The 105,256-nt window shown below is 44.1% G+C and overlaps 1 protein-coding gene across 1 annotated transcript; it reads right to left on the minus strand.

Moving 5' to 3' along the window:
* Positions 1–2,686: 2,686 nt before the first annotated feature.
* Positions 2,687–92,744, minus strand: HAPLN3 (hyaluronan and proteoglycan link protein 3). The gene is made up of 5 exons (XM_077472351.1): positions 92,593–92,744; positions 48,723–48,880; positions 30,201–30,572; positions 13,839–14,141; positions 2,687–3,925 (listed from the first exon to the last, which is right to left on the minus strand). Exons 2-5 carry the CDS (start codon positions 48,841–48,843, stop codon positions 3,642–3,644), a joined length of 1,080 nt encoding a protein of 359 aa, XP_077328477.1. The 5' UTR covers positions 48,844–48,880; positions 92,593–92,744; the 3' UTR covers positions 2,687–3,641.
* Between the last annotated feature and the right edge of the window lie 12,512 nt (positions 92,745–105,256).

Consider the following 105,256-nt stretch of genomic DNA (forward strand, 5'->3'; position numbering starts at 1 on the left):
CAGTCTTGTTCCATTGAACATTTGGAAGGGTGGAGACAAGCTCCCATTTAACGTCACGGATGCTGTGGGGTGAGTATATAGGGTTGTAATTCACTGGGCCATTTTTGGGCCTATTGCCACGTTCTCTATGGTATCCATCATAAATCCTCTGTCTACCCTGTCAAAAGCCTTTTCAGCATCTATTGACAGGAATAGAACTGGGGACTTTTCACCCCTTGTTTTGTGCAATAATAATAGCATTCTTATACCATTGCCTTTGCCTTCCCTTCCTGGGATAAAAATCTGATCTGCATGGATCCAATTGGGCATCTGTTCTTTTAATCTTGTGGCTAAGACTAGGGGTATTCATTTTTATTTGAAGTATAGGCAAAAACTAATATGTACATTTGCACACTATAAACAAATTACCTGTAATGAAATCACTGGCTGCTGCAACATTTTTTTAATCTTTTACTTTTATTCTGCTTGCAGTCACCTTTTGGAGGTGAATGGCTGGCACTGAAGCTTGCAGCTCCCGCTGTAACACAAATATCACAGTAGGTTGCTTGTTCAATACCTCCTGCATTCAGACAAAACACTGCATTCTTTAGCACAATACAGTACACATTTGTAGATGCACAGTATGCTAGGTTATCTCTTAGATCCCTTTCACACTGAGGCAGTTTTCGGGCGTGTTAGTGCTAGAAATAGCGCCTGTAAAGTGCCTGAAAACTGCCACCTATGCTGCCCGAATGTGAAAGCCTGAGTGCTTTCACACTGGGGTGGTGCGCTTGCGGGACATTAGAAAAAGTCCAGCACGCAGCATATTTGCGTGGTTTGAAATGAATGGGCATTGCTTCCAAAGAGCCTGAAAAGCGATTCAGAAGCACCATGACATGGACACTTTTAACCCCTAGCGGCATAAAAAGTGCCTTTTAAACACTACTAAAGCACTGCTAAAACTAGCGGCCCCAGTGTCAGCCTAAAAGGTGCATGAATGTATTTTTTTTATTTTTTTGAGGCTTGTTAGGAGCCCATTTAAAGTGAATAGGCTGCCTTAACGTAACATGCATTAACACATGAACAAACTCACATTAACATGTGCTTTGATGTGAGTCGAGTCCAAAGCTGGTTATAAATGCATGGTTTTCTTTTGTTCAGCCTACAGGACTGAACATAAGAAATCAAACACTTCCCTACCTCCACACCAAACAGCGGATGAATCTTTCTTGCCAGCACTGTTCATATTAATTTTCTACCTGGCAGGCAGAGCCACCTAATTTCCTGATGCACTGACTGAAATTTGCTTAGTGTATGGCCAACTGAAAGCAGTTTAATACTCAAAAACAAAAATGTAATATATTGTGGCTTACCAATCCTTAAAGTGTAAGTTCACCTTTACACAAAATCTGTAAGTTGAACTTACACTGGACCCCACCCCATCCCCCCCTCCCTGGTCCCGCTAACCTGGAGTCCAGCGATCCCCCACACTGACAGATCATATTGCCGCTGTACCGGCCCAGGGATTTGAAATCCCCCCAGCTTTCTCTCCTTTTCAGTAGCAGGACAGGCTACGCAGGTTCTGTGACAGTGCCGACCAATTAGAATGCTCCTATATGTACCTCCTGACAAGGTACATTTTTGAGATTAAGATTAAGGAGATTTCTAAGCCCTGGACCAGTGAGGCGGTGACCCGATGTGTCAGTGCGGATGATCGCGGGACTGGGAGGGGTGAGGAGGGCGTCCTGTATAAGTTCACATTATAGATTTTTCTGTAAAGGTGAACGTACCCTTTATATTTCAATATTTTTATTGAAAAAATGCAGGCAGTACCAAACAGGCCATTCAAACAATAACCCGTGCACGGGTTGTCAATAGGGAAAGGTATAAGACCAAACAGCAATAGTAAACAGAAATAATGTAAATAAAGGCAAGATTACTCAACAGGAAAAAGGGAGAAAGGGAAACTCAGAATGAAAGAAAGAGAGAGAAAAAAAAAAGAAAGAAAGAAAAGGGTCAACCCGGGACTCGTTAAGGAACTGAGATATGTTGGATCAAGGGATCCGATATTTTATCAAACTGCTTGATGTTATTATGGAGTGTATAGGTGAGTTTATCATTAATCATAATCCAATTAAGCTTGTTCTTTATAAAGTCAAGCGGAATTACTGACTAAGAAAGGCAAAAGGTCACCAGACACATCCTAACCATTCTTCTATCAGTTGCAGTTTTTTGGTATATTGCTTTGACAGGTGAATGAGCGTTATGATTTGGCATTGAAAAAAAGTGAGAGCTCCTGTATAAAGCAAATCTACAATAGATCTACAGTATATGTAAAACAGGGTCAAAATACAGTACATAAATAATGCATTTTGACTGTGTTTTGCATTCTTTATTGTCATCTGATAATTAATGTATTTTGTGTTAGCTCTAATTAAGGGGAATTGTCGGCCCCCAAAATGCACTGGACACCTTTTTATCCCCTTGCTGTCTCCCTGCTTCAATAAACAATTATGGACTCCTAAGATAACCATCTGACACGCTTTCTGCTGAATTCAGAATTCCCAATTTGGGAGGTCATCAGGGACACAAACAGCAATATGGATCTGATAGAAGTTCTTGTCCTACATCTTAAAAACTAGAAAAGAAATGTGACTGTTTATCCATGGTGTTATTTTGCAAACAGAAAAACTGTAGAAGACAGTAGTGGATTTTTCCAAGATTTATTCAGTATCATACATCATAAAAAAAGAATCATTGCAAAGGTATTTCTCAATAAATAGAAAATAATCATAAAGACAAACCTTTCCTCTTGTTGGCCTGCCTAACATTTGCACATCGGTTGTGCTTTTCTCTGAGGTCACAATGAATGGTGCTGGTGATCTGTAGAACTGAAAGATACTTTAAAGTTCAGCATTGTACAGCAGCCGTTGTCAACCAGCGTCCTGTCGAACCCTAGAGGTTGCTTTTGCTGTGGCTGATTGACCTCCCATTTGATGATGCCTGCAAAACCAGCATCATGACCCAACTATTCTTTTTAGCTATCTGTAAGGGTGGCATTCTGACCACCACTGTACTCACCACCAACGTAAAGGGCATTTTCCCCATTGGCTCCTGATAAATTGGTTTTAGTAAGGGTTTCCCAAGACCTAATTATTTTAGGGGTTTCTTAGGGTTTCCTCTAGGGTGAAAAGGTAGGGAGAAAGGCTGTTGTACTCTGTAGCAGTCAATATCATTCTTCCATGCTGTAATATATTCACCCTAAGCAAAAAATAAAAAAATAAAACACAAGGTCCCTCATGCACACAACCTCTTCTGTGTTGTGGTGTTAATAGTCTATATATTGGACTTTATAGGAACGGTAAGTCTTATTGTTACACCATAGTTAGTATTATCCTTACATTCCTTAGAAAACAAAAACAAAAATATAACAACTTGAGAAATAGTCCTTACACAAATGCAATATAAATGACTATATGACATCGCCAATATGCTTTCAAGGAGCTCTCTGACTTATTTTTTACAATAGTCTTTTTGATGTCACCGTAGGTGACCTATTTGCTTGCCAGAGATTGTCTCTCCTTTATCCATATGTCCGCCTTGTTACCTGGGCCAAAAAAAAAGTTCTTCTCTAGGTACATGTTCAAACTGTAATTGAGTGTTTAACTCATTTTATAGCAAAATACTCCAAATTTCTTGTGTTTTTCTGGGAATCCAAAGCTTCGAACACCAGGTTCTGGTGGTCCACAGTTAAGCCGGGGGAAGGCAATGGGATATCGGACACTGCCATCATCCAGCCATCCAGCATCACAGCGATCGAAATCCAGAAATTTCCATGCAGCAAAGAGCTGCCCAAGTTTGGCGATCTTAGCGTCATCTTGCTCACACGCTTCTTTGGCTTCAGCAAACGTGAGCTTGTCAGGATGCTCTAGGAAGTAAACCCTACCTGTGGAACAAGCAATGAAACAGGTTCAACAACGGGTAGAAGAAGAAACTTCTAGCATTGATAGATGCAAGATTTATCATTTTCAGTGGAAGAAAGTTTTTGGCTTAAAGTATTTTTAAAACCAAACTTTTTTTTTAGCTTTGATGAGATCCTTTTATAAGTTAAAACCCTTACCAAGTTTTTTTTTTTTTTTTCCATTAAAGTTTTTTTTTTATTGAACGTAAGTGATATTACAGGTCATTGAGGTACAACCATACAAACAAAATGACATAGTGTCAAAAGTGCAAACATGTCATACAAATTTCCAAAAGAAAGAAAAAAAAAAAAAAAATCTTACCAATAACAACTGTAAGGCCGCGTACACACGCGGGGACTGTTCGCCCAACTTTGTCCGTCAAACAGTTTCGGCAAACAGTCCGCTCGAAATTAGCATGGACGGACATGGCCACACACGACGGACGAACAGTTTGCTGAAACCGTGCGCGATGACGTGAACGGCACGTACGACGGGACGAAAAATATGACGTCCTATACACTGCATTATAACTTTCGGCGTGAAAATCCTTTCTGAGCATGCGCGCAACTTTGTTTGACGAACAAGCCTACACACGAGCGGACTGTTCGCTGAAACAAGGTTTCAGCGGACAGTTTTTCGGAAATTCCGAAAAACCTTGTCCGTCAAACTGTCCGCTGAAACTGTCCGCTGAAAGCCCACACACGAGCGGACTGTCCGCCCAAACACTGTTCAGCGGACAAAGTTGGGCGAACAGTCCGCCCGTGTGTACGCGGCCTAAGATGCATATGACATATGATGAAATTTACATGAGAGACTTGTCCTAAATGACCAAAGGTATTGGTTGCATAAACAGTGCAATAGGAACTTTCGAATTCCGTAATCATGAGTTAGTATTTGTAGGTTATCGGGATCTCGATACAGATTCTTATTCAGAAAAGTACGTCACGAAAGTCTGTAGGGTGTGTTTCGTGAGGTAGGGTGGGTAGACTTCTGTCTGGGGATCGGTCCAGAGTCGTGTGAGTCTCATGTGTCTCATGTTTTGTGGAGGCAATTAGGTAACCAGGCCAGCTGATCTCTTTAATTGTACCTACTGGATGACTAAGTGGGGATGGGAGTTGGGTGGGGGGGAAGGTGGTGTAAGGGGGAAGTCTATCGCATTAAAGAATTAAGTTTTGAAAAGGGGTTTCCAAAAGGTTAGGATGTGGAAGCAGATGGGAGAGGGGAGGGGGAGGGAGAGGCCGGACGGGTCCGGAGGGGGCAAAAGCCGCCAATCTAGCCCCGGACTTCGACCGGCCTCCCCCACCCCCCCATGTTTCTTATAGGCGTAAAATCTAGGGGGGTGAGGGGAAGCGCCTGCTCAGTTGGTGTTAAATTGCATAGTGCGTTGGTATTCTGGGGTCGACTTAAAGTGGGACCAGCAGGCCCAACGCGCATTATGTTTAGCAATGTTCTCCTGGGAGATGGCTATGAGTTCTTCCATTTCAGCAGTTCTATTGATCCTCATGAACCATTCCTTGATTCCTTACCAAGTTTTTATTGCCAACTGTGTCCCTGCTGAGGATATTTACCTCTCTATTTGTCCCAGTCATTGGATTTCAATATTATGGAAAACCAAGCATTTAGAGTTGCCACCAAAATAGGAATAAAGAGGAAACCTTCCAGTAAGTATGCTTCTTCTAGTGACAACTGATGGCATTCCATAATTGTGGAGAGATTTCCTCTTATTTTCTGTTATGTTGATAGCAAAGGCAGTGAAGGAAAATTTGCCCATTGGGACACAATTTTCAAAAAATATCCTCAGAGAGGTTTTAAGTGTTTTTTTTTTTTTTTTACTTTTTGTTTTACATATGCCTTTTGTTTAATTTATTTTCACTGCATTCTAAGTGAAAGCTGCCTTTCATTACGAATTATTAAAGCCTTGCATTACCGATTTCAGTCAGAGTGACATAAAACAAACCTTGTAAGAGATGCTACAGGTACGAATGAGGCTCTTGTAATAAACTATTTGTGGATTTCCTGTAATGCTCCACTGAGCTAAAAATAAAAGCTGACTTATATAGAAAGAAAATATAGAAATATATCAATCAGCCTATGTTTCTCCAGTAGGCAAATAACCAAAACTGAATACGATTAAAGGAAATGTATAGTGATTTGTGTATGATTTTGTTCTTTGTTTATTGGGCTCAGGCTTAAAAAATAGCAAGTTCCTCTTTTTTTGGCCGAGTTAGGTAAATATGAAGTATCGAGGGTAATATAAAGTGATTCTAAAGAAAAAAATGTTTCTTAAAATAAAAAGATGTTATACTTACCTGCACTCTCGATATTGCATAGAGTGGTAGTTTACCTTTCTTTGACGGTCCCCTGCTGGCGCTGTCCACTCCTCCTTCCTATGAGTGCCCCTTTAGCAAGCCGGGTGCTAAGGGATAAAATTATAGTGTCGGTAAGCCACGCCCCTGATTCCTCTTTGCAGGGGTGTGACTGATAAGAGAGGAGCCCATGGCTCCCACTGCCCTCATTGTTTCCTGAAAGCAGGAAGAAAAGAAAGCGGGGCTGCAGCCAGGACAGTGCTGGATCGGTGACTAGATTGGGTAGTGCATAGAATGTTTTACCTTAATGCAAATAGCGCATTAAAGACCAACTCCGGGCAAAAAAAAAGAAAAAAAGGTTTCCCATCCACAATGCACAGGTGAACTGTTTGTTTTTGTCCAGGGGGGAGAAGAAAGCTGTATACTCACCTGATCCTATGCTCCACTGGCTAACGGCACTCCCCCATGATATAGTGGTGGACTGTTCCTGATGTTCTTATGTCCAAAACAGCTCTTTGATGGTGATGATATCAGGAACAGTCCACCACACAAGACTGCTAGACCCTTGGGGGGCAGAAGCCACAGGGACCGGTTTTCTTGTGCAGGGAGGATCGAAGGATTAGGTATGTACATCTACATGTTATACAATCCCCTAGACAAAAACGAGCAGTTAACCCATACAGTACAAGCGCAGCCCCACTGCATGGGAAAACTTTCTTTTGCCCGGAATATGGATTTAGGGTAGAAACAAACTTGAATTTAGAAATACTTTAAAGTGGGAGTAAAGTGGGAGTAAAGTATGCACCGCATACTAGCTCATTATGAATTACTTACCTTAGAACAAGGCCCCAACATCTCACCCGATACACGCCGAGGGAGCTGACATGTTCCCTCGGCGCGTGTTCCGGATATTGTGGCTGCGGCTCTGTGAGTGGCCGGAGCGGCAATATCGTCACTCCCGCGCAGGAGATTTCTTTCCGGCAGGGTCCGGCGTCTGCCGGGCTTCCAGCCGAGAAACCTCTGTGCACATGCGTCACTGCAATCAGCGGCTCTTTGCCAGGGGAATATCTCCTAAACAATACAGGTTTAGGAGATTTTTTTTTTACCTACAGGTAAGCCTTATTATAGGCTTACCTGTAAGTAAAAGTGAAAAAAAAAGAGTATACAACCTCTTTAAAGTGGACCTTCACTTTACCAACCCACTTTTCTGTCATCTCAGCCCTACCCTATTCCTCTCTCAGAATCAGACTTTCTTGGAGCCCTCCTCACACTTCCTGGATTCCCAACACTAATGTATGAAGTAGCCTACAGCCTACTGTGATACCCACGTCACGGATGCTAGGAAAGTCTTTTCCTGGTGCTTGCAGATGACCTAAAAAAAGGGGGAGGGGTATGCCCGTATATCAAGAATAATGTACAAGTGAATGTGAGAGATGACAACACTAAGTGAGCTACAGAGGAGATGGAATCTTTATCGGTAGAGCTCCAAAGGGATGAAGCTAAGGGTAAAATAATACTGGGAGTATGCTATAGGCCCCCTAACCTGAGGGAAGAGGGGGAGGCGGACTTCCTATCACAATTTGGATTAGCCTCGAGGATGGGAAGTGTTATAATAGGGGAATTTAATTATCCAGACATAGACAGTTTCTAAATGTCGAGCACTTAACTTATTCTCTCTGGAGAAGAGACGCTTGAGAGGGGATATGATTTCAATTTACAAATACCGTACTGGTGACCCCACAATAGGGAAAAAACTTTTTTGCGGAAGGGAGTTTAACAAAACTCGTGGCCACTCATTAAAATTAGAAGAAAAGAGGTTTAACCTTAACCACTTGCCTACCAGGCACTTATACCTCCTTCCTGCCAAAGCCATTTTTAAGCTTTCAGCGCTGTGAATGACAATTGCGCGGTCGTGCTACACTGTACCCAAACACATTTTTTATAATTTTCTTCACACAAACAGAGCTTTCTTTTGCTGGTATATAATCACTGCTGGATTATTTATTTTTTTACAAAAAAAAAGACCAAACATTTTGAAATGTTTACTTTTTATTGTCAGTAAATTCTGTAACTAAGTAATTTTTCACCTTCACTGATGTGCGCTGATGAGGCGGCACTGATAGGCACTGATAGGCTGTACTGGTGGGCATTGATGAGGTGGCACTTATGGGCACTGATGAGGTGGCACTGATGAGGAGGTACTAATGCTTCACTTATAGGCACTGATAGGTGGCACTGATATGTGATATGTGGCACTGATGAGGACTGATAGGCGGCACTGATGGGCACTGTTAGGTGGCACTGTTGGGCACTGATAGGCGGCACTGGTGGGCACTGATAGGCGGCACTGGTGGGCACTGATAGGTGGCACTGATGGGCGACACTGATGGGCATTGATCGGCAGCAGTGTTGGGCAGCTTTACAGAGATTAGGGTCACGCCATGTCCTAGCAACACAGTGCGGCCACGATCGCTGCGCTGCGGGCGTGTGAGAGCGGTCGTTCTGGGACGCAGTCATATGATGTCATCCCAGAACGAGAGCCACACCGCCCGCCAGATGGCAACCAGTTAAACTATGGGTTCTTTACTTTAAGAATGGCAAGGATGTGGAATTCCCTTCCACAGGCGGTGGTCTCAGCAAGGAGCATCGATAGTTTCTAAAAACGATTAGATAAGCACCTGAACGACCGCAACATACAGGGATATACAATGTAATACTGACATATAATCACACACATAGGTTGGACTTGATGGACTTGTGTCTTTTTTCAACCTCACCTACTATGTAACCCCCTAAAGACACCCAGCAGCACAGCAGCATAGGGGGTTAGTTACAAGAACCCAAAAGTTGAAATTTGTTTCAATAACATCAAAGAAAATGATGGTGGCATGAGACCAGTCGTCAAACAGCATATTGGCAGATCCCTACAGAACACTGCTGGGTTACTCGGCATGTTAGTATTTTTTACGTTTAACCCAGTGAAATAGGTAAGGATGGGAATAGGGAAGGGAGTGATGTTTCTCGTTAAGGTGTTAAAGCAGAGCTCCACCCAAAAGGAGAGGTTCCACTTGTTAGCACCCTGCCCCCCTCCACTGCCACATTTGGCATGTTTTGGGAGGAAGGGGGGAGCGGGTACCTAGTTTTGACAGGTACCCATTCCCACTTCCAGATAAGATCATTGTTTGGTGATCTACGACATTTCAGGCCCCTCCTTATTCCCCCTGCTGCCTTCTGGGACACACAGAGGTCCCAGAAGACATCAGGACCATTCAGAAAGCACAGTGCGACTCATGCATGTGCACTAGGAAACAGGCTGTGAAGCTGCAAGGTTTTACTTTCTGTTCCCCTTACTACAGTTGCTATTGCTTGCACCCGAAGCTGACTGACGAATCAGCTAGGGGTGCCAACATCGTGAAATCCCTGGACAGGTAAGTGTCCTTATATTTCTATATTAACGACTGTCCCCAAGAGAGGAACTCCCATTAAATCTCACCAATACAGGTGGCAACTGTAAAAGATTTCTAATTGGGAACTGTCAAATTTTAGATTTCCCTTGACCTCCAATCTCAATACCAATAACCACAAGACTGAAGGTAAGAGTAAGCCCTTGTACACACGGTCGGACATTCTGCCAACCAAATCCGTTGGATTTTGTCCGACGGATTTTGTCCGACGGATTGTGTCCGAAACTGTTGCATACACACGGTCGGACCAAGTTGTCGGAAAATCCGATCGTTCAGAACGTGATGACGTTATTTCGTTACGACGGGACTACGTTCACGCTAGTAGCCAATAGCTTTGATGTAGGAATTTGATCTGAGCATGCGTGGCACTTTGTCTGATCAAAATTCTCTACACATGATCGGAGTATGTCCGATCGGACCAGTTTGTCGGAAAATATTTCCAACAAGTTGGAAAATTGGGTCAGACGGATATTCTGACGGAAACAGTCCAATGCATACCGCACACAGTCGGATTATCCGACAAAACGGTCCGATAGGACACATTCTGTCGGAATCTCTGATCGTGTGTACAAGGGCTAAGGGTTCGTTCACCACAATACATGCATGAAAACTGATGGGAAAACCACGCAGCTTTCACTAGCCGAGACATCAGTTTCACATCAGTTTTCATGTGTGTCAGTTATGTGCCCTATTCACACCAATGTTGAAGTCATGCCAGTTTTTTTCCCCTGAAGAAAACTGCAAACACCGAAAAAATCCACACGGTGTGGTGTGAACAGGGCACATAGAGAACCATTGTTTTTTTTTATGCCCTTACAGAAAGCGTGCAGAAAAACTAATGTCTCTGCACAGGGCCGCTGATAGGAGGGGTCCACCGGGGACTGGGCATACAGTGGCCCCTGAGAGCAGGAGGATCGGTGGAGCAGAGAACGTATGACAGGGTCTCTCAACCAGCAACTGAAAGCCTTTTTCTTCTCCTGCCCCTGCCGACAGCTTTCAGCTGCTGGGTGAGAGAACCGGAGGGATGGATTTAGGGGGTGCGGGGGTGGGTTGTGCTGTGCCCATCCAGATTACAGTTCTGCCCCCCTGAGCTCCTTCCACCGCCCCTGCTCTCGCCTGCCCTCACAGCATAGACGAGGAGACAGCAGCCTGGAGGCTGGAGTGGTGAGAGAAGAAGAGCCAGCAGGAGGTGCTCTGTGTTGTGCTCTCCCCTCCTGTCAGAAGAGCACTGGTCTATACAGAACATGAGACCAGATCGCTCTTACTGTAGATCTCATCACACTGTTTACACACGCCACCCCCTATCCACAGTTGCTGCTGCTAGGAGGTGAGCAGCCCTTGGAGGAGATAGGGGGCGGTGTGTGCATACAGTAAGAGCGATCTGGTCTCATGTTCTGTATAGACCAGCTTTCTTCTGACAGGAGGGGAGAGCAAAACACAGCGCACCTCCTCCTGATTATCTGTGTTGGCAAATGTAATGGGGATGTGGGGAGGGGGGATATGTGCAAGGAGGAAGAATGGGGGGGATATGTGCTAGGAGGAAGAATGGGGGGGATATGTGCAAGGAGGAAGAATGGGGGGGATATGTGCAAGGAGGAAGAATGGGGGGGATACGTGCTATGAGGAAGAATGGGGGGGATACGTGCTAGGAGGAAGAATGGGGGGATATGTGCTAGGAGGAAGAATGGGGGGATATGTGCTAGGAGGAAGAATGGGGGGGGATACATGCTAGGAGGAAGAATGGGGGGGATATGTGCTAGGAGGAAGAATGGGGGGGGGATATGTGCTAGGAGGAAGAATGGGGGGGATATGTGCTAGGAGGAAGAATGGGGGGGATACGTGCGAGGAGGAAGAATGGGGGGGATATGTGTGAGGAGGAATAATGGGGGGGATATGTGCGAGGAGGAAGAATGGGGGGGGATATGTGCTAGGAGGAAGAATGGGGGGATACGTGCGAGGAGGAAGAATGGGGGGATATGTGTGAGGAGGAAGAATGGGGGGGATATGTGTGAGGAGGAAGAATGGGGGGGATATGTGCGAGGAGGAAGAATTGGGGGGGTGGGGGGGTTCAACCAGGAGAGGGGATGCTTGTGCTAGGAGAGGGGGGGATTAGTAGTGGTGGGGGGCAAGGGGATTTGGGTAGGGAGGAAGAATTTGTGCTGTGAAAGGGTAATGTAGAGGGGGTTTGTGGGAATTTTTTCCTAGAAGGGGGATTGAAGAAAGAAGATTTGTGCTGGGAGGGGAGATGGGGGGGATTTTGTGGCTTGGGGAAGTGGGAGAATTTGGGATAATAAAAGGGTTTGGCGGGGATGTGTGCTGGCAGGGGGGATTTTCGTTTTCAAATGTTTGCACGGTGGGGGGGGTGTTAGGCTGTACGCTGGCCCCATGATTTCTAACAGCGGCCCTGTCTCTGAACCATGGTGGAAATGAGGCCTCAGTCTCCCCAACATTAACACAGGCAGCAATAAAAAAAATCTAATGAATGCTCAGACACTTCTCTAATCTACTTAAAATTAGAAATAATGTGAACTTTATTTGATGAAATCCATAAAACACTGTGCCATTTGGAAAGAACACACTCACATACCAGGAGCACACTGCTAATTTTCAGAACTAATTCCAGAGAAAAGATACATTGATCAGGTTACTATCTGGACATTATTGCCATTTCTACATATTCCCTATAACATAACAATTCTTCATCAGCCACAAGCCTAGGCACACTCACATACCAGGATCACACTGCTATTTTCAGGGGAGATTGAAAACACAAAGTAACATTTTCAGGGGAACTCCTTATCTACAATTAAAACTTCTAAATGTTCACTGTAACATGGCGAATATTTACTTTTTGAATTCAGATCTACTTTAAGCACCTCCCACCCGCCGTATAGTAAAATGACGGCGGGTGGGATCCCCTCTCGTTAAAGGACGACGTCAATGACGTTGGCCCATTGTCACCGCTCTCGCGTGCACAGGGATCACAGGTGTGCCGCATCCCAGGGACCCGTTCTCGGTAAAGAGCCGATGACACAGCTCTTTACCCATGTGATCAGCTGCGTCCAATCACAACTGATCACATGTAAACACGGAAGTGGCGTTTATTGGCTCTCCTTCCTTCACACTAATAGAGTGTGAGGAGAGGAGAGCCAATCAGCGGCATTTCCTCACAGGGGAAACATGTATAGGTAATCAGAGCAGTGACCATCAGTGCAGCCCCAACAGTGCCCAATGGTGATGCCAATCTGTGCCCACCAGTGATGCCAGTCAGTATTGCCTTTCAGTGCCCCTCAGTGCCGCCTATCCATGCCCATAAGTGCTGCCTATCGGTGCCCATCAGTGCCACCCATCAGTGCCCATCAGGGCTGCCTATCAGTGCTCATCAGAGCCGCATATCAGTGCCACCTATCATTGCCCATCAGTGCAGCATATTGGTGCCTCTCATCAGTGCTACCTCATCAGTGCCCTTCAGTGTTGTCTCATCAGTGCCCATAAGTGCCACCTCATCAGTGCCCATCAGCAAAGGAGAAAAATTACTTATTTACAAAATGTTCTGAGAGAAACTAAGAAAAACTTTTTTTTTTTCAAAAACAACAATGATTAAATACCACCAAAAAAAGCTATTTGTGTGAACAAAATTATAAATATTTCATTTGGGTACAGTGTAGTATGAGCGCACAATTGTCATTCAAAATGTGACAGCTCTGAAACCTGAAAATTGGACTGGGCAGGAAGGGGGTAAAAGTGGCTGGTATTGAAGAAGTTAAGTAGGAGGCAGGAACCCAAACTATTCAGTCAGGAGCAACATGACTTCTTTATTTGACCAGTCTAAGAATAAAATATGCAAAACTCGACCCTGAACCTCCAACTAGAAGCCTGAGTATATCACATGAACAGATGAAAACTTCCTCCAACATAAGCATTCATGTGTGCCTAAACAAATGTAGGAAAATTCCAGGCACATTATGTTCATTTATGGTATATTTAGTAACAAAAACATATATTATTTTTGAATAAAAAAAATAAAAAAATAAAAAGTAATTATATATATATATATATATATATATATATATATATATATATATATATATATATATATATTATTTTTTTTTTTTTTTCAATCTTACCTTTCAAAGCAGAAGAAAAGCAGAAAACATCAAATCTGTGCAAGTGTTTGTGACGTTCTCCATAGTTCCTCACCCCCGGAGCAGTGTCCTTTCCACCACAGGGTTCCCGGGGTAAAGTGATGGGGTACTGAACAGTACCGTCCATTACCCATCCAGCATTGCACCAGTCCAGACCCTCCTCCCAGGCTCTAAAAAGTTGTTCAAATGAAGCCATCATAGCGTCTTGTCCTTCACAGGCTTTTTTAGCTTCGTGGAAATTGAGCTGGTAGCGCCCATGGTGAGGCTGATAGGGAAATACAACACCTGAACACAGAAACATTTGATCAGCAAAGCAATCATTACAAACTTCACAACTGCATGAACCATGTCTTTGTTTATCCTGTAAATATGACCAGACCATTCTGTACATATTCTTACCAACAATGCCAGGCTTTAGGGTGGACAATCTTTTCTTAGTTGAATCTATTGCAGGTGAGATAACTGCAAATAGTTTAGTAAGCTCTAGCGCAGGGGTAGGGAGCCTCGGCTCTCCAGCTGTTTTGAAACTACAAATCCCATCATGCCTCTGCCTCTAGGAGTCATGCCTGTGACTGTTAGGGTCTTGCAATATCTCATGGGACTTGTAGTTTCAAAACAGTCTAGAGCAATCTTTCTCAATCTTTTTACCTTGGGGGAGAAGGAAAAAGGTTTGAGATCTTGGGGGAACCCCTGAAATAATGTTCACATTTACAGCTCACAGAATATTGGTGTGATCAGCGAGCTGTTCATATAACAACTATTTTTAGAAATAGCATTAAATAATAGAATCATTATTAAAAAGTGCCTATTTAATGTGAAACTTGTGCTTGATTTTTTGTGCACAAATGCTCAATTCTGGGTCCAACTTGAGATAAGCAGTGTACAGGGGGCAGGAAGGCACTGTGCATGGAGAGCAGCAAGGCAGTTCCTTCCAGCTCCCAAAGTGCCTCCAATCTCCTATAGTGTCCCATAATTCCCCCAAGCCCCCTGAGAGCCCTCAGCCTTAACAGTGCTACCCAGATGCCCACAGAAGAATGTACCAAGCCCTGGTCTCAAAAAGTTTGAGAACCATAAATCTAGATCAGTGGTCTCCAAACTGCGGTCTGCAGCCCTAGGGGCACTATTCCTCCCATTGATATGAGGCATTATTCCTTCCACTGACACCAAAAATGAGGCACTATTCTTCCCACTGACACCAACAATGGGGCATTATTCCTTCCACTGACCCCACTGAAGGGGCAATATTCCTCCCAATGTTACCAACCATGGGGCATTATTCCTTTCACTGACCTCAGTGATGGGGTACTGTTCCTCTCACTGACACGCATGATGGGGCACGATTCCTTTCACTGATACCAAGGATGGGGTACTATCCTTCCCTCAAGTACCAAGGATGGGGCACTATTCTTCCCACTGATAGCAAGGATGGGGTACTATCAGAGGTGTTGGTAGGGGGTGCCTTATGGGGCTATAGTCCGAGTCTTTCTGAGACAGTCATGGCCTCTCTGCAGCCGGCCTGCGAGTGCGGCGGGCAGCACCAGAGACAGGCAGGCGAGAGACCAGAGAGGTGACATCATCTCTCACCACCCACACTGCATCACCGCTGTTCCGCTCTCACTGTGCAGCCATGGGCAGCAGAGAGATGACATCATCTCTTACTGCCTACCCTCTCTCTGGTGAGCCTGATGTAAGGAGCGGCTCTCTGAGGTAAGGAGGGGCTGTCTGGGGACCCTGATGTAAGGGGGAGGCTCTCTGGGGACCCTGATGTAAAGGGGGAGGCTCTCTGGGGACCCTGATGTAAGGGGGAGGCTCTCTGGGAACCCTAATGTAATGATAATATATGTAATATACAATATTATATATATATATATATATATATATATATATATATAGATAGATATACACACACACACGTATATTATATACATATGTATGCCCGCCCAAGCTTATGAATTTCTTTACTTCGCTGCTGTGGGCTCTAGCCCCAGATCTTTTGTAGACCTAACAACGCCCCTGGGCACTATTCTTCCCACTAGTACCAAGGATGGGGCACTCATTTTTCCACTAAAACCAATGAGGCACTAGTATTTCTCCTACTTACCACAGGTGTTATGTAATTTTTTTACTCCCAATGACCACCCAGCCTGAGACATTTTCTACTCCCATTGGCCACATTCCGTCCATCCTAAAGTCTGAAGGACAGTAATCTGGCCCTTTGTTTAGAAAGTTTGGAGACCCTTAATTTATTAGCTTTACTCTTTTGGGGATGCACCGCTATGGTACCCGTACCTCAATATTAGACATTAGTGAAGTTCATGAGCTGAAGGGGGGTAAAGATACAGTATATGTCTTAACATCTCTAACACACACTAAATCACTGAACAATGATGGAGTAACGGGATCACACGTCTAACAACGAACCTTAAAAACCTTGCCCTTGTTCCCCCATAATAGGCTATCTCCACATACGCTCCACTACAGAGTATTAAAATAACATCCTTGTATATTATTTCATTTTTTCTTATTTTTCATATAACATCATTTCTTTAATAAATAGTGTTGGGTCAGAAAGAAACAATTCATTATGGTCACCCAATGTTCAGTATTTGTCATACACCCCCTTCCCTAATGAAACACTCATTGTTATTTTGTAAAAACAAAATATTTTAATGAGGAATATACATTTAAATAGGTAATGTTGGCTGATGATTATGTTTAATGACTTCTATTTCTTTTAATGTTCTGGACCTAGGGAAGGAGGATCGCTTCTTACGATTAGGTCTATTGAAATATATTTGTAGACAGTGACATCCAGTGGCTACTTCTAGAAAAGCTTCATGGAATTTGTGGCTTTTTGCACATCCAATTGAGGACATTTATTATTATAATTTGGCTTAAGTCACATTGTTGTTTTAAAGTGTGTCATGCATTAGGGTACGGCATCCTGTTCATTTGATGGGATACATATTGCAACAAAAAGGGTGCTTGAAGTATTTTTTGTAATGTAGTGTCCCACAACTCACTGCACTATTGTATTATACCATATGCTGTGGTGCAATGCATTGCAGGTGCATTGATAAGGTATGTAGAAGTGTCATTAACAAATAATGGCATGGTAGTGTACCAAAATGCATAACATGCGTTTTGCATGTACAGCCGGCCCTAGATGGAGCTATTTTCTTTCCTGCAACCACGGGTTACAGGAAATAAAATCGCATGATTCCCACATCATCACAGTCAGTGTGGATGTGGAAATCCCTCTCGCTGAGCTATTGTGTTCTCCAGGCGGAGGGGGCGCGGGGCCAGGAGAACACACAGTTGGCAATAATTGCATGAAAAATCCCAAAAATCCGAAAAATCCCAAAAATCCGAAAAATCGATCGGTCAACTTGGGTACAATCAGCCTGCCCATACATTGTTGGAATCTCTGTTAGTCCCTGCTGAACCAGCCGAGAGTCAAACCGTCTATGGCTGGCTTTACCCCAGCATGACAGCTTACCCCTTCTAGTTTTCTAATAAAACCAACCAATGGGCTTAGGTATTTCATTGTTTTTGGTGGTTTTCTTAAAGGAAACCTATAGAGAAATATGAAGGCTACCGTTCATGACTTCATAATTATAATGCACTCCGGGCTATCTTTGATTTCAGTATCTTCTGAGACACCGGAACAAGCATGCAGCTTTGGAAGTCTGAGCAAAATCAGAATTCCTGATCTTTTTAAAGCGGAACTAAACCCTCTTATCCTTTACAGCCAAAGAATCTGCCATCTTAGCCTCTGTTTGATCTGCAAGTGTGATGGTGCTGCACTTGTCATCAATTATGAATTTAATGGCTTGACGGTTTGGTTGAGAACACAAACAAATGTGACAGTATTCACTCTATGTCTTGAATGTAACTGTTTGGCGGAAACTGTTAAATTGGAACTAAACCCAATGATTTAAAGAGGAAGTAAACCATAGATGAGTTTACTTCCTCATTGTTTCTCTGCAAAGGCAAAGCATAATGGGCTACTATGCATCACATAGTAGCCCATTATGTGTCACTTACCTGACACAGGAGCCAGCGATGTCCCCGATTTCCTCGCCGGCTGGAAGCGTCCATCTTCCTTCCGGGGTCACGGACTCTGGCTCTGTGACTGGCTGGAGTCGCGTGACATCACTCCCGTGCATGCGTGCGGGAGCCACCAGTCACGACATGTCGTTTAATGAAAACAGCACGCCGTGACTCTTCTAAAGTGCGCAGAAGGAATCCTCGTACAGGGAATTGTAAATATCTCCTAAACCTTGTAGGTTTAGGAGATATTTGCAGCACCTACAGGTAAGCCTTAATCTAGGCTGTGTTGTAAGTGTGTTCCACTTTAAGGCTGGGTTCACACTGCTGCGATGTCCATGTCGGATGTGATTCGCACTGCAATGCAGTGCAAATCACATGCGATCTCTGTGCGATGCGATTTTAGCCATACAGATAGTATGGCTGAATTCGCATCGCATCCGGCTCAAATTCGTACAGGACCCTTTTTTTGGTCCGCAGCAGAATCGGATCGCATTGGTGTTCACACCATGCGATCCGATTCCTGTCCGAGTTTGCAGATCGCACTGCGATATGCGAACTGATTTGGAGGTGTCATTAACTTTTCACTGACACTCCCAGCAGTTTGCATAGGGCAGTGTGAACTGCCGCCGGGAGACATGCGATGCGGGAACCCGCAGTGGATTCGCAGCATTCCCACATCGCAGCAGTGTGAACCCAGCCTGAAGTGGAACTAAACCCTCCTATCTTTTTTAGCCAAGGAGGCTGCCACCTTGGCCTCTGCTTGATCTTCAACTGCCATGGTACTGCACATGTGATTAGTTAAGACACCAGCCTTTTGATGGTTTGACAGTTTGGTTGAGAGCACAAGGAAACGTGACAGTTGCATTACCAACATGTTCCAGGAATGCAACTGTTTTTTGAAACTATTAAACAGATGGGTGTAGATTCAGTTTAAAAAAACAGTTACATTCCCAGCATGCAAAAACTGTCACATTTGCTTGTGCTCTCAACTGCCAAATCATTAAATTGTTGGTGTCATAACTGATCACACGTGCAGCATCATGGCAAATGCAGATCAAACAGAGGCTAAGATGGCAGTGTCCTTGGCTGTAAAGGAGAGGAGGATTTTGTTCCAATTTAAATTGATGAGTTTAGTTTAAGGGCTCAATTAGATCTGCTGTCGGGGGGTTTGAAAATCAGCCAGCTAAGTTACATGTTTTCTGTCACACCGTATTTGCACAGCGGTCTTACAAGCGCACTTTTTTTGGGGGAAAAAATACACATTTTTGAATTAAAGAATAAGACAACAGTAAACTTAGCCCAATTTTTTTTTTATTTCTCGAAAGATAATGTTACACCGAGTAAATTGATACCCAACACGTCACGCTTCAAAATTGCGCCCGCTTGTGGAATGGCGACACACTTTTACCCTTAAAAATCCCATAGGCGACGTTTAAAATGTTCTATCGGTTGCATGCTTTAAGTTACAGAGAAGGTCTAGGGCTAGAATTATTGCTCTCGCTCTACCGATCGTGGCAATATCTCACATGTGTGGTTTGAACACCGTTTTCATATGCAGGCGCTGCTCACGTATGCGTTCGCTTATGCACGCGAGCTCGACGGGATGGGGCGCGTTTAAATTTTTTTTATAAACATCCCTTGTAATAGAAAAAAGCATGACAGGACCTCCTAAATATGAGATCTGCGGTCAAAAAGACCTTAGATCTCATATTTAGACTAAAATAAAATAATAAAAAATAAATAAATGTAACTTAAAAAAAAACTTTTTTAAAAAATGGCCCTTTAAGGGCGGAAGTGAAGATTTGACGTCGCTTCCTCCCAGGAATTGTATGAAGACGGGTGGGGGCCATCTTCCCCTCATTCATCTCCATACCCAGCAAGTGACCGGACCCAATCGCCTCCGCTGCTGCCGACGGCTCCGGTAAGCGGTGGAGGACACCGGATCGTGGCAGGAGGGAGGCCTCTCCCGCCGCCAATAAAAGTGATCTTGCGGCAAATCCGCCACAGAGACCACTTTTATCTTGTAGCGGACCGCCCGCTGAAGAAGGGGATACCGGGGTATGGCAGCTAGCTGCTACCATAACAACGATATCCTCCTTCAAACAGCCGACGTATAACGACGGTGGGCGGCCTGTAAGTGGTTAAAGTGTATTTTTTTGCCCAAAAAATTGCTTTTGCAAAACCACTGTGCAAATATCGTGTGACATAAAAAAGTGCAACGCTCGCCATTTTATTTCCTAGTGCAGTGATGGCGAACCTTGGCACCCCAGACGTTTTGGAACTACCGTATATACTCGAGTATAGGCCGACCCGAATATAAGCCGAGGCCCCCAATTTACCCCCAAAAAAACTGGCAAACTTATTGACTCGTGTATAAGCCGAGGGTGAGACATGCCTGTCCATCCCTGTGTGTGTGTCCGTCCATCCCTGTGTGTCCGTCCATCCATCCCTGTGTGTGTGTGTGTCCATCCATCCATCCATCCCTGTGTGTGTGTGTCTCCATCCATCCATCCATCCATCCCTGTGTGTGTGTGTCTCCATCCATCCATCCCTGTGTGTGTGTGTCTCCATCCATCCATCCATCCCTGTGTGTGTGTGTCTCCATCCATCCATCCATCCCTGTGTGTGTGTGTGTCTCCATCCATCCATCCGTGTGTGTGTGTGTCTCCATCCATCCGTGTGTGTGTGTGTGTGTGTGTGTGTGTGTGTGTGTGTGTGTGTGTGTCCAGCCTACCTGTGTCCCGAGCCTTTGTCCCGAGCCTCCGTCCCGTGCCTTGCCTCCTTGCCTCCGTCCCGTGTCGTGCCTTGCCTTGCCTCCGTCCCGTCCCGTGCCGTGCCGTGCCTTGCCTTGCCTCCGTCCCGTGCCCTCTTCGTCGGCGCCTCGGCGGCCATTGTAAAATTCAAAAGCCGCGCCTCCTCCTTCGCCTGTGATAGGCGGAACACTGAATTTCCCAGCAACCTGTGTTCCGCCTATCACGGACATCGTATCATCCTCGTCCGTAGTACGAGGATGAGACGATGCCCGTGATAGGCGGAACACAGGCTGCTGGGAAATTCAGTGTTCCGCCTATCACAGGCGAAGGCGGAGCCGGAGGCGCGGCTTTTGAATTATAGAATGGCCGCTGTCTGTCTGCTCGACACGCTGATCGAGCGGGCAGACAGCGATGACTCGAGTATAAGCCGAGGGGGGCACTTTCAGCCTCAAAAAAGAGGCTGAAAATCTCGGCTTATACTCGAGTATATACGGTACATTTCTCATGATGCTCATGCACTACGCAGTAGTTGGGCATCATGGGAAATGTAGTTCCAAAACATCTGGGGTGCCAAGGTTCCCCATCACTAGTCTAGAGTCTCTGCTAAAATAAAATTATAATGTTTAGGGGTTAGAAGTAAAGTTCCAGCAAAAAATACTGATTTAAACTTGTAAAACAAAAAGTGCCAGAAAAAGGCATGGCTGGCAAGTGATTACATATGGATGTAACATGAAACATGGACAGAGAGGTGGAGTTACGCCATTAAGTGCATATCTGAACACAAAAGTGGCCATCGGGCCTATTTATAAAAACAAAAAAAACAAAAAAAAAACAATTCTGGATGAATGTCACAAACATCCTTTTGAATTCTGACCATATTTAGCCTATTACAGAGATTTCCTATGATCGTTAGCTCCATCTAGCGGCCAGAGTGTGGTATTTTCCTGATTGATGTATATCAGGAAAAATACCCCATTATGGCCAATAATCATAAGAAATCACTGCATTAGGCAAAACATGGTCAGAATTTGTGATAGCTGGGTGAATGCTTTTTATATATATCATTTTATTTTCTATAAATAGTAGACATGTGCAGAGTAAAATATTTCGTTTCGGAATTTCGTTTTCGTCTGAAAACTTAATTTATTTAGTTACTCCCGAAATTCGTTTTTATTTATTTCGTTTTTCGTTCAAAAATTGCATTCGTCCGAAAATCCACATGAATTACGGTCGAATCTGTCTTGGAAGGCTTATGGTGTCTGTCGAATGTATAAAGAAGATTCGACGGAGCTAACTATATAGCATACTTTAGAACCCTATTAAAGTCTATGGGACTCCAACGTTCAAAATCTAAAGTGCTAATTTTAAAGGCTAATTTGCAAGTTACTGTCCTAAAAAGTGTTTGGGGACCCGGGTCCTGCCCCAGGGGACATGTATCAATGCAAAAAAAAGTTTTAAAAACGGCCGTTTTTTCGGGAGCAGTGATTTTAATAATGATTAAAGTGAATCAATAAAAGTGTAATATTCCTTTAAATTTCGTAGGGGGGGGTTGTCTATAGTATGCCTGTGAAGGGGCGCATGTTTCCCGTGCTTAGAATTGTCCCTGCACAAAGTGTCATTTATGCAGGAAAAAAAGTCCTTTAAAATCACTCGCAGCTATAATGAATTGTCGGCTCCGTAATACAGAGAACACTCATTGAAAGTCATTGATAAAAAAATAAATAAATAAATAAATAAAAAAAAAAAGCGTGGGGGTCCCCCAAATTCAATTACCAGGCCCTTCAGGTCTGGTATGGATATTAAGGAGAACCCTGCCTCAAATTTAAGAAAAAATTTGACGTGGGGTTCCCCCTAAATATCCATAACCAGACCCTTCAGGTCTGGTCTGGATATTAAGGGGAACCCCGCGTCAAATTAAAAAAAAAATTGACGTGGGGTTCCCCCTAAAAATCCATACCAGACCCTTTATCCGAGCACGCAACCTGGCAGGCTGCAGGAAAAGAGGGGGGGACGAGAGAGCGGCCCCCCCTCCCTCCTGAACCGTACCAGGCCACATGCCCTCAACATTGGGAGGATGCTTTGGGGGTCCGTGACCCCTCAAAGCACCTTGTCCCCATGTTGATGAGGACAAGGGCCTCATCCCCACAACCCTGGCCGGTGGTTGTGGAGGTCTGCGGGCGGGGGGCTTATCAGAATCTGGAAGCCCCCTTTAACAAGGGGACCCCCAGATCCCGGCCCCCCCCCTGTTTGAAATGGTAAGGGGGTACAAAAGTACCCCTACCATTTCACAAAGAAAGTGTAAAAAATGTTTAAATAAAACAAACACACTTTTTAAAAATTCCTTTATTAAAAATAAAAAAAAGATTCCAGCGGCGGTGATCCACTCTTGCTATCCAGCGACGGACGGTCAGCTCTCCATCGATGTCTAATGTCATCCAGCGCAGCGCAGCATCCTTCTTCTGTCTCCTCCACGGAGACACTGGAGGCATTCCGGCGCTGACGTTTCTTATATACGGAGGGCGGGGCCACCCGTCACCTGACCCCGCCCCCCTCTGACGCAAGGGGAAACCCGGGGTTCCCCGTGACGTATGGGTGACCCCGCCCCCCTCTGATGTAACGGAAACCTGCCTGTGTTACATCAGAGGGGTGCGGGTCACCCCTACGTCACAGGGAACCCCGGGTTTCCCCTTGCGTCAGAGGGGGGCGGGGTCAGGTGACGGGTGGCCCCGCCCACCCTATATAAGAAACGTCAAGCCGCCGGAATGTCTGTAGTGTCTCCTCCACGGAGACAGAAGAAGGATGCTGCGCTGCGCTGGATGACATTAGACATCGATGGAGAGCTGATCGTCCGTCGCTGGATAGCAAGAGTGGATTACCGCCGCTGGAATCTTTTTTTTATTTTTAATAAAGGAATTTTTCAAAAGTGTGTTTGTTTTATTTAACCATTTTTTACACTTTCTTTGTGAAATGGTAGGGGTACTTTTGTACCCCCTTACCATTTCAAACAGGGGGGGGGCCGGGATCTGGGGGTCCCCTTGTTAAATGGGGCTTCCAGATTCTGATAAGCCCCCCGCCCGCAGACCTCCACAACCACCAGCCAGGGTTGTGGGGATGAGGCCCTTGTCCTCATCAACATGGGGACAAGGTGCTTTGAGGGGTCACGGACCCCCAAAGCATCCTCCCAATGTTGAGGGCATGTGGCCTGGTACGGTTCAGGAGGGAGGGGGGGCCGCTCTCTCGTCCCCCCCTCTTTTCCTGCGGCCTGCCAGGTTGCGTGCTCGGATAAAGGGTCTGGTATGGATTTTTAGGGGGAACCCCATGTCAAATTTTTTTTAAATTTGATGCGGGGTTCCCCTTAATATCCAGACCAGACCTGAAGGGTCTGGTTATGGATATTTAGGGGGAACCCCACGTCAAATTTTTTCTTAAATTTGAGGCAGGGTTCCCCTTAATATCCATACCAGACCTGAAGGGCCTGGAAATTGAATTTGGGGGACCCCCACGCTTTTTTATTTATTTATTTATTTATTTTTTTATCAATGACTTTCAATGAGTGTTCTCTGTATTACGGGAGCCGACAATTCATAATAGCTGCGAGTGATTTTAAAGGACTTTTTTTCCTGCATAAATGACACTTTGTGCAGGGACAATTCTAAGCACGGGAAACATGCGCCCCTTCACAGGCATACTATAGACAACCCCCCCCCTACGAAATTTAAAGGAATATTACACTTTTATTGTTTCACTTTAATCATTATTAAAATCACTGCTCCCGAAAAAACGGCCGTTTTTAAAACTTTTTTTTGCATTGATACATGTCCCCTGGGGCAGGACCCGGGTCCCCAAACACTTTTTAGGACAGTAACTTGCAGAATCTTTTCTCTCTGTCAAATCTTTTTATTCTGTCGAATATTTTCTCTATATAATCTTGGACTAATAGAGGTAAGGTTAAGCACATTCGACCACAGGTTCTATAGACAGATTGTTATCGTCAGAGTCATGTCGAATCTCCTATTCTATATCGAACTGTTGTAACAATGAAAACGAAAATAAAGCATTTATTTATTCTGGTCTGGTCTGGTCTGGATATTAAGGGGAACCCCGCGTCAAATTAAAAAAAAAATTGACGTGGGGTTCCCCCTAAAAATCCATACCAGACCCTTTATCCGAGCACGCAACCTGGCAGGCTGCAGGAAAAGAGGGGGGGACGAGAGAGCGGCCCCCCCTCCCTCCTGAACCGTACCAGGCCACATGCCCTCAACATTGGGAGGATGCTTTGGGGGTCCGTGACCCCTCAAAGCACCTTGTCCCCATGTTGATGAGGACAAGGGCCTCATCCCCACAACCCTGGCCGGTGGTTGTGGAGGTCTGCGGGCGGGGGGCTTATCAGAATCTGGAAGCCCCCTTTAACAAGGGGACCCCCAGATCCCGGCCCCCCCCCTGTTTGAAATGGTAAGGGGGTACAAAAGTACCCCTACCATTTCACAAAGAAAGTGTAAAAAATGTTTAAATAAAACAAACACACTTTTTAAAAATTCCTTTATTAAAAATAAAAAAAAGATTCCAGCGGCGGTGATCCACTCTTGCTATCCAGCGACGGACGGTCAGCTCTCCATCGATGTCTAATGTCATCCAGCGCAGCGCAGCATCCTTCTTCTGTCTCCTCCACGGAGACACTGGAGGCATTCCGGCGCTGACGTTTCTTATATACGGAGGGCGGGGCCACCCGTCACCTGACCCCGCCCCCCTCTGACGCAAGGGGAAACCCGGGGTTCCCCGTGACGTATGGGTGACCCCGCCCCCCTCTGATGTAACGGAAACCTGCCTGTGTTACATCAGAGGGGTGCGGGTCACCCCTACGTCACAGGGAACCCCGGGTTTCCCCTTGCGTCAGAGGGGGGCGGGGTCAGGTGACGGGTGGCCCCGCCCACCCTATATAAGAAACGTCAAGCCGCCGGAATGTCTGTAGTGTCTCCTCCACGGAGACAGAAGAAGGATGCTGCGCTGCGCTGGATGACATTAGACATCGATGGAGAGCTGATCGTCCGTCGCTGGATAGCAAGAGTGGATTACCGCCGCTGGAATCTTTTTTTTATTTTTAATAAAGGAATTTTTCAAAAGTGTGTTTGTTTTATTTAACCATTTTTTACACTTTCTTTGTGAAATGGTAGGGGTACTTTTGTACCCCCTTACCATTTCAAACAGGGGGGGGGCCGGGATCTGGGGGTCCCCTTGTTAAATGGGGCTTCCAGATTCTGATAAGCCCCCCGCCCGCAGACCTCCACAACCACCAGCCAGGGTTGTGGGGATGAGGCCCTTGTCCTCATCAACATGGGGACAAGGTGCTTTGAGGGGTCACGGACCCCCAAAGCATCCTCCCAATGTTGAGGGCATGTGGCCTGGTACGGTTCAGGAGGGAGGGGGGGCCGCTCTCTCGTCCCCCCCTCTTTTCCTGCGGCCTGCCAGGTTGCGTGCTCGGATAAAGGGTCTGGTATGGATTTTTAGGGGGAACCCCATGTCAAATTTTTTTTAAATTTGATGCGGGGTTCCCCTTAATATCCAGACCAGACCTGAAGGGTCTGGTTATGGATATTTAGGGGGAACCCCACGTCAAATTTTTTCTTAAATTTGAGGCAGGGTTCCCCTTAATATCCATACCAGACCTGAAGGGCCTGGAAATTGAATTTGGGGGACCCCCACGCTTTTTTATTTATTTATTTATTTATTTTTTTATCAATGACTTTCAATGAGTGTTCTCTGTATTACGGGAGCCGACAATTCATAATAGCTGCGAGTGATTTTAAAGGACTTTTTTTCCTGCATAAATGACACTTTGTGCAGGGACAATTCTAAGCACGGGAAACATGCGCCCCTTCACAGGCATACTATAGACAACCCCCCCCCTACGAAATTTAAAGGAATATTACACTTTTATTGTTTCACTTTAATCATTATTAAAATCACTGCTCCCGAAAAAACGGCCGTTTTTAAAACTTTTTTTTGCATTGATACATGTCCCCTGGGGCAGGACCCGGGTCCCCAAACACTTTTTAGGACAGTAACTTGCAGAATCTTTTCTCTCTGTCAAATCTTTTTATTCTGTCGAATATTTTCTCTATATAATCTTGGACTAATAGAGGTAAGGTTAAGCACATTCGACCACAGGTTCTATAGACAGATTGTTATCGTCAGAGTCATGTCGAATCTCCTATTCTATATCGAACTGTTGTAACAATGAAAACGAAAATAAAGCATTTATTTATGTCGGATCTTTCGTTTTTCGGATTTTGTGCTTTCGTTATCGTTTGTCAAAACGAAAACGAAAATAGCTGAAATTCGGACGAAAATGCATTCGGACGAAAACGAATGCACATGTCTAATAAATAGACCACCAAGTGTGCAGCACTTTATCCTTGTAGAACTGGTGCTCAGGCTTCAATTTGCTGTCTGTAAAATCTCTGGATAACCGGCAACTTAGTACCTGGCACCAGTCTAAAAACTCATTAACAAAACACAGGTCATTGTAACCAGAACAAAGGGGAGGGGAAAGGTCTGGCAATCTATTTCTGCATCCTGACAACCTTGCCGGTGGAGAAAACTATACAAAAGGTTGACATCGGCTCCATGGCAACAGACAGCGATTATTATTTAGTAATCAGAAGAGGTTTTGATGGACCTTCATGGGAAAGCAGAATATTCAGTCTAGCCATGATAATTGTGCAAGTTTACTTATTAAAGGGTAAGTTCTCCTGTAAACACATTACTTAAAAATGCATAGTGCATAGGCACAGTGTCCCCAATATATGAAAATGCCGTGCTCCATTCCCTAAACAAACACCATTGTCCTCCCCAATTCATCCTGCAGGTGGGCGGACGCACCCAGCGCCAGATGCCTGGTCCCGGAAAACCCACAACAGAGCCCCCGACCTCCTTCCTCAACCGCTCATGTGCAGTCCACACAATTTCGCAGCTCAGCGTTACTGCGAGTTCGGCTAGGGTCACATCTACACATGTGTGGCTGATGCCTTTTTGAGGCCCTTTATTCTGGCATGTTTTTTCTTCATCTTTTTTTCATTTTTGATGAGTTTTCGATGCATTTTGTGTTTTTTGGTTGTGTTAAAGAGACACTAAAGGTTTGTGTTTTTTCACCTCAAAGGGGTTGTAAAGGTAAATCTCACACTACCGGCGCCCCCAGTCCCCCCGTTTTACTTAACCGGACCCCTCGAATATCCCGCGCTCACCCCTGCCGTCCTCTTTGCTGCTCAGCCTGGCCGCTGATTGGCTAGAGTGGATGGATTGAAAGCAGCGCAGCCATTGGCTCGCACTACTGTCAATCACATCCAATGACGCGGAGCGCCGGGGGGTGGGGCCGCGTCATACAGCGAGCAGCTATAGCCACAGGCTGTATCACGGGAGCGCGCCCGCAGGTGCTTCTCACCTTCCGAGGGAGCTCACATGAACGTGAGAAGTACTTGTGGGAAGAAGCAGAGACAGCCACCAAGGGACCCCAGAAGAGCAGGTTCGGGGCCACTCTGTGCAAAACGAGCTGCACAGTGGAGGTAAGTATAACATGTTTGTTATTTTTTATTTTTTTTAATGTTTTACTTTACAATCCCTTTAATGCATCCTATGCATTAAGGTGAAAAAACACTTGTCCGTGGCCGCCCCAGCCCCTCCCGTTTTACTTAGCTGAACCCTTAAGCTTGCCCCTCAGAGAGGTGCTCTCTCTCTCTGCCCGGGGTTCTCGATTCTTGATTGGATAGATTGATAGCAGCGCAGCCATTGGCTCCTGCTGCTGTCAATCGAATCAAATGACGTGGCCGCCAGGGGGGGCGGGTCATTCGGTATCTATGAAAGCCAAATCCTGGACTCGGGAGCGCAACTGCAAGGGGGATATCTGATGCGGGGAGGAGCCAAGAGAGCAACCAAGGGACCCCAGAAGATGAGGATCATTCCCACTTTGTGCAAAATGAGCTGCACAGTGGAGATAAGTATGACATGTTTGCTATTTAAAAAAAAAACAACCCGAACCTTTAGTGTCACTTTAACGGCGCTAGGAAGTCTGTTGTCATGCAGGAAAATGCACCAAAAATGCATGCGCATGCATTTTTTATGCGTTTATGGTGCAATTTTATTGAGTTCTGGTTCACAGTGTGGGATTCGCAGTGACTCCTGTGCATTTTCTACACCGCAAGGTTTGGTTCTTTTTTGTTTAAAATAACAAACATTAGCTGTGTTTTGGTGTTTTTTAGGCACTTTTTTACATTATAGGGAGCGTTTTTACTGAAAAAAAAGCCAAATAACGCAAAAGCTAAAAAAACGCCCATAAACGCTATTCAAAAATGCGTTTTTAACGCTGCTTTTTCTTGGCAGCAGCACTGGTGTTTTTTAAACGTCCTGTGTTCATAAGGCCTTAACTGCAGATAAAGTTAAAGAATAGGGCCACCTTAAAAAAAAAATTATTAAGTCTTAAAAATTTTTAAAAATTTTTATAAATGGACATTTACCTGTCCAGGGTGCCTGCGATGTCAGCAGCAGATGACGAGCGATCGCTCGTCTCTCGACTGCCCCCGCCACCATCCTCGGTCAGGGAATCAGGAAGTGAAGCTTTGCGGCTTCACTGACCGGTTCCCTACTCGCGTCTTCACTGGTCCCCGTTGTGTTCTGAGAACTGTGTGTTTCCCAGAACACAACGGGAGGGTATGGACAAACATCTGTAGATAGCTACTTCTGGAAGTGGGTGCAGGTACCTGGATTATACAGGTATCTGCACCCCCCTCCCCAGTGAAAGGTGCCAATTGTGGCACTAGAGGGGGGAGGAATCCGATGAGCGGAAGTTCCACTTCGCTTTAAGGTAAGCAATGATAGGGAGGTCTTGGGGAGAAGGAGAGGGTGGGACACGAAAATGGGGAAGGTGATTAAAAAAAAAGGAGGGGTGTAAGGAGGAGAGGGATTAAAAATAGAGCAGGAGAGAGAAAAATGAAAGGGGATTAGCAGAGAAAAAGAAAAGGAGAATCAATGGGGAGGCGGAGGGGTGGGTAAGAAGAAAGGACCAGGTGTGGTAGAAATTCAAGAGTTCAGATTGATAAGAGCAGGGGCGGACTGACAACTCATGGGGCCCCTGGGCAATAGGAGATTATGGGGCCCCCGGGCAATAGGAGAAGATTATGGGGCCCCCGGGCAATAGGAGATTATGGGGCCCCCAGGCAATAGAAAAAAAACACAGATTTTTACATACTGTCCCTGGTTTTATTGAGGCTGGCAACCCTGATGTGGCCCCTTAGTGGCATGGAGCCCTCGGGCAGTGCCCGAGTGCCCGAATGGTCAGTCCGCCCCTGGATAAGAGGGTTTGATCAAATGAGGAGGGCAATGTGTGAACTGGAGGTCATATCCAACATTTCAAACCCATCTGGTTTCATTTAAAGTGCAATTGAATTACAAAAGGAAATCAAACAGTAGAGGGCACCGATGGTGGAAAGTGACCTCAGCCAAGGTGGGGAGTAGGGAAGGAATTCAAACTTTAGCCCTGGTTCCTCACCTCTTAATTCCAGTTCTACGATGCTGCTTTCATCTTCCAGCCCATCAATGATCTCACACTTGTACTTCCCATGATCCTCCAGGCGCAGATCAGTAATGACGAGAGAAACCTCACGTGGGGCGCTCTGGAGCATGTGGACCCGACCTTTGTACTCTCCGAAGCTCCGATGTCTCAGTCCAATGGCCACCAGCACGTCCTTCTCCTTTGTGTTGTCTTTGTGGAGCTTGGACCACTTCACACGAAATGTTCTTGGAGGCGATAATTTGGGTTCATAGTGGAACGAGCAAGGAAGAGTAATGTTACCTCCGCGATAACCAAAGAGCGCATCTTCTGGTGTAGTAACCACAAGCTTCACACCATTGAAGCGAGCCACTGAAACGGAAATAAATATGTTCATAACTCACAGCAATAATAACATATTTTTATTCATGAAAGCATCTCAGTAGAGTGTTATACGTACAAATAGGGGCAGCACAGGAACTTCCCATGACCTTTTGAGTTAAGGAGTGGGTGATTATTTGCTAGGGCCACCCCGCTGACTAGTAACCAATCACCTGCCTTTCACTTGAAAAGTCCCGCCCTTTGTCTGGACCTGTCATGCTTCGCATCTTGTGTGATTACGATAGCAGAGGGGAGGGGGAGTGCTGCAGTGTAATACCACTGGAGGGCTCTGTGATGGGGGCTTTGTGATGGGGGGATCTGTTATGGGGGGGGTCTGTGATGGGGGATCTATGATAGGGGACATCGGTTATGGTGGGCTTTGTGATGGGAGGATCTGTTATGGGGGAGATCTGTGATGGGGGCTGTGTGATAGGGGGGATCTGTTATAGTGGGTTTTGTGATGGGGGATCTGTTATGGGGGGGATCTGTGATGGGGGATCTGGTATGGGGGCTTTGTGATGGGGGAGATCTGTTATGGGGGGATCTGTGATGGGGGGTCTATGATAGGGGACATCAGTTATGGTGGGCTTTGTGATGGGAGGATCTGTTATGGGGGGGATCTGTGATGGGGGATCTATGATAGGGGACATTGGTTATGGTGGGCTTTGTGATGGGAGGATCTGTTATGGGGGAGATCTGTGATGGGTCTTTGTGATGGGGGGATCTGTTATGGGGGGATCTGTGATGGGGGATCTATGATAGGGGACATCGGTTATGGTGTGCTTTGTGATGGGAGGATCTGTTATGGGGGAGATCTGTGATGGGGGCTTTGTGATAGGGGGGATCTGTTATAGTGGGCTTTGTGATGGGGTATCTGTTATGGGGGATCTGTTATCGGGGCTTTGTGATGGGGAGATCTGTTATGGGGCAATTTGTGATGGAGGGCTCTGTAATGGAGAGGGGTTTATGATGGGGGGGGCTCTATGATGTAGAGAAGTCTGTGATGGAGAGGAGATCTGTGATAGAGGGGTCTGTGATGAGGAGGGGGTTCTATGATGAGGGGATTCTGTGAAATACTAATAAGATTATGAAAGAGATTTGCCTCAGCAAATTACTTTACTGACTGTGGACCACATCCCTTATGCATAGAATAAAAGCAGGTTCCTCAAATTGGGACTTTAACCACTTCAGCCCCGGACCATTTTGCTGGTCAAAGACCAGACCACTTTTTGCGATTCGACACTGCGTCGCTTTAACTGACAATTGCGTGGTCGTGCGACGTGGCTCCCAAACAAAATTGACGTCCTTTTTTTCCCACAAATAGAGCTTTATTTTGGTGGTATTTGATCACCCCTGAAATTTTTATTTTTTGCGCTATAAACAAAAATAGAGCGACAATTTTGAAAAAAATTAAATATTTTTTACTTTTTGCAATAATAAATATCTCCAAAAATATATAAAAAAAACATTTTTTCCCTCAGTTTAGGCCTATACGTATTCTTCTACATATTTTTGGTAAAAAAAAATCGCAATTAAAGATTATTGATCGGTTTGCGCAAAAATTATAGTGTTTACAAAATAGGGGATAGTTTTCTAGCATTTTTATTAATATCAATGCGACATTATGGCGGACACATTGGACATTTTTAAAACATTTTTGGGACCATTGGCATTAATACAACAATCACTGCTATATAAATGCAGTGATTCCTGTGTAAATAACACTGGCAGTGAAGGGGTTAACCAGTGGATGGCAGTGAAGGGGTTAACCAGTGGGTGGCAGTGTAGGGGTTAAGTGTTCCTAGGGGTGTGTTACTAACTGTTGGGGGCTGGGCTTTAATTTAGTGAACACTGATCTCTGCTCCAATTACATGGAGCAGAGATCAGCATCACTAGTTGCTAGGCAGAACGGGGAGATGCTGTTCACAACGGCATTTCCTCGTTCAGCCGCGCCATGAGACGATCGCGGGTATGCCCGCGGCGATCGAGTCCGTGGGACCCGCGACCGGACTCACAGGGGTCCCGACCAGCACGCAATCGCGCCGTCGGCGGCGCGCTCACGATGGCAGGGCGGCAAATTTAAAGGGACGTACAGGTACGCCCATTTGCCTGCCCGTGCCATTCTGCCGACGTACATCGGCGTGTGCTGGTCGGGAACCGGTTAAACGGACCACAAACAGTATTTTGGAAAAGTATACATATTAATTAAACATTGATATTAATCAATGACATCAAAATGGAGATAAAAACAACAAACACATATACTGGGAGCAGAAATGGAAACAACTGAACGTAAAGCCCCAACACTGTCAGACAGAGCGTCCGACGCGTTTCGAAATGCAGATCTTCTTCAGGGGTGGATGGCTTATGAATTCCAAATCTGTAGCTTCCATCCCAGGTGATAGTGCTTCACCCATACAGAGAGAGATCATAACTCGGAAAGGAGAGATATGTCTGTCAGAGTCGTGCACAGGCATCAGACCAGGAAGATGGCGACAGCCACTGATCCACATAGGACAAGATAGTCCCACTGCAGGGAGGCAATGGCCAAAAGTTTTGACTGTGGTATATAGTCACAGTGATTCTGAAGGAGATATGCAATATTTGTCCTCCAAAGCATGGATCAGGTCAATATCAGATGTAATCTGTGTCTCAGATATAGGCATCCGAACCTTCACAGGCCATGGGTGTGATGGGCTATTACAGGGATCTGCCTGATGGCTGCGATAGCCCTATTGATCTTATATCTAGAGTGGAATAATGTGTCTGTTTGCATCTACCAGGTGGAACAGAGAACTACTAATAAGTTTATGTTGATTAAAATTGTTCTTCATTTTAAATATTGTATTGTTTTTCCTGTTTTTTTGCACTGCAAATAAGATGTGTGCATAGGAATTTGTTCATGTTTTTTTCAAACTATAATCTGGCCCCCCAACAGTCTGAGTAACTGTGAACTGGCCTCCTGTGTAAAAAAGTTTAAGGACCCCTGTGTTATAGCATCAGCATAACAAGACATTTTGGATGATTTCATGCTCCCAAGTTTGGGGATGGCCCCTTCCTGTTCCAACATGACTACACACCAGTGCAGAAAGCAAGGTCCATGAAGACATTGATGAGTGAGTTTGGGGTGGAGGAACGTGACTGGCCTGCAGAGAGTCCTGACCTCAGCCCAATTGAACACCTTTGGGTTGAATTAGAGTGGAGACTGTGAGCCAGGCCTTCTCGTCCATATGCTTGACCTCACAAATGCGCCACTGGAAGAATGGCCAAACATTCCAATAGACACCCTCCCAAACCTTGTGGACAGCCTTCCCAGAAGAGCTGAAGCTATTATAGCTGCAAAGGGTGGGCCAACTCAATATTGAACCCTATGGACTAAGGCTGGGTGTCATTAAAGTTCATGTGCGTGTAAAGGCAGGTGTCCCAATACTTTTGGTAATATAGTGTACGTTCCTATCTATTTACTGAAGCTAGCAACATAAGGACTGAAAATTGTTGATTCAGAGAGTGAAGTTCAGCTTTAAAGCATTTAAATCCTATCTCTAGGGAAAGCAGATAATCCCTTGTAGTGAGGTTGCTCCTGCACTTCTTAGGTTAAAGTGACACTAAAATCTGGTTTAAAAAAAATGTATTCAAGTTTATATTCCTAAAGAAAGGTCCCTTCTATTAATCTCAGCCTGAAATACTGACAGAGGACCTGATCGGATTGCCTGTGTGAAGGGGGCCTAAGGATAATAGAACAAATGTACATGAAGAGTGGAAGCTGTTAGACTTCATGTATACGGGATGTTTTTACAACCTCTCCTGAACGATTTAACTTGACAGATAGTAACCCATGTTTAAAACATCAGTTTTGGCCGCGTTTAGCCACGTTTGCGTTTAGAAGCATTTTTTTTTTTTTAAATGGCCAAAAATGAAAAACGCCTATAAACAAAATGCGGTTAAACATGAGTTACCGCGTTTAGAAGCGTTTGGCGCTTGAAATGCCTCTAAACTCAACGTCTGAACTAATTTTTTGCTTTCCAAAAAAGGCTTCTAAACTCAACTGCCTAAAAATGACATTAAATGAACCTGTGTACATGTACATATAAGATAACATTGGATGAGTTCAGGGGGCAGCTGAAAAAAGGATCCAACTGCCTCTGAATGTCCGTTTACCAGCAGCAGTGTGCATAAGGCCTTACAGCTGCAAAGGGTGAGGGTGGGCCAACTTAATATTGAACCCCCTGTACCAGGGGCGGACTGACCATTGGGCCACTCGGGGCACTGCCCGAAGGCCTGGGCCACTAGGGGGCCCCATCAGGGTTGGCAGCCTCAGTAAAAACAGGGACAGTATGTAAAAATCTGTGTTTTTTTTTATATCTGTCTCTGAAATGTCCCTTCCGACATCCCTTTAGTCTAAAAATCCCGAGATTATAGCTGCCTCACCTCTCCAGTACCTTCTCAGCCAAAAGAAACACGTCTGTGTATACTGTGTGATTGTATACTATGTGTGTGTGTTTGTGTATACTGTGTGATTGTATACTATGTGTGTGTGTTTGTGTATACTGTGTGATTGTATACTGTGTGTGTGTGTGTGTGCAGGGCCGGTGCTACCACTAGGCAAACTAGGCAGCCGCCTAGGGCGCACTTCTGCCTGGGGGCGCCGGGCCATTGGTGTTCCTACTCTCTTCTCTCTGCAGCCACCTTCGCACATAGTGTCAGAGGTGCAGCCTGACTCCCGAATGAATGGAAGCAAGTAAACATTCATTGAAGGGCGTTGGTGAAGCTGCATTGATGGGCGCTTCATTAAAAAAGGTGGGGTATGCATGAGCAGGGGAAAGGGGGTGGAGTCAGGGGTGGAGCCGGGGGGGGCGGCAAAATGAGGTTTCGCCTAGGGTGTCAAAAATCCTTGCACCAGCCCTGTGTGTGTGTGTATACTGTGTGGCCCCATGATCTCTGATTGCCTGCGGGCCCCATAATCTCCTATTGCCCAGGGGCCCCATGAGTTGTCAGTCCGCCCCTGCCTTGTACTGAGATTAGGATGCCATTAAAGTTCATGTGCACGTAAATGCAGGTGTCCCAATACTTTTGGTAATATAGTGTGTGTGTGTGTATATATATATATATATATATATATATATATATATATATATATATATATATATATTGTAAGGGATCTTCCCGGGGTAGGGTGTGTTTGGACACAGTTCACAGCAGACTTGGAATTTATAAAGCAGATCTTGGCGTTTATTCGTGGTACAAACAGTCCAGCAAACAAAATATACAGCAACACCGTGCTTTCTAAGTACAACAAAAATAAAAGTCCTAGCCCAGCTGGGCGCTTACTAACAGGTTCTGCTCACCTATCTGACACTTACAAACACAGCGTCTTTCACCTGGATATCGCAGGGTGAGTTTTAGCTCCAGCAGTGGCTGTGCTTGCAGCTTCCTCAAACACACAGACTGTTCGTTTCCCTGGCTGAGAGCAATCACCTGCAGACCCTGCAGAGCCTTTAGCTTCCCAGGCTAATTAGGATCAAAGCTCACCTGATCCCAAACCCAGAACTGGATCGGGGGATGTGGAATGACAGGTCCCTCTACCAAACCTACCTGCCATTCCATATAAACCCAGGCCCGGCAAAATTAAATAACAACTCAGCAGCATATCGCTGCTGAGAAACTGATCCATCCTGGATTTACCATCTCACACTGTGTAGCAACCTAGGTGAGATGTACACCCCCTCGATCACTTCTCCAGTGACATGTCTACATATCCCCCCCCTCTTTTTCAGACCGGAGGGCTGAGCCTTTTGTCCCCACAGACAACTTACCCTTGACAATGCGTCAGCATTTGCCTGTAATTTCCCTGGCCTGTGTTCCACAGTGAAATTAAAGTTTTGTAGGGAGAGAAACCATCTAGTCACTCTTGCATTTCTCTCCTTGTTTAACTTCATCCATGTTAGGGGGGCATGGTCTGTCACCAACTTGAATTTCCTGCCTAGCAAGTAATACTTTAACGATTCTAGGGCCCACTTCACTGCCAAACATTCTCGCTCCACAATGGCATAATTTTTCTCGGCCGGGGTTAGTTTTCTACTCAAGTACGTCACTGGATGCTCCTCACCATTCACTACTTGTGAGAGTACTGCACCTAAGCCTGTGTTAGAGGCATCTGTCTGGACCAGAAATTCTCGCCTGAAATCGGGGGTAACTAAGACAGGTGGTTGGCACAAGGCAGACTTAAGGCTTTGGAAAGCCTTCTCGGCCTCTGGGGTCCACGTGACCATTGCTGTCTTTCCGCCCTTTGTCAAGTCAGTTAGTGGAGCAGCAACTGAGGCAAAGTTCGGCACAAATCTACGGTAATACCCCGTAATACCCAGGAAAGCTCTAACCTGTTTCTTTGTCAGGGGTCTAGGCCAATTCTGTATTGCCTCAATTTTATTTAGCTGTGGCTTAATCAACCCTCTCCCAATAATGTAGCCTAGATATTTGGCCTCTTCTAGGGCTAGAGCACACTTCTCGGCATTTATGGTCAACCCCGCATCACTTATGGCATCCAACACGGCCTGTACCTTACAGAGGTGACTTTCCCAATCAGGGCTAAAAATGACCACATCATCGAGGTAGGCGGCTGAGTAATCACGATGTGGTCGCAGAATCAAGTCCATCAACCTCTGGAAAGTTGCAGGCGCTCCATGTAACCCGAATGGCATCACTACATACTGGAATAGCCCATCAGGGGTGGAGAATGCAGTTTTCTCTTTAGCCTCACCAGAAAGTGGAATCTGCCAGTAGCCCTTTGTGAGATCGAGGGTGGTTATGTACCTGGCGTTACCCAACTTCTCAATCAACTCATCTACCCTGGGCATAGGATACGCATCGAACTTGGAGATCTCATTCAACTTTCTGAAATCGTTACAGAACCTCCAAGTTCCATTGGGCTTTGGGATTAGCACAATTGGGCTGGACCATTCACTCTGTGACACCTCAATTACCCCCAGAGCAAGCATACGTTTTACCTCGGCAGATACGGCTTCCCTACGTGCCTCGGGTATCCTATAGGGCTTAAGGTTTACTCTGCTTCTAGGCTCAGTTTCAATGTGATGATGGATGAGGTGTGTACGCCCTGGGAGGTCAGAGAACTTGTTTTTGTTTTTCTGTAAAAATTCCTGAGCCTCCTGTTTCTGTGACACTGATAGAGTATCACCTACCTTGACTGGAGGGATTGGTGGTGACAAATTATTAACAGTATTTGTCGCCACCAAGGATTCCCTGTCTTTCCAGGGCTTGATCAAGTTTATGTGATAAACTTGGAAAGGCTTCCTTCTACCTGGTTGGTGCACCTTGTAGTTCACCTCACTGACCTTTTCAACAATTTCATAGGGACCTTGCCACTTCGCCAAGAATTTACTCTCAACAGTGGGGACTAGTATAAGGACCCTATCGCCTGGGTTGAATGTCCTGATTCTTGCGGACCGGTTGTAAATTCTACTTTGGGCCTCTTGAGCCCTCTGGAGGTGTTCCCTTACCAGGGGCATTACAGTGGCTATACGGTCCTGCATTTGTGCTACATGCTCAATAACACTCTTGTATGGGGTGGACTCATTCTCCCATGTCTCTTTTGCAATGTCTAGTAGACCCCTAGGGTGATGACCATAGACCAACTCGAATGGTGAGAACCCTGTGGACGCTTGGGGCACCTCCCTAATAGCAAACATGAGGTAGGGTAATAAATGATCCCAGTCACGACCATCTTTTGCCACCACTTTCTTCAACATATGTTTCAAAGTTTTATTAAATCTCTCCACCAATCCGTCCGTCTGGGGGTGGTATACAGAGGTACGGATGTGTGAGATTTTAAATAGTCTGCATAATTCCTTCATTACTTTCGACATAAATGGCGTACCTTGGTCAGTTAGGATTTCTTTGGGGATCCCAGTCCTAGAGAACATATAAAACAACTCACGTGCAATTGTTTTAGATGCAGTGTTTCTTAAGGGTACAGCCTCAGGATAGCGGGTCGCATAATCCAGGACTACCAAAATATACTGGTGTCCTCTAGCTGACTTTACAATGGGACCCACTAAATCCATGGCAATACGCTCAAAAGGCACCTCTATAATAGGGAGCGAAACCAAAGGACTGCGAAAATGTGACACTGGGGCACTAACCTGACATGTGGGGCACGACTCACAGTATTTTTTAATGTCATCATATATGGCCGGCCAAAAAAACCTCTGGAGAACCCTCTCTCGCGTTTTGTCAGTCCCCAAGTGTCCCCCAAGAACATGGTTATGTGCCATGTCAAGCACCTGACGCCGGTACGGCTTAGGTACCAGAAGCTGTTCCACAATCTCATCCTTAACCTTATTGACTCTATAGAAAAGATCATTAGTCACCGAAAAATGTGGAAATCTTTTTTCAGCATCTGGTTCCTGAGGTACCCCATTCATAACAGCAACCTGCTCTCTCGCATTTTTGAGAGTGGGGTCCTGTAATTGTGCAGCCCCAAAATTATCGCTAGACACCTCTAAGTCTAGTATATTTTGCTCAGTGGGAGGAGCCTCCTCCTCCCCAGCCAGGACCTGCAAAGGAAAACAATCATTTTCATCCTGTACACTTTTATCATTCACAGTGGACAAGGCAACCACCTTAGAGGTATCCTCACTCCTTTTGGGGATTTTTCTTTTTTCCCAGAGAGCCCAGAATAAAGGAAAATCGCGCCCCAATATTACATTATGCATGAGGTTTTTAACCACACCCACTTCATATTGTACTGTGCCTTGTTCAGTCCCGACTTTAGCCAGCACTATAGGGTACATTTTTGTATCACCATGTATGCACACAACACTCATATGCTTTTTAGACTCTAAGTCCCCAGTCACCAGGCTAGCATGCACCAAGGTTACAAGGCTTCCTGAGTCCATTAACGCTTTAACAGGAAAGTCATTGATTGTGATGTTGCAGATTTGCGGTTCAGTCTCTAGTCCAGGAACTGCAGCACAAGATGGTTCCGCAAATAGCGACTGACGCCGGCTAGCGTCACATTCCATGGGTTCAGAGGTAAGAGGGCAATGGGCCGACACGTGTCCCGCCTCATGGCATCTCCAACACTGGATAGGGCCTGGTCTCTTTGGCAAGGAGTCCTTTTCAGAGCCCCTTAGCCACCCGGGACCATCACCAGTCTTTTGTCCCTGAGACACCACTTGAGCCCTTTTCCCTCCATCAGCACCCCTCCACACTCCCCCAATAGATGGAAGTCTCTTACCAGCTGACGGCACAGATCTGGCGCTCCGGGGAGGTGAAGATGCTGCAGGAACATCACGGAGGTAGTCCTCAGTCGCCTGGAACCTCTCCACAAGGTTGACAAGTTCGTTTGCATTCTTAGGATCACCTTGTCCCACCCAGCGTTGCAGGTCAGTAGGAAGCGCTCGGAGGTAGCGATCCATCACGACCTTCTCTAGGATTTGTGCAGGAGTAGAAGTGTCTGGCTCCAACCACTTTCTTGCCAAATGGATTAGGTCATACATCTGGGACCTCGCTGATTTGTCCAGACTGTAGCTCCAGTTGCGTACCCTCCGGGCACGGACTGCAGTAGTAACTCCTAGTCGGGCAAGTATCTCCTCTTTTAGCCGAGTATAGTCCTTAACCTCTTGCTCACTGAGGTCATAGTAGGCCTTTTGGGGTTCACCTGTTAAATAGGGCGCAATTACCTCTGCCCACTCAGCGGCTGGTAACTTCTCTCGCTCAGCCACGCGCTCAAATACTGTTAGAAAGGCCTCAACATCGTCCTCAGCAGTCATCTTTTGCAGCGCTTTCTGCACAGTCCTTCTCCCAAAAAAAATCTCTGGAGCGGCTCCCATCACTGTGGGTGGATTAGCAACCACAGGCGCCTCTCGAATTGCTATCAGGTGCTCGATAAGTTGTTGTTGTGCAGCCATGGACTGTTCATGTCGTCTATTGGCCTCTGTCTGAGCCTGCTGTTGTTGCAAACTCACTTGCATAAACTGCTTCAGCATCTCCTCCATGTTGCTGGACTGTTCTTGGAGTGTAGTTGCAGCTTTCACCCAGGACATCAGCAGCTGTAGCCAAGTCTGTCCACACCGTTGCCCCTAGCAACCGTGTTGCCCGCATTCTCCACCAATTGTAAGGGATCTTCCCGGGGTAGGGTGTGTTTGGACACAGTTCACAGCAGACTTGGAATTTATAAAGCAGATCTTGGCGTTTATTCGTGGTACAAACAGTCCAGCAAACAAAATATACAGCAACACCGTGCTTTCTAAGTACAACAAAAATAAAAGTCCTAGCCCAGCTGGGCGCTTACTAACAGGTTCTGCTCACCTATCTGACACTTACAAACACAGCGTCTTTCACCTGGATATCGCAGGGTGAGTTTTAGCTCCAGCAGTGGCTGTGCTTGCAGCTTCCTCAAACACACAGACTGTTCGTTTCCCTGGCTGAGAGCAATCACCTGCAGACCCTGCAGAGCCTTTAGCTTCCCAGGCTAATTAGGATCAAAGCTCACCTGATCCCAAACCCAGAACTGGATCGGGGGATGTGGAATGACAGGTCCCTCTACCAAACCTACCTGCCATTCCATATAAACCCAGGCCCGGCAAAATTAAATAACAACTCAGCAGCATATCGCTGCTGAGAAACTGATCCATCCTGGATTTACCATCTCACACTGTGTAGCAACCTAGGTGAGATGTACACCCCCTCGATCACTTCTCCAGTGACATGTCTACAATATATATAGTGCAGGAGCAACCTCACTGCAAGGGAATATTTACATAAATGAGAGGGGTGTACTCACTTTTGTGAGTTTATTATATTTATATATATACACACACACATATACATATACATATATATAATATATATATATATATATATATATATATATACACACACACACACACACACACACACACACACACACCTATAAAATAACTAAGATTTTGTAAGAGCAGAATATATTCTTTCTCCCGAACTTTGTAATCTTATGCTACTGCCTGTCTTCTCCAACTTGAACACTAGGTGGTGCTAATATATAACTGTTATTGTTTCATGAGGCCATAAATACAGTATATGGAGTGTGTAAATATGGCATACTAATGACAGCTACATTCCCTAGATCGCTGGATTCATAGCCGAGTAGAAACTTACAAAAAACTAAATAAATATACGTGTCAGTTTTGAAGTATAAATTCTTGATAAGGTTTTACAGAAACTAACTAGAAGTTCTGTAAATGTATCTATATTCAATTTTGTTTTTCTAATTTTGTATAGAAGAATTAGAACCCCTGTCAGGTTTTACTGTTTTACTGTCCAGGACTCCATTAGAGAGATTTCCCCTTATTCACTGCCCGAGGGATAACTTTCCCCTAGACAAGAAGTGAAGGAAACTCTCCAATAGCAACGAAACAGAAGTAAAAAGGTATATTTTAAGTTAAAGCTGAACTCCAGGAACGATCCTAATTGCATAATTATATTGGTCCAGCTTGGCATAATGTAAGTAAGTATATCTGATACTTGATGGACCACTAACTGACAATCACTGTAGTAGTCAGTGCTGCTACACTGGTAGCTGCGATCTTCCTGGTCCTTCACAGTACAGCTATTTTAAGGCAGTCTCTGATTGGACAAGTTAGAGATTGTGACATCACTACCCCTCAACTCTACCCATAGGCGTGTGCACAGGGTGTGCCGGGTGTGCCTAGGCACACCCTAATCACCCTATGTGACGCAGATTCCCCATGTTTAGACCCCTTGTATTTCACCAAAGCCCCCCTAAGAAAGCTCCTAAAAATATTATAAAAAATTAAAACTGTTAAAAGAAAAATAATAATAATAATAATAATAAAAAATACAGACGCAATCCACTGCTCTACTGACACTGCCCACTGCTCTATGGACACTGTCAGAATATATACACATGAACACACACATATGGGTTTGAGCTTTGGGGTGCACACCTATGACTCTACCTCATCTTGTATTCATTAAAAACAATATTCTGTTAATGTCAGAAATGCACAACAAGCAGCTTTCCTTCTGCTCATTGACCACAAGGGGGCACTCACAGCTGCTGGAGGATCACAACGATCAATGTAGTAGCACCAACTGCTACTCTGATTGTCACCTTCATCAGCGGTCCCAATGGTATAAGGCATACTTACATGGTGCCAAGCTGGACCACTGTGATTACAGTATGTAATAAGATCACACTCGGGGTTCAGCTTTAAGTGTAGGAATGGTAGAACCTCTATAAACTTTTTATTCCTGTTTCCCTGTTGCTTTTTGTCTGGTAAATGGTTGTCTCTGGAACAGAAATTGAGGGGAAATCCCTCTAACATCCCGACAGCAGTAAAATCTGACAGCTCAACCCCTTCCCTACTGTATCCAAAATCAAATAAAAAGGTAATTAAATTAATTTAAAAAAATGAATGAATTTATTGAATTATTATTGAATTTGATAAAAAAATTGCTACAGTGCCTTTAGCCTGTACACTACAGAAATACAAAATGTGTATAAATAATACAAATATGGTCTCAGGGCTTCTGATTCTACTAACAGATATACAGCTGTGTAAATGTAGATTTCATATTATAATTTTCCTATGTAATAAAGAATTAGATTTAGGGCCATTGATAAGGAGGTGCCATCAGTCCCACTGAATGGGGCCCAGGCAGCTGACAAGCAGAAGGAAAGGGAACTTGGACAGGGGGTTGGCATCCCCTGGACTTCCCTACTTTACAAACAGAACATTTACCAGCACACTTACCAGCTAGTCTGCAACCAAATTGAATTGGCTCAGTCCAATTCCCCATACACACAAGTGGACTTTCTGACAAAAAAACTTGGATTTTTGTTTGAAGATTGTTGGCTCCAACTTGTCTTGCATACACACGGTCACACAAATGTTGGCCAACAATTACAAACATAGTGATGTACAAGACGTACGTGATATCTCCATTATGAACGCTAGTTTTACAAGACCGAGCGCTTCCGGCTCGTACTTGATTCCGAACATGCATGGACTTTTGTGCGACGGACTTGTGTACACACGATCGGAAAGTCCAACAACAAAAATTTGTTGGCAGAAAATTTGAGAACCTAGCTAGTCAACATTTGTTGGCGGAAAGTCCGACAACAAATGTTCGATGGTGCATATACACGGTCGGACTTACCGCTAACAAGCTCACATCCAACATTTGTTGTCGGAAAATCCGATCATGTGTACGGGGCATTACAGTTTGCGTTAACAACAGAGGCTTTAGTTGCACACTTGCAAATATACAGTGGTGTGAAAAAGTGTTTGCCCCCTTCCTCATTTCCTGTTCCTTTCCTGTTCGTTTATCACACTTAAGTGTTTCGGAACATCAAACCAATTTAAACAATAGTCAAGGAAAACACAAGTAAACACAAAATGCAATTTGTAAATGAAGGTGTTTATTATTAAAGGTGAAAAAAATCCAAACCATCATGGCCCTGTGTGAAAAAGTGATTGCCCCCTAAACCTAATAACTGGTTGGGCCACCCTTAGCAGCAACAACTGCAACCAAGTGTTTGCGATAACGTGCAATGAGGCTTTTACAGCGTCCTGGAGGAATTTTGGCCCACTCATCTTTGCAGAATTGTCCTAATTCAGTTACATTAGAGGGTTTTCGAGCATGAACGGCCTTTTTAAGGTCATACCACAACATCTCAATAGGATTCAGGTCAGGACTTTGGCTAGGCCACTCCAAAGTCTTCATTTTGTTTTTCTTCAGCCATTCGGTGGTGGACTTGCTGGTGTGTTTAGGATTATTGTCCTGCTGCAGAACCCAAGTTCGTTTCAGCTTGAGTACACAAACAGATGGTCGGACATTCTCCTTCAGGATCTCTTGGTAGACAGCAGAATTCATAGTTCCTTTTATCACGGCAAGTCTTCCAGGTCCTGAAGCAGCAAAACAGCCCCAGACCATCACACTACCACCACCATATTTTACTGTTGGTATAATGTTCTTTTTATGAAATGCAGTGTTCCTTCTACGCCAGATATACTTGGACACACACCTTCCAAAGAGTTCCACTTTTGTCTCATCGGTCCACAGAATGTTGTCCCAAAATACTTGGGGATCATCAAGATGTGTTGTGGAGAAATTGAGACGAGCTTTGATGTTCTTTTTGCTCAGCAGTGGTTTTCTCCTTGGAACTCTGCCATGCAGGCCATTTTTGCCCAGTCTTTTCCTGATGGTGGAGGCATGAACGCTGACCTTAACTGAGGCAAGTGAGGCCTGCAGTTCCTTGGACGTTGTTGTGGGGTCTTTTGTGACCTCTTGGATGAGTCGTCGCTGCGCTCTTGGGGTAATTTTGGGCGGCCGGCCACTCCTGGGAAGGTTCACCACTGTTCCATGTCTTCGCCATTTGTGGATAATGGCTCTCACTGTGGTTCGCTGGATTCCCAAAGCTTTGGAAATGGCTTTATAACCCTTTCCAGACTGATAGATCTCAATTACTTTCTTTCTCAATTGTTCCTGAATTTCTTTGGGTCTCGGCATGATGTGTAGCTTTTAAGGATCTTCTGGTGGACCTTACTGTGTCAAGCAGCTCCTATTTAAGTGATGCCTTTATTGTGAACAGGTGTGGCAATAATCAGGCCTGGGTGTGGCTAGAGGAATTTAACTCAGGTGTGGACAACCACAGTTATAGTATGTTTTAACAAGGGGGGCAATAACTTTTTCACACAGGGCCATGATGGTTTGGATTTTTTTTCACCTTTAATAATAAACACCTTCATTTACAAATTGCATTTTGTGTTTACTTGTGTTAACCTTGACTATTGTTTAAATTGGTTTGATGTTCCGAAACACTTAAGTGTGACAAACATGCAAAGGAACAGGAAATGAGGAAGGGGGCAAACACTTTTTCACACCACTGTATGTGAAATCCACAGTGCCTGACCAAGGCTCCCTTGCATACTGCCGTTCTGTCTCGATAGTTTTCAGTCTCCAAGTTGGAGCATATATATATATATATATATATATATATATATATATCATTAGAAAAATAAAGGGCAGGTTTTCCTGGAGGGAGCCTATTCCTCCTTAAAGGCGCAGGGGCACATTGGACACCCAGCAGGAGCACAATGGCAGCTGAAGGTATCCAATGTGTCACCACATAAAAATCAATCAAAAATCTGTGCAGGTAGGTGGCAACGAACCCAATCCATAACCAACCTTTACAGTAAGGCTTCATGCACACTGGGTCTTAAAAAACGTTGATTCTACAGGCGTTTGACGTTTTTTTTCTCCTACCTCTAGAAGCACTTCTATTGTGTTCTATGTGTCTTTGCACACTATGACTACTATAGGCGTTTTCTGTCAGGGACGTTCAGAGGCAGGAAAAAAAATGTCTCTATCGCGTTTTCGGGAGAAGTTTAAGAGATGTAAAAATGTCAGTCTCTCCTAAACTCCTCTTATCTCTTCTGGAAGTCAAGTTTCAACGTGTTTTTAGTAAAAAAAATAAAAAAAGGTGTGTTGTCACTGAACATCATTTCGTGGCTTTTGCAGAGGGGCATGTAGTGAAAAAACGCCTATAAACTAAATGCTCTTAAACTCTCATAGACTCGCCAAAATTTTGTACAGTATGCTTTCAATTTGTGTCTTTTATGGCATGTTTTTAAGCTAAAAACTTTGAGATTTTTTCTGCTCCTAGTGTGCATGGAGCCTAAGGTGCACATGGGGCGGTTGCCACTTATCTGTACAGCTGGTCGGCTGACTTTGACATGGGAAACATTGGATACCAATGTGTCCCTGCGCCTTTAAGGAAGAGTGGGTTCCCCCAGGCAAATGTGCCATTAATTTATCTACTGCTATATGTGTTCCAACTTGGAGACTCTGCAAACTATAGACTTGGGACCGCAGTATGCAGAGGAGCCTTGGTGAGGCACTGCGACTTTCATATATATTTGCGAATGTGTGCAGTTAAAACCTCTGTTTTAACTAAAACTGTTAGACTAGGCCAATTCGATTCGGTTGCAGACTAGCTGGTAAGTGTGCTGGGAAATTTTCTGCCATTTGTAATGTGCAAAGCCCTTCAATGTGCACCTTACTGTAAAGGCTAGTTATAGGTTGGGGTGGTTACCCTGTAGTTTCTCCCTGCAGCAGCTGAAATCCAGCTTCCTCCTCTCCCTCCTGCTGTTTTCAGCTGCTGCATGGGTGAACTACAAGGGATCGGTACTAGTAACTGCCACCCCCGTCACCCCTTCTGTCCATGTTCTCCATTCTTCTGCTGCCTGGGCCCCCCTGTGTACCCCACTGTGTGCTCCTCTCCCCCTGTAGAGCTGCCGGTTTGCCATCCTCTCCCTTCCACTGGCTGCTGTGGGGGATCATTTCAGGATAGAGAGCAGGGGAAAGGGCTGGTAAATATGTCATTTATCAACCCTTTTATGAATGTGATTGGTACCGCTTACTCACTGTAAGAAGCTGTGTTGAATATGCTTTAGTTTGCAAATAACCAGGGAGACTGTACAGAGCTTTTCCCGTTCATTCATTCTGTGCAAGCTGAGGCTGCAGAGATAGAGATTGAAGACTGTGTCCTCAATCACTTTCTCTTCTCAAAAGTGAGAAGAATATATTGCTTCATCCATGCTATACTGCCCTTGCTGGGCTGTTGAATTGACAGTTGTTGCCACTATAACAGTGTTGCATCTGATTGCATGTTCAACCAGGGACTGCTGGTGCTCAATTATGGGGGGGCAGCAAACCAACATCACCCCCCCCCCCCACACACACACACACACCACCCCCCAGTGGGAGAGGGATATGAAGCCAGGGGTCACCAACCACACCCCCCCCCCCCGACAAGTGATGGACAGACGAGAAGGCAGAGGGCCTCCTTATCTTAGGAGGCAGATGACCAGTCCACCCGGGATAACATGATCTCCCAATAGATCGTGCCGGAGTGCTGCATGTGGCTGTGGGTGAGCCGTCCATGGAGACCTCGCTCCGGGGGCTGTTCCTTCTCCTCCCGGCCAAACAGGAAGTGGGTCCTGAGACTCCTTGGCCAATCGGATCTCAGGATCTGCAGCCACTTCCTGATTGGAGAATCAGGTAGACAATAGCAAATATTAAATACGCTATTGTCACACAACTGGGTGGGCTCAGGGCGCAGTGCTCTGCGCCCCAAGCCCACCCTTTTTTAAGACAATTAGAGCCTCAGGCTCTTATCATGTGCTTAAAAATAAAACCCATTGGAACCCATGTGTACGGTGCCCAGCATGTAGATTAGGGGTCAGGTGCATGGATTAGGGGGCCACGCCCCTGCGCCCCTAATGGATGGGCTGCCACTGTGTTCAACTAATCATTTTCTGACTGGCTCCTTGGAATTGTCAATCAAAGGAAGTTGAGTAGGAGGGGGCCACAGAAAGCCACCCAATAAGTGAATTTCAGTCAGTTCATGAACAACGAACCAAAATTTGAACAGTGTATGGCCAGGTTAATGTTTCACTAAACTGGTTTTATGTATTCTTAACTCAAAAAAGTCAACTATATTGCTTCCTCCAAATCTCCAAATTCCTTTTTCTTTTTTTAGCCTCTGTGACCTGATTTCCTCTTGGGGGATGGCAATGTTTGTTCTACATTGCCCCACTGTATGTAGGAATGTAGGCACTCTTAGCCCTTGTACACACGGTCGGAGATTCCGACGGAATGTTTCCTATCGGACCGTTTTGTCGGATATTCCGACTGTGTGTGGTCTACATCGGACTGTTTCCGTCTGAATATCCGACGGACCAAGTTTTCCAACTTGTCGGTAAAATTTTCCGACAGAATGCTCCTATCGGACATACTCCGATCATGTGTAGCCTACTCCTACGGACAAAGTGCCACGCATGCTCAGATCAAATTCCTAGACCAAAGCTATTGGCTACTGGCCTGAACGTAGTCCCGTTGTAACGAAATAACGTCACCACGTTATGTACAATCGGATTTTCCAACAACTTAGTCCAACCGTGTGTAAGAAACATCACTTCCGGACCTCTTCCGGAATTAATCCGTCGGAATTACTTCAGACGGATTTGGTTGTCGGAATCTCCAACCGTGTGTACAAGGGCTTACTCTTACTTACTCCTAAGGTGGACTATGGACTATGGGAAAAGAGATCTTGCCTACCTTCTCCATTTCCATTGTTAGAGCCGTTATTCAGGATGTGATCATAGTAGAATCCATTGTGGAAAGGAAGGCATTGACACATGGCGAAGAGCAAGAGCAAAACACTGATTTCGGTATGCATTGTATGCCAGTAGGGTCACACTCCAATACCAATGAATCTGAAAAAAAGGAAAAAACAATGAGGGTTTAATTTCATTAATAATACTTGTATCTGTCCTTCCTAGATTATTGTACTGATTCGTGGACTGCTATTATCCTAAACGTTCCTTTGCCCTTTCCAAACTATTGATCATGCAATCTATTGATCATGCAATCTATTGATCATGCAATCAGCCATGTCTTACATCATTTTCATTATAGATTTTATAGTAATAAAATATTGTTTGTACCCTATGAAGTCAGGGTGCAACTTCACTGAAAAACACATAAAACTTGTTCCAGCTATGATGTTCAGTTCATATCCCGGTCATTACTTGGTGGTGACGTTTGCTCATTAGTGCCGAACAGATGTTTATCTTATCATATCATTTAATGCTAAGAGCTTGGGAGATCTTCCAAGTTCTTGGTGCTAATAGTGAGCCGGACAGAGACATAAAGGGGATTTTAGCTCTAGAACAGGGGCCTCCAAATTTTCTAGTTTACTGTCCTTCAGACTTTAGAGGGGCCGGGCTGTGGTCAGTGGGAGATGAAAATATCCTGATGTCAGTGGGAGTGAACAATACCCTATTTCTGGTATTAAAAAAATAGTGACCATCGATGGTGTCAGTGGGAGGAATAGTATCCCATTGTTGGTGTCAGATTGAGAACTAATGCCCCATCGTTCGTGTCTTTTGTGTCAGTTGCAGGAATAGTGTCTCATCCTTGGTGTCAGGGGGAGGAATAGGGCATTATCATTGGTGTCAGTAAGAGGAATAGTGCTCCATCATTGGTATCAGTGGGTAGAATAGTGCACCATCATTGGTGTCAGTGGGTAGAATAGTGCCCCATCATTGGTGTCAGTGGGTAGAATAGTGCCCCCTCATTGGTGTCAGTAAGAAGAATAGTGCCCCATCATTGGTGTCGGGGGGTAGTGCCCCATCATTGGTATCAGTGGAAGAAATAGTGCCCCATCATTGGTGTCAGTGGGAAGAGTGTGCCGTATCAGTGTCACTGAGCAATATTGCCCCATCTTTGGTATCAGTGGGTGAAATTGTGTCATATCATTGGTGTTGATGAGAGGGATAGTGACTCATCGTCAGTAAGAGGAGCAGTGCCCCATCATTGGTATCAGTGGGAAGAATAGTGCCCCATCATTGGTGTCAGTGGGAAGACTAGTGCCCTATTGTTGGTGTCAGTGGGAGGAATATTGCCTCATCGTTGTTGTCAGTGAGAGGAATAGTGCCCCATCGTTGGTGTCAACTAAGGGGGTGGTATATTTCATCTTGATTGATGGAGGTTTCTCCTCCCTGTTATTCTAAGACACAGGCTGGAGGAGTGTGACGCAGAAATCTGCCCCCACCGTGTTATTGCCAAAAAATAATAAAGATTTGATTTCAAATATAGATTTGTATGACTCAAAACAGTTTATTGATATTATTTAATATTACTCTGTATCCCAAAGGTTGTTTTTTTTTATTTTAACATGTGATTAGCAGCAGAAGAATGGAAGCTCCTCCTATATATGTTTCCCTGCAGACAGGCTGGGAGAGAGTGGGGTCATCGTGTGACAGCTGGATATTGATTAGGAAAAAGGTACTTAGATGTTTTTTTTTTTTTAAATAATTACAGTGTCATCATCTATATACAGAAATAGAAGAGATAATGTAAATTAAACAGTGTGTATTTAGTATTACTTTAACTCCTTGGAAATCCCTATATGTTTGCAGTTGCATGGTTTTCACACTGATCTTATGTTAGCCAAAAAGTCAGATAAGTTTCAGAACTGCTCTTCACATGTTCTTCAGAACTCGAGGTCAGGAGACACTGCCTGGATTAAAGCTCAAAGTTCTTGTGAAGTAACTTTAGTGTCTTAACGCGTTTTACGATGAAGATGTGGATTGCGGGATCCCTGGACTGTTTTACACGTCTCAAGCGGGTGGGAAATGTCTTTCAGTGGACGGCTTCCTGAAATACAACTTCCTTGAAGCAGCGACACAAGAAATGGTAGGAAGACTTTTTTTACCCCCATAAATGGTTTATTGCTCAACAAATTTAGTTTAAAACGTTACGCGTTTTTGTGTTTTAACCACTTCAGCTCTGGAAGGTTTAACCCCCTTCATGACCAGGCCCCATTTTTTGTGATACGTCACTTTGTTACTTTAACTGACAATTATGCGGTCGTGCGGCGCTGTACCCAAATAAAATGTATGTCCTTTTTTTTCCACAAATAGAGCTTTCTTTTGGTAGTATTTGATCACCTCTGCGGTTTTTATTTTTTGCGCTATAAACAAAAAAAGACAGACGATATTGGAAAAAAAAATAATATTTTTTACTTTCTGCTATAAAAACCCAATACATTTTTTTTAATCAAATGTCATTATCAGTTTAGGCCAATATGTATTCTGCTACGTTTTTGGTAAAAAAAAAAAAAATCCCAATAATCGTATATTGATTTGTTTGCGCAAAAGTTATAGCGTCTACAAACTATTTTTTTAATTGTTTTACTAGTAATGGTGGCGATCAGCGATTTTTAGCAGGACTGCGACATTGTGGCGGACAAATCTGACACTAAGTGACTCTTTTTGTGGAACAGTGACACCAATACAGTGATCTGTGCAACAAAAAAAAAGCACTATTATGGACTAATGACACTGGCAGGGAATGGGTTAACATCAGGGGCGATCAAAGGGTTACACGTGTTCCTAGGGAGTGCTTCCTGACTGTGTTCGGGAGGTGCTTTAACTGTGGGAAGACAGAGATCTGTGTTCCTGCTTAGCAGAAACACAGGATCTCTGTCTTCCATTGTCCCAGAATGGCGATCTGCCTTGTTCACATAGGCAGACCGCAGTTCTGCCTCTGTTCTGGAACAATTGGCGGGTCCCAGCGGACAATCGAGTTGGCTCCTGCATTGTGTGCATGCCGCAGACCCAGAAATGCAGAATCACGTACCTGTACGTGATTCTGCCTGTGGGAGCCGTGGAAGCGCAGTACATGTACATGGGGGATGGTCGGCAAGTGGTTAAATAACATCTTGATCAAGACCTCAAAGCGATAGTAAAAGCAAAATTTAAAAACAAACAAACATGTTATACTTACCTGCCCTGTGTAGTGGTTTTGCACAGAGCAGCCCCGGTCCTCCTCTTCTCACGGCCTCCGCCGGTGCTCCTGGCCCCTCCCTCCTGTCAAGTGCCCCCACAGAAAACAGCTTGCAATGGCGGCACCCAAGCAGGCGCACTCTGGAGCTGCTGCTCTGTGTGTCCATTCAGACACAGAGCTGTGGCTCACCCCCGCCCCCTCTTTCTCCTCATTGGCTCACTGGCTGCGACTGGAATCTGTTAGGAATTGTTTTCAAGGTGTAGAGATGGTCTAACATCAAGTACATTCAAACTGAATTCCAGGTATGGCTATTTGTACTTTTATTTTATTTTTATTTTTACTTTTATTTTTGTAAGCACTGTATGCATGGTCCATACATATCAAATCAGCGTGGCAGGTGGAAATCACTGTAGTAGGCACCACTTACATTTATTGATGCTAGTTTCCAGGTCCTGTGCTGAGCCATGAACACTAATTACATGAGGTTGGTCACTTGCATGCCATTCAAAGAACAACTTTGATTTTCTCAGTGAAAGCAAAGTGACATCATCCCTCTGCCTCTCCACCTCGTCCAATCAGAGAACACTTTGCATTCATTGAAAAAATACAAAGTGTTCCCTGAATGGCACCTGTGCCGAGCAAGCGACCTTCTGTGTTCATAATGCAGCAGGGCAGCCCCTCAACACAGAAGGGGGAACTAGAAATCACTGGAGTAGCAGTGTCTTACTACAATGATTTCCAGCTTACATAGGGATACAACAGATATACGTGTTACTACATGTCAGTCCAAGCTGGCCCAATGTAACAAAAAATTGCCAAACATGAAATTCAGCTTTAACCAATTGCCACTGGGAGGACATCCATGTATGTCCTTGGGTTGCAGGGGTTATATCGGGATGATACTTGTACCTGCAGGTACCATCCCGGTATCCAAATTTTCAGCTAGTGACTCTCTTTCCAGCAGAAGTGATCCAAGTACACACGATCACTTCTGTGGGTGGCACCCCCCCCCCCCCCCCCCAACCTCCCTTTTTGACCAATCTGTGTCTGATTGGCTGCATTGGAGGACAGAGGAGAGATTTGGGGTCTAAAAGGCCCCAGATCTATCCATAAAGAGGACCTGTCATGGCCCATGCTGTCACAAGGGATGTTGTTCATCCCTTTTGATAGCAATAACATTAATCCCCCCAAAAAAGTGTAAAAAATAAAAAAAGTTTTGTATATAATAAATAATAATAACAATAATAAAAAAAAGCAAAAAGCATTTCATATTGGGCATCTATATATTTGACGTAACATAATTTATATTTTACAAAAAAAATAGGTATTATATTTGTGTTTGTATGCCATAAAATTTATCAAAATGTATTTTTTCTAAAAAAAAATTGTGTTTGAAAAATACTGTGTGACATAAAATTACCGCTGCACAAATACTGTGTGACATAAAAAATTGCAACATCCACCATTTTATTCTATAGGACCCCTGGTAAAATCTCTCTCTCTCTCTCTCTATATATATATCTATATATATAGATATAGATATAGATATATATACATATATATATATATATATATATATATATATATATATATATATATATATATATATAGACAGATAGACAGATAGACATATAGATATAGATAGATATAGATAGATATATATATATATGGGGTTCTAAGTAATTCTCTAGCAAAAAAAAATAAACATTTTTTACATGTAAGATCAGAGTTGGCCGTATGGTTAAATGGGGTTAAAATGACGGAGATTTACAAAACTGACAATTGGCTGCACAGAAAGACACAGGTAAGCGGTGGACAATGTAATTGCTTGGAAATATTATTTTTTTCCTTTGACCAGCAATGCTATATAAGCTCTTTTATATCAAATATCAATTGCAGAACAGAACAGAAATCTGTTAGATTTCTTTAGGAAATGAATGTTCACAGACTTCTCTTTGTGAACTGATCTTTATCTTCAGAACGGATTCCTATTTCACGTTGGTCTAGCTATTATACAAAAGAACAAGCCCAGTGGCTATGTATTTATCTACCTTCCGTACAGATTGGATAATTAAAGGGCTCCCCAAAAATGAAAGCAAAGGATCTTGCTGGCTACTAATCTTGGCAGTCTATTAATCTCTCCAGACTCTTGTAAAACGTATTACTTTGTAACAATTAAAATAATTCAGCCAGCCCCATCTACTTTACTGAGAACACCTGGTCTATTTATTCACGTCTAAGGCCGCGTACACACGCGCGGACTGTTGGCCCAACTTTGTCCGTCCAACAGTTTGAGCGAACAGTCCGCTCAAACTTAGCATGGACGGACATGGCCACACACGACGGACGAACAGTTTGCTGAAACCGTGCGCGATGACGTGAACGGCACGTACGACGGGACGAAAAATACGACGTCCTATACACTGCAATGCAACCTTCCGACGTGGAAATCCTTTCTGAGCATGCGCGAGACTTAGTTGGCCGAACAAGCCTACACACGAGCGAACAGTCCGCTGAAACCTTGTTTCAGCGGACAGTTTTTCGGAATTTCCGTAAGACCTTGTTCGGCCAACTGTCCGCTGAAACTGTCCGCTGAAGCCCCACACACGAGCGGACTGTCCGCCCAAACACTGTTCAGCGGACAAGGTTGGGCGAACAGTCCGCGCGTGTGTACGCGGCCTTAGAATGACTGTCTGATGAATGTACAACAAAGACTTCTACAATCCCAGCCAAACAAAAAATAAATCCAACATTGTAGTTTTGGTGCCAATTCAGTCAAGGAATGGAACCTTTCTGGCCAATGTAGACAGCAGCAACCAGCATATGGCTGCGCTCACACTAGTGCGATTTCAGATGTGTCTTGAGTCGCGCATTATCACACGACAATGGAAAGAATCACAGAATCACACGACAATGGAAAGAATCACAGAATCACACGACAATGGAAAGAATCACAGAATCACACGACAATGGAAAGAATCACAGAATCACATGACAATGGAAAACACATTGTTACTAATGGTGTCTGTTCACATCAGTGCAACTCAGCATAGTGCAATTTTGAAAAAGATTCCTGTATTATTATTATTATTATACAGGATTTATATAGCACCAACAGTTTGCACAGCGTTTACAACATGGGGGCAGACAGTACAGTTACAATACAAGTCAATACAGGAGGGATCAGAGGGTCCTGCTCATTAGAGTTTACAATCTAGAAGGGAGGGTCAAGTAGAACGAAAGGTAATAACTGTGGGGGATGATCAGATGGAGAAAATTAAAGTACAGTTGTAGTGTGGGTAGGGTAGGCTTCTCTGAAGAGAAGGGTTTTTAGGCTTGTATGGATGGGGGAATCCATTTTTTGCCTATGCAGCAGATGGATGCAGAGATACCATTTGCGCAGACCGTGAGACTGTAAAGAGCCTTCTGGGTAGAAGGACCCAGGGTATACTAGATGTGGGATGAAAGGTGTTGAGACTGCTCATATCTTTGGCATATGAGAAGGGGGAAGCATCCTTTATAATGCTTCAACCAATTTTCTGGTTTATAATATCCAGGTGGTGAAATACAATTACTTCCTTCTAACCCTGTTAACTCCTTCTGACCCTTCCCGAACAACAGGTACATATCAGGAATATGGAATGTCAGGTTTACATAATCTTTAATAACTCATTCGATTTATTTTAAATACAACTAGTGTACGTAGTTGCAATTGACTTGTTATGAGTCTCTAGAAATTCCCTGTACACTAGCACCCAGACTGTGAGACTGGGGCAGCACAAATAGCCAATCAGGTGTGCTGCTTGGTGACAGCACAGTGAGCAGATGGGTGAGCTCATCACTTGCTGCTGCTTCATTGTCCAATCAAAAGCTGGGCAAAGAGGTGAACAAGCTGCATGTATTAACTGCAGCAGGAAAGGTTACCAACTTGGCTTTGCTGTCAGACAGTACTGTGTAAATTTCAAGACTGGATGGGTAGGTCAAAAATATCCTCCCTTTATAAATTCCAGTAAGTGGAGTTGTGTAGAGTTCCCCTTTACAAATACTTTACAACAGCGATATTTTAAACCCCCATTCTCTGTAAGAATAATCTGATTAAGTTGCTAACAAATTTCCCTGATGACAAAACAAAGAAGAAAAACCTCAGATGACTTCAAACAAATCAGGGTGATTTAGATTACTAATCAAAACCATTTAATTACATGCGCATGACAAGGTAGCAGGACAGGAGTCTAAAGAAAAACAATTAACAATTCCATAATGCAAAAAATTGTTATAAAAACACAGATTATAAAGAGAAATATATTGAATGCAGTTACAGGTCACAACGCGCTAGGGAGGTCCCAACCTTCCAGATGCATCACGGGGCATTTTAAGACATGTACGGAGCTGTATTAAAAAGGAAGCGCAGGACATACATGACAGAGTGCAAGGGAATGACTGGGCTAAGAAAAAGCAGCGTGGGGCTGGTTTTTAGGATGCAGGCGTACTTACCCCATTGGTGGATGGTCACAAGGGGGGGAGGAGTGTGGTTCCTTCTTCCATGTGCCAGGGTGGGGCAAGTCAGCAGTTGGGGGTCAGCAAGCGAGGAGAGACGTTCCCGCCCGCCCTCCCTAATAATAGATAGTGGTTTGGTTAGTAGTGTTGTCGTTACGGGGTGTGGCGTTGGGTCCTTGGCGACTGCTATATATATATATGAAAATATATGTAGAAATGCATGGGTCATTTGAAAAAGGTTGGGACCCATGCCAGAGATGGAGTCATTGTGTTTGGGCTGGTGTCAGTCCAGATTAATGGCTAACATGTTTGGGGGGTCTGTGGTCAGTTAGTGAGTCCTCGAGGCAAGTTTGGCGGCTGGGGACAGATGCTGACAAAGAGGGGATCACAGGCTCAAAATAATAAGGGGTCGTCAGGGACCAGCCAAAAAAGCACTTAGGGTCTTTTGGGTAACTGGAAGTTGTTACAAGTTTTTGTATTATTAAAATATTTAAAATATAGTTTAGTTTTTTATTGTTATTTAAATAAAGGCTGTTGAGGCCATTTTTTATCCAAGCAGGTGTCCGAGTATTTATTTTAACCACTTTCAGACCGGACCATTTTGCTGGTAAATGACCAGAGGTCTTTTTACAATTTGGCACTGCGCTGCTTTAACTGGTAATTGCGCGGTCATGCAATGTTGTACCCAAACAAAATTTGCGTCCTTTTCTTCCCACAAATAGAGCTTTCTTTTGATGGTATTTGATTGCCTCTGCGATTTTTATTTTTTGCGATATAAACGTAAAAAGACCGAAAATTTTGAAAACAAATGATATTTTCTACTTTTTGTTATTAGAAAAATCCAATAAACTCAATTTTAGTCATACATTTAGGCCAAAATGTATTCAGCCACATGTCTTTGGTAAAAAAAAAGTCAATAATTGTATATTTATTGGTTTGCGCAAAAGTTGTCACATCTACAAACTAAGGTACGTTTTCTGGAATTTACGCAGCTTTTAGTTTACGACTGCCTATCTCATTTCTTGAGGTGCTAAAATGGCAGGGCAGTACAAAACCCCCCCAAATGACCCCATTTTGGAAAGTAGACCCCCTAAGGAAATTGATAAGTGGCATGTTGAGCCCATTGAATATTTTATTTTTTTGCCTCAAGCGATTGAATAATGACAAAAAAAAATATTGTTTTTTTTTTTTACACAAAGTTGTCACTAAATGATATATTGCTCACACATGCTATGGGCATATGTGAAATGACACCCCAAAAGAAATTCTGCTGCTTCTCCTGAGTACGGGGATACCACATATGTGGGACTTTTTGGGAGCCTAGCCGCGTACGGGGCCCCGAAAACCAAGCACCGCCTTCAGGCTTTCTAAGGGCGTAAATATTTGACTTCACTCCTCACTACCTATTACAGTTTTGAAGGCCATAAAATGCCAAGATGGCACAAAACCCCCACAAATGACCCCATTTTAGAAAGTAGACACCCCAAGCTATTTGCTGAGAGGCATGTTGAGTCCATGGAATATTTTATATTTTGCCACAAGTTGCGGGAAAATTACAAACTTTTTTTTTTTTTCACAAAGTTGTCACTAAATGATATATTGCTCACGCATGCCATGGGCATATGTGAAATGACACCCCAAAATAAATTCTGCTGCTTCTCCTGAGTACGGGGATACCACATATGTGGGACTTTTTGGGAGCCTACCCGCGTACGGGGCCCCGAAAACCAAGCACCGCCTTCAGGCTTTCTAAGGGCGTTACAGTTTTGAAGGCCATAAAATGCCAAGATGGCACAAACCCCCCCCCCAAATGACCCCATTTTGGAAAGTAGACACCCCTAAATTTAGGGGTACACTAGTGAGACTAGGTAATAAATGGCGGGTGCCCTGAAACTATAAAAAAATAACTAACCAACCAGCGTCACCTGTAACAGTTATATGGTGATCACTGGTGAAAGGGTTAACTAGGGGGCAATCAGGGGGCTTTATGCGGTAGTATATGGGGGTCCCTGGCGCTATAAAAAGCTGCGGCGAACCTAAATACCTACCTGCCTAACTAGCGTCACCTGTGACACTAATACAGCGATCAGAAAAACGATCGCTTATTAGGCTGGGTTCACACTGGAGCGATGCGGGAACGCCACGAATCCGCGGCGGGTTCCCGCATCACATGCCTCCCGGCGGCAGTTCACACTGCCCTATGCGAACTGCTGGGAGTGTCAGTGAAATGTTAATGACACCCCCAGATCAGTTCGCATATCGCAGTGCGATCTGCAAACTCGGATCACATGGTGTGAACACCCATGCGATCCGATTCTGCTGCGGACCAAAAAAAGGGTCCCGTGCGAGTTTGCGGCGGGTGCGACACGAATTCAGCCATACTATCTGTATGGCTGAACTCGAATCGCACAGAGATCGGATGTGATTTGCACTGCAGTGCGGTGCGAATCACATCCGTTCTCATAAACCGCTGCAATGTGAACCCAGCCTTAGTGACACTGGCGACGGGGGGTGATCACGGGGTTAAACCTTTATTGGGGGGGTTAGGGGGGTACCTTAGCACTAAAGGGGGCTAACCCTAACTGCCCTAACAGTTATTACAGTCACAAATGACACCCGCCGGGTGATCAGGGGGTTAAACCTTTATTAGGTAATAAATGGCGGGTGCCCTGAAGCTATAAAAAAATAACTAACCAACCAGCGTCACCTGTAACAGTTATATGGTGATCACAGGTGAAAGGGTTAACTAGGGGGCAATCAGGGGGCTTTATGCGGTAGTATATGGGGGTCCCTGGCGCTATAAAAAGCTGCGGCGAACCTAAATACCTACCTGCCTAACTAGCGTCACCTGTGACACTAATACAGCGATCAGAAAAATGATCGCTTATTAGGCTGGGTTCACACTGGAGCGATGCGGGAACGCCACGAATCCGCGGCGGGTTCCCGCATTGCATGCCTCCCGGCGGCAGTTCACACTGCCCTATGCGAACTGCTGGGAGTGTCAGTGAAATGTTAATGACACCCCCAGATCAGTTCGCATATCGCAGTGCGATCTGCAAACTCGGATCGCATGGTGTGAACACCCATGCGATCCGATTCTGCTGCGGGCCAAAAAAAGGGTCCCGTGCGAATTTGCGGCGGGTGCGATGCGAATTCAGCCATACTATCTGTATGGCTGAACTCGAATCGCACAGAAATCGGATGTGATTTGCACTGCAGTGCGGTGCGAATCACATTCGTTCTCATAAACCGCTGCAATGTGAACCCAGCCTTAGTGACACTGGCGACGGGGGGTGATCACGGGGTTAAACCTTTATTGGGGGGGTTAGGGGGGTACATTAGAACTAAAGGGGGCTAACCCTAACTGCCCTAACAGTTATTACAGTCACAAATGACACCAATGCAAAAAAAATAAAAAATGACATTGGTGTCACTGTGACTGGGGGGCAGGGGTAATTGGGGGGGTGATCGGGGGGGTGTGAGTGTGCCTGGCATGTTCTACTGTGAAGTGTCGTGTTGGTGCAACTCACCGATCCTCTCTCCTCGGTGTCGGAACGAAAAATACCGACACGGAGGAGAGATTACATCACTTCCTCTCCTGTGTTTACATTACAGGAGAGGAAGTGATGTCACGAAGGATTTCTATTCGTCGGGAGCGATCGCGAGGGGGTGGCCATGAATGAATGGCTGCCCCCTCATCCCGGATCGCTCGCGAACGAATACCGACCGCCGCAGGCACCGGGCGGTGGCCCGATCGGGCCCCCGACCCGCGGGAAGGCAGGGACGTACAGGTACGCCCATATGCCTGCCCGTGCCATTCTGTGGACGTACATCGTCGTGCGGCGGTCGGGAAGTGGTTAAGGTTAATAGTTAAGGTTTACATGTATTGTTGGGGAAGTAAGTTATCTGGCTACCCTAGTCATGCCATCCGCCTTCCCCTTCTCTGGTCAATAGTTACGAATAATTATGACTGCATTATGATGGTGTATCTCTGATCTCATACCCACACCCTTTTCACTTTCAGTATGTTTTTATTGAGGTTTTTACAGGAAACAGAATTTTTACCATACACATATATGAAGTAGACCAATGTGTCGCTTAGTTCTGTAATAATACCCATCAAACTTAAAAAAAAAAAAAGAGTAACTAAACAATGGAAATAAAAATAGGTGTTCCAGGTGACATGCCAGAATAACAAGGATGGTTTGCATTGTACATACAAATGTCCTGTGGACCCTTTTCAAGTTAGCAATGAAATTAATGAATTATAAAGCTAGAAAAAAACTACAGAAAACTACAGAAAATCCAGGCATCATAATACACTCTTTAATAGTCTTTATAGTCTTTCATAATATAGATAATAACTTTCTGATGTTTCACTCAATAATATTAATAACCGACAATATTCAAATTAATTTCTATTCTATCTCCTTTCTGCTGGATTATTAATGCATTTCAGTAGTGAAAACAACGGTGCCAGGAGGAGCCAGGGTACACTGAGTTTTATGAATATTGTTTTCTATGAAGAAGCTAAGGAGACATGCTAGATTGATTAGGAGGAGAAAATGTGATGATCTCAACCTTCCAAGATGCATCTGGAAGGTAAAAAAAAAACACCTACGCTGTGCGGAGATAACCTACAAACATCAAAATCCCAAGAGGCATCTGGAAAGCAAAATGGTGTCTAAGCTGCAAGGAAGTAGCCTCATAGAAGAATGCCTAGCATGCAAGGAGAAAGCCTGGTGCTATCATTCTACCAAGATACATTTAGAAGAAAGAAGGGTGTCTAGGTTACGAGGAAGAAGCCTGATGACATCTATCTCCTAAGACACATCTGGTAAGTAAAAGGAAGCCTAGGCTACAATGAAGAAGTCTGAGGACATCAACCTCCAAAATGATATCCTCAAAAAGATGCTTAGGCTGTGAGGAAGAAGCTTGATGATTTAAATCTCCCAAGATGCATCTGAAAGGCAAAAGGCTACCTAGACTGTAAGGAGGTAGCTTGATGACATCAATCTCCCAAGATACATCAGAAAGGTTTAACGAGTCCTAGACTATGAGGAAGAAGTATCTTGATGACATCAATCTTCCAAGATGCATCTAAAAGGTTTAACGAGTCCTAGACTATGAGGAAGAAGATGCATCTGATAGGGAAAGGGCCACCTAGGCTGCGGGGACGTAGCCTGAAGATATCAATCTCCTAAGACTTATCTGGAAGCTTTAAGGACACTTAGGCTGTGAGGAAGAAGCCTAATGATACCAATCTCTCAAGATGCATCTGGAAGCCCAAAGGCCACCTAGGCTACGGAGAGGTAGCCTGATGATATCAATCTCCTAAGATGCATCTGAAAAGTGGAATTCCAGTCTATATCTAACTATGCCTAATACTGCTCCCACCCCTCTGCTAACTGCTATTCTAACTACCCTGTAGAAGAAAGATGCTTATTATACTTACCTAGTCTCAGGATGCTCCAGTCCAGTCACATGATCACCCCAATGGTTCACTTCAGGGGAGAGATTATTATTATTATAATAATAAAGGATTTATATAGCACCAACAGTCTGCTCAACGCTTTATAACATGAGGCCAGACAATACAATTATAATGCAATTCAATACAGGAGGAATCAGAGGGCTCTGCTAGTTAGAGCTTAAAATCTAAGAGGGAGGGATACAAGTGGTACAAAAGGTACAACTGTGGGGATGGTCTGATGGTGAAAATAAAAGTACAGTTGTTAGGTAGTGACAGAATAGGCTTCTTTAAAGAGGAGGGCTTCAGGGATTATCTAAAAGCAAACAGGGTAGGAGATAGTCAGACAAATTTGGGGTAGGGAGTTCCATAGGATAGGACAGGCTCGGGAAAAGTCCTTGAGACGAGCATGGGGGGAGGTGACGAGGGAGCTAGAGAGCAGGAGGCCTTGGAAAGAACAAAGAGAACGATTGGGTTGGTAATTTGAGTCTAGGTTAGTGATGTAGCCGGGGTCGAGTTGTGGATTGCTTTGTTGTTGTTTAGTATTCAGAATTGAATTTGTTGGGTGAGTGGAAGCCAGTGGAGGAATTGACAGAAAAGAGTAGCAGACACTGAACAATTGGTAAGGTGGATGAGTCTCGCAGAAGCATTCATGATAGACTGAAGGGGGTGATAACCTATGTAGAGCTAATCCCACAAAGATCACAGACAAAGGCTGAAATGCCTGGGCGGTGATGCCAACCATAGGCTTACTATGGGGCAATCCTTGACGACTGTCCCTTCTTTTCCCATATAGTTGCCGCTGGGAGCAGATCATGTGACCGGATCTTACCCCTAAAATACGGGTGCATCCTTCTTCTCGAGGGTAATTAGAATAGCAGTTAGAAGGGGGTGGGAGCAGTTTTAGGCTTAGTTAGATATAGACTGAAATTTAACTTTAAGGATGATAGGAGAAAGCCTGATGATGTCAATCTCCCAAGATGCATCTGGAAGGCAAAAGGCTACCTAGACTGAGGACCTAGCCTGATGACATCAATCTCCCAAGATGCATTTGAAAAGCACCAGGATGCCTAGGCTGTGAGGAAGAAGCCTAAAGATATCAGTCTCCCATAATGCACATAGAAGTCAATAAGCTACCTAGCCTGCTTATGACCAGGAAGCCCTGGAATCCAATTTTTTCAAATTTGTGCATGATTTTTCTGCACAGTCTATTATATTTTAGGCTATGCTGCAAAGCCACCCATGGAGCGGTGGCTTATTTAACTTAGGCAGTATGTCTTTCTTTAAATAAATTACTTCATCCACCCTGTTTAAAGACAAAAAAAAAATCTATTTTTAATTAAATGGAATAGAAACAGCCAGGTCTGAGCTAAATTATTTATTTGGAACTGATTAGTTCTGACAAAGCAATCGAGGAATAAAAAGCCTTGATATCTACCAGAGAGGTTTTCTACGTTTTTCTTGCCCTCTGGGGTGGTAGTTGTCCCATTGTTATCCTTTCATTGTGCGCAGAGTGTTGGTCATAATTCCTTAGCCGCTAATTGATACACCTGTGTTTAGGTATTTATATCCTGTTAGGACCCCATTCTTTACACATGTTCAGATGAGATCGGCCCAGTTAACTGCTATGATCTCATTTCTACTACGTTTAACTAATAAATCATATTTATTTTCTCTTTTTTCACAAGAGGCGGTTATAACCTGGTAGGGTGTAGTCCTCTTTATACTGTATGTTCTCATCATGTGGACCGCATTCCTGAGAAGAAGCAGACGGCAATCAAATCCTCCAAGGAGCCTTTCATAGACTGGAGGGGAGTACATCTGTTCCAGGACTCCGACCTCTGCACACACAGCACTGTACCCCATTACATTTACCAATCCCAATTTAGCTACATTTCCATTAAAAGACAATGAGCATTTAAAGTTAATCTGACTGCATGGAAAAATGTTGTCACAAAGTTTTCTGTATGGGTAGAAACCAAGCACTAATGCATGCAACGACACCAGGAAATTCGGGATATAATAGACAAAGAAGACAGTTGGCTGCACTTCCCACTCACCCTTGGGGCTACTGAACACTAAGAGAAAGTGTCTCCGTTATTTCCAGAAGAATGAGGAATTTACATGTCCCTTCCAAACATGGTCTCCAATGAATGATTTTCTGGCATGGTTTACTCCAGCTGATCCATTCTAGAATATTATATGGTTGTTTAAGGACAAGAAATCCTTATATTTAAATACAAAGCAAGTAAGCATTTTCCTGCAATAGTCATAAAGTTCAGGCTCCAGTCACACTTTGTGACTCGGGACCATGGGCAGAATCACTGTGATTCTACCTGCGAACCCAAATCACGGCACAATCGCAGTACAACGCATTGCGCTTGTTTGGGTGCTATTATCCCTTAAATGGCACTCCAAATGCATACCTCCCAACAATTTGAGATGGGAACGAGGGACACCTATTAGTAAAAGTATATAGGCATAGGACACACCCCCTGTCACGCCTCCTTAACCACTTGCCCACTGGGCACTTAAAGGGGTTGTAAAGGTTTGTTTTTTTATTTTCTAAAGAGGTTCCTTTAAGCTAGTGCATTGTTGGTTCACTTACCGTATTTATCAGCGTATAACACGCGCCGGCATATAACACGCACCACAAGTTTAGGAGGGAATTTAAAAGAAAAAAACTTTTAGGAGGGAAGCTTAAGGAAAAAAACTTACATTTAAATGCCCATCAATGCAGCCTTGTCAGTCATTTGCAGCCTTGCATTTAGCCTTGTCAGTCATTTGTAGCCTTGTCTGTGACTTTGCCATTTAAAAATGGCGCCGCCGAGATACAGAGCGGATGTCCTGTGTATCTCGGCTGCGCTTGGTATTTCTCAGCCGTTCTCGGCGGCTTTCGGCTATTTTCGGCCGTTCTCTGCTATTTTCGGCCATTCTTGTCGGCTTTCGGCTTACCGAGATAAACCGCCGAGATACACAGGACATTTGCTCTGTATCTCGGTGGCGCCATTTTTAAATACCTAGAAGCCGCAGAGAGCGTCAGAAAGGGTTAGAAATAACGGGGATCCGCATATAACACGCACCCCCGATTTCCCCCTGATTTTAGGGGGAAAAGAGTGCGTGTTATACGCTGATAAATACAGTACCTTTTCCTTCAATTTCCCTTCCAAATTTTTTTTTTCTTTGTCTGAATTTCTCACTTCCTGTTTCTCTTCAGTAATTTTCACACCATCATCCGAGCGGTGTTTAGTCAGACAGAACAGCTTACTGAGGAGGAACAGGAAGTGAGAAATTCAGACAAAGAAAACAAAGAAAAAAAGAAATCGAAGGAAAAGGTAAGTGAACCAACAATGCACTAGCTTAAAGGAACCTATTTAGAAAATAAAAAAACAAACCTTTACAAACCCTTTAAACCCCCCTCCTGCTCAGACCAATTTTCAGCTTTCGGTGCTCTCACACTTTGAATGACAATTACTCATAGTAATAGTCATGTAATACTGTACCCACATTTATTTTTTTTCCTTTTTTTCATACAAATAGAGCTTTCTTTTGATGGTATTTGATCAGCTCTGGGTTTTTTTATTTTATAAATGAAAAAAGACTGAAAATGAAAAAAAAAAAATTTTCTTTGTTTTTGTGATAAAATTTTGCAAATTATTAATTTTTCTTCATGAATTTTGGGCACAATTTATACTGCTACATATCTTTGGTAAAATAACCCAAATTAGTGGATATTATTTGGTCTCTGTAAAAGTTAGAGAGTCTACAATCTGTGGTGCAAATCATAAAAAATTGATCACACCTGCTGTACTGACGACCTATCTCATTTCTTGCGACCCTAACAAGTCAGAAAAGTACAAATACCCCCCAAATTACCCCTTTTTGGAAAGTAGACATTCCAAGGTATTTAGTAAGAGGCATGGTGAGGTTTTTGATGTTGTAATTGTTTCCCACAATTCTTTGCAATATGAAGATTTTTTTTTCCAAAAAATTGTCATTGTAATAGGTTATTTCTCTCACATGGCATGTGCATACCACAAATAACGCCCCACAATACATTCTGCTACTCCTCCTGAGTATTATGATACAACATGTGTGGGACTTTTCCACAGCCTAGCCACATAGAGAGGCCAAATATGCAGGGAGTGCCATCACGTGTTCTAGGAGCAAAGATTACACATATAACTTGGTGACTACCTATTACACTTTTGAAGGCCCTGAGCACCAGGACAATGACACATGACACTGACGTGGCACTGATGACAGATGACACTGATACGTGGCACTGATGGCACGTGACACTGATGTGACACTGATGACAGATGGCACTAATACGTGGCACTGATGACAGATGGCACTAATATGTGGCATTGATGACACGTGACACTGAGACAGATGGCACTGATATATGGCACTGATGACACGTGCCACTGATAACAGATGGCACATGACCCTGACAGGTGGCACTGATGACAGATGGCACTGATACGTGGCACTAATGACACGTGACACTGATAACAGATGCCACGTGACACTGACAGGTAGCACTGGGGACAGATGGCACTGATAGGTGGCACTGGGGACAAATGGCACTGACAGGTGGCACTGGGGACAGATGGCACTGATAGGTGGCACTGAGGACAGGTGGTAATGGGGACAGATGGCACTGATAGGTGGCACTGGGCACAGATGGCACTGATAGGTGGCACTGGGTACAGGTGGCACTGGGGACAGGTGGGCATGTGTGTTATGTGTGTTTCACTGTTAGTGTTCACGCACGTTTCACTGACACTGCAGCTGCAGCACAGAAGCTCTCCCTCCTCACAGGCTGTCTCTGCGTGAGGAGGTAGAGCCAGCGACGAGAGATGATCTCATATGTTTACATATGAGATCGCCTCTCGTTGGACATGCCGATTGAGTGCTAAATGGCTGCTGTGATTGGCCATTTAGCACGATATGTGATTGGTTGTGTCCAAGGGACACGGCCAACACAGAACTTCCCCCATGCATGCCCATGGCGGCGCGCAGAGGGGAAATAAGCAGGAGGACATCCAGGGACGCCCTCCTAGCAATTGGCATCCGCACTGTAGACGGCTTTCATCTATAGCATGGGAGCAAAGTGGTTAAAGGAGAATTATACAAAAAAAATATTAGTTAAACCCACAAGTGTTTTTTTTTTACCACTACTATTCCTTTATATTGGCTTTTAAAATGTACAAATTCAGCAATTTAGAAATTGGGTGAAAGGTTTAGCACTGGGAAACACTTTTTGAAAGATAAAAATTGCATTTTATATACAACTATATAGATCAGACCAAAATGAGGTACAAATGAGGAGGAAAGAGGGACAGAGGGACTTTGTACCAAATCAGGGACAGTCCCTGGAAATCAGGGACAGTTGGGAGCTATGCAAATGCAATGCGATTCTGCTGCAATTGTCCCATGACAGAATCATGGCAATCGCTGAAAAATGCTCCTTTAAAAATTGTGTCAAGCTTATCACCTAAAAAGTAGCTTCACGCAAAACACTCTTTGAAAATCCTGTTACCTGGGGCTCAAAGCAGCGCATTGGTCCCATAAAAAAAAAACAGCAGCAGGATCACCTCCTGAACCCCCAAAAGTGACTGTTTAGTCACACTCTGAAAAGTGATCCACTGTAGATCACATGGGAATGGACAAGTGTGGGCATAGCCTAATAGTTTTTAACTAATTAGAGTAAAATGATGGAACTTAATCAATTCATTGGTAAGACCTTATCTGGAATAAACAATTCAGATTCGGGCACAAACCAGTTCACAAAAAGGATATCGAGGAACTGAAGAAATTGCAGAGAAGGGCAACCAAACCGATAAGAGGCATGGAGGAGCTCAGCTATGAAGAAAAATTAGAGGAACTGAATTTATTCTCTCTTGAGCTGAGGAGATTGAGGGAGTATGATCAACATGTACAAATACATAAGGGGTCCACATATTGTGAACTTGGATTGTCACAGAGGATAGAGGGGCACTCTTTACATCTGGAGGAAAAGAGATTTAATCTCCAAATACGGAAGGGCTTCTTCACAGTAATGCCTTGTACACACGGTCGGACATTCCGACCACAAAATCTGTTGTATTTTTTCCAACGGATTTTGTCCTAAACTGGTGTTGCATAAACACGGTCAGACAAAGTTGAATGTGATGACGTTCGTTCGTTACGACAGGACTACATTGAGGCTAGTACCTAATAACTTTGGTCCTGTAATTTGATCTGAGCATGCATGGCACTTTGTCCAATCGTAATTCTCTACAAACGACCGGAAAAAGTCAGATCAGATTTTTTTTGTCGGAAAATTTGGGATCCTGCTGTCAAATTTTTTCCATCAGAATTTCCGATGGAAAAAGTCCGATATAGCCCACACACGATCGGATTTTCCGACAATATAATCCGATCAGACCTTTTCCGTCTGAATTTCCGACCGTGTGTACAGGGCATAAGAGCTGTGAAAATGTGGAATAGACTCCCTCCAGAGGTGGTTCTGTCCAGCTCAGTCGATTGCTTCAAAAAAAGGTCTGGATTATTTCCTAAATGTACATAATATAACCGGATTCTAAGATTTATAGGTAAAGTTAATCCGGTGAAAATCTGATTGCCTCTTGAGTGATCAGGAAGGGTTTTTTCCCCGGCTGGAGCAATATGGATCATGCTTTGGCGTTTTTTTTTTTTGCTTTCCTCTGGATAAACTGTGGATATAAGATTGTATATATAGGATTGTAATTTACTTATTTTTTTATTTATTTTTTTGCTTTTATTGGTTGAACTAGATGGACTTGCTTTTTTTTCAACCAGACTAACTATGTAACTATGAATATGTATAGGAATTAATGTAACTCATGTTCAGATGAACCTTAAAAGGGTGCTGGTATGTGTGTAATGAGATTATCGGCTTAGCACATGCTCCCATGTTATCAGGGTATAGCACTGCATGTTACGCTTGACCTGTGCCTGACAACTGATATACTTTACATCCCTCGGGAGCCCTGAGAGCCGAGGTCTTCCAGAGTCTGGACTAAATGCTGACCAACTAGTGTGTGCTTGGGATGTGTTTCTATACCCATCCTCCTATCTAAATACAGCCTAATAAAGAATCCAATAAAGCTAACATAGAATACAATATATACAGTCCAGGTGTTCTTGACAATCATTTAATGTCTGTCCGCATGTTGTAAAGCGCTGAGCAAACTGTTGGCGCTATATAAAATCTGTATAATAATAATAAATAATAATAATAATTTACCATGATATACATTTGTTCTATTATCCTTAGGCCCCCTTCATGCAGGCAATCCGATCAGGTCCTACTGTCAGTATTTCAGGCTGAGATTAATAGAAGGGACCTTTCTGAGTTAGGCCTCTTTCACACGGGGCGGATCATTACTGATCCGCCCGTGATGATCCGCTCGCTCAGCAGGGATCGCTCCGTTGTCCCCGCTGAGCCGGCGGCGGACAGGGCGGTCTCCGCACACTGTGCAGGGACCGCCCTGTCAGATCTCCGCTCTCCTCTATGGGGATCGGACGAGCACAGACCGTCTGTCCGTGTTCATCCGATCCGCTCTGCAGACGGATAGAAAAATAGGATTTTCCTCTGTCTGCAGAATCGGACAGTAGCGGAGGCGGACGATATCGGGTGTCTGCGGATGCTCATCCGCAGACACCCGCTATCCCATTGGGATGAATGTATGCCCGTATTTCATCCGCAAACGGATGGATGAAATACGGACATACCATCCGCATGTGTGAAAGGGGCCTTAGGAATATTATTATTATTATTATTATACTGAATTTATATAGCGCCAACAGTTTGCACAGCGCTTAACAAAATGAAGACAGACATTACAGTTACATTACAATTTGGTACAAGAGGAATCAGAGGGCCCTGCTCGCTAGAGCTTACAATCTAGGAGGGAGGGTCAATTGATACAAAAGTTAATAGCTGTGGGGGGATGAGCTGATGGAGAAAGTAAAACAGTGTATTAGTTAGAAGCAGGATAGGCTTCTTTAAAGGGTTTTCGGGGATCATCTAAAGATGGATAGATTAGGGGACAGTTGGACAGATTTGGATAGGGAGTTCCACAGGATGGGAGAAGCTCTGGAGAAATTCTGTAGGTGAGCATGGAAGGAGGTGACAAGGGGGCTAGAGAGAAGGAGGTCTTGGGAGGACCAAAGAGAGTGGCTTGGTTGGAATTTTGAGACTAGGTTATTGATGTAGCTGGGGTAGAGTTGTGGACAGCTTTGTAAATTATTGTTAGTACTTTGAATTTTATTTGTTGGGTGAGCGAAAGCCAGTGCAGGGATTGGCAGAGAGGGGTGGAGGACACTGAACGGTTGGTAAGGTGGATGAGTCTTGCAGTGGCATTCATTATGGACTGAAGGGGGGGAGAGTGTATGTAAAGGAAGTCCAATGAGGAGTGAGTTGGAGTAGTCGAGATGAGAGATGACCAGGGAGTGAATTAGAAGCTTGGTGGTGTCATTGGTTAAAAAGGGGCCTATTCTACAGATGTTTCGGAGGCTAAGGTGGCATGATTTGGACGGGGATTGGATGTGGACCTGAAAGGACAGTTCAGACTCTAGCGTTACCCCTAGCACCCTGGCATGTGGGGATGGACTGATAGATGTGCCATTGATCTTGACAGAGATGTCAGGGGAAGGGGCACGTGGGGGGTGGAAAGATTACGAGCTCAGTTTTAGATAGATTCAGTTCGAGGAAAAGGTGTGATATCCAGGCTGATATGTCTGTTAGTAAATCAGTGATGTGTGAAGAGACTGATGGGATGAGCTGAGGGGTAGAGAGATAGATTTGGGTGTCATTGGCATATAAATGGTAGTGGAAGCAATGAGACACTATCAGCTAACCCAGGAAGGATGTGTAGATCGAGAATAGTAGAGGTCTAAGGACAGAACCTTGGGGAGACCCCAACGGTAAGCAGTGTTGGAGAGAAGGAAGTAGAGTTGTGACACTGAAGGTGTGGTGAGATAGGTAAGATTCGAACCAATGGAGAGCACATTCATGGATACCAAGCAAATTGAGTTTTTTGAGGAGAGGAGAGAACTGTATCAAAGACAGCGGAGAGGTCCAAGAGTAATGCCGCGTACACACGACCAGACTTTTCAACAGCAAAGGTCTGACGGAATGAATCTGATGGACAATTCGATCATGTGTGGGCTTCATCAGACCTTTGCTGTCCAAAAATCAGACAGACTTTAGAAATGGAACATGTTTCAAATTTTTCTGCCGGACCTATTATCGGGAAACCCATTAGTCTGTATGCTGGTCCAACGGACCAAATAAGACGCAAGGGCAGCTACAGCACCTGCCCGCGAGAATGTTTCTAGCGCGATCCTATCGCGCTGGTGCTCGGCTATAGGGTACTGTAAAAACACATTTTCCTATTGCAGCGAGCTCGAGAGAGAGGCGACAATGTCCCTAGGTCTGGTATGGATTTTAGGGGAACCACGTATGCCGAAAAAAGGGTGTGGGGGCCCCCCAAGGTCCATAGCAGACCCTAATGCGAGCACTCAGCTCATGCCAGGCCACATGCCCTCAACATGGGGGATGGGTTCTTTGGGGAAGGGGGGCCGCCCAAAGCACACTTGTCCCCATGTTGATGAGGACAAGGGCCTCTTCCTGACACCCCTGGCCATTGCTTGTTGTGGTCTGCGGGCAGGGGGCTTATCGGAATCCAGGAGCCCCCTTTAATAAGGGGCCCCCGAGATCCTGGCCCCCACCCTATGTGGATAAGTATGGGGTACATCGTACCCCTACCTATTCACCTGGGAGAAAAAAGTGTCAATAAAAAAAACACACTAGACAGGTTTTTAAAGTAATTTATTAGGCAGCTTTGAGGGTCTCTTTCGACTTCTCCCTCTCTCCGGCCTCCTCTCCCACTCTCTAGTTCTTCTCCCACTCTCCGGACTCTTTTCCTGCTATCCGATTCTTCTCCCGGGCTCCTCCGTTATCTTCTGCTCTTTTGCTAGTGGTGGCCCGGTCTTTTCCATCTTCTTCTTCCCTGTTCTCTTCTTCCGATGTTGACACAACGCTCTCTCCCATGGCAATGCTGTGTGCACAGTGCGCTCCTTATCAAGATGCTTTGGAGTGGGGGGCCTGCAGGGCGCCCCCCTTCCGCAAAGCACCCACCCCCCATGTTGAGGACATGCAGCCTGATACGGTTCAGGAGGGGGGGGGGGGTCGCTCGCTCGTCCCCACCCCCTTACCTGACCGGCTGGGCTGCGTGCTCGGATAAGGGTCTGGTATGGACTTTGGAGGGACCCCCACGCCATTTTTTCGGCGTAGGTTGGTTCCCCTTAAAATCCATACCAGGTGACAGGGCTCGCAAGGTGTCAATCTTGCTGATAAAAGTGGCGAGATTGTCTTCGTTTTATAGTCCCGTCGTACCTCATCACTTTAGTCCATGTGTGGGCAAGTCCATTCATTCGGAAGTCTGTCGTAACTCTGTCGAATGTCCATTGGGAAGACCGTCAGACCTAGTCTGCTGGAAAGTCGGGTCATGGGTGGGCATGTCCGTTCGTTCGGAAAGTCTGTCGGAACTCCGGCGAAAGTCCATCGGGAAGACCGTTGGGCCTAGTCTGCTGGAAAGTCCGGCCGTGTGTACGCGGCATGAGAGTACGGAATAATGACCATTGGTTTTAGCTGCTGGTGAGTCGTTTGTGAGTTTTAGGAGATCAGTTTCTGTTCAATGTTGTGGACGAAATCCAGACTGAATGGGATCAAGAAGGTTATTCTCAATTAATTTGGTTGTAGACTAAACGTTCAAGGAGTTTGGAAGCAAAAGGGAGTAAGGAGATGGGTCTTAGGTTGTTAAGATTGGTGGGGTCCAGTGAGGCCTTTTTTGGCATGGGAGTGACTAGAGCATGTTTCAGAGGGTTGGGGAAGATGCCAGTAGAGATAAGAAGTTGAAGATATGAGTTAAAGAGTGTAGGATGGAGTCAGAGGGTGACCGTAGTATTTGAGAAGGAACAGGGTCCAGCATGCAGGAGGTTAGAATACAAACTTGAATAGATTTTTTTTAAACTAGATTTTTATGTCACTTTAACCTAAGAAGTGCAGGAGCAACCTCACTACAAGGGATTATCTGCTTTCCCTAGAGATGGGATTTAAATGCTTTAAAGCTGAACTTCACTCTCTGAATTAACAATTTTCAATCTTTATGCTAGCTTTAGTAAATAGTGTCGTACATATACTGCAACTGCACTGCTTTGCTTCACAGCACAAATTATACCCTGTGTCACATTCGGCAGGCAGTACTGCCAAATACAACCCATTCAAGTATATGGGCTGTGACACAATCCCCCTGCAACTGTGTGTATCGCCGTCCAGTGATGCAGGCTTTACGGGGTTAAACATCATGTTACCTCTTACCCACTTCAATATCAGGCACTTTTACCCCTTTCCTGCCCAGGCCAATTTTCAGCGTTGTCACACTTTGAAGGACAATTGAGCGGTCATGCAATGCTGTACCCAAACAAAATTATGGTTATTTTTTGAGACAGATAGAGCTTTCTTTTAGTGGTATTTAATCAACACTGGTTTATTTTTATTTTTTGCTAAACCAAAAAAAAAATTAAAACATTTTTTTTGCTTAGTTTCTCTTATAAAATGTTGCAATTTTTCTCCTTGACTGATGTGCACTGGTGAGGCTACAGTGACGGGCACTGATAGGCTGCACTGATGAGGTGGCGCTGATATGCACTGATGAGGTGGCACTAATATGGAGCACTTAGGCAGCACTGATAGACAACAATAATAGGTGGAACTGATGAGGAGGCAATGATGGGCACTGGCAGACATCACCGACTGGCAGCATTGGTGGCAGGGCCGTCTTTAAGGCAGGGCAAAAGGGGCAGATGCCCTGGGCCCTGTCATTGTTGTGGGGCCCAAAACAGCTGCCTCATACTTGCCAACTATACTGGTTTAAATTCCCTCGTCCCTTGAAGTCCTGTGAAGTGTCCTACTAATGCTGCCCAGCTCTGCCCTTTTGTTGTGTACAGATGATTCACTTGCAGACCTGTGTTTACATGTAAATAAACTACATTCATATGTAAATAGCAGCAACAATACTAAGTAAATAGCTGCGGTCGGCTGCATTGATATGTAAATAAAGGTGGCATTCATATTTATATCATGCTCCCCTGCTGTGAGATGATGTGCTGTAACCTCTAGCAACTAGTCAGTGAACCGTAATGTGTGCTGTAACCTCTAGCAACCAGTCAGTAAACAGTAATGATATTCTGTAACTGCTGGCAACCAATCGCAATTGCTGTCTGATCTGATACAGTAAACTGATTTTAAGTCTAGCTTCTATTTATTGTATGTCTCAGAGCAGGTGGAGAGGGAAATTGCATGGGGGGGGGGGGGCCCAAGAAAAATTTTGCCCAGGGTCCAATCAATATTAAAGACGGTCCTGATTGGTGGGCACTGACAGGCATCACTGATAGGCACTGAAGGGCAGCACTAATGAGGCCGTCAATGTTAGGAATGCTAATAATCAGCATTTCCTATTCACACTGTGATCAGCTGTGATTGGACACAGCTGATCACATGTAAAGAGCCTACAACATAGGCTCTTTACCATGACCGGTGATGTGCTCTGTCCGAGGGACACACCTCACCACCGATCGCCATATTTTTTTATATCCGTCAATCAACTATAGGCCAGGCAGGAAGGTGTTAATCATGATTGTGCAGGTAAAAAAAAAATTTTTTTCTTATTTTTTTTTTCCCAGGAGTCTGCAGAGCATTGCTCCAGCAGATCGCAGGTGCAATGTCAGGCTACTGCAGATGCTTCCTCCAGCTCTCTGCCCATACTTCTGTACAGGCTTTCAGTTACAAATCTGAATAAATGAATATTCTGACTAATGAAGAAAACAAATGCACAAGTGCTTGATGCACCTAAACGCATTTGCCGAAACGTGGCTTAGGCGTGTTTTTGAAACTGCTTTTATCTCGCCTGGAGAAAAGCATTTACAAAAGACCCAGTGTGCACAAAACCTAAAAGAGTCTTTCTGCTTCCAGAGATAAGATAGGAAAAGTGTAAGCACTTCCTTTGCTGCAGAGCTGTCCAGCCTGGAACCCTCCCCTCCTCTGGCAATCATTAGTATTTTCAGCACTAGCAAGCAGCTCTGAATGCGCACAGCAATGCTGCTCAGTTTTCTATAAGTGTCACCATCTGCCTTCAGGAACTCTCATAAAACCAATGGGTGCCGGTCTGGCCCAGTGAAATCCAAGCCACTCTGAGTAATGGTCACCTATAACAGCTGCTGTGGGCATTCTAAGCTGGACATCTTTGGTCATAAACAATTAAAGGGACAAGTCTCAAAACATTATCTACATTGAGTTTGTATGTTCAGGAAGTCATGACCTCCCTGGATTTCTAGCAGGATCAATGGGCATGTATCAAACAGGTACATGTGTGTGGTGGGCACATAGGGTGGGCCCACAAGCCACATATATGCATCAAGGCGATTTGGTTTGCATATGTAGCGCTATACAAGTTATTCATTCATTCAATCGGCAGCAGATGTTTCTGTGCTGAAAGCGTGGTCACTGCATGCTCTAAAGCCTCGTACACACAATCAAATTTTGCAACAGAAAATGTGTGATCTCAGGCTGTTGGCAGAAAATACGACCGTGTGTACGTACGCTCCATCTCACAACTGTTGTCGGATTTTCCGCGGACAAATGTTGGATTGCAGGTTTTAAAATTTGTCTGTTGTCAGATTTTCCGAGCGTGTGTACACAAGTCCATCAGACATAAGTCCAAAGTACAAACACACATGCTCGGAAGCAAGGACGAGCTGGAAGCGGTCGATCTTGTAAACTAGCGTTTGTAATAGAGAATTAACATTTGTGACGTGGCAAATTATGAAATCTCCAAATACAGCGCACAATTCTCTTCTCCTTTAATGGGATAATAATGAAGCTGCTATGCTGGTGATACTGATGGAGTTATTGCAGACACATTTTCAAAGGCCTTTTTTTTTTCTAGTGATATCAAGAATAATATTATTTTTTATTTATTTATTTTTACCAAGTTACCACAACACCATTATCCTGTAGTTATTAAAGTGGTGTTTCAACCAAAAAAAAAAATAGCTTACAATTCATAAAAAACCTCTAAATGCCTGTTGCTAGGGGTCCCTCGTAGTCTGCCTCCTTCAGTGCCCGGACCTGTCACGTGTCCCAGATGACTGTGCAGCGTACCACAGCGAGCGGGGCCGCTTGTGCATGCGCACTGGGTGCCCGGCTGTGAAGCCACAGCCGGGTGCCCACAGTTAGGGCCGGTTCACACTGCAGGCGCGGCGAGGCAAGTCGGAGACCTGCGGCGACCTCAGCGGCGACTTGCAGATGACTTCTGTAGAGAAGTCAATGCAAGTCGCCCCCGAAGTCGCCCAGAAGTAGTACAGGAACCTTTTTTCTGAGTCGGAGCGACTCGAGTCGCTCCTCTCAGAACGGTTCCATTGTACAGAACGGGGGCGACTTGCGGGAGCGAGGCGAGTCGTGTCGCCTCGCATCGCCCGCTGTGTGAACCGGCCCTAAGTGGAGTGGAGCGGGGAACGAGGAGGGGCTTCGTTCCCCCGCATCGCTGGACCCTGGGACAGGTAAGTGTCCGATTATTAAAAGTCAGCAGCTGCAGTATTTGTAGCTGCTGACTTTTAATTTTTTTTTTTTTAGGGGGCACCCCACTTTAAGATCAAAGACACAACTATGTTGGTGTCCCTTGTCAATTTTATACATTGTATTTTGTTTCAATGTAACTGCCTACTCCCAAACTGTCATTTGAAGTAAAACACATAGCCAAGTATTATTCTACACAATTTTTTTTATTGTGCATTAAAAAAAGAAAACAATAAAATTAAACATGTTATCTGCCAATAGAACTTAACCAAAAAGTGCATTCTATGCATCCAAAAATATAGAAAATATAACAAATCAAATCATTATTCAACCAAACAAATAATGTCAAAGCAATAACTCCAAGGCCAATAATAAATAACACGTTATCTCCTCCAATTCCGCAACATGGCTGGTTGACGAACAGCCGTTCAGAAACAAACTGAAAAGCGCAAAATGAAAAGCCCAAATCAACACTCGCCAAACATCTACTAACATGAAATTAGCAGAAGGAGCCCAAAGGGTGGCGCTAAAGAGCTGAAAACCACGTAGTACGTCTAGTACGTCAATATGTTCGTGATTGTTGGGCAACAATTGTGTGTTCGTGTGTATGCAAGAAAAGTTTGGGCCTACACCCTTCAGACAAAATTCCACGGTTTTGTTGGCCAACAATCCGATCGTGTGTACGAGGCTTAAGAACAGAGATCCAACTGTCAAAAACAGTCCTTGGTCCCTATTAATGATCAGGAACCAGCGGGACCAGCTCCTGATCATGTGACCCCTTTGACAGCCAGTTAAAGGGATGTCAGGGTTGGTCATCCACAGACTGAAAAGCAGCAAATAAGACAAGTTCATTATTAGGGTTTAGAATCACTGCTGTGAATGTATTGTATGTAAAGCACTGTGCAAATTGTCAGCATTATATAAATACCTTTATTAACTACTTCAGCTACAGAATATTTAATCTAATTAAATATAAATTTTATTTAATTTTTTGTGATTTGGCACTGCATTGCTTTAACTGACAATTGCGCGGTCATGCAATGCTGTACCCAAATAAAAATGATGTCCTTTTTTCCCACAAATAGAGCGTTCTTGTGGTGGTATTTGATCGCCTCTGCATTTTTTATTTTTTTGTGCTATAAACAAAAAAAAGACCGACAATTTTGAAAAAAAAAATCAATATTTTTTCTATCTGCTATAAAACATATCCGTTAAAAAAAATAAAAAAATCAAATTTCTTCATAAATTAAGGCCAATATGTATTCTGTTACATATTTTGGATAAAAAAATCCCAAAAGGCATATATTGATTGGTTTGCGCAAATGTTATAGCATCTACAAACTATGGGATATTTATTTATTTTTTACTAGTAATGGCGGTGTTCAGCGACTTATAGCAGGACTGTGTTATTACTGCAGACAGTTGGACACTAATGCTGCGTACACACGATCGGACTTTCCGGCAGACTTGGTCCGGTGGACTGGAATCCATTGGAAAGAAAATGTGATCGTGTGTGGGCTCCAGCGGACTTTTTTTTTTCCTAAAGTCCAACGGACCTAGAAATAAAACATGTTTCAAATCTATCCGAGGGACTAAAAATTGGGAAAATCTTTTGTGTGTGTGCTAGTCCGACGGACCAAATGTGACGCAAGGGCAGCTATTGGCTACTGGCTATTGAACTTCCTTGTTTAGTCCCATTTACGTCAGCATGTTCAAAACGAACGGACTTAGTCCGGTCGTGTGCGGCCAAGTCCGTTCATTCAGAAACTCTGTCAGACCTCTACCGACAGTCCGTCGGGAAGACCGTTGGACCTAGTCCATCGAAAACTCCGGTCGTGTGTACGCAGCATGACTGACACTTTTTGGGGACCAGTGACACTAATTCAGTGATCAGTGCTAAAAATATGTACCGTCACTGTACTAATGACACTGGCTGGGAAGGGGTTCAACATCAGGGGTGATCAAAGAATTAAATGTATGCCTAGCTGGTGATTTTGAATACTGTGGGGGAGGTGATGCTTTGCAGGAACACAGGATCCATGCCTTCCCTACTGACAGATCGCCGTTCTGCCTTGGGTACTAAAAGATTCCAGCGAGTCCGCAGTACCCACAGATCTGTGTATAATCACAGCGGGAGCGGGTCGCCACATGCGCACCCCACACCTGGAAGTGCAGGCTCACGTATATATATATATTTTTTTTTTTTAATTATTATTTATTTATTTATTCCAGTTACTTTTATAGCGCCATCAATTTACACAGCACTTTTACATATACATTGTACATCAGGGGGGGACTGACAACTCATGGGGCCCCCGGGCAATAGGAGATTATGGGGCCCCCAGGCAATCAGAGATCATGGGGCCGCACAGTATACACAAACACACACATACAGTATACAATCACACAGTATACACAGACATGTTTCTATTGGCTGAGAAGGTACTGGAGAGGTGGAGCAGCTATAATCTCTGGATTTTTAGACCAAAAGGATGTCAGTAAGGGACATTTCAAAGACAGATGTAAAAAAAACACAAATTTTTATATACTGTCCCTGGTTTTACTGAGGCTGCCAACCCTGATGGGGTCCCCTAGTGGCATGGGGCCCTTGGGCAGTGCCCGAGTGGCCCAATGGTCAGTCCGTCCCTGTTGTACATTCACATCAGTCCCTACCCTCAAGGAGCTTACAATCTAAGGTCCCTAACTCACATTCATACATACTAGGGACAATTTAGACAGGATCCAATTAACCTACCAACATGTCTGGAGTGTGGGAGGAAACCGGGCTGCTTGGAGGAAACCCACACAGACACAGGGAGAACATGCAAACTCCAGGCAGGTCATGTCCTGGTTGGGATTTGAACCAGAGAACCCTACTTACTGCTAGGTGAAAGTGCTATATATATATGTGATCCTGCACACAGCGGACGCCCTGTAGCAGTAAAACTGCTATAGGGCGGTCATTAAGCAGTTAAACAAAATAAGTATAGACCAACGTACTGAAGTGTAGCCGATCCTAAAAACCTAAAGGTTCATTCACCCAGGGTGAAAATATCTCCGCTATCAGTAATATTGCACTCCACACCCCCATTGACTTTAAACACCCCTATAGATTGAATTCCTAGACTCCTGGCGCACCTTAGTACATTGGTAAATAATGGTATGGATGTTGACTAAGGAGGCTTTCCTCTCCATACTTCCACCTTTCCCCCCATACAAGGCTGGATAATCCGGAATGGCATGTTGACCTATGGCATATGAAGAGGAAAGAGTCCAAGATAACGCATGGCAATGTATAACCAGCTCTCTGCACAGCTATTTCCCCAGGAATGTTAAGTGGTGATGACTGACACATCAAGGTCACAGATTCCTCCCTATAATTACCCATCATGTCTGACGAGGATATGGAACGCCGTCATGTGGATCCGATTATCTCCCATTGATGTCTCTTTTATCTTGTCAAGCCACAACGCACAATTTTTATTAGGATCTATGAATGTACATTATATACGCCGATCTAATATTCACACTATAGTGAGGAATTCTACTAATAAAGAATCACCACTTCTCTATTGATGGTTAATGTTTAAAACAGAAAAAGGAACTACAATGTGAGGTTAATGTGTAAACCAGAAATAGTAAATGAATGATTCACAAAGTAAAAAAATAAAAATAAAAGATCGAAGTGGTTGCAAACTCTTCCTTCCCAGAGAAGTAACTGGCCTCAGGTGATACACAGAGTTGAAACTAATCCTCATACATAAGTTGTACCTGTTCATCTTCAGCCCTCTCTTCTCTACATCCATTCAAACTACAGAATTTAAACAGCTTGTCTGAGCATTCAGAAAGCAGGGGACACTGGGGTTTGGTTTACTGTAAGGCTCTGTTCACACCTGAGCGTTTTTGGGCGTTTTTCTGCTCTAAGCCTCAGCACTAAAAATGCCCAACAAGACAAATCCCATTCATTTTAATGGCCCTTGTTCACATCTGAGAATTGTGTCGCCTAAAGCAAAACGTCAGTCGCTCAAATAAGTACATGAGCTTCTTTGCTTCTTTTTTGGCAGATTACAGGTGTTTTACTGCTTTTAGATTGATGACCATTTAACCTAGAAAATGCCTGTACAAAAACGCTGCAAAACTCTGCAAAAATGCCCCAAAAAAGCCTGAAAAAATGCCTGTAAAATAGCAATGCCTAGATGTGAATGGAGCCTTAAGCCTCGTACACACGATTGGATTTTTCGGCTGGGAACTGTGTGATGACAGACTGCCTAAAATCCGACCGTTAGTACGCTCCATCACACAATTGTTCTCCAACTTTCGCCCAACAAATGTTGGATGGCAGGCTTATAAATTTTCGGCGGACAATGGTATGTTGTCAGATTTTCATATCGTGTGTACACAAGTCCATCACACAAAAGTCCAAAGTACAAACATGTATGCTCAGAATCAATGCTCACCAAACACGACATTAGCAGAAGGTGCCCAAAGGATGGTGATCAAGAGCTGAAATTCCATGTAGTACGTCTAGTACGTCACTACGTTTGTATTTGTTGGCCAACAATTGTGTGCCGTTAGTATGCAAGACAAAATCCAGGCACACGCCCTTCGGACAAAAGTCTGACGCTCTGTCTGCCAATAATCCGATCGTGTGTACGAGGCTTAAAGGAAATGTGTAAATTCTGTTTATAATGGTATTCTATTTTGTATGTATTGCACATTTCACTCACTGTGCACACGGCACTAATAATGTTTTCATTACATGTTTGCATTCTTTCAAGTCCTGATTAGAATTAGCCTGCCTATGTTATGCCCCTTGTTACCATACAAGCACAACTGTAATATTAATGTGATACCTACATAATCATGTGTATGAAAACCCTCAATTGTGTCAAATAAAACAGCAGTTATTTGGAAAAGATGCTGAGTGTATCTTTTTTTATCTCTGTCCCCTAATGCTGTAGTTACTATTAATTTGGAAACACTAATCAATATGAGGATAGGAGTTTCCTATCTATAAAATTTCCATAACATTTACTAAAACTGCAGAGTGCACAGTCTGATGCAGCTGTGCCTGGTAGCCAATCAGCTTCCAGTTTTCTTTTTTGCCAAAGCTTAATTGAAGAAGCTGAAGTTAGAAGCTGATTGGCTACCATGCAGAGTTGCACCAGATTTTGTATTCTCCCATTTTAGGAAATCAACCCCACTCTGTCCCAGTGATGGCTGAATGGATTTAAGGGACATCCCTCCCCCTTCACACAGCACACAGGAACAGAGCTGAAGTTGTCAATCACAGGCAATGTGCTGGAGCTCCCTCCCCCATCACCTTCTCACCTCTTGGTGTAAGGAAAACCTGTCAGAAGTTACATAGTTAGTTAGGTTGAAAAAAGACACAAGTCCATACAGTTCAACCTTAAAGAAATAAAAAGCAGTGACTGACTCATGCAGATAGGAGGGGAATGAGGCAGCAGGGAGAAAGGACACTAAAGCTACTCATAGATGATTCAAAAATCTTTCTTTGGGTGGCAATAAATGCATGTAAAAAATCAGACAGGCTGGTTGTACCCAAGTTGATCAATGGACTGACTTGGGTACAATCAGCCTGACCATAGATGGATTGAATCTCGAAGGTCCCTGCTAAACCAGCTTAATTTCGACCCATGTATGGCTGGCTTTAGTGCTTTGGACTGAGACAAGTACATACTATAGAGGGATATGCTTTGTTCATATTTCATGTCTGAGGTTTACAAACTGCATGTAAAATCTATAATACATTACTCTTGATTATACCATTGAAAGTGTTTTATCATATGGCCTCAATCACACGGGGTGTATGCATCCATGCCACATGTGATGGCCATGTTTACCCACAAAGATGTTCCATGCATCCCATGTGGCAGTCCCATTTAAGTAAATTGGGATGCAGCTGCTGCTCCCAATGTGACATCTGTGCGGGTGCATGGCCCCAAACACACCCAGGGTACACGGAACACCTGTGCATCCCTGTGCTGGGTAAACACAGCTCTGTGTGTCTTATGGATGCATAGAGCAGGGCTCGGGAGCAAGCATACACCAGTGCCCCCATACCAAGCAGCTTGTTATGGGGGCACTGGTCAAGGGGGTGGAGCCAGGAGTGCTGCCAGGGGACCAGCCAAGAGGATGATCCGGGCTGCTCTCTGCAAAATCATTACATACTGTAGAGCAGGTAAGTATAATATGTTTGTAAAGCTGCACGATTAATCGTTAAGAATCGAAATTGCAATCTTTTTCCCTTCCGATCTTCAAAACAGCATGTCACCATCTTTCTAACAAGTGCAGAGAGTTCTCACAGCTGGAAAAAAAATCCAGGCAGCCTGCTAAGTTTTATTACAACACGAAAATACGTAGAAACATGTAGATGAGGGAAGTTTAACCATTTAAAGTGGTTGTATCGTCAATTTTACAACTTTTACCTACAGGTAAGCCTATAATAAGGCTTACCTGTAGGTAAAAAGAATATCTCCTAAACCTGTATGGTTTAGGAGATATTCCCCTCGCAATGAGCTGATGAAGCGGCGCATGCGCACAGGGGATTCTCGGCTGAAAACCCGGCAGATGCCGGACTTTTCCGGAAAGAAGTCTCCCGCGCACATGCGCGGGCGTGACGACATCGCGGCTCCAGCCACTCACAGCACTGGACCCGCGATACCCAGAAGACACGCCGAGGTAACATGTCAGCTCCCTCACCGTGGACGATTCGGCCAGCAAAAGACAGATGAGAACTTTTCATCGGAAAATGCGACCGTGTGTATGCTCCATCAGAATTTAGCTGGCCAAATTCCCGCCAGCAAAAATTTGAGAGCATGTTCTCAATTTTCCAGACGGAAAAACTTTTTATCGGAAATTCCGATCATGTGTATGCAATTCCGACACGCAAAAACTCAGGCATGCTCAGATTCAACTACAAGATGGAAGCTATTGGCTACTGGCTATTGAACTTCCTTTTTCTAGTCCCGTCGTACGTGCTGTACGTCACGTCGTTCTTGGCGGTCGGAATTTGGTGTGACTGTATGTATGCAAGTCAGCTTGAGCGAAATCCCGTCGGAATTCCATCAAGAAAACCATCAGAGTTTTTTCTGACCAAAATTCCGATCGTGTATACGCGACATTACAGGTGTAGAAAAAAAATATTTTTGGGGGGTACACAACCGCTTTAAAGACCAAACTTTTTCTGACATTTGTTGCTTAGTAAAAATCATTACTTTCTTCTAAAAAATTACTTGGAGCACCCAAACATGAGATATATATATATATATTAGCATAGACCCTAGAGAATAAAATGGTGGTTGCTGCAATATTTTATGTCACACCGTATTTGCACAGCGGTTTTTCAAACGGAATAAAAAAAAAAATACACTTTCATAAAAAAAAAAAAAACTAAACAGTAAAGTTAGCCCAATTTTTTTTGTATAATTTGAAAGAAGATGTTAAATCCGCAAGAATCGTCATCTTTATACTAAGCAAAAAAATTGTGATTCTCATTTTATCCAGAATCCTGCAGCTCTACATGTTTGTTTTTTTGTTTTTTGTTTTTAAACCCAAACCTTTAATATGACTTTTACTCATGTAAGTATTGTGTGTTAGTAATTCATGTAACAAATATTATGTTGTTTCCTCTTCTTTTCTTTCATTTCCTATTGAAACATTTTTACTGACTCAAGTTTTTGCTACACAGCTGAGAAAGTGTTTTCTGTTAGAAAGTTATTTAGTACAATTAGCGGAGATCCCCAAATGACCGCGTCTAAAGGATTTGTCATACCCAGATTCAATGTAAGTGTTTCCAGAGGGGGGAGGTTTTTGTAAAATGTCTCATTCAGGCGTATTCTACAATTGGGGCTGATCACACTGCAGGGAACACAACACGAGACCCTACAGCAGATCTAGAACTCACACCGTTCTCTGCAAACTGTGCTGACAGTGCATGCTGAGCCTTGTAGTTCCCAAAAAGCAGAGCCCGAGAGGCTGTGTGCCTAGGCATAATCTGGCCCCCTCCTAAACCCTGGTTCACACCGGAATGATTTTCTGGAAGCACATCAATGCTGAGGATTCCCATTGTATCCTTAGGTGCCCATTCACATGTCGCTCATGGCTCGAAAGAGTTCATGGCCTTCATGGGGCAGAGTAATGCGTTTCTGGTTCCTATAGACTTGAATGAGAGCGCCTAAAGAAAAAAAATGGGTAACATGCATTTTTCAAGCTGTTTCTTGCCTCTCCTCCTAGTAACTATCGTCCTATTGGCTAATACAAAAAAGCTGAAGTTCAAAAAACGCTTGTAGAAAGCGCAAAAAAGGATAAAAAACAAAAATGCTAGAGAATGAACCTAGCCTAAAGCCCAGCCATACATGTGTGAAGCCTAGTACACACTATGACAAAATCTGATGAACGACCATCTGATTTTCCATGAATGTGATGTGTCTTGATGTAACCGAAAATTATTTGAAAGAGGAGCTCCTGTCTCCGCCCAAAAAACTGAAAGTCAGCAGCTACAAATACTGTAGCTGCTGACTTTTAACCACTTCCCGACCGCCTCACACAGATATACTGCGGTAGAAGGGCACGCACAGGCAGATTAACGTACCTGTATGTGGCCCTTTAGTGTGCATGCCCGTGCCCGTGCCGCCGGGAGCTCCGTGACCTTGGGTCCCGCAGACTCGATGTCCACGGGTTACCCGTGATCGTCTCATGGTGAGGAAGAACGGGGAGATGCTAATTTAAACAAGCATTTCCCCATTCTGCCTAGCAACAGTGTCACTGATCAGCTCTCCCTGTAATCGGGAGCAGTGATCAGTGTTATGTCACACATAGCCCCCCCCCCCACAGTTAGAATCACTCCCTAGGACACACTTAACCCCTTCAGCACCACCTAGTGGTTAACCCCTTCACTGCCAGTCACATTTTTACAGTAATCAATGCAATTTTTTAGCATTGATCGCTGTATTAATGTCAATGGTCCCAAAAATGTGTCAAAATTGTCTGATGTGTCCGCCATAATGTTGCAGTCATGATAAAAATCACTGATCACCGCCATTACTAGTAAAAAAAAATTATCAATAGAAATGCCATAAAACGATCCCCTATTTTGTAGAAGCTATAACTTTTGCGCAAACCAAACAATATACGCTTATTATGATTTTTTTTTTTTATACCAAAAGTATGTAGAAGAATACGTATCGGCCTAAAGTGAGGTAAAAAAAGTTTTTTTTATATATTTTTTGGGGATATTTATTATAGCAAAAAGTAAAAAATTTTTTTTTTTTTCAAAATTGTCACAAATTTTTTGTTTATAGTGCAATAAATAAAAACTGCAGAGGTGATCAATTACCACCAAAAGAAAGTTCTATTTGTGGGGGAAAAAAGGACATAAATTTTGTTTGGGAGCCACGTCGCACGACCGCGCAATTGTCAGTTAAAGCAACACAGTGCCGAATCGCAAAAAGTGCTCTGGTCAGGAAGGGGGTAAATCCTTCCGGGGCTGAATTGGTTAATATAAGAACACTTTCCTGCCACTGGATCAAGCTCTGTCCTCACCCAACCTGATTCTTCAATCGGCTTCGGGTCCAGGCGCCAGCATCTTGACTAATGAAAATGCGCAAACAGCTCTGCGCTTTGTGAATGGCCCCGCAGTCTTTTAGGACCTGTGATATGGGGGGGGGGGGGGCGAACGTTTGCTCAGATTCAGCCCGGAGTGGGGGAGCGGGTACCTTTCATAATTAGGTACCCACTCACCCCCCCCCCCCCCCAAAAAAAAGTACCAAACATAAAGGAGGAGGGGGGCAGGAGGAGAAAGAGTGCGAAATTCCTTGAACAACAAAGGCAAATGTAGACAAATACACCGATCAGCCATAACATTATGACCACTGACAGGTAAAGGGAATAGCTTGTTACAATGCCATCTGAAAATTGGTGGGCTGTATTAGGCAGCAAGTGAACATGTTGTCCATGAAGTTGATGTGGTGAAAGTAGAAAAAAAAAAAAAACATGTCCACTGCCAAAAGCTTCTACAATGGTCATATGAACCGGTCATCAGAACTGGACTATGTAGCAATGGAAGAAAGTGGCTTGGTCTGACGAATCACGTTATCTTATACATCATGAGGATGGCCGGGTGCGTGTGCGTTACTTACCCTGTTTCCCCAAAAATAAGCCCTAGCATGATTGTCGGTAATGGCTGCAGTATAAGCCCTACCCCCCCCCCCAAAATAAGCCCTAGTTAAAGTCCTTGCAGGTCTTATTTTCAGGGTAGGGCTTATTTTTGGGGAAACAGGGTAGGGCTTGTTTGGGGGGTAGGGCTTATATTGCAGCCATCACCGACAATCATGCTAGGTCTTAATTTCGGGGAAACAGTGTACCTATGGAAGAGATGGGACTAGCATGCGGTACAAGAAGACAAGTTGGCAGAGGCAGTGTGATGCTTTGGGCAATGTTCTGCTGAGAAAACTTGGGTCCTGCCATTCATCTAGATCTTGGATATGCAATTAGCGGACCTCCAGCTGTTGCAGAACTACAAGTCCCATGAGGCATAGCACAAAAAGGATATCCTCCCTTAAATAGAGGACTTTAAAGGCCACAGAAACTGAGGTGCGTAGAAAAAGATTTATTACATGAAAAAGAATGATACCAGATCAAAACAGATGATCAAACATAAAAAGAGACGCCTAGCTTCTAAGTACATGTGACAAACATAACAAACAGCAAAAATATACTCATCACATGGAATTACTTTGTTTTGAGCTAAATTATGTATGACCGTACTTATCCTTACTCTCTACCCCTGACGAAGGTGTTAAACTGGAAACGCGTCGGGTGCCAGGGATTACCATCCACTAGTGTCATTTTTATGTACTGTTATATTTTGCTGTTTGTTATGTTTGTTGCATGTATTTAGATGCTAGGTGTCTCTTGTTATGTTTGATCATTTGTTATGATCTTCTTTTTCATGTAATAAATCTTTTTCTACGCACCTCAGTGTCTGTGGCCTTTAAAGTCCAATTTAAGGGGGGATATCCTTTTTGTTCTATATACTCAGGGGTAGGGCCTAAGCACTGACTTTTGGACATGGTGGGAACCTCTTTTCTCTTCATGAGGCATAGCATGACACTGACATGACATGACAGCCACAAGCATGACGGCCAGAGGCAGAGCATGATGGGACTTGTAGTTCTGCAACAGCTGCAGGTCCGCTGATTGCATATCCCTGATCTAGATGTTACTTTGGTGTTCATGCCTCAATGGGTCAGGGCTATTTTAGCAAAAGAGGGTCATACTCAATATTAGGTGGGTGGTCATAATGTTATGGCTGATATATGAATAACTACATCTTCCAGGTCGCCCTTTGCGTCTGATCATGCACGGTATTTTCTAATCAATTATTTCTGTATGATTCCTCTACACAATAAACAACAATCTGATGGGGTTTTTTTTCACTTACGATATAAATTTTCTAGCTTGCACCTCCTTTTTTTTCATCTGACCAGTCGGAATTGGCTGTTAAAAGAACTATACTAACGGACAGATAATCGACCGATCGTTTATCCAATTTGTATCCAGTTTTCTTATCATATGCCTAATGCCCTGTACACACGGTTGGACATTCCGACCACAAAATCCGTCAGATTTTTTCCGACAGATTTTGTCAGAAACTTGTGTTGCATACACACGGTCGGACAAAGTTGTCGGAAAATCCGATCGTTCGGAACGAGATGACGTTCGTTGCGTACGACGGGACTACGTAGAGGCTAGTAGCCAATAGCTTTGGTCTCATTATTTAATCTGAGCATGCGTGGCACTTTGTCCATCAGAATTCTCTACAAACGATCGGAAAAAAGTCAGATCAGATTTTGTTGTCGGAAAATTTTAGATCCAGCTCTCAAACTTTTTCCGTCGGGATTTCCAACGGAAAAGTCCGATAGAGCCCACACACGGTCGGATTTTCCGACAACATAATCCAGTCAGACCTTTTCTGTTGGAATTTCCGACCATGTGTACAGGGCATTAAGGTTTCTTGGCTGAATGAAAAAAAAAACTGATCCCATTCCCCCATCTATACATCAAACATGCACTGGTCTAAATCATTTGGTGGAGGGGGGATTATGGTGTGGGGTTGTTTTTCAGGGGTTGGGCTTGGCCCCTTTAGTTCCAGTGAAGGGAACCCCTTATGCCCCGTACACACGAGCGGACTTTTCAACATCCAAAGTCCGACGGACTGATTCCGTCAGACTATTCGATCGTGTGTGGGCTGCAACGGACTTTTGATTCGCAAAAGTCTGACGGACTTTAGAAATGGAACATGCTTCAAATTTTTCCGACGGAACTCCGCCGGACCCGGGTCCCTTCGAAAAATTTGCTCGTGTGTATGCTATTCCGACGGACTAAAACCGACGCTAGGGCAGCTATTGGCTACTGGCTATGAACTTCCTTATTCGAGTCCAGTCGTACGTCATCACGTTCGAATCCGTCGGAGTTTGGTGTGATTGTGTGTGGCCAAGTCCGCTCAGTCGAAATGTCCGTCAGAACTCTGTCGGAACTCCAGCAGAACTCCGGCAGGACTCCTTCGGAAGTCTGTCGGACATAAGTCCTCTCGTGTGTACGGGGCTTAAGGCATCGGTATACCAAGACATTTTTGACAATCTCATGTTCCCAAATTTGTGGGAACAGTTTGGGGATGGACCCTTCCTGTTCCAACATGACTGTGCACCAGAGCACAAAGCAAGGTCCATAAAGACATGGCTGAGTGAGTTTGGGGTGGAGCAACTTGGCCTGCACAGAGTCCTGACCTCAACCTGATAGAACACCTTTGGAATGAATTAGTGCAGAGCCAGGCCTTCTCATCTGAAGTCAGTGCCTGACCTCACGAATGCCCTACTGGAAGAATGGTCAAACATTCCCATAGACACACTCCTAAATCTTGTGAACAGCCTTCCCAGAAAAAATTGAAGCTGTTATAGCTGCAAAGGTTGGGCCAGCTCAATATTTTGCCCTATGGACCAAGACTGGGATATCATTAAAGTTCATGTGCGTGTAAAGGCAGGTGTCCCAATACTTTTGACAATATAGTGTATGTGTGATGAAGCAGCACACATGCATTGCTGTGATTTTGCTTTCACCAGTTACAGTGCGCTATGGTCAGGGGGCTAGTCATTAGAATGGGCTGCCTACTGCATTTACTTTGGTGCCTCGTTACCATGCGTTTTGTCACACGATTTCGCCCGTGCTTTGCCAAGGTGTGTTGGGGTGCTATTAACAGTTAATGGCACAGCGCATCTGCCTAGCAGTAAGAAGGGTCACTGGTTCAAATCCCAACCACGACACTACCTGCCTGGCGTTTGCATGTTCTCCCTGTGCCTGCTTGGGTTTCCTCCGGGTACTCCGGTTTCCTCCCACATTCCAAAGACGTGCTGGTAAGTTAATCTGATCCTGTCTAAATTGGCCCTAGTATATGAATGTAAGTTAGGGACATTAGATTGTAAGCTCCTTGAGAGTAGGGACCGATGTGAATATACAATGTATATGTAAAGCGCAGCGTAAATTGACGGCACTATATAAAATACCTTAAATAATAATAATCTGCAAAAAAAAGATGCATGTGTCTTGGGAAGCGTGGGAACGCCCATGATTTGGTGTGTGTTTAGGCGTCACACAAGTTGAATGGAGCCTCATAAAGGGGAATGCCTATGGAGTCACACCAGTAGAGGGTGACATATACCATCTCCCATCTCCCAAAATCTGACATCTGGAACAGCAACATGAAATGTCCTCAGGAAACAATTGTGAATGTGAAAGTGCCGAGAGGGGAAATCAGATCTAATGGAAGAAGAGGGATTGGACTCCAAATAGGAAAAAGCACAGCGAGGAAATCCCTACTGATCAATTCCATCAATACTGCTTATTATCATTATTCAGGACAGCTATTACCTCCTGTATCTCTTCACCCTCCCTCTTAGATTGTAAGCTCTAAGGAGCAGTCCCCTCTGATTCCTACTATATTATAGTGTATTGTATTTGTACTGTCTACCCTCATGCTGTAAACTGTTGGCGCTATATAAATCCTGTATTATAATAATAATAATAGTATAGCACAAAACAATTTGCACGGTGCATTACAAAATAAAGGGAGACCGTACAGTTACAATACAATTCAAGACAAGAAGGTTAGGAGCCCTGATCACAAGAGCTGACAATCTAAAGGCAAATGGAAGTGATATAAAGTTAGTAATGATGTGGGGATGAGTTGTTGTAAACTAATGTCACACCTTTTGGATTCAGCATTCAAATGAAGCAATGCAGAAAACATACAGATATTCCAAATACAGTACATAGAAACTGGAAGATGAAACCTTCTGGTATGAGGATCTCAGGTCTGGAAAGATAATAGCATTCAACTGCCCCCCATCAACTACTATTAGTATTTCTATGATGAAGATATACCAGAACTGTACAAGTGTACAAGTGTACCTCGCTGGAGAAATACATTAGAAGTACATAATAGTGGATTTATCACTCATAGTATTGTTGGTAAATGTGAGACCAACTTAGGAAACATCGTGCTTGTGCAATTTTGATGTTTCTAAAAACAATTGTCATAAGAATTGATCTTAGACTGTACAGATAAAGGGGAGTGGGGGAGGAGGACGGGGATGAGGATGATGTTGAGGATAGAGGCTTGAATATGCAGTGATTGATATACTATAGGATAGTGAGGAAGATGAGGATGAAGATGATAGGAGTGCGAGCATGCGATGCTTCATATACTAGATGATCATGAAGATGGTGATAAGGATGAAGAGGATGATGATGACAATGAAGATAGGAGTGTGAGCATGCAGTGATATATACAGTATATGATAAGGAGGATGATGAGGATTGAGGTCATGCGGTCATTCAAATACTATACGATGATGAAGATTATAGGAGAGTGCAATCATTCACACTCGATATGATGATGATGATGAAATATGATCATGCAGCCATTCAAACACCATATGCTGATGATGATGATGATGATGAAGATAACAGGAGTGTGTTAATACACTGATTCATATACTATATGGTGATGAAGATAAGGAGTATGCAATTATTCATAAAGGATATAATGACGATGATGAAGATGATAGGAGTGTGCAGTGATTTCTATACTATGTGGTGGTGATGTGGATGATGATGATAGGAGAGTGGAGTGATTCATATATATGACGAGGAGGATGATGAGGAGGATAATGGTGATGATAGTGTGCAGTGATTCATATATTATATGATGATAAAGATGAGGATGAAGATGATAATGATAAGGATAGCAGTGTGCAGTGATTGCTATACAATACGAAGATGGTGATGGTGAAGAGGAGGGTGAAGATAGCAGTGTGCAGTGATTATGATGAAGATAGCAGTGTGCAGTGATTGTGATGAAGATAGCAGTGTGCAGTGATTGTCATGCAGTATGAGGAGGAGGAGGATGAAGATAGCAGTGTGCAGTGATTATGATAACAACAGCAGTGTGCAGAGATTATTATACAATATGACAATGATGAGGAGGAGGATGAAGATGGTAGCAGTGTGCAGTAATTGTAATACAATATGAAGATGGTGATGAGGATGGTAGCAGTGTGCAGTGATTATGATGAGGATGGTAGCAGTGTGCAGTGATTATGATGAGGATGGTAGCAGTGTGCAGTGATTATGATGAGGATGGTAGCAGTGTGCAGTGATTATGATGAGGATGGTAGCAGTGTGCAGTGATTATGATGAGGATGGTAGCAGTTTGCAGTGATTATGATGAGGATGGTAGCAGTGTGCAGTGATTATGATGAAGATGGTAGCAGTGTGCAGTGATTATGATGAGGATGGTAGCAGTTTGCAGTGATTATGATGAGGATGGTAGCAGTGTGCAGTGATTATGATGAAGATGGTAGCAGTGTGCAGTGATTATGATGAGGATGGTAGCAGTGTGCAGTGATTGTTATACTCACAGTTGCTGAGTTGCGGACGATCCTTTGTACAGCCCGAGCACACAGCCTCCTCTCTCTCTCTCTCTCCGGAGATCTGTAGTAGAATGTTTTGGGCTCTCAGCCTTAATGACTGTTCATTGGCAGAGGAGAAGCTCGTGACGTCATAGAAGCCAAGCCCCGACTCAGCCCTCTAAGTCATGCAGTGTATGGATAGGTGGGGGGATAGGTGGGTGCCAATGGCCATAGAACACACATTGTACCGTCCTCTGTAACCCGACACCCCGCACACCCCACACACCCGCCGAAGCATAGAGATCATTGCTCTGTATTGGGGACACACAGAACACACGGATAGAACCCGTCACCTGTTGTCTCTGTTACTGGAGGAGAGGAATGAGAAGGACGGATCCCGGCCGGTGTATGGGAGGATCGTCCGATCGTCGGACACAACCCCTTCCAGTGCCGGGATACAGAGCACAGCGAGTGACTGCCAGACACCTCTCTACAGAGACATCCCCGGGGAGGATAGGGAGCACTGCTCACCAATCATAGGGCACCAACTCATACCACCAAGATTCACCCGCTACTCATATCACCAATATTCACCCACTACTCATACCACCAACACTCACCAACTCGCAGCACCGATATTCACCAACTCATACCACCAATATTCACCCACTACTCATACCACCAATATTCACCCACTACTCATACCACCAATATTCACCCATTACTCATACCACCAATATTCACCCACTCATACCACCAATATTCACCCATTACTCATACCACCAATATTCACCCACTACTCATACTACCAATATTCACCCGCTACTCATATCACCAATATTCACCCACTACTCATACCACCAACACTCACCAACTCGCAGCACCGATATTCACCAACTCATACCACCAATATTCACCCACTACTCATACCACCAATATTCACCCACTCATACCACCAATATTCACCCATTACTCATACCACCAATATTCACCCACTCATACCACCAATATTCACCCATTACTCATACCACCAATATTCACCCACTACTCATACTACCAATATTCACCCACTACTCATACCACCAATATTCACCCACTACTCATACCACCAATATTCACCCACTACTCATACCACCAATATTCACCCACTACTCATATCACCAATATTCCCCCATTACTCATACCACCAATATTCACCCACTACTCATACCACCAATATTCACCCACTACTCATATCACCAATATTCACCCACTACTCATATCACCAATATTCACCCACTACTCATACCACCAATATTCACCCACTACTCATACCACCAATATTCACCCAATACTCATACCACCAATATTCACCTACTCATACCACCAACACTCACCAACTCGCACCACCAATATTCACCCACTCATACCACCAATATTCACCAACTTGTACCACCAATATTCACCCACTCATACCGCCAATATTTACTCACTCATACCACCAATGATGGAGAAGTATTCACCCACTATTCCTTCCACTGATACAGATGACGGGGCACTATTTCTACCACCAATGATGAGGAACTATTCCTCCTACTGATACCACCAATGATGGGGAACAATTTACCCACTAATACCACCAATGAAGGGGCATTATTCCTCCTACTGATACCACCAATGTTGGGGAACTATTCACCTATTGATACCACCAATGATGGGGCACTATTCACTCACTATTCCTTCCACTGATACCGAGGATGGGGTACTATCCCTTCCACTGACACCAACAATGGGACATTATTCCTTTCCCTGACATTAATGATGAGACATTATTCCTCCTCCCACTGACAGGGCTGGATCTTACCTGTCTGATGTGGGGGTGCAGTAAAATATGTCAGGGGGCAGAGGATGGGAGGTCAGCAGTGCAGTATATAGAAGCCAGTAGGGTAGTGTACAGGGGGTCAGCAACGCTGAGAATAGGGTCAGCAGTTTGTAGGGCAGTGTATAGAGACCATTCATTTGCAGGGCAGTGCATAGAGGTCATTCGTTTGTATGACAGTATACAACGGGTTATCAGGGCAATGCGCAGGGGTTAGCAGGGCAGTGTACAAGGTGTCAGCGGGGCAGAGGATGGGAGGTCAGCAGGAGAGTGTACATGAGTCAGTAGGGCAGTGCACAGGGGGTCAGCAGTGGAGTGTACAAGTGTCAGTAGGGCAGTGCAGTGGGTCAGTAGGGTAAAGGATAGGGGTCAGCAGAGCAGAGGATAGGGGTCAGCAGGGCTAAGGACAGTGGTGACCAGAGAAGAGGAAGGGTCAGGGCACTCAGCAGAGCTTCTCCTCCCACCCCCACTCTGCACACATCCCGGACACTCAGCAGATCTCCCCCTCCCCACACATCACAATAACTAAAGCCTCGTACACACAATCGGATTTTCGTCTGGGAATTGTGTGATGACAGACTGCCTAAAATCCGACCATTAGTACGCTCCATCAGACAATTGTTGGCCAACTTTCCACCAACAAATGTTGGATGACAGGCTAGGAAATTTTCGGCGTAGACAGATTGTTGTCAGATTTTCCTATCGTGTGTACACAAGTCCATCACACAAAAGTCCAAAGTACAAACACGCATGCTCGGAAGCAAGGATGAGCCAGAAGCGGTCGGTCTTGTAAACTAGCGTTCATAATGGAGAATTAACATTCGTCAAGTGGCTAATTATGAAATCTCCAAATGCAGCGCACATTCCAGTGGCGACCCTTCCATAGGGGGCGCATGGGCACCAGGCAGTCAAAAAAAAAAAATATTTTTTTATATATATATTTTTTAAACTGGCCCTTTAAAAAAAAATATAGAAAAAAAGGTCTATCAGTGCAGTGTGTTCGGACGCCGGACACAGTGCACTTATGGGAAGCGCCATGTCTATGCAATCACAAGATTGCAGACGCGGCACTTCATTTGCGGGCTTCTGTCCCGCTTTGAGGTGCATTTCGAAGCACCAAGTAGCTTCCGCCCGGCACTCGTATCTATTACTACGGCTGGGCGGTTTGATTGACATCTGAGTTATATTTCACTTCTTGTTTTCTCTCTCCCATTGCGCCTGAGAGAGAAAACCAGAAGTATGAGAAGCGGTCTCCTCCATGGCCGCTGCCAGTGCCTGTCTGAAGGAGACACCGCAGGAGAGGACACCACAGCAAGGTAAGTGCCTCTGTGTTGGTCTGGACCTCCCACAAACAAGGGGGAGGGGGGTGTGATGGGACACAGGCTGTATTTGATGAGACACAGGCTGCATTTGATGAGACACAGGCTGTATTTGATGAGACACAGGCTGCATTTGATGGGACACAGGCTGTATTTGATGAGACACAGGCTGCATTTGATAGGACACAGGCTGCATTTGATGGGACACAGGCTGCATTTGATGGGACACAGGCTGCATTTGATGGGACACAGGCTGCATTTGATGGGACAGTGAGGCTGCATTTGATGGGACAGTGAGGCTGCATTTGATGGGACAGTGAGGCTGCATTTGATAGGACACAGGCTGCATTTGATGGGACACAGGCTGCATTTGATGAGACACAGGCTGCATTTGATGGGACACAGGCTGCATTTGATAGGACACAGGCTGCATTTGATGGGACAGTGAGGCTGCATTTGATGGGACAGTGAGGCTGCATTTGATGGGACACAGTGGCTGCATAAGATAGGCACAGTGGCTGCATAAGATGGGCACAGTGGCTGTATTTGAATGCACAGTGTCTGCATAAGATGAACACAATGGCTACATAAGATGGTCACAGTAGCTGTATTTGATGGCACAGTGGGAGCATTTGATATGGCACAGTGGCTGCATTCGATTTAATGGGCACAGTGGCCGCGTTTGATGGGCACAGTGGCAGCAATTGATGGGCACAGTGGCTGCGTTTGATGAGCACAGTGGTGGCAATTGATGGGCATAGTGGCTGCATTTGATGGGCACAGTGGCTTTGATGAGAGTTTTTTTCAGAACTTGTTTGCACCCCCCCAAAAAAAATTTGAGCACCAGCCGCCACTGGCACATTCTCTTCTTCTTTAATGGGATAATAATGAAGCTGCTTTGCTGTGATACTGATGGAGTTATTGCAAACTCATTTTCAAAGGCTTTTTTTCCTAGTGATATAAAGAATAATATTATTATGCTGGTTATTTTTTTTATTTTTTATTTTTTGAGCAAGTTACCACAACATCATTATCCTGTAGTTTTTAGGATCAAACTAAAATACAACTATGTTGGTGTCCTTTGTCAATTTTACATTGTATTTTTTAAAATGTAACTGCCTACTCCCCAACTGTCATTTGAAGTACAACACATAGCCAAGTATTATTCTACACATTTTTTTTATTGTGCATTAAAAAAAAGAGAAAACAAATAAAATTGGACATGCTGTCTGCTAATAGAACTTAACCAAAATGTGCATTCTATACATCCAAAAATATAAAAAAAAAGATATAACAAATCAAATTATTATTCAACCAAAAAATAAAATAAAAGCCTCATGCATGTGTCCTGCTCCATAATATAGGGGGTCAACAATGCCAAGAGTTGGTGAAAGCAGGGGTCCATCATCCGGAGATAATCACGAAAATCATCCGGATTATTCTCCTGGAGCTCCCGCAGCAAAGGCATATGACATAATTGGTCACGATTAATAAAGCAACCAATTTTTGGTCCAAGAAATCCTCCTCCTCCTGTTCCTGGACTGGACTTGGGTCAAAGCAATAACTCCAAGGCCAACAATAAATAACACATTATCTCCTCCGATTCCGCAACATGGCTGGTTGACAAATAGCCGTTCAGAACGAACTGAAAAGCGCAAAATGAAAAGCACGAATCAACACTCACTAAGCTTCTACTAACATGAAATTAGAAGAAATAGCATAAAGGGTGGCGTATGACAACTGATCTTCCTTTTTATTAGCTCGTAGTATGTCACTACGTTTGTGTTTGTTGGCTGACAATTGTGTACCATTTGTATGCAAGACAAAATCCAGCCACACACCCTTCAGACAAAAGTCTGACACTTTGTCTGCGGAAAATCCGATTGTGTGTACGAGGCTTTAGATCTGATTCCCTTACAGACACAGCCTTTATTTGCACAGTGTGTAGCTGGCATAGCAGCTTCCATTCCAATCTGGGAATTTCACAGATCAGAACCGCAACATAACTGCCAGCTACACACAGAGCAGCATCTCTCTCTACTCTTCCTCTCTCCTGACCATGCATTTTCTCAATTATTGCAAAGCATTCTCTAATTGGATGAGGTGGAGAGTTGGGGGCAGTGGGGGTCACAATCTCTACCTCGTCCAATAAGAAAAAAGTTTGCATTACTTGTGAAAATGCAAAGTGTTCTCTGAATGGTGCACATGCCGAGCCACCTCCTGTGTTCATAATGCAGCATGGCATTGCAGGATGCTTACCCTTGGAACCTAGTAGAGATCTTAGTATTATCGGTGTCTACTTCAATGATTTCCCAACTTTCATAGGGATCTAACAGGTATGGCACAAACATAATGATCTTGATCCACGCCGGACTGATGTAACCATGTACATTTTGTCATACTTGGAATCAGTGTTAATTTTGGCAGCAAACTTCGATTTAGTTTTAGTCTAAGCCCTTGTACACACGGTCGGAGATTCCGACAACCAAATCCGACGGATTCTGTCTGTCGGATTTTGTCCGTCGGATCTTGTCCGAAACTGTTGCATACACACGGTCGGACGAAGTTGTCAGAAAATCCAATCGTTCAGAACGTGATGACGTTATTTCATTACGATGGGACTACATTCAGGCTAGTAGCCAATAGCTTTGATGTAGGAATTTGATCTGAGCATGCGTGGCACTTTGTCCGATCGGAATTCTCTACACATGATCGGAGTATGTCCGATCGGACCAGTTTGTCAGAAAATATTTCCAGCAAGTTGGAAAATTTGGTCTGACGGATATTCCGACGGAAACAGTCCAATGCATAACACACACAGTCGGATTATCCGACAAAACGGTCCAATAGGACACATTCCGACGGATTCTCCGACCGTGTGTACAAGGGCTTAGGACTAAAATGGCATTTTAGTTTTAGTCCCATTTTAGTCTTCTGCAATTGTTTTAGTTGTAGTCATATTTATTCGACTAAATCTCCAGGACATTTTAGTCTAAAGCTAATTTTATTCATCTAAAATCTAATGGGTGTAGTTAAGGGGGCGGACTGACCATTCGGCCACTCGGGGCACTGCCCGAGGGCCCCAGGCCATTAGGTGGCCCCATCAGGATTGCCAGCCTCAGTAAAACCAGGGACAGTATGTAAAAATCTGTGTTTTTTTACATCTGTCTCTGAAATGTCCCTTACCGACATCCTTTTGGTCTAATAATCCTGAGATTATAGCTGCCCCACCTCTCCAGTACCTTATTAGCCAATAGAAACATGTCTGTGTATACTTTGTGATTTTATACTGTGTGTGTGTGTGTATACTGTGTGGCCCCATAATCTCTGATTGCCTGGGGGCCCCATAATCTCCTATTGCCAGGGGGCCCCATGAGTTGTCAGTCCGCCCCTGGTGTAGTTAAATTGTAATACATTATTTAAGCATTTCTCTACAATTTCCAAACTCTTCCAAAAATTCCAAAACTTATATATTTATGGTATTGCGGTATGAACATGCACTACAGACCAGTGTTCATTTTTACAACAAATTTCAATTTAGTTTTAGTCTTAGCCCTTGTACACACAGTCGGACATTCCGACGGAAAATGTCCCATTGGACTGTGTTGTCGGATAATCCATGTGTGGGCTCCATCGGACTGTTTCCGTCGGAATATCCAACCGACAAAGTTTTAGAGCTGGGCTATATAATTTTCCGACAACATGGTCCGATGGGACTTTGTCCGATCGTTTGTAGAGAATTCCGATCGGACAAAGTGCCACGCATGCTCAGATCAAATTCCTAGACCAAAGCTATTCGCTACTAGCCTGAATGTAGTCCCGTCCTAACGAAATAACGTCATCACGTTCTGAACGATCGGATTTTTTGACAACTTTGTCCGACCGTGTGTATGCAACACAAGTTTCGGACAAAATCCGTCTGACAAAATCTGACGGATTTGGTTGTCGGAATGTCCGACCGTGTGTACAAGGGCTTAGCCCTTGTACACACGGTCGGAGATTCCGACAACCAAATCCGTCAGAGCAATTCCGATGGATTAATTCCGGAAGAGGTCCAGAAGTGATGTTGCATACACACAGTCGGACTAAGTTGTCGGAAAATCCGATCGTTCAGAACGTGATGACGTTATTTCGTTACGACGGGACTACATTTAGGCTAGTAGCCAATAGCTTTGGTCTAGGAATTTGATCTGAGCATGCGTGGCACTTTGTCCGTCGGAGTAGGCTGCACATGATTGGAGTATGTCCGATAGGAGCATTTTGTGGGAAAATTTTACCGGCAAGTTGGAAAAGTTGGTCCATCGGATAGTCTGACGGAAACAGTCCGATGCAGACCACACACAGTCGGAATATCCGACAAAACGGTCCGATAGGAAACATTCCGACGGAATCTCGGACCGTGTGTACAAGGGCTTAGTCTTTTAATTAAAATGTCCTTTTAGTTTTAGTCCCATTTTAGTCTTTTGACTAAAATGCCATTTTAGTTTTTTTAATTAAAAGTTGGGGGGCTTGGCATCAGCAATGGCGGTTCCAACGTTTCTCACGTGCCTTTCATTTGAAATACTGGATAGACATTTTGCTGTGTATCTGAAACAATCTATAATTATAAATACAGTTTTGGACGTGATTTACTAAAGGAATAATTCGAATACTTAAAGTGGAATTCTAGAATAACTCAAACTGTTGGAACTGCCATTGCCGACGCCAAGCCCCCCAACTTTTAATTAAAAATGCTAGCTGTCTGGCTGTGATTTAATCCAATGACTTTCGTTCTTGACGAGTCATTGGATTGTAACAAGTATGCAGGTCGGGAGTTTTGACTTCCTTCTGACTTGACTGTTGTGAATGTTTGGTCTGTTTCAGTCTCTAAGAAGATATTGAAACCAGAGGCAGCCAAACAACTAGCATTTTTCAAAGAGCCCCTGGATTTCTCCCAAGATAGATTTCTTTCAAACACTCCTTCAAGAAAAGGATCTCACTTCAAAACAAGCGACATGTTCTATTATGCATCAGGAGAGATTGAAATATGTCATTGATCCGTTGTTTTACAAATTCCAATGCTGCGCATTCTCCACTTTTGTATAACTTTATTCATGTCTTTTATAGCCGTTGTGTCTGACTCCTTCTATCTCTACAATCCTTTTTGATTCGTTCAGCGATTCTGGTTTGTTTTGCAGACAATGACACCTTCTGTTGCCCGGCAATGTGGTACATGAAGATCCAAGAAGGATAATGCAGACCTAGATCAATGCAGATCAAGAGTGAAATGATATATTATCCCGTCTGTAGTGTCCTTTGTTATTCTGCTGTTTGTCAAAAGGAAGTAGGGAAGGCTTGAGTCAGTCACTACCAGTACACGAGCTGAAACAGAACCAACTAAATAAATGAGGGCTTTAAAAAAAAAAGGACCTCATACACTAATATTATGCAATTGCAACTGTGACCTGGAGCCAATGAGGGTCAACGAGCCTACCTACCTACCTATGTGAACACACCTTTATCAACATATCGATTTCCTGCTGAGCAAGCTGAGTCCATGAAAACGGACAAACAAGTGTGAAAGAGCCCTTAGGTTCCATTCACACTTGTACTACTCCAAAGTTGCGCTGAATTTGGAACGCAACTTTGAAGCAACTTTGAATGGGGGCAACTTGGATACGACTTTGCCTTTGACCAGTGATAATGGACAACTGGTGCACACAAATTGCATTGTATAAAATTCAGGTACGACTTTCATGCAACTTCTGAGGGTTAATAATGAAGTCTATGGTCCTCAAGTTGCTTGAAAGTCAGACCAAAGTAGTGCATGAACTACAGTACTTTGAAGTTGCTGTAACTTTAGGTAGCGCAAATTTGAATGGGTATCATTGTAAAATATGGGGAACGACTTGACATGCAACTGTGATGTCCAAAGTCACATGACAAGTTACACACGTGTGAATGGAGCTTAAGGAGCTGATTATTCTGCCTTTTCTGGAGCCCACCACACTGAGCAGTCACACCATTCCACCCATGACCGCGATGCTGGCTGTCCTGAACTTTCTTGACAAGGCCTCCTATTAAGTGGTAGCTGGAGAGATGATTGGCGTATCACAGCCATTGATATAGCTGGTTGCTAATCAGGGGGCCAGGAAGCTAGTCGCTGCATCCTTAACCAGTTCCCAACCGGCGCACGACGATGTACGTCGGCAGAATGGCACGGGCAGGCAAACTGGTGTACAGGTACGTCCAGTTGAATTTGCCGCCCCGCCCTGAGCTTCGCCGGCGGCGCGTGCCGGTCGCGACCCCCGTGAGTCAGGTTGTGGGTCCCGCGGACTACCCACGATCATCTCACGGGGAAGGAGAACGGGGAGATGCCGTTTTAAACAGCATCTTCCTGTTCTGCCTAGCAACAAGTGACACTGATCTCTGCTTCCTGTGATTGGAGCAGAGATCAGTGTTCACTAATACACAGCCCAGCCCCCCACAGTTAGTAACACGCCCCTAGGACACACTGCCACCCACTGGTTAACTCATTCACTGCCAGTGCTATTTACACATGAATCAGTGCATTTGTATAGCACTGATTGCTGTATAAACGACAATAGTCCCAAAAATGTGTCAAAATTGTCCAATGTGTACCCCATAATGTCGCAGTCATAATAAAAATTGCTGATCGCCACCATTACTAGTAAAAAAAAAAAAATTAATAAAAATGCCATAAAACTATCTACTAAAATACTATACTAAATTTTGCACAAACCAATCAATAATCGCTTATTGCGATTTTTTTTACCAAAAATATATAGAAGAATACGTATCGGCCTAAACTGAGGAAAGAAAATGTTTTTTTATATATATCTTTGGGGGATATTTATTATAGCAAAAAGTAAAAAATAATGCGTTTTTTTCAAAATTTAGTTTCTAGCGCAAAAAACACACACACAGCTCCCGGTTCTCTTTGTGCCCCGAGTGATTGCGGGAGCCCAGCGGGGATCAAGACCGCCAGGCACTCGCATTGGCTCGGGGAGTGACGTAACATAACGGCAATTCGCGCAGCCGAGCCATGTTGCCGCAGTACAACTGCGATGGTTGGTCGGCTAGCGGTTAATGGCGTGGCGGCCCGGCCCCCTGCTTAGCATCCAGCTCTATATAGTGTGTTTACAGTGTGTTTAAAGAGAAAAAAAAACGCAAAAATGCATGAAGGTAAAAAACCTTCAGCCTTTACAACCACTTTAATTATCGCATGCATTTATTTAATTATTTCCATCTGTGAATTGAGTTTAACGTGTGTTCATTCAGTATTTACCGAGCCCTTTTTTTTTTAGCATTTTTCAGTAAATACATTAAAACAGTATAATGAATTAACAGTTTCAGGAAGGCATGCGATATTTAGGGAAAATGTGTCCGGACAACTAAATACTGCATGCAATCCGTTGTCCAGGTATACTTCTTATAAGATGTCATTGTTAAACTGGCCATACACAGTTAGAATGTTTGTAAGGAAATTACGAAAAATCATTTATCAGCACATTCTTTCTGGCCATCATTGAGTTAACTAATTTAGTTTAACCGCTTCCCGACCAACCGCCACAGTTATGCTGCGGAAGATTGGCTCCCCTGCGCGAACCTTCATAGCTATGCTTTGGCTTGCGAGGTCGGGATAGCAGGCGTGTGCATGCGCCCACTGCACAGCGGGGGTGCCAATGCTTACGGCCGCCGGTCGTGATGACCACCGGCCACAAGGGATCATGAGCAGGAAACAAAGAGCGAGGACGAGTGTGTGTAAACACACACTTCCCTACTCTGTTCCGACAGAAGTGACAGATCGTGTGTTCCTATTAGCTAGGAACTACGATCTGTCACTTCCTCTAGTCAGACCCCTCCCCCTTCAGTTAGAATCACCTCCCAGGGAGCACAGTTAACACCTTCACCGCCCCCTAGTATTAACCCCTTCACTGCCAGTGACATTTTTACAGTAATCAATGCATTTTTATAACACTGATCTCTGTATTAATGCCAATGGTCCTATAAATGTGTCAAAATTGTCCGATGTGTCCGCCATAATGTTGTAGCCACGATAAAAATTGCAGATCGCTGCCATTACTAGTAAAAAGAAGAAATAATAATAACAATGCTATAAATCTATCCCCTATTTTGTAGACGCTATAACTTTTGCACAAACCAATCAATATACGCTTATTGAGATTTTTTTTTACCAAAAATATGTAGAAGAAAACATATCGGCCTAAACTGAGGAAAATATTTTTTTCCAGAAAAGGGGATATTTATTATAGCAAAAAGTATAAAATATTGTGTTTTTCTTTTCAAAATTGTCGCTCTTCTTTTGTTTATAGCGCAAAAAATAAAAACCACAGAGGCGATCAAATACCACCAAAAGAAAGCTCTATTTGTGGGGAAAAAAGGACGTCAATTTTGTTTGGGTGCCACGTCGTGCAATTGTCAGTTAAAGCGACACAGTGCCGTATCATAAAAAGTGCTCTGGTCAGAGCACTTCCGGGGCTGAAGTGGTTAAAAGCCATTACAATTTTGTCCAGCCCTACTATTTGAATGGTATCCAAGATCAATTGAACAGATATGTTTTTTTTTCCCGAGCCAAAACTACATTCACAGTTAGAATTTAGTTTATTCCAGAATAATTTTCCATCCTGCTCCTTCAAATTTTCTCATCACTTCCATCAACACCCCACTAACCATTAGAAAATTGAATGGTTGACAATGTGACAGTAATATATATAAATATGGACTATGATATATATTAGACCAGGAGTCTCAAACTGGCGGTCCTCCAGCTGTTGCGGAACTACAAGTCCCATGAGGCATTGCAAGGCTGATGGGTTACAAGCATGACTCCCACAGGCTGAGAAATGATGGGACTTGTAGTTCTGCAACAGCTGGAGACCCCCGCATTAGACTCTCCTTTAAAGAGGAAGTAAACCCCTGCACGGTTTAGGAGATATCCCCTGTATCAGCATGTGCCAACGTCATCGGCACATGAACACTGAAGCAATGGAACGTCTATGGCGTTGCTTCAGCTAGTATGCCGTTACCGGCAGTAATTCATAATGAGCTAGTATGCTATACAGGTTTTATTTTTTATTTTTTAATGGTTTTGTGGGTTTACAACCACTTTAAAGTGTTTAAAAGTCATTGTAAATTGGCCCTGTTATATGAATGTGTGTTAGGGACCTTAGATTGTAAGCTCCTTGAGGGCAGGGACTGATGTGAATGTACAATGTATATGTAAAGCACTGCGTAAATTGACGCTGCTATATAAGTACCTTAAATAATAATAATAATAATAATTGTGAAATTGTTGGTAGGTGAGCTACTAACATATGCAAGCTATACAATCACTGTCAAAAGTTTGTAGAGTTCACCTCCGTAACATCTCTAAAATTTGCCGCTTTTTAACAAATGAAACCACCAAGCTCCTCATTCACTCCCTTTTTATCTTTCGCCTTGACTATTGTAACTCCCTTCTCATTGGCCTCCC

Source organism: Lithobates pipiens, unplaced genomic scaffold, assembly GCF_037356315.1.
Source record: "Lithobates pipiens isolate NorthernLeopardFrog02 unplaced genomic scaffold, aLitPip1_a1.2 Scaffold_8, whole genome shotgun sequence".
NCBI classification, from domain to species: Eukaryota; Metazoa; Chordata; class Amphibia; order Anura; family Ranidae; genus Lithobates; species Lithobates pipiens.

Excerpts from the sequence above, each read along its gene's own strand:
- HAPLN3 (XM_077472351.1), bottom strand. The coding sequence starts at position 48,843 with ATGCATACCGAAATCAGTGTTTTGCTCTTGCTCTTCGCCATGTGTCAA. Across the intron at positions 30,573-48,722 it reads TAACAATGGAAATGGAGAAG|TGGCTCGCTTCAATGGTGTG; the intron begins GTAGGCAAGATC and ends TTTCCGTTTCAG. Across the intron at positions 3,926-13,838 it reads CTTTTCTTCTGCTTTGAAAG|GTAGGGTTTACTTCCTAGAG; the intron begins GTAAGATTGAAA and ends CTTGTTCCACAG.